The sequence below is a fragment of the Mustela lutreola genome, chromosome 14 (genome assembly GCF_030435805.1).
Source record: "Mustela lutreola isolate mMusLut2 chromosome 14, mMusLut2.pri, whole genome shotgun sequence".
Classification (NCBI taxonomy): Eukaryota; Metazoa; Chordata; class Mammalia; order Carnivora; family Mustelidae; genus Mustela; species Mustela lutreola.
Genome location: NC_081303.1, coordinates 66481585 through 66624530, shown reverse-complemented (window position 1 = coordinate 66624530; position 142946 = coordinate 66481585). Strand labels below are relative to the sequence as shown.

The following is a 142946-nucleotide window of genomic DNA, read 5'->3' as shown; positions in this document are numbered from 1 at the left end:
AACCTGGAGATCATAACAGAAACTATCCAGGAGGACTGTTGGGGGAAGTAAATAAGATAATCCCTGCCCGGCATACAGCAAGAGCTCAGTAAGTGCTCTAAGAATTCTTAAGCTCTTCACATTCCCTTTCCTAAATATTTCCTGAAATCATCAACATCTTTCCATTCGCTGCCCCCCAGCCTGGGTCACCATCATTGCTCAGCTGAACGAGGGCTTCCTGATGTGATTTCTGCTGCCAGAGAGAGATTTCAAAAGTACACATGTGAGTGACATCATGTCCCTGGTTAAGCAGGACCCCTTTATTCTTAGGATCTGGGGCAGATTCCTTCCATGGGTGGAAGGTTATGCAGGTTTTGCTCTGCCTGCCTCTTCAGCCACATCTCCCCTGCCTGTTGCTGAAATGCTTTCAGTCCCTCTGATGGACCCCACTATCTCTTACGAAGAGGCCTCACGCAGGTTTTTCCCTCTTCAAAGAAAAAATTCCCTGTGGAGCCCCTTCTCTGCATTCACCGTGGATCTTATTGTTGAGAAAGAAAGGAAGAGGCAGGTAGAGGTGAGTCAGATCAGGGTGTTTTATCTCTTCCTCTCAAAGTACTCCTAGGCCTTCAATAGACCCAAGGATGTAGGCGATGTTGGCCTCCCAGGTGGCAGCTGATTGAAGAGCTATGGATGGAAACTTTCCAGTGTCCCCAGGTGTGTCCCGTGACACCTCCAGTTGCCCCCTGTTGCCTGGCCCTCGGTCTCTCTCATCCTTTAATCCAGAGATCCATCACTCCGCTGGGAAACTGTTGGCAGATCCGGCCTGGGCCGGCCTCCCTTGGCCTCCTCCCTCGGTGACACGGGCTAATCTTCCCTCCCCTTCTCCCTCCGTGGATTAGACTTTGTTGAAAGTACATGCCACTGGGCAGAGACCGAGCTCCCCTCTGAACCCTTGGTGCCTGTGGAGGGCTGGGTGCTTCACTAGGACGTGTTGGATTACCGTATGAGTGGCGGCTACGGTTTTCAGGTATCTGTATGCTCAAGAGTATCTGCACGTTTTCAGGTATCTGCATGCTCAAGAGTATCCGCACGGCCTCCAAAGCTTCCTCTTTGCTCACAGTTCACTCTTATTTTCAGAAGCGGGTGCAGAAGTCAGATCCTTAGCTTGAATACGTTTGGCGCTTCTTTGGGAAAAAACAAAAACAAAAAACAGAATTCCTGTTTTCATCCAACAAATATTTATTGAGCGTTTCATATGTACGAGATGCCGGAGGTGCAGAGGTGAATATGACATGGTCCCAGGCTTCCAGTTATCATGGAGTTTCCAGTTTGGAGTTAAATAAGGTGTTGAAAAAACATTGTTGGGTGGATGAATAAATAAGGAATATGACTATTTAATTTAAAAAAGCAAAGTTTTTAGGGGCACCTGGGTGGCTCAGTTGATTGAGCATCTGCCTTCCACTCAGGTCATGATCCCAGGGTCCTGGGATCAAGGCCCCATCACATGGGGCTCCCTGCTTAGCGGGGAGTCTCCTTCTCCCTCTTCTTCTGCCCCCCCACCCGCTCGTTCTCTCTCTCCCTCTCAAATAAATAAATAAAATCTAAAAAAAAAAAACAAGAAAAGCCATTAAACTTTATAATTGCTTGGAACACCGGCATGTGTGGCTACCATGCAGTGAGAAACCTATCTGTAAATTCATTTTTATTTATTCATTCAAACTATAGTTATTGAGCATCTATTATATATTTTTAAAAGATCTTATTAATGGAGAGAGAGCGAGCAAAAGAGTGAGATAGAGAGAGAAGAGGAGCAGAGGGACTGAGCACCGAGCCCCGTGTGTGGCTCCATCTTGGACTCTGAGATCATGACCTGAGTCAAGACCAAGAATCAGACACTCCAGCAACTGGGGGTATAGCTCAGTGGTAGAGCATTTAACTGCAGACACTCAAGCTACTGAACCACCCCGGCGCCCCTCTATTATATTTTCAGCGTGCGAATATATGCTCATTTCTGGATGGGAGCCATTAACCCCACCCAAAATATTAAGGGCCTTTCAAGACCAAATGCGATGTCAACACAGAAGAGCTATTTGCAATGCAGATGAGCCGCCAGCCCCTGTAATAAACTGGCTGATGACACAACCACCCCCCCCCCCCCCCCCCGAGAGCTTCTGGTGAGAAGATCAGGTTTAGCAGTTTTAATGAATTACAAAGGCAGTGAAAACTGCTTCTAATTTGTGTATCATCCATGTCTGAGTCAAGGCATCCATCTGTACCCGGGCAGGACTGCCAGACCGCTGGCCTTGTTTGTAAACCAACACACCTGCTGCGGGTCAGGGATTGTTATCCTTCGTGGGGACACATTCCCTTTGGAGAATCTGCTGAAAGCAATGAACTCTCTCCCCAAGAAGAGGTAGGCCCAGTGTGCTTAGCATTCAGGTCGAGGGAACGCATCCCTGGGGGCCCAGAGTCAGGGTCGAGGTCTCTGGAGTGGAGTCACATGTCTGGTTCCAAAAGTGGTTCCCCGAGGCTTGTTTTCATTCCTTTGGAGCTGGAACTTGGGTGGTGTGAGGGACTTCAGAAATGGAAGGAATGCTCGGGGCGTGTTGGGGCATCTGTTAGCTGCGGTTCCTGGAGCAGCTTAGGAGCACCTCAGGACAGGGCCGCAGCGCGGGTCGCAGGCATTGCGAAGGAAAACTTTCTCCCTGTGTTCACTACACTGCAAGCGGGCCTTCTCTGCGGGAGTGCCCAGACCCAGAGCTCAACCCAGAGAGGCCTTTTCATGGGCTTTCCAGTGGATCCCAGTTGTTCGGTTCGGGCTGGCAATGCGGGGCTCCTGGGTAGGGGGTGGGCTGGGGGAGACCAACAGCCACGGCCTCGCTGTGTGTTCTCTCTGCGGTCTCTCTCCTGTGACCGTCTTGCTCCTTGCTCCAGGGAGAGGCAGGAGGACAGCATCCTCCCATCATTGTCGACAGAGATCTTTGTGTCTCTGTGAGTTGGGATGCTTCTCTCCCAAGAAGCTGGGCACAGTTTCCTTGAGCGGCTGAGTTAGAAGCTCACAGGGAGGAGGGTTCTCTGTTCACCTGACTCCGTGTCACCCCAGCTTCCTTCTCAGTGGCATCTGGGGGCTTGGGGACACATTTCTCTGAGGTCCCGGTGGACAAGGAATGCCTTAGGACGGTGCGGTTCCGTGGCAGCCCAGCCGGTCAGTTGCAGTCCGGGGCAACCCCCCCCTCCACCGGAGCCAGGACTGGCCCACGCCTCTTCCCGGACAGGTCCTGCAGGCGTGCCAGAGGTGCACAGATGTGGCAGCGTTCATTAGAAAGCCTGATCCCTGATTGCTCTGTGCCTCTTTGGGCCTGAGCCCTCCCCATGTCCTTCTGTTTCTGAAATCCGTGGGAGTTTTCAGGCCTGACACGAAATGCCTGGCAGCGTCGGTGACACCTCTGTCCTGGCGGGAGGACCTCAGCCAGGGCTGGCGAAGAGCTGTGAATGCTGGAGTCGCTGGGGTCATGGTCTGGGAGCGCGCCCACCCGAACCACGCCGCCCGAGGCTTCTAGCCCACGGTTCACTCTTTTTTTTCCCCTCTTTTTTTTGACAAAATCCAGCTTTTCCACGACCAGTGTTGCATGAAACTGGCTGTTTGAAATATATTAGCAGCTGCTGTTATATCCAGCTGGCAGGGCGCCAGGGAAGGAAATTAAACTTTGCATCTCCCCAGCTCTCCCTCCCCACTTCCGACTAACCCATCGATTCTGTTCAGAGTGTGCCCGGGAGTGCCAGCTCTCGCCGTGTGCCAAGACCATGGCGCTTGGATTTCTCAGTGAGTTCAGACATTCATTTAGCCCCTGCCAAGCCCCTGACGGGCTCCAAGGATTCTAATGTTATTCCAGGGAAGGGTCCTCGTCTGCCCAGTGTCTGACCCTGAGGTGGGTATAGCCTATGCGGAGATGGGGGGGCTGGTCGCCAACATCCTAATTTGGCTTTTTGATGATGGAGAGGAAACAATTTACAAAGGTCAGAAAAGCCATACATGTCAACAGTTTAAGAAAGCAGCATGTGAATAACAAATACGGTTCTCTTTATCTTATGACAATAAACTGTAATCTCTCATTGGGAGAGAGTACAACAAATGGACAGAGTGTCTTCTTGTGAAGACACTTACCGCCACTGTGCCCCAGGAGCTCTGCCCCTCTCCCCCAAGCGATTCTACTCAGACTGCCTCTTGGCTCATGTCTAGGGCCAGGTTGGGGCCACAGAAATGTGGAATGTGGAAGGCCTCTCCTGGCCGCTGGGGAACTCACAACCCACTCGGAGAGATAGCGGACCGGTCCTCATTCCCGTAACACAGGCTGTGAGGACAGCTGCGGACCAGAAAAGGCCTCCACGGTGCAGGGCGCAGTTCGTACCTTCGTTCAGCGAACACTGAGCTCTTACCATGCTCCAGAACGCTTCTTACGCTTGAGAGTCGAAGCCTAAAAAGTATTTCTGTCTTGGAGGAAATCACAATGAGTAGACACGGAAAAATACAACTTTTGTAGAGAGAGGACAGGTTGGCTCTGGCCAGTCTTGGCTCTGGCAAGACACTTTCCCACACCGAGCCTCTGCTTCCTCCTCAACAAAATGGAGGAGGCTGAGGACCGCCTCAAAGCGATGGGGAGGCCTATGGAAATGAGACAGGCATGTGAAGAGGGTTTTCAGGAAACAGTAAAGCATTAAATGGGAGCCGCTCTGAGTCACTGGGCGGGTTGGAATGGGTACACTTGGGGTCCCTTGGTCCTCTGTCCACAAGACCTGACTGCTCCCCCTGCTGGAGCGCCTCGGGATTCGGCCCTCTCAGCACTCCCGCACCCTCTCGGCCTTTGCCGGGGAGGAGTCCTCGGATCTGTAGCGCTCATCCACCTCTCCTCCCTGCCAGGCTTCTGGAACCCTGGGGGGGGGGGGGTGGGGAGGGTTGCTACCAAGACGTGGTGTGATATTTGCCGAAAGCTTTGCCCCTTATTTATTTGTTTATGATTTTTTAAGTTTTATTCTGGAATATCTCAAACACATACAAAAGTAAAGAAAATAGTGTAATGAACCCTAAGTACTCAGTCCTCAAGACCAATAATTATCAATACGTATCCTGTCTCATTTCGTTCATAACGCCACCTACACCTCTGGTCCTCTGGATTATTATAAAGGAAAACACTTAACACACACACGCACACGCACACACATATACATGCGCGTGCGCACGCGCACACACACACACACACACAGATCACAATACCACTATCACACCTAAAAATTTAAAGATTGTTTCATAATATCATCAAACATTTAGTTGGAGTTCACTTTTCCCCGATGGTCCCACAAATGTTTTCGTGGGGTAGATGTCTTCAGATCAGGATCTGAACAAGATGCACACCACATGCTGCCGTTTTGATGCAGGTGTGTGCTCCCCTAGAAGGGAGGACGAAATGATTTATGCAGGAAAGGGAGAGAGTGATTTCAGGACTAACACGCTCCAATAGCACGCAAGGTCCAGGGCACACGTGGAGGAGTTGACTTGGAGAGGCGCAGAGATCCAAGGATGTGTGGTCTCAGAGTCGGCAGCAGGAAGGTGAGGGGATGCTTATCTGGTCGCTTCTATTTTCTCAATCAAATACGAAATAGGCAAATTGCTTTGGGCTGGGGAGAATCTGAGCACCGCTCTGGACAATCTTCTTCATTTGATAGGTAAGGAAAGCAAGACCCAGAGAAGAGATTTGCCTAAGTTTCCCTGGACAGTTCATAACCAGCTTAAGCTCAGAACCTAGATCTCCGGGTTCTGAGCCCTGTGTTCTTCTTACTCCCTGTCAATCAGCAGGAGGAGATGTCTCTGGTTTCCCTATAGAGGCGGTTGGCTAGACTCTGGTGAGCTACCAGGGAGCTGTGTCCCTGGGGATCGTTACTGGAATTTCCACAGTGGCTTTTTGGTGTGTCTGGATATTGGGGGGCATGATTGATTGATTTGTTTAATTTAGAGATTTTATTTATTCATGAGAGAGAGAGGGAGAGAGAGCAAGCACAAGCGGGGGAGGAAGAGATAAAGGACAAAAGAAGAAGAGCCTGATGTGGGGGCTTCATCCCAGGGTCCCAGGATCATGACTGAGCTGAAGGCAAATGCTTAACCGACTGAGCCCCCCAGGCGCCCCTGGGTTGCATGATTTAAATCCAAGTGTTTGGTCAAGGAGGAGACTCAAAATTACAGAATTTCATACTTAAGGAGGCACCTCTAGGTGCTCCCAAGATCCATGCTCATTGCTAAGATATCCCTCAGAGCCCCTTATAATCCTCCAGTAAGTCATTGTTCAACCTCTTTCTTTTTCTTTTTTCTTTCTTTCTTTCCTTTTTTTTTGGGGGGGGGGAGAGAAAGTGAATGTGAGAGGGAGGAGGGACAGAGGCAGAGAGAGAGAGAGAGAGAGACTTAAGCAGGCTCCATGCTTGGCGTGGATCCCGACATGGGGCTCAATCTCACAACCTTGAGATCATGACCTGCGCCGAAAGCGAGAGTCAGATGCTTAACTGCCGGAGCCAGCCAGGCCCCCCTCAGCCACTGTATGCTCACGTGCAGTGACTGGGCGCTCCCCACCTCTCAAGCAGGGTCCCCTACTGTGGGACATCCCTAATGGCAAGAGAACATCAGGCTAATGCGGGGTTGAAACCTGCCTCTGTATAATTTCTACCCACTGAGTCTAATTCTGCCTCCGGAGCTGTACAGTGAGACTCATCTCCCTTCTTCTTGACAGCCTTTCAGTGACTGGGAGCTCCCTCCCAGGGCCCCCTGCTGAGAAGTGACACTGCTTCTGAACGTCAGGAAGCAGAGCTGTCCCCAGAACGGCAGCCTCACCCCAAAGCTTGGAGGACCAGATTCTCTGGATAGCTCAATTTCTGTTGCTTATTCTAGTGGATGCCTGGAAGTCAACTCTGCTGCTGCTCCCATGTTCTGCTTCTTAAAAATGCATTTTCTTTTCACTTCAGTGTCCTGGGACCCCAGCCACAGCTCTCTAGTACACCCCACTTGTCTTGCCTGTACCGCCGCGCGGACCTGGGGCACGCTGTGGGCAGGACCCGCTTGCTCTGCCTTCCCCTGTTGGAGTCCCACAGGGAGGTCCAGGGCCCTGAGCCTCGGTCAGGAGGCTCCTGCGCGGACTCACTGGCCGATTACCAGTAGGAAGTCTCTGGCAGGGGAGGTGGGCGCGCTCCTGGGTGTGGCGATGTCAGGGATCCCTACACTTACCCCTCACTATGCCAATTCTTCCCACATAGCAAGGTTCACCCCCCGACCTTCCTCCTCTGTGAGGTCTTCCCACTGTGCTAACCTCGTCTTTCTTGGGAATCTTCATCGTAACAGCAGTGGCGTACAGGTCGGTGCCATCTTTGCCCATGGGAAGGAATATGTGATGGTGGGTGTTGTTTGCAGTTGCAGCAGTGGGGACCACAGGAAGCAGACCTTCTTTTAGTCCGTCTGTTGTTTGTAAATGTTCAGTGCAGAGCTCCCCTCCTCATCGCCTGCGCGGGGACGGACACCTCAGCACTGCCCGCTTTGGTAAGCCACTGCTTGACGGTGACTCAGGTGACTCACAGCTTGCAGGATGGTTTCTCTGATTGTTGCCTGAACCTTAGTTTTCTCCCCCAACCCAGGCATAAGCCGCTGATGGCTTAGTGAGTCTCACTAATCTTTAGCCTTTGGCCCTTCTGAACCTGGGTGCATACTTGTGACTTAAGAAGTAACTGCCTAGGGGCACCTGGGTGGTGGCTCAGTGGGTTGGGCCTCGGTTTTCCGGTTTTCCGCTCAAGTCCAGATCTCAAGGTCCTGGGATCAAGCCCCACCTCCAGCTCTCTGCTCAGCAGGGAGCCTGCTCCCTACCACTCCCCCCCCCCCCCGCCTCTCTGCCTACTTGTGATCTCTGTCAAATAAATAAATAAAATCTTAAAAAAAAAAAGAAGTAGCCCAATTTCATGAGTGAATAACAGGAGAGGTTCCCCATTCCCAGCACCCACAGCGGTGCACTACGGTTCTCATCTCCCTTGGAACCATCCCTTCTGAGCAGCCTCAAGGAGGAGAGAGACTGGAGTGAGTAGGCGTTCGTGTGTGTTTGTGTGTGTGTGTGTGTGTGTGTGTGTGTGTGTGTGTGTGTGTGAAGGAAGAGGGAAGCACAAGGGTTGAGAACCCTTCACGCCCGCCACCCTGGCTGTGGGAGAAGGCGGAACCGGGATGTGCTCTGGCCCCGCTGGTCTGCGCCCACCCAGAATCCTCTGCTCTAAGCGGGCAGGAGTCCTGCTTCTGCTGGCCTTCTCTCATCCTTCCCCCTCCTCACTGCCACCTTCCTTTTGTAATGACTCTGATGAGTTTCAAAGCTTAGAGCATCCCTTTCCTGACCTCAGCCGTCCGTATGATTGCATTTTGATTTGGCTTTGGCTGAGCACTTGACCTATTATAATTATTTTCCCAAAGTGCCTGCAGTCCCCAGTGCACAGAGCTAATGATCTGCAGAACACGCGCCGAGTGATCTCTCAGCTTCTGAGGGGTCTGGGGCTCTGCAGCCCTCGCCTGTTGGTTGAATACTGGGTGCTTTGGCTGGACAGCTTTGAACTTCCCATTCAGGGTTTTGGCATGTGGGAGGTTCAGTAAGGGCCCCATTCCTTCCGGGGGCTGGCTGGCAGTGAGTCACACCCAGTAATCAAGAGGACGCTTTGCCTGTATATTCATTCCGACCACATGGTGGCCAGCCCACCTTCTGGGAATGAGGCCACCATGGGAAATCATTTCATTCAATTACTTAGTTCATTCCGTCATCTATTCAACATCTTTTGAGACCCTACGACATGGTAGACATTATGCCGGGTGCTCTGTATCTGGTGAATGAATAAGATATGGCCTTTGCTTTCAAGAAACTTGGTCTAGTCAAGGAGATGACAAGCACATAGGAGAGTCTTATATGTGCCGAGGGAGGCGCAGATCGAATGCCACAGGAGTTCACATGACAGAGGGGAAAAGCACTTTCAATGAGGGGACAGGGAGGTCGTCTGGGAAAGGATATGTTTAAGCTGGACTTAGAAGATGGGTTTAATTTGGCTCTTGGGAGGCAGAGACTAGAAGCAGCCCATTGTGTGGGTGAGTCTGTAGGACTTTCTCCTGAAGGCCCATCAGGGGACCCCAGCTTCCTCGAGGCCAGCAGCAAAGTCTCTACAGAAACCTTGCTGGCCTCCCATCCTCACTCCCTCCGAACCAGAGCAGAGATCCTCTGCAAATGACGTTCAAGGTCATGTTCATGAAATGTCATAGGCTTATGGCTCCACAGTCTTCTTTCTGGCCCATCTCACGGAAGCTGAGGAACTTCCCCACTTCCAACTTCTGCAACCTCCGTGCTCCCCACTGGGCCCTCTCCAGGGTCTGGATGAATCACTCTAAGTATCAGAGATGCTGCCCCCACAGACTGGAGGCCTGAGAAACACACCTATTCCCAGACCCGCCACTCCTGGATAACTTCCTCCCCTTTGTTCCTTGGCTTAGGCTGATCTTCCCTCCTTCTCCCTCCTCCCAGGGCTGACTCCTTATATCCTTCTAGACTCAGCTCCAGTGCTGCCTCTCCCTTGGGACCCTCTTGGCATTCCCATCAATGCCACCGTTGCTCAGAAGGTCTGTATTTGAATCTGGTACAGTTGGTTCTCTGCGGTCAGGAACTCTGTGTTTCCATCACCAGTGCCTACATAGTAAGTGCTTAATTGGTGTTTGTTGGATCAAGAAATGCAGACTCTGTAAAGCAGATGCCTCTGCAATGAATGGGGATTGAAGAAAAGGACTTTGCCCATTTTTCCTAAAGCTGTCATGATATTGAAATTATGTCTCTGCTGTGGCCGTATTCTGGCAAGCCACGAAGACCAGGAACTGGACTCAGAAGTGGGAAAATCTTATGGGATGCGACGGGAGGTGGTGTCCTATGTGGCCTGTGGACCTGGCTGACGGGAGACCTTCCGGGTGAGACTCTTACCCAGATGCACGGCCTTGATAGTCTTCAGATCAGTGGTTCTCCAAGTGGAGTCCCCAGACTCCATTAGTACCACCCGGCAACTGCTTGGAAATGCAGATTCTCAGCCCTACCCCAGAGCTACTGGGTCAGAAACACTGGGGCGGGGGCTCAGCCATCCATGTTTTAACAAGTCGTCTGGGTGGCTGAGATGTGCTGAAGTCTGAAAACCTCTGGCCTAGCCCAGTGCTCCTTAAACTGCACTCCGTATAAGAATCACTTGGGGAGGGGGGCACCTGGGTGGCTCAGTGGCTTAGGCCTCTGCCTTCGGCTCAGGTCATGATCTCGGGGTCCTGGGATCGAGTCCCACATCGGGCTCTCTGCTCGGCAGGGAGCTGGCTTCCTCCTCTCTGTCTCTCTCTCTGCCTGCCTCTCTGCCTACTTGTGATCTCTCTCTGTCAAGTAAATAAAATCTTTAAAAAAAAAAAAAAAAAAGTATCACTTGGGGAACTTACCTAGGATGAAGATCCCTGGACCCCATCGCAGAAGCTGTGATGCAGGAAGTCAGAGAAGCCCGGGAGTGTGCACCCTGGGAGACTGGGGACCCCGCTCCGGATCATGTGTTCGGTTCATCCCTGGGGCAGGAGCTGATTGCTGAGGTCCCCGCTGGAGCGGCTGGCCTCCGGCGCTGGCTGGCCAGGAGCTGTTGGTGCAATGAGAGGCAGCAGGTGGGCCTGGGGGGCGGGTGCTCTGGCAGCCTTCCAGCTGGCTGGGAGAGACCCTCCGCGGGAAGCCATGATGACCCGGAAACGCAAGGGGCCCCCCGCCTGAAGTGGGACAGTCTTTCCCCCAAAATAGCCTAGAGGGGTACTGGGGGAGAGCCTGGCATTTCTGCCCCTTTAAACATGTTTGTCATTTGCATTTAAAAATAGAAAGAAGCTCATGAATAATTTGTGAGTCGTGAGCAAGCCCCTTCAAAATACGGTCATGAATAAAATATCCCGCTTTGCCTCCTCTAATGGCACCGGCCTTTGATGTTTTATTGATGGCTCCCCGGCCCTGAGTGCTGCCAGGCTCTGGGATTAGCTCCTGTGCTTGGGCCCACGACCCTCCCAGGCTGGGGGGTCTGCCCTTGCTTGCTGGCTGGCTTGCTTACACGTAAATATACCACCTTGTTTTAGGCGGTTGGAAAGGGCCGCCTCAGATCCCTTTGGAACAAGAAGCATGATTACAGGACTGTGGCAACCCCTGCCCTGGCCGCAGAGAGGCTAAGACCTAAATCACCAGAAGCCATTGTTGGTAGCAAGGTGAGAGTTTAGAGCAGGTGCAAGTGTGTCTCATTTTATTGCTTCCTAGGAAGCCAGGCGTGAAAAGCAGACATTAAGGAGCTATAAATAATTATCCCCTGGAGCCTGCATGAAGAGGTACCCTGGAGGCATGTGCCCCGGTGTGCCAGGGGCTCTGCCTTCCCAGGGGAGGGGTGTATGTGTGTGTGAAACAAAGGTGGAAGCCCCAGAGAAGGAGCTGGAGGTGGGGCTTGGCTTAGCATCCTACCTAGGGAGTCTAGGCACCTGCCAGGGACCCTATCTTCCGGCAAGTCCAAAGGACTGCCTGAATACGTCGCTGTCTACACAGGCACAGGAAAAACTGGGGGAGAGTGGAAGTGGGCAGCTTCATGGCTTTTAAAGTAAAAAGAAACAAACCAACCTTATAAGGAGAAGAAATTGCATGGATGAAGAGGATGCTGGTCGTGAAGTTCCAGGCACTGGGTGTCCTGACTTAGGGGAGCCCCCAGCTTCCCTCCTCGAGGTTGAGCTGGATGGGCTGGGAATTCACCCTGGGACAACAGGGAGCTGAGGCGCTTTCGGTCTGTCCTGGGATAGAGTGATTGTTGGAGGTGGGACGGTTTTGGGGTGGGAATGGGGAGACCCTGCCAATGTCTTTGACTTAGGGCTTGGGCCATGTCCCCAGTTTGCTGAGAGAGATCACCGGAACAGTGGAGGGAGTTGTAATGGGTGGGGACAGAGCCCTTCAGAATCTCAGCCCTGTCAGAGTGGACAGCTGCAATCATCCAACTACGGATCCGGGTCTGGTGGTGATGAGAAGAGCCAAGGGACACTGGGGACATGGAAGAAGCAGCTGAAGGCATTCAGGCCGGAGAGTGGGAGCACCTTGAGGGCTAGAGATCACAGTGGTCAACACAAAGATGGCATGAGCTCTCCGTGGAGAGCTCCAGGTCCGGCCGCGCTCTTCTTCCCCTTCTGCATTCTGTGACTGACCGCGGAGTCCCGGGTTAGAGTCTCCAGGCTAGTCTCCCATGGAGGGTAGGACACTGGTTCCCACAAGATGCAGAAAGAGGGGCGTCTGGGTGGCTCGGTCAGGTAAGCATCTGACACTTGATTTCAGCTCAGGTCATGGTCTCAGGGTCATGGGATCGAGCCCCACACTGGGCTCCACACTGGGCATGGAGCCTGCTTGAGATTCTCTCTCTCCCTTTCCCTCTGCCTCTCCCCCAATGCACACGTGTGTGTATGCACATGTTCTCTCTTTCTCAAAGAAAATAGAAAATAAAAAAGATGCAGGAAGAGGTCGTGGCATGGAGGCAGACTGAAATGATGAGAGAGCACAAGCCTTGGTGGGAAGGAGAGACCAGGACAGACAGGTCCATGAGCCTGCGCCCCGCCCCCGCCCATGACTCAAGGCAGCAAGGTGGTCTGGATAAAGTGGGTTCTATCCTGGTGCGGGGAGGTGGGAAACATTAGTACTAGACATCTGACTACTATCTGCTGGCCAGCTGTCACAAAAATATGAAGGATCCCTGAGTATTATGATGTAAATCGCAGCCCTAGGGCTCTGTAGCATAGAGTGTGCAGCGGCCTGGGGGGCCGTGGGCAGGGGGCTCATGGCTTCTGCCACAGGCTGCCCTTCTAGGGGAAAGTGTGTTTGAATAGGATCACAGCCTCCTGCAAAAGGACATCATGGTTTTCCGTGCTGGGAGTAGGGACTAAGTATTTTTTTAGGGGGTCTCTTAGTCTGTTTGGGTTGCTCTGACAGATTGCCGCAGACTGGGTGGCTTACCAATGATGGGACTCATTTCTCACAGGCAGCCGAAAAGTCCCATTTTTGCTTTTGTTTCACTGAAAAGTCCCAGATCAGGGCGCTGGCAGACTCGGCAGCTGATGAGGGCTGATTCCTACTTTATAGACAGCCATCTTGCTGTGTCCTCCCATGGTGGAAGAGACCAAGGAGCTCTGCGTGGCTCTTTCATAAGACAACATGACCACCCTCATGACCTAATGACCTCCCAAAGGCCTCACCTCTTTTTTTTTTTTTTTAAAGATTTTTTTATTTATTAATTTTAGAGAGAGAGAGCACAAGTGGGAGGGCCAGAGGGAGAGAGAGAGAATCTCAAGCAGACTCCCTGCCGAGCACAGAGCCCCACTTGGGATTCGATCTCATGACCCTGAGATCACCACCTGAGCCTAAACCAAAAGTCAGACACTGAACCAACTGGGCCACCCAGGTGCCCTGGCTCTCCCTCTTAATACCATCCAACTGGGAGTTACGGTTTCTGCATAGGAATTTTGGGGAGATACATTCAATCTATAGAGGAGGAATTGGGGGGTTGTGGTGGGTGTATATGCTAACAGTGGGGTTCCCTGAGGCCCCTAAAGAAGACCATGAGTGTCACCAGGTGTCCCCCCAACACAAGGACACAGCTGAAGGGATAGAGGGCTTTACTGGTGGTCGAGTTCCTTCATGCTGCTTATTGGACCAAGGGCCAATGCCAGTCTCTACATCTCCGTGTAGAGCCAATATTCAGGTGTGAGAGTGTTGATTTCAAAGGGGGTATAGAACTGTGTGTGTGTGTGTGAGAGAGAGAGAGAGAGAGAAAGGAATTGTGGCTGTTGTGTGAATTAAGAGACACTTGAGCACCAAAGTGTTCATAGGAGGTGAGAACAGCTCATTGCTGTCTTGCCCACGCAGTCTGGGACCTGAGCTAGCTATTGCTGAGACTCAGGAGAGGCCAACACCCCAGAAAAGGCAAGTGGGGAAAGAAAACATGTTTCCAGGCCAGAGGACGGAGGAGATGGTCCATTTCCTCATCATGCCTCTCAGCCAGGGTTCAACAGAGCACCCTTCCTCCGGAGCCTTCTCCGCTGTCCTTCAGGACGTGGACAATAGGCAGGAAGGCGGCCCAGCCCAGCCCAGCCCAGCCCCGTGGTCAGGTGGCTGGGAGTCTGGGGTGCTGTCCCTGGGCCAGCAAGCCCCAGCTTCCTCGCCGGTAAAGCAGTCATTCCATTACTTGGCGTGGTTGTCGTGAAGGCGAAATGAGGGCTGTTTCAGCACTTCGCACGTGGTGAGTCGGTGAGTGTAATTTTCAGTGCTTCTTGAAAACCAAATACATAGCGACGGGATGAATATCACTGTAAAATGTGGGTAAGTCTCTATATACTAAATATGATGAATTAAAAACTTTTTGAAAGGCTATTACACATGCATAGAAACAAAATAGGGCAGAAGGATATGTTGCTCAAAAGAGGTTCCCCTCTTTCCCTCTTCTTAGTTCCCAGGTTCCTTCTCCCAAGGGATGATCAGGGCTCACCCTCTTGCCGAGAGGGCTATGTTTCAGAGCCCTGGCTCCCCCCTTGTGGGCCAACCATCGCAGCCTCCAAGATCAAGGCAGCTTCGCTTGCCCGGGAGCCAGTTTTGCAGAACACAGGATTTGAAATGTCTAACACAGAAATAAGCGTTCCCCACATTTGTTAGACAAAGGATTTGTTTTCTCACACCCTGGTGCCCCAGACAAATACCTCCGCCTTGCTGGCCCCTTGAATGGCTGCTGGCGTGTTTCTCTGTGATGGCCAAGAGGCAGGAGCCAGTGCACGAGGCATGGACGAATGCCCCGTGGAGGCGGGGGGCTGGCAGGAGGCTGTGTCTGCACCCCTGGCCACTACCCCTTCTCACTCCATTGGCCCCTGGGAAGCAACCTGTTGTGATGGGGATGTTTATGAGTAAACCCTGGGCTTTTGAAGCAGCAACTACCATGGCTGAAGTCTCATTCTGGCAAAAGATAGGCGAGCAAAGCCGCGAAAATGACCTCTCACTCTCTGGGTCCCCTAAAGATGCCATCGGTGTCGATTGCTGCCTGGGTTTATCCGCAGGCACTGAGGCCGAGTTACGAGACCCCTCCAGCCTCCCCACCCCTCCCCTCCCCCCTCCCCCACAAGGAAAGGCCAAGCCCTGGGATTCCTGCTGGGTCCTCACGAAGACTGGGTGCTGGGCTTTGTCCCGAGGATTCGAGCTCCAGGGAGACTCTGCCCCGCCCCAAGGAGCTCATGTCCCAGGTCCATGGGGGAATGGGCTCTGCAGGCCTGTGCACCAGGCCCAGCTCCCAGATGCAGTGGGAAACTCACTCTGAGGAGGAAGATCGGCTTTGCTTGGTTGGAGCCTCCCTCCACAAGGCTGCAGTAAGTGCGCCGGAGCACTCGGTTCTAAGGGAAGCAGTGTTCCTAGAATCTCCTATCCGTTCGGCCCATGACCCTCTATTCTGAGGTCCCAGAGCTATGGTATTGCTTCCTGACCTCAAGAAACTCATAATAAGTGAACTGCCGAGCTGCCGACGTGAGTGTAGAGGTGTGTGCCAGCCGCTGGAACGACTACGCCCTGTAGCAGGACTGGGGCAAGGGAGGGTCAGCATTTGCCTAGGGGCAGCTTGTGCAGAGTCACCGAGAAATTAGCAGGACCTGTTCACAGTTCTGTCCATGGTCATGCACAACCCTACGTGTCTTATACCTGCTTCTCCTTACTATTTCCTTCTTTCTTTTTCCCATTATGAACTCACCTCCATCAAAGACCCAGGAACTTCTGAAGAATTTTCATGGGAAAATGGCTGCCCAGCCAGGGTATCCTCACCTCTGATGAAGACCAGTGGGCAGGGCCAGTTCAAACTCAGTAAGGCACTCAGATGAGCTCCTGGCAAGTTGGGTCTGAAAGACAAGGCTCATTCTACTCTAACCCACTGGGCTTCTGTAGTTCCTCATGTCCACTTCCGGCTGGCTCTGGCCTCAGGGCCTTTGCACTGCCAGGTTCCTCTTCCTGATAAGCTCCTTCTCCAGGTATTGGCTCGAAACCTGCTTCTTTCAAGTCTGTATTTAAATGCTACTTTCAGGGTGCCTGGGTGGCTCGGTGGGTTAAGCCTCTGCCTTCGGCCCAGGTCATGATCCCAGGGTCCTGGGATTGAGCCCCACATTGGGCTCTCTGCTCAGCAAGGAGCCTGCTTCCCCCTCTCTCTTTGCCTGCTTCTCTGCCTACTTGTGATCTCTGTCTGTCAAATAAATAAATAAATAAATAAAATCTTAAAAAAAAAAAATGCTACCTTCTCCGTGAACCTTCCCTGACCATCCTATTTTAAGCCCATCAGTCTTTATTTCCATTTCCTGCTTATTCTTCCCCAAAGCACTTTTCTCTAACATAGCCTCTATTTTGCTTACCGATTTTTCTTTATTATCTATCACTCTGCAACCTCCAACTAGAACATCAGCTCCCGAAGGCAGAGTTTTGCCTGCCTTGTTCACCACTGGGTCTCCTACCCCTAAAACAGTGCCTGGCACAAAGCAGGTGTGCCCAACGTGTACGTTGAATAAATAATGAAGGATTGGGTATTTCTGGGGGCTGAAAATTGGGGCCGAAGGGAGGTTCCTCTTACACCTCCACTGAGGGACTCTGCATAGTGGTTGGGGGCTGCAGAAGAAATCGCTGGGCAGCTCCTCTGCTCCGTTGACTCTGGGGCCCCTGTCCTCGTTCATGGAGGATTCATATCGCGCTACCAGGCTCCGGTCACAGGCTTCCTCTGGGGCTCCTCTGGGGGCTTGGTACTAACGGGCAGTGTTCTATTCCTCTTCCCATCCCCCACATAGTAGGTGCTCCTGGGAGGTGTGTCCAACTGAGTGGGCCCCCCATGCTCTGTTCTGTGAGGGGCCTGCTCATCACAGGCAGCATTTCCCTAGCATGACTTGGCAACAGGGTGTTAAACGGAATATAAGAATGTCCTTGTTCTCGGGCCCTGCGTTCTGTCTCTGCGCACACACCAGCAGGGAGATCTCTCCAAGGGAAGGAGGCGGTGCGGGGTCGGGGTCCCCAGTCAGCTTGGTTGCTTTCTCCCGCTGCTTTGGCGGCGGCCTCCCTGCCCTGGGGTCCCAGGCTGTGTGGTTGCTGAGCGACTCACCACCCCAGACCCACCGCCCCCAAGTTCTGTTTCCTACTAAGGGGCACTGCTCCTCCATGGGACTTGGGGGGTCTTTATAACCATCTGTTGACCACATGGAGAGTCAGAAGAAATAGCCCAGGTCAACTCAGAAGTGCCCAGGGACAGATTCTCCTGCCTGCTGCGTTTGCTGCTGCCTTGCGGACCCCTCTGTTTGGTGGTCGGGGGGGGTTGCTGTTAGGAAGGGAAGAACAGCCCCCACTGAAGACCATTTTTCACTCTCTCAGAATCTTAACAAAAGATCCCTACAGCTTCGGCTGGAACCCATTTCTCTCTGTCTTTGCTCGGTGATAGGAAAATAATTGGTTCCCATCATCCTCAATGTAGATAATCTCGCCGGACTGAGCAGTTGCTGCGTTCAGACCACGCTGTCGGGTGCAGACACAGACAAGCTCCAGGATTTGCGGTTAGAGTCTATTAAACTGTTTTGTGTCTTTGCCAGGCTGTGCACTTGATTTTTCGTTTAGAAACTACGAGCATCAAGATTCTAGCATCTCCCACCCGCTTCTCGCTTCTTTTGGAGTTTCTTTTGTCTTCCATCTCGGTTCATTCTCTGTCCTTCCTCATGAGAATGAGACTTGTGGCTTCCTTCATGTTGACCCTGGGCTTATCGAGCATCTTTGTGCTTTGGGTGGTTTTGTCCCATTTCCTCGGAATCTTGACAGTGAGGAACTGCAGAAGCAGGGAAGGGATACTTCTGCTGGGAGGTATGGCTGGAGGATGGCTGAAAAGGCCACCTGCTGTCTTCCCTCATTGTTCTAAAGTCTCTGACCCTGACCGTGGGGAGAGAAGAGCAGGCCACATCTGGCAGCTCTATGAACCATTTCAGAAAAGAGAGTATGCCTCTTGTCTTAGTTAGTTTGGACCGCTAGGAGAACACCATAAACTGGCTTGCTTCACCAACAGGCATTTCCTTCTCACAGTTCTAGATGCTGGAAGTCCAAGATCAGGGAGGTCAGATGGTATGATTCTAGTGAGGGAGTTCTTCCTGGGGGAGGAAGAGAGAGAGAGAGCACGCAAGAGAGCATGTACAAGAGAGTGAGCTGGGGTCTTTCCATCCCTTTATAAGGGCACCACGCCCGCCATGGAAGCTCCTTCCCCATGACTTCATCCATGACCTGATCTCGTCTCCAAGACTAAAATACCCCCCCAACCTACTTACCTCCCAGTCTCCAAATACCATCTCTTTGGGTGATATGCATTCAACATATGCATTCTGGGGGACACGCTCAGTACGTAACGCCTTCCTGCCAATGGTTTTTATCTTCTGTGCTTTCCCAGAAGGTGAATTCAGTCTTCCTTCCTAGCTCAGAGTGATAGGCTCAGGACCAGCTGCCTTTCAGGCCAGTGTGACCTTTGCTTTCATCTCTGTGGTGGACATTCTCCAGTGGCTGAGATAACAGAGGGAAGCCAGAGGCCTGCGATGGGGCAGTACATCCAACTGGCTGTTCATCGCCACACACACACCCCTGGGATCTGTCACACGAATGTCCTTTCCTCCACACAGGGTACTCAGAAGCTCCCGGCAGGGACCGTGTCCCGGCGCTGCTTCAGCACATTCTGTGTAGTCACTTGCATGCTTTCATGGAACACCTACAGGTGGGCTTGCTCTGAATCCAACTGGAATCAGATAATTAGTTTACAGACAGAAAATATATACTGTTTTAATTTTTCCAACTTGAGTAAGGATTGCTTTGGGAGCTGTGCACAGCATGCTGTAAAAATAACTCCTTTTAATTATAATTATTTACTTAATGAATCACACCGATAGTAGGTACATGGAGTGTTGAGGCAGCCCACGGAGTTGCCCAAAAGCGTCATTTGTCCCAGGCCTTCTGATTTATGATGTAATTTCACATCCAGTCTTATCTTCTGTTTGCAGGGAACATTCCGAGGTTCCATACACCTAGTAAGAGGTAGTGCTGGGTCTCAGTTTTGAATCTTCCAGCTTCATGTCTTGTGCTGTTTCTGCGTGCGTCAGGAACATCACACAAGGCATGAGGACAGTGTCCTTGGAATCTTCACCCTGACGCTTAGAACCCATGTGACCCTCAGGAGTCACTTCAGCTTTCTCAGCAGCAGTCAGTGAAGGCCCCATGAGTTGCTGAGATAGGAGACAGTCAACCTGAGACTGCGCTGGAATGTGTGAAGTGTAGATCTCAAGCCTTCCCTGGCCTGGGACACCTCCTGACGCATAGGAGAGTGGGAGAGGTCATAATTACTATTGTTATTAGTAAATGTGATTGGCAGCTGCTTCATGGCACGTGGCCCAGACAGAAAAGCACCCGGAGGCTGCTCTTCCTGAGCTCTTGATCCCCCTTCTCTGTTCTTTTCCCCTCCCATTGAACCTTGCACCCCATAACATGTAATTTCCTTATTCATTATGTCTATTGCGTCTCTCTCCCTCGTCTAGGATGGCAGTTCCGGGAGGGATGGGTTTTTGGTGGTGTGATCCTGAGGATTTCTCAGCATCTAGAATAGTGTCTGGTTTGTGCTGGACACTTAATGAGTATTGGCTGAAATAATAAATCTCTTGCTCTTCAGATCGTGCTGGTGGTCTCCTTACTTACACAAGTAGGGGCTTCAGGGAGGGGGCATGGCCGGAAGTTGATCGGCCGGCCGAGGAGACCCGGGCCTTTCTGTAAGACAGGGAAGGAGAGCCAATTCCCCTTCCCCAGGTTTGAAGTTGGGACACCCGTGGGGATCTCCAAGGGACCCATACCTGGGCTCAGAGCAGAAAGAGTGCTTGGCAGGGGTGGGGCAGGACGTTAGGTTGTTGAACTGGGTGCAACATAGAGGCTGAGAAATTTGCAAGGAAGGTGGTTTCAGCTCAACATGAGATGGATTTTAGAAGCGCCTCTGGTCCCAGCACTCTTGGCATCGCTTTTCTTTGAGAACAGTGAGCAAAGTACGGTGTCCAAAGCCGTACCGGGGTGAGAACTTGTGTCCTGAGCACCTTCCGTCAGCTTAGTGGGGTGGCAAGGGAAGACAGGAATGGGTCAACATGGCCGTGTTCTTCCTGTTTGGACTTTCGGCTCTCTTTGGGATGAGTTTGGGACAGAGGGTTCCTGAGAAATTAGGAGTGGGTGGGCTGAGGAGCCTCAAGAAGGGGTCATTGAACCCTCTGCTAACAGGGTCAAAGATAATTTAGGGAATTAATTTGAAAAACAAAAGAAATGTGACCCTATTTGTGCCATAAGTTGATTAGGCAGGTTGTACCATTTCTTCACATAGTTGACAATAAATATTGTTGGAATATTGTCTTTGTTCTTCCACATTTCTTCTCTAAGTGTGTGTCTGTTTCTCTGTGTGTGTGTGTATTAAACCAAATACATCATTGTTTCTTTTTCTAAACCATTATATTTTAATATAGAATTTTACAGTTTCTTTTAGTGAAAAAGAAATGCCACTTATTTTCAAGTTTGCCTCAACTGTCACTATGTTCCCAACCCTCATTCGTATATTTGAGCTTTATACGTGTACACACACACACACACACACACACACACACACAGTGTGTTCAGCCATTGCCAGGCATTGTTTATTTCTTAAATGAATTAGGAAAAATGTGCCAATTGCCCTTTCTCACAGGATGTACTTCAGACTATGCTATTATTTATTTATTTATTTATTTGGGGGGATTATGCTTCTTAATGGAGAAGATGCGGGAATCCCTTTTCTGAAATGTGCCTTTAAGGTTGCTTCCCATGGAATCGCTCATGTCCTGTGTGGCTCACTTGGGGGGAGTGTCCTAGTTATAAATACCTATGTTTAAAAATGTACCCCCCCCCATTGCCCCAGGAGATGCATGATAGACAAAATTTTTTTTTCACTAGTGGAAACCACTATTTACCATTCTTTGAGTATCCAGGTCTCCTTGCTTTTCCTCTTTTGAATATGTGTGTGTGTGTGTGTGTGAGAGAGAGAGAGAGAGAGAATGAAAGAGAGAACAAAAATGAATTTTGACTCCTAGCCCTCTCAAAACTGCTGGTCCCTCAGGAGGATCCCATCTCTCTCTCTTTTTTAAAGTAATTATTTATTTGACACAGAGAGACATACAGCGAGAGAGGGAACACAAGCAGGGGAGCGGGAGAAGGAGAAGCAGGCTTCCCGCTGAGCAGAGAGCCTGATGTGGGGCTCCATCCCAGGACCCTGGGATCATGACCAGAACCAAAGGCAGATGCTTAACGACTGCGCCACCCAGGCACCCCCAGAAGGGTCCCATCTTTTGTGGCAAACAGCCGTGATAGCTGTAGGTCCAGTAGAAAGAACGGCTGTCAGCCCGGTGACACCAAGCACTTGCCAGCCAGGTGCTGGCTTCTGGCAGAAGAGCAGGGCAAAGAGGAGGCGGGAGAAGTGGGCTGGGGAGGTGGAGTGGCCGGCCCCGGGCCGGAGATCTATGCTCCTCTGTTCCTTCCTGCCGGCAGAGTGTTCTCAGCCCACATGCACGCCATGATCTCCATTCCAACTACACTTCCTACTGTCGCTGAGCTAGGTCTGACTATTAAAAAAACGCGACTCGAGGGAGAGAAGGCAATACCCCAGAAGCCTTAACTGCCTTTGGGAGCTCAGACTCTTCACGTTACCTTGTTTTAGTAGAATCCTAGGAGGCAAGTGTTGAACTAAGGGAAAATCATTTAGCAAAGGCAAAGCAGAAACTGGCCAAAGGGTGCCCTAGAGAGGAGTAGTGGTGGGGAGGGGATGAAAGGCAAGGTTTCCCTCTGGATTTCTAGAATGTTCTCTTTTCCCCAGTTTCGCAGCACTCAGTTGGCCTTAGCCCACCAGTCGTCCTAGTGGGCAGGACCCTGGCATCTGTCCTCCCTACGTCCCAGAGCTACTTGTTCTGAGGCCTCCCTGAGGCTTTAAAAAAAAACCCAGCCGCTGCATCTTTAATGACCAAATTAAAGAGAGAAGATACTTTGTTGTTGAATACATACTGTATTTAACTTTTTTTAATCCCAGAGAAGTGAAATGCAACATCTGTTTGAGTTTATGTAACATCCAAAGACTGACGATTCAGAATTTCCTAATTAAAGTCATTTTTAAGGCACTCTGCAGAGCCAACTTTCGTCTCTTCCTCCGGTGGCTTTTTCTCCAAACTGCAGCAGAATACCTGGTTTCTCTTTCTTCCAAGCGATACACACATGCTCATGCTTTTCACCTGCTCTTTGTCCAGACAACACCGAAAAACAGCATAGTTCCAAACGGGAAACAGTGAGGGAAGGAAATATATTTGTTAGAGGGGTAAGGGGAGGGGGACACAGAGAGGAAACTTTCGAGTAAATTAACGGATGGGGTTGGTCGTAGAAAAGAGAAGGAGCAGAAGGGAGAGGGAACAAAGGTGGGGGTGGGCCAGGGGGCTGGCGCCCGGTGAAATACAGGCTACATTTCCCAGTGAGGTTTCAATTAATCTAGCTGTTCCTTCTTCTAAGTTTTTCATTTGCAAAGTTCGGGCCAACACAAGGGAGGTGTGTCAACATTCTGGAAATTGTACGTAGGTCCGTGTCCTTTCTTGTGCTCATGTACTTATGAAGGGTTGATCTTAGAGATAGGTAGGGTTGGGGGGTGCTCTAAAAAGCTCCCCTGATAAAAAATAATCTCCCTTACTGGCCCACTGCTGTGCCTGAGATGCTCACCGTGAGAGCCTCTCCTTCAGATTAAGGCATTATCTGTAGCCCCAATTAAAACACACATGTCACCTGGAAGGGATAACACTCAACTCTTCAGCACCCACCGACTGAACCGTCTGTCACCTGTCAGAGAGGAGGACCCTGAGAGATGGGACGTAGGGCAGGGACATTCTGTCTAATGGGGAACGGGGGAACGAAGGCTTGGTGGGATGCAGGAGGGGACAGGCTGGGCAGCGGAGGGTGTGTGTGGCCTAGTACTCGCCCCAGGAAATTACCCGATGAGGGAGATGGAGTACTAAAAAACACCTCTTCCCACATCCCAGGTTTCCCTAGGCTGTGTGTGTGTGTGTGTGTGTGTGTGTGTGTGTAAAACAGTTTGTTTATACCTAATACAGAATTCTGGTGTATATATCTAATACAGAATTCACCTGGGCCCACTGTGAGCATGGCACATCTCTATAGATCGCGATGGTTTTGTGCAGCACATGAACATCACACACATGCACACATTCACACACGCATTCACTCACACTCAGCAATGGAGAGCTTGTAGGTGCAAAGGGGGAGATGTCGCTTCTCAGCCCTTTGGGATTTGGATGTCGCGCAGTTGTTGGGGGAAGGATTGGCTCGGGCGGGGGGGTGAGACTCCTTCCTCATTCACTTCAGGCGGCTCTGCAGAAACGGCCGGCGTCAACAGCACTCAGCACAGGCCTTCCCATCAGGATTGGGATTCGGAGTCACCACAGTGCCCTTTAAACCTCTGGAGTTGGGGAGTCCAGGGCAGGTGGAGAGAGAATCTGGCGGGGAGTAGGTTTCTGTTCCTAGGAAAGCTGGACACGGTTTGAGAGCCCCCGGGCTGGGTGCAGGCACCAGCCTTGGGGGTGCAAAATGCTGAGACCTGCCAACTCTCTGGGGATCTACCCAGGCTGGTTGACCGGATGGGTAGAGTGAGGAGGAGGGGCTGGAGAAGTGGGAAGAGAGTTCTCATTCCCCAGTGGCCGCTCCCATTCTTGGTGAGGCAGAAAGCTTCGGAAGTAGAGGATAAAGGATGTGAATGGAGGGGGGGGGGATGGAGGGAAAAAAACACTAGAAGTGCTTCCCAAACCTAGCTTCACATTGGGATCATACGGGTACTTTTAAAAACGCCCACGTCCAGGCTGTAGCCCCAGATTCTGCTGTAATGAGTTTGGGGAGAGGACCAGGTATGAATGGTTTTTAAACTCCTCAGGCATCTCTCGTGTGCATGTGGCCTTTGGAAGGCAGCCCCAGAGCAGAAGGAGAAGTCTAGGTCCGAGATGCCGCCCCCCCCCCCCCCCACAATGCATAGAGGCTGGGGAGAGGGGACGGGCTGCTGGGAGCTTCTACTTGGACAGTTGACCCTCTGTTTGCTGATTTGTGTGGCTTTATCATGACTAGAATTGGTGGTTTCTAATCCTACTTCTGGCTGAAAATCAGGTTGGGGTGGAAGTGTTTGGGTACAGAGAGAGAATCCCCCCTCCTTTTATCTGTGGCTTCAGAGAGGAGTCACTCACTGTGCTCTACGGGGCTAAGAAGACAGATTCTGGGGATGAATGCCTCAAAGATGGAAGTGGGTTTTCTGCTGTATAATAAATACAGATTTCCTAAACGAATCAACCAGAAAGCAAGCCAATCAATAATCCAATAAATAAAACAATGCACACCGTTTTTGCCCTCTTAGGGTGGCTCTCCCCTTTCCCCATCAATCCTGCTGACATGCACTTTGCCCTTGGTCCCCTGAAGACACCCAGCCTGGGCATGCCAGGGGAACAGGACTGCTTTGGCCCTGGCTCCATGGATCAGAGAAATCTCGAGAAGAGTATCCACATTGACCCCCTGACGTGGAGGAGGGAGGAAAAGGTGAGACACGCCTTCCCGCTGTTTCCCACCCAAAAGCGTAGGGAAGGAAGGCACGAGTCTGGAAACCAGGGCTGGGCCATCTTAGGTGTCTGAAGTCCAGGTTGACCAGCTCTTTCTCCCTGGGCAGCTTCACTTAGAGGGTCAGGGACGGACTTGAGATCTGGATGGATCCAATCTTTTCACACACAAAGATACGGCAGGCACAGCTCCCACTTCAGTGCAGCCCACCAAGGGCCGAGCAGCCAGCCCAGCCAGTCCATGGGGAGTGCTGCATGACCCGTCGTGGGGTAGGAGAGGCTACAGGTCATGGGGTGGCAGGACGGCGAGGAGACAGAATGGCACTCGTTTTCATGGGAAATCAGCTGTCCAGGTCTTCCGCTTCTAGAACCACCAGCCATGGCTCCTTCCTCCTCTTTAGTCTCTGCCATATGGTTCTGCTTGCTGGACGTGCCTTGTCCTACCAGGGGACCTGTATGTGGACATGGAAACATGTAAATAAGATGGGCATTAAGACAGTGACCAAAGAGTGTCATTCCTTAAAAGCAGGTGTTTATAATCTGGGCTTTATAAATAGAGGTCAAGGGGACGAAGACCCTGCGATTTTATGCAAAGTTATTGGAACTTCTTTACATATGCATTTCTCAGTAAAGATGGTCTATAGCTTCTATGTGGGTCTTAAAAAATGATTAAAAACTAAAAGAATATTAAGGGATTCCAGATGACACCTAGGTATAACCCACCAGCAAGCCACAAAGGGATAAAGAAATGGGTGGGGATTCCAGAACCCTCATCCCCAACCCAGCCCCATGGCCTTGATTCTCAGCATCAAGGCACAAGGAGATTTGCAAGACTTGCTGACTTACCAAAACCCTGTGGCTTACCCCATATTCCTGTGCCTGGATGCACGCTCCAAATGCACTAAAATTTGTTGAGTGTAGGCCTACACTACTCAGTTGAAGTTGTCAGTCCGTTTTCCTTTTGAAGACAATTGGCTACCACTATCTTTGTGTGGGGGAGGGTATTTGTATGTAACCCTCTATATAATCACTGTGGTCCTGAAGAAGGGGGCGAGCTGCATCTTTCAAATAAAAAGAATATTTTTGAATGCATGGAAGGAGGAGTTGCCCCGAGGCAAATCCAAGCACCAGGCCTCCTCCTCTTTCTTCCCTGATCATTTCTTCTGCTTTGTGTCTTTGGATTTTTGATACACTGCCTTTGCTCACAGGGATGCGAAGCTGTAACGTCAGAGCAAGTTTTTCTGAGAACAAATGAACACGGCTGCATTTTCAGAATGTATGCATGGTTTCAATTTTAGGAAGAAAACAAAACCCCAGTTCTTACAGAGGTTGTCAAATCAACTTGTAGTTGTTTGAAGTTTGCAAACAACCTCATTATATGTACAATAGCCGATAAGCCATTAATAGCCGATAAGCCTTTCTAGAAACCGTTCCTAGACTCTAGACTAGCTGCTGTGCTCTACCGTCTACAATGCCTGTTCCTCGTCCTGCAGTAAGTGAGGGGCACTGATGGGGCTAGGCTCTGCCGGCCCTTGATATCTTGCATGGCGCACAATGACAGACGTGGGGGATGATGGCCGAAGATGGGACATGAGGCAGGCACACATGGGCAGAAGCCTTGAGACAACCTCAGAGCTGTGGCTGCTCATAGACCATACTGGAGAGAAGCCTGTGTGCAAAAGTCACATCCTGGTGACGACTGCTTTATAGGACCATTCCATTCATTATTACAATGTTCATGTTATGTTACATGTGTTAACATGTTTGACTTGCTCTACAATAAGGGTGACTTTGGGTTCGTGTAATTTTCGTACAGGAAATATTCTAACTGCATGGTTTCCCCCAAGGAAACTGCCAGTATGTTCTCACAGCTTTAAAAACTTTGAGAGGGGTGGTGACTGCGGCCCTGAGAACAGGCCTTCTTCCCGCTTCACAGGTGGAAACATGAAGATGCCTCGCATGAGACTGCACATTACCGTCCATTCAAAAGGAGCGGTCTCCCGGTGCCTGGCATCTTCCTGAGCATTAGAAAGAGGGAGCTGGCTTGGGAAGTGCCTACTTCTTTCCCAGAGACAAGATCGTTCTGTGCTGTGAAAAGTCTGGACTCCAGCTGAGTTTCGAGCTGTGTGTTCTCTCACAACAAAGGCCCTCTCTCCCTTCTGATGAATGTGCCCAAAGAAGGCCTTTTCCTTTGTTTGATTTTGTGAGTGACTCTTGGGAGCAGGTGTTTTTTGTGCTGTTTTCGGAAGACCCATGGAATTCTTCAGGTCAGACAGCAGACGAGTCTTCCTCCCGGAGGCGTGTGTGTGTGTGCATGCGTGTGCACCTACGTGTGCGTGTGGGAGGGCGGGGTGGCGTAGAGCCTCGGTCCCCGTTCATCTGATATGCCTACGCAGGGCCCTTCTTTCTTTCCTAATTAATTAGAAGTAATCGCTTTCTATAGTTTCTGGTACGTGAGGGAGTGAAGTGGGAAATAATTTAATTGGCTGTCTTGCTTTCAAAGCTCAGTTTAATGAAATAGTTCTCAGCCTGAAGTGCATGTATTATCTTTCCTGTTATTTTTCCAATTAACATTTCATTGGATCATGTCTGTGTGGAATATCCTAATTGGTTTGGAGGGTGGGGTGAGGGACAGGAGCAGACGGAGAGAGAACCAGCTGTTTCTCCCGTCGCCAGAGCCCGGGAGGTATGCATGCGGCTGTCGGCTGTTCCTGGTGCCTTTCCTTGGAAGAGATCACACAGTGTGACAACAGAATGCAGCTTGTCACCTCACCTGTCCTCAGCAAGTCCTCGGGCCGGACAGGCGTCTTCCAGGCAGACCGAGGGAGCGCTCGCTAAACGGAGGTGACTTGTGATGCGTGGCGCCAGAGCAGACGAGTGGTGCCCAGAGCTTCCTGTGAGCCCCGTGTCTCCCCCTGGGTAGGGCCTCTGTTTAGTCTGGCACATAGTAGCGGCTCCGAATAAACACTTGCTGGAAGAATGAGTATCCCGGGGGATCTCACGGCAGCCACCCCCCAGCCTCCCTTCCTGTGAAGAAGGCAGCGCGTAGACGACGCCAGCGCAGGGCTGGGAGTGGGCTGAGGGAAGCCAGGCATCCCGGGCAGACACCGGGGGATCCTCCCTCTCAGCAAGGCAGAGTCGGTGTTTGCACAAACCCGCATCTAGGGCCTTCTGAAGATTTTGCACCCTGAGTGCCTTGGTTGACTCAGCCTCTTCCTGGGCCTGGCCTGAGGCCAACTACTCTGTCTTCCTTCCTGCCTCCTCCCTGTTCCCAGAGCCCTGGGGGCTCCTGGACCAGCCTGAGACCCGCCGCCCATGCAGCCGTCTTGCTGTTCGAATGCTTCGCATGCACCGCCCGAGCCGCCCATGGTCCCCAGGGATGCCCGAGAGCAGCTGGGCCACTGCTCTGGGTCTAGGCCTTCTCCCCTCAGGGCTGTCGTGCTAGCGTCCATTTTCCCTTCTCTCAGGCATTTCTGACCCACACTCAGTCGCGTGAAGGACTGCGCCACATGTTCTGGGTTAGCTGAGGACCACTCGGAGCCTGGAGGCAGAGGACATGCTCCTGCGTGTGGCCCTGTGGCCTGCTGCCCAGAGGCCTGGCTTCATACTTCTCCTGGTGAGAAAAGCGGGTCAGTTCTCTTCAGGACCACTCTCCAGTTGGGCAAGAGTACCTCTCTCCTCAGAGGGCCTGTGGTGCTGGCTCCCAGTGGGGCCAGGGGACCTTGGGAAGCTGTCCTGAGGCAAGCTGTGTGGCCGGCCCAGGTGGGGCCATGTGGAATGGTGCCACCGCGGGCACGGTGGGCAGAGAGAGGGGCCATAACCAAATATGGCTGCCATGCAGTGGGGCAGCCTGAGGGGTGGAACATTTGAAGAAGTATATCCTCTTTCATGTGTACCCTCAGAACCCGATCTATAGTGCGACCTCCAAACCGTGGAGTCCTAGCCAAGATCTGGGGCATCGGAAACTGTGTAGAGACAGGGCGGTGGGAAAGCCTCACTCCCAACAGTATATATATAATTATTTTCTACCTCTGTATCAGTGGAAACCCACAAAAAGGTAGGGGTATGTGTGTGTGTAAAATTATTATTATCATAATTTTCCACCTCTATATCTCTTGCCTGAGCTCACAACAGGAAAAGTGCCTCTGTCCCTGGCTGGCTCTTCTAGGTGGCTTAACCCAGGCAAAGTGTGCTGGGATTTCAAGTCTGGCCCAGATCTGATGTTCAGCCCCCTTTCCTTTCCAAAAGGCTTGTTGGAGTTGCAGCTATGACTTCTGCTCACTGTTGCTTTCTATAGGGCTACATAGTAGTCTCCTTTCTTTTCCTGACTGGCAGGGTCCAGCCTCTCCAGCAAGGTGTTTGGGGGTGGGGTGAGGGGTGGTAAAAGCCCACCATCCTCCACTGAAGGCCGGCAGGCTTGGCAGGCAGAGTCGGTCTCCCTGAAATGGTTTTGGGCTTCCCAGGAGGTGGAACTTGAGATCGTGCATTTAGCTCTGGGCCCTGTGATTCTACCAATGTGACAGTGCCTCAGAACGACTGTGATGTTGGCTGGGTTGTATTAGTGGCTCAGTTAACAGCAGAGGAAATGGAAGGCCGGGTGAATTAAATGATCTGCTGAAGGTCTAGTTCACCAGCTGGATCTCGAGTCATGCTGAGGGCCTGGGCTCTGGCCTCCAACTTCAGAGCCCCCAAATGGGCCTCCCTTCTAGTGAGGAGTAGGAGAGAAATCACCTGAAGGCATGGAGCCTGGGACAGTTGAACCCAAACTCTTCAGGAGCACTCTGTCTTGTCAAACCGCATCCAGGGACCAATCACAAAGGATGAAAGCCTGCATTCCTGCGGACGCCCTCTCCTAGTCAGTCAGCCCCACCCGGGGAAGAGCAGTGGCCGGATGGACAGACAGCAATACTCTCACAGAACAAGGAGTGAATGTTCCGTGAGAATGGAGTGCAGGCATGCAGGCAGACGACGGAAGCTCAAATCCTCCGCGCACGACTAACATTAGGGTGACCTTGGAGGGGTCACTTGACCTTTCTCCTCCAATCCTTCAGCAGTAAAATGGGGACATAGGGGGCAGCTCTTCCAGGATCGTTGAGAACAAAATGACATAATCTCTGTAACTGTGCAGTATCAAGTATGACATACTAACCAAAGGGGAGTTGTTGTTCATACAAAGGATAGAAAGATTAGGCCAGTACTAAGATTTCCTGTCTTCCACAGAGCTCTACATAAAGGACAGTAAAAACCTCTTATTAACTGTGAAGCATGGTATGGCCGGAGGGAATGGTTAGCAGGGCTGAGGTTAGCGGTGGGATCCATGGGCAGGGGTGAAGTGTGGTGGGAGAGCACGGTCATGGTCCTCAGCAACCCAGACGCATTCCCATAAAAGTGTTTGAGGATGGCCAGATAACCTTGGCTGTCCTCTGGCCTCTGAGCTGGCAAGTCCCCTGCAGGCCTTCTAGAGGCAGATGTCCTACTGGGAAACTGGAACCAGATGTACTCAAGATCTCAAAAGAAATTAATGGCAACAAGACTCTGGGGTAAAAATATCCGTGTGCACTGAGCTTGCTCACTCAGCTCCCTTCTATCTGAGGATCATTTAGGCTTAATTACAGAGTTCAGGCGTTCATTGGGTTTTTGATTAATTTTCTTTTCAGTTTGAGGAGTGTGAGAGTGTAGTGGGTCCGTGTGTGTGTGTGCGCGCGCGCGTGTGTGTGTGTTTACATCTTTCTTTGCAGCTCAGTTGGGAGCTGGCTCTGGTAATGCCTAATTGTGCCCTCCGTTCTAACAAGAATGTTTGAGGTGCCACCCGGAGCTCAGAGAGCCATTGTGTGTGCACTGCCTCTGCCCCGGGGGCTGCTTCTGCCACATCGAGGGATGGTGGCTGGCAGGGTCTCGCTCAGCTGGGACCCCAGCTGTGGGATGCACGCTTTCCTTCTCTTTTCATGCTTATGGGCTATTGAAGGGGCTCTGAGACCAGGAGAGCAGATTTCCTCTTCTACTAATGACCAGGACTGTGCTGAGAGCTGCCAAGTGACAGCAGGTCCCCAGCCTGCAGTCCTTAAGAGGCATTTTTGGGGACAGTCTCCCTGGGGATTGCAAGGTTCTCTGCCTAAGAAAATAGGGTTTGTCCTCTTAATTTTAATATGTCCACTCAGTAGCTGGTAGGGACTACATGGCTGTGGAGAGGAAAGTGACTTGCTTTCTCCCTTGCTTCCTTCTCTTTGGTGCCCTCCAGGCAGGGAATGCCTGGGGGGAGGGGGCGTGCAGTACAGTGTCTTAACGTGGGATTTGGAGCCAAATGGCCCAGTGTGAATCCTAGCTCCTGACATTTCCCATTTGTGCGCCCATGGTAAGTCACTTAGCCCCTCTGGATCTCAATTTATTGTCTCTAAAATGGGGACAGTAATATCAACAACAAAATTACTCCCTGCAAGACTGTCTGGGGACGAGAAGAGGCATATAGAATAAGCCTTTAGTAAAATACTCTATAAATCACAGTTCTCTTACTTTACTGCACAGAATTGCTGCTTAGAATGTGATTTTGCCCTATGAGCTATCATCCCTAGCAGCAGGAGACAAGGGGTTGTAAAAAGCCCATGGTATGGGAGGTGGCGAGAGGACTAGCCTCCAACCTTTCCGTGCACTGTGGACCAAAGCACTGAGCCGGGAATTCAAAATCCATGCTGCAAAAGGTCCAGATTAAGAGTTCAATCTCAAAACAGCTGTCATGGATAAGAGGGAGTCTGGAATATTCTTTTTTTTTTTTTTTTGACATAATGGTAATGAAGATTTCACCCTATTTTTTAAAGGGGGAATTCAGTTGTCTCTAGTGCCGGGAGGGTGAATTGCCCAGGGGCAGACACTGGAGGGGACTCTGGGTCTCATGTAAGTTTGCGCATGCTGTGGTATGAAATTTGGGAGACCCAGGCTCTTCTCTCTTGGCTCTGTTGCTAATTAGGTCTGTGACCCTGAATAGATGAGCTATTTCAACTGGACCTCAATTTCCTTGAGATTGTGGAAGAAAAGATCTCAAAGGCGACTACATTTAAGATCTATTACCTGACAAAATGCTGTTTCCTACATGGAATTAAAAGCTCTTGTACCGGGCACCTGGGTGGCTCAGTGGGTTAAAGCCTCTGCCTTTGGCTCAGGTCATGATCCCAGGGTCCTGGGATCGAGCCCCACATCGGGCTCTCTGCTCAGCGGGGAGCCTGCTTCCTCCTCTCTCTCTGCCTGTCTCTCAGCCTACTTGTGATATCTGTCTGTCAAATAAATAAATAAATAATCTTAAAAAAAAAAAAAACAAACAAAAGCTCTTGTACCACCAGTCAATTATGTGTGTGTTCAGAATCCAAGTATAGCCCTGAGACCACCCAACTAAAACCTGATCAAGGTACTGAATGGCCTGCTGGCCATTCAGTGCCTTGATGATGGCCTGATGGCCCCTGGCCATCATCTGATGGCCCCTGGCATCAGACCTCAAGGGACTCTCAGGGGAAGAAATGCCAGATGGGATGATGGGGTGACCCCAATAGAGATTTCAAGGTGACTTCTCTCTTGCTGGAAAGCTTTCGTTTGGCAGTACCTTGACTAAGCTGAAAGGTAATGATGGAAGGATCTCAGAAAAGAAAAAGGATTGTCTCCATGCAAAGCGACTTCAACTTGAACACTATCGGCTGCAGGGCAATAGAGCATTCTGCCGGCGCATTCCCAGACGGAGAGACCCACTGCATAGCTCACAATAGTATTACAACAATAATCATAATGTGTATTTGCCCAAGGGCTTTTAACTTTGATAAGCACTCTCCTCTCTATTTTTCTCATTTTGTTATTATATAATTTTCCAGAAAACTGGCCAGGTCGTTTCTTTTCAAACTCTGCAAAGTGCAAATTTTCAGCAGGAACAAATCTAGCCGTGTATGCTGCCCCTTGCATTCTACAGATCTGCCTTTGAAAAAGTTACACTAAATGTAAATGTGATTGTGGAAGTCATGTCTTGTTTTAATGGAGGGGCAAGGGGAATTTAAAAAGAGAAATCTTGTACAGGATTTTGTACAATGGTCATTTCTCATTAACCAGTTGTTTGTTGCAATTCTGGATTTTTAAATATCAGGTTTTCTTAGCATAGGGCCGCATGGGTTGGATTCCAGGATTGGTGTCCAGGCATTCTATAAAGGTGGCGTCTAATTCAATCAGAGAGACAGTTTGTTGTTTCAGACATCAGCGTGTAAAATAGGCAGTTTATTTCAGCCATGGAGCTCTTTGGAGCGCCCATAAAAAACAAGGAAGCATGGGAAGGACAGTGGAATCCAAATGTAACAACTGAATTATTTTTAAATGGAATGTCTCTAGGTCTTCTGTGAGTCACTGATGTGTCATTAATGTGCTGTTACAAACAGCTCAGCTTGCCATCAATAACTCATCTATAAGAGAGTGGTTGGTGGTTGGGGTGTGAGGTTAACACTACAGGATTTCGAGTGGATCTGTTAACCCTTTCTTGCAAATAAGCACCATTCCCTGGGACTAGAACCTGAAAGAAATTAGATTTGGTTGTATTTTTAATAAAAGTAATGAAAAAGTCCTCCTGTTTTTTCCTCTTCATTCTGAAACTCTGGTAGAAGATATCATTGGAGCCAACCATAGGATTGTAATAATTACTCTGAACTTCAACTCTTTCGCCTCTGAAATTAGGCTGCCAGTATCTATCCATAAAATCTACAATGACATTGTGACAGTTTTACAATTATTTTGCTTGGGGGATTTTAAATGAAGAAACCTTGTGTGTGTATGAGTATGCGTGTGTGTGTGTGTGTGTGTGTGTGTGTGTGTGTGTGTGTGTACCACAATTTGCATGACTGAGAATAAAAAGAAAGGCTCTTTTCTGGGTGACGTACACTAGAACAGCTGAAAGAATCCTAATGGCAAAGACTGGAAACTCTTTGGGGCCCCTGGGTGGCTTAGTGTGTTAAAGCCTCTGCCTTTGGCTCAGGTCATGATCCCAGGGTCCTGGGATTGAGCCCCACATCGGGCTCTCTGGTCAGCATGGAGCCTGCTTCCTTCTCTCTCTGCCTGCCTCTCTGCCTACTTGTGATCTCTGTCAAATAAATAAATAAAATCTAAGAAAAAAAAAGATAAAAAAAAAGACTAGAAACTCTTAAAATGTTTGCTGGTGGCCTGACTAAAGGAAATATGGTCTCTCATCCTTGTTAGTTGGATCTCAGCCATTGTACAACGTGAGAAGCTCAGATTTTCATTAAAGAGCTTTGAAGTTAAGCATTATGAGGCACTTCCTCACAAAAGCTCATGCAGTTGAAGTTGAGCTTCTGTGAACTCGAGCTAAAATAAACATATATAAAGTGTATGTCCTAGGCTACAAGGTCATGTGTAGGGACTGCTGGCACCTGTGTTGGTCAGGCTATCAGCATCCTGGCGTGTATGCTTGCATGTGGGCATGTACATAGGCATATGCATTCTGTATGTTCACATCATCCAGAAGCTAAAAAGACCCTGAAAGAATGAAAATAGTCTTCTTATTTGTTAAAATGTTCTCAAAATCCTACGTGGATTCCATGGTTTATAAGCAATTATCTTTTTGTAAATTTAGAGTTGGTAATGGGAACAGGATAAGCAGCTGTAAACAAAATCACAATTAACGTTTCACCAAAGAACATGGTGAAGTCCCCAATTATCATAGCTTGTGCAGAATACAGGAACTGTCTATCCAAATACTGTGATTAAGGATATTCGGAACTAAAATCTTAAAAAAAAAAAAAGATATTCAGAAAAATCAAATTTTGGAAAGAGGTAGGTAGATGGAACCATCGAGGCACCATCTGTCTATTCATATCAGAACTCTGGACAGTTCCCAGGAGGTGCCCCCCACCCCTTCAGAATGGAGCGAATATCAATGTATCTCTAATTCTCTAGGTGCATCTTTCATTCCACTGAGTATGTTGAAGATCTGATTGTCTACTAATGAATTCATAGGTATTACTTTGTAGTAGCAACTCGTTCCTCCTTCTCCCCATTCTCTTCACCGCCCGACTTCCATCCCACCCCCTTCCCCAAGCACCCTCTAGTCAGACAGCGGGACTGTCTGTCTTACAAACACCTGGTGTGGATGTTTTCACTCCCACTTCTAATTGGTTGGAAAGCAGCATTTGCCACAGGCACTGTTTAATTTTGTTTCCATCCCCTCCATCTCACAGGAAAGAAATGGTCAATAGTTCAGGTAAAAGAATCATCCTGGTCAGCTCCGAAATATGGCTACTTGCATGGTAATCACAGCAAGTCTGTCAAATCAGTGATTTCTTTATTCCTAAAAGGAAGGGACTTTTCCTAAGGATTATGGTTCTGCCGCCCCAGAAGCAGGCCTGCTCTTCGTTAAGTGGCTGCAAAGGCTGGCAAACCAAGAGGTCTGCTTTGGCTCAGAAACTCAGTTTGGCTCCTGCCACCCCTGGCAACCTCACTGCGTGTCATAGCGCCATGTGTTCCACACACAGTCAGGCCAGTCTGCGTCTACTTAGGAGGGATCACAACCAGAGGTGGTCCTCGCTTGGGCCTCCACATGAGGACCTGGGCATCGTTGGCATTGGGTTTCACTAGTGCATTAGGGGGGATGGGTTCCATCCGGCTCAGGATCCGGGGCTGTTCCTGCTGAGTCCTGCCCACCAGCCGAGCCCGTTGCCCCAAGAGCTGAAGAGGGTCCACCTCAATGTCCACCCTCATCCTCCACTTGATGGTCTGTAGAATGATCTTCTCCTTCGTGGTGGTATTCATGGCCACCAGCCAGGTAGTGAAACTTTGGTCCCTCTTGATCCTTGTGAGCAGTGGTACATTGCTGTCACTCACTGGCACTGCCCACGTCACACTTGGGTAGAAGTTGTCATTCATGCTGACGGAGAACCTGGAGATCTTGTTCGTGGGACCAACCAGGGTCACAGTTTCCGTGGTGTTCCCGTACCAAGGGTAGCTCACCCCATCTGAGTCACTGATGGCTTTTACTCTCCCTTCCCTCAAGTCAGGTAGTTCCCAGCTTGACCTGGCAAAGCAGAAGAGATGCACAAGAAAAGAAGAGGCTGAATGAATTTTTTAAAAACTGAGGAGATGTTCACCACTTACTAACATGGTCAACTTGGGCAAAATGGGAAGTTCAGAGGGGAATTCTGGTCAGAAAAATTCTATGCTGTGATGCTTTGGTATTAAATAGGGACAAATCAGAACAACACAAAGATTAAAAAGCTATACTAAACAAGTTAAATAAAGTCATAGCTGGTCCAACTGGACATAGAAAGCTCAGAGAGGCATTTGTGAGCCCCATGGAGGCATCAACTCGTTGGGATGGTGGAATTGTAATCAGATGGTGGAACTGTCATCAGCTGATTAGAGGTATTCCATTGCAAGAACCACTTTCTTGGGAAGTATGCGTGTGTGTAAGGTTTGTTTGTTGGGAAGAGGTGGTGAAGTCTGATGTCCTTGGAAGGAAGTATCAGGTGGAAATGAGGGCAAAAGGAGCAGAGTTAAGGGTTACACCGATTTCCCAAGAAATCATAGTAGTAGAATTTCTACTCAACAAAGAAGGTTGCTAAAATTCCAGTCGTTGGCCAATCTAGCACTTGGCAAACAGATGTAGAAACTGATACCAAAAGGAAATCATGGTCACCTTGAAAACCACCTCAATGCAAATGTTGTGCCTTAGGCTGGCATACATAGTCTCTGACTATGTTATCCCACTGACTTCAGGTCCAGCCTGGAAGTCCAATTTTTTAACTTAGCAAACTTGTTATTCTGGATACTTCGCTACTCTTCGTGGCTGCTCCTGATCATACCCATGTCTCTCCCCTCTGCTCATCATCACTACCACTGCCATCATTGCCGCCATCATCATCAACATCATCACCATCATCATCATCATCATCGTCATCACAGCCGATACTCATTGAACACTTGCTCTATTCCAACCACTGTGCTAAGTACTTTAACTATGTTATTTCTCAGTTAACATTCAAAATATCCCAAAAGATACATGAATTTCTATTTCTATCTTGTACACAAGAGGATGGAGGTTTAAATATGTTAAAGTCCACACCAAGGGTTCTATAGATTGTAAAAGGTGGGGCTGGGAATTATCTGTCTCCAGAGTCCATGCTTTTGACCACTCCATTTTACCACCTCCTGGTTCTGGAGAGAGCCAGAGTGGAGAGGACCCAGTCTGTCTCGTGTGATTACAGGTCCCAGAACAGCCCCAGGGAGCTGGACTGAACCCAAATAGAAGCAGAAGTTTAGTCAGCAGAGGCTGCCTATGCATTCTCCATATACCCACTGCTGGCACTGGGAGTGATTCTCAGTGACATTGCAGAAGAATTTAATAATTAAAAAAAAAATGAGATGCTCCACTCATCAGCTAAGACGTGGCTGCCTTGTTTGATAGAAAGGTCTTCCTCTTATGAAGTGACAGAAGATCCTACAGGGCTTTATACGAATGGCTTAAGAGAGAGTTCCCTTGTCAAGTTGAGGCTAAAATGCCTCAGCATCCTTTACCGTCACACAGAGACTGAGCGACACTAATTGCTGCCACTGGCTGGTCCCCACAGCACCCCTGTACTAGTCAGCCCCAATCTGAAGAGAAGGGAAGGCAGGGCTGCCTGGGGAGGTGGTGGGCCCACCGTTGCAAGAACTTTTTCTCTTGTCTCCATGCCCCTGGTAACTGCTGGGAATAGCTGCAGTATGTCATGACTGGCAGAAATGAAGAAGAGGAAATGACCTCAAGTAGAAAGTCAGAGGGAGCCCATTTTGCTGTACACGCTCACTGTAGCTGCGCCGATGAGTAGCTCCCCAATAATACTACAGCTGTGTCTCACTGTACAGAGGGACGTCAGTGTTGTTTGAGTGGGATGAGACCATATACGCATCAGAGGTCAGGTGAGACCCAATCTGCCTGTAGGGTTTATGAAATCAGCTTCTTGCCCCCAGCTGAAGTGTGGGGATGATAATTAAGTCACCAGGCATTTACTTTCTGTGTTGCCTCAACTCTGTTCTCCATTTAGGTGGCAGTAACCAGGCCTGCTTTGGGTTCCTTTGGTTCCTTTGTGGGACGGGGGGGGGGGGGGGCAAGCATTCTTGGCAGTACCAAATTGTACTTGTTCTTCCGTCTTGGACACTGTGCCAACTGTGGCATATTGGTTGGGGAATTTTCATTCTGGTGTGTTCTTGGTTTTTGATTCTGGTATAACACTGTCCTTCTCAGGACTGGCTATCTTGCTAGTCGATTAAGAAACTTTGTCTATTGAGTCTTTACAGTTCCTATTTTTGGCCTTACCTTCCTGCCTAGAGTATGTGAGCAGACTTAAGCCCAGGGTTCTAGACGTCAGTCATGTGGGAAATTTACAAAGCTTAGTTTGGTTCCAGATTTTCTGCAAACAGAGATAATACAGTAAAGTTGCACTCTTGTGCCTTTCTTGGGGGAGAAGGAAGATACCCTTTTCTTAGACGATTCTGTGGAATAGAGAAATAAAACAAGTTTCTTATTCATCACATCAAAACAAAGGTACCTGGCTGAGAGTAGCCAGTGGGCAAGGTGACCTTGGGAGGCTGTGTTTTCAATCCATTCACATTGCTGTGACTTCTGACACTGCTCTATCGGAAATCCTTTGGGTCTGAGGCATGTTCTCTCCTACAGCCCCAGGGACTGAAGGGCTCCATCATTAAGGGAAGGTTTGATTTTGGAAGTAGCCAAAATTCATTATGATGTAAGTCTAGTGAATAGGTTTCTTTTTTGCAAAAATATCATATTTTTATTTCTTTTATGAAAAATAGGTACTAATATACATTCTAAGGTAGTGGTGGTGCTTTTTTTTTTTCCTCCAAAAGAGTTATGCCTATACAGTACATGACTGGTTTATGTAGCTGATAAGCTGGCTTTGGTAATAGTATTCTTTTCTTTTCTAGATTTATTTATCTGACAGAGAAAGAGACAGAGAGAGAGAGCGAGAGAGCATAAGCAGGGGGAAGGCAGGCAGAGGGAGAGGGAGAAGCAGGCTCCCCACAGAGCAGGTGAAGCCTGATGTGGAACTCAATCCCAAGACCCTGGGATTATGATCTGTGATGAAGGCAGATGCTTAAACACTGAGCCACCCAGGTGCCCTGGTAATGGTTTTCAAAGAAGTCCCTGATAAACTCCAAGGGTGATAGGACCCTGGAGTCACTCTCTGACCATTTAAGAGGACTGCTTTGAAGTGCTGGAGGCATTTCAAATTCCACGTTGCCCAAAGTGAACATGCCACCTCCAGCATGCACTTGGCCCTTGCCCCCGTCTCTGCCAGGGGTGATCCACTGCTCACCCCGTCTTCTAGACTGGAAGTAAGGGTCCTCTTTGGCTCTTCCTATGCCCTCCCCTAGACTGTCTCAGCTGTTGCACCACTGTGCCCCTGAATTTTGCTCCACGAGTGATGTTTGAATTTATTTCCTTTTCTCCATCCAACTATCACTGCCCTCATTTAAATCCAAGCCCTTAGCATCTTCCACCTGGGCTACAGGTAATGGTCCATAACTAGCCCCTCTGCATCTAATCCTGATCTCTTCCAAACTGATCTTTTAGCTGCACTGGTGTTCAAACACACAGACATGAGTCTGTCCTTTCTATACCTTGAGCCCTTCCAAGACAATACTGGCATCACCCACATGATAAGAATCAAGTTTCTTAATATATGGCCCTCCGTGGTCTGGCCTCCCCACCTCCACACACCATGCTGTTTCACCTCTTCCTTTTTCCTCCTGCCATGCCTGCTGCCTCCAGCACTCTCTCCCCCGCTAAGGTCTCACTGGATCTAATCACTCATCCTTTGAGAACTATCACCTTCATCACCTCCTCCAGGAAGCCTTTTCTTCCATGCTCTCATGGATGTACGTAGTTCTTTACAGGTCTCAGGTTATATTATAATTATTTGTTTATGTGTCTGTTTTCCTTGAAACCTGGGGTTGTGATTTATTTCAATTTTGATTTCCTTGAGACCTGGGATTGTGATTTATTTTTGAATCATTAGTATCAAGCACATTTTTGGCTTATAGTAGATCTTAATACATTTTTGTTGAAGGAATATATATCTTATTTGAATCACTTTCATGCCTATCTACCTGGAGCTTGGTAGAGCTTGTATACAACAAAATGCTTTATCACAGTTTTACCCTTTATATATTCCTTTACCTTTAAAAAAAAGACTAAGATCTACCATTCATGTATTCTATTATTAGAATTAGCACCATGCTTAGCACTAAAAGTTATTTATCCTTGAGGGGGAGGCAGACAAGGCACACACACAAATAAAAATGAATGAACTTGGGGCACCTGGGTGGCTCAGTGGGTTAAGGCCTCTGCCTTTGGCTCAGGTCATGATCCCAGGGTCCTGGAATCGAGCCCCGTATCAGGCTCTCTGCTCAGCGGGGAGCCTGCTTCTCCTCTCTCTCTGCCTGCCTCTCTGCCTACTTGTGATCTCTGTCTGTCAAATAAATAGATAAAATCTTAAAAAAAATGAATGAACTGGTGAATATAAATGTATTTAGTGACAGTCACTAAATTATATACATATATATACTAAATTGTGTATCATATATATGCCATATATATATATATACACACACCATATAATATGGCATATAATTATACCATATGTATACCATATAAGTGGTAAAATTATATACCATTATATGTATAATGATATACCATTATATGTATAATGGTATATAATGGCCATTATATACCTACATACAAAAGTGAATGACACAGACTCAGAGTGATACAGGATGTTGGAGACATGGACATCCATGCAGGCTATAGGGGGAGAGCTTTGCAGAGGAAATGGGTATGAAATATGGGATCAAAGAAAGGCACACCCCAGTGGGAGGTTCCACCCTGGGCAAACATGTGGCCTTAAGCATGAACATGGAGTGTCCAGGAAACAGAAGGACCATCTAGGAAGAGTAGAGACAACGCTGAGTGGACAGTGCAGAGTCAGTCTATGAAGTAGCCTTTAGTAATGGGCTTAGGCACTGGGCTTCATTCCAGAGGTGGTAGGATTTTTGAGCAGGGGATAATGTGCCAGGAAGTAGGGTAATGTAAGAAGGAGAATTAGAGGGCCAACAGGAGAGAGCCTGGATGTTTAGGAGCTTTTGCAACATTGTAGGTGATCTTTAATGAGCCTTCCATCTAGGCTGGAAGGAATGGAGGGGAGGTAACTGATTGCTTGTCACAGACAAAAAGAAGGGATAAAGTAAAACACTCAGAGGAGCCACACACAGTTGACACGTGTGTGTGTGTGTGTGTGTGTGTGTGTGTGTGTGTGTGTGTGTGTGTGAAGTCATTCTCAGAAGTAACAAGGTGTGGTCTCACTGCCTCTGATATCCCACACCCATCCCTGGACCCACCCACAGTCATATTTCAGGGCACAAAGTCCTGACTCCTCCATGAGGGAGTGAGGATGGAGTCACGTTTGTCTTTGCATCTTTGCCTGGAACACAGTGGTCGGCACATCGAGCACATGCATGACTCCTGTTTCCCTGTGTGTCTCATGAGCTCTTCCTCACCATCCCTTGCTGATTCTGCTTCATCTCTCAACCTTTTACCCTTGGAAAGTGCCAGGTCTCAGTTTTTGGTTCTCTTCTCCTTTCTATCTACTCACGTTCCCTTGGTGAATCCAGCCCCACAGCTAAGTACCATCTACATCCTGACAACTTCCAAAGGTCTATCTCCAATCTGGATTGCTTCCCTGAGCTCTAGATCCAAAGACCCAACTGTCCACTTGCCAACAACTTAGGAGTCACTCTCGACCACACTCTCACATTCCATGTACTATCAGCAAATCCTGTTGATGTCAACAAAATCTATCCAGGATTTAACTCCTGTCCATCTATCAAATCCATTGCCCTACCCTGATCCACGCTAGAGCTGTTCCTCCTGGACTGCTGCCCTAGCCTCCTGACCAGTCTCCTCCTTGCTAAAACCTCTGCTCTGCTGCCCTGGTCTATTTTCAACATGGTAGTCACAGTGATCTTGTGAAACAAATGTGAAATTATATTATTCCTCTACCCAAAATGATTCCATGGCTCCTAAGCCACTCAGGAAAAGCCCAAGTTCTTGAAAGAACCTATGTGGCCCCACAGGATCTGGCTCCCCATTTCCTTTTGGCCATTATCAACTTTCCTTTCCTTCTTGCCCATTCAGCTGAGCATGCCAGGAAGACTCCCACCTTAGGGCCTTTGCACAGACTCTTCATTTTATCTTAAGCATTCTTCCCTCAGGATCTTCAAGGCTTGCTCTCTTGGTTCCATTATTGCTGGCTCAAGCATCGTGTTCTCCGTGCAAATTTTCTTGCCAACTGTATTTAAGACCACAGCTTCCTGCCCCAGCACTTCCCATCTCCTGACTCTCCTTTACTTTTCTCCACTGTCGAATACACTGTATTACTTACTTTGTTTATGGTCTCTCTCCCCTCACCCGGGTCCTCAACGGTAACCCTCAAGAAGGTAGGGATTCCCTGTTTTATTCACTGCCAAATCTCCAGTACCTAGAACAGTGCCTGGCACATAGAAGGAGTTCAGAACTACCTGCTTTTGTGGAATTGCACAGCTGGAGAGAGAGCTTAGGAGAAAGTCAGGGCTAGAGGTGTAAATTTGTCAACTGTCTGCATGGAGAGGATTGGCTGATTGGTGATGGTGAGATGACTGGGGATAAAAGAGATACCTTAGGAGGTTTGTTCAGATGGCCAGGAGACAAGAGGAGCCTCAGAAGCAGAAGAGTCCGCAAACGGGAACAACTCACTTCCAAAGTCAAGAGAATTTCAGGAAGCCATTATTGCCAAAAGCCACATGAACCGAAGAGAGTGGGGTTAAGAAAAAGACCTTGAGAATTATTAATTATCAAGACAGCAGTCAGGATATGTGGTAGAGGCCGTCCTTCAAGGGGTTACAGAGAGAATGAGAAAGCGCAAGAAAACACTTGGAGTTCAGGTAATTCCTTCAAGAAGTTGGGCAGCAAAGGAAACGGGAGAGCGAGGTGGGGAGAAGGTTGAGCAGAGGGGCCGAGAGCAGGATATTTGGAGCCCAGGTGCCTCGGCTTGTGAACCAAGTGCTACCACCTACTGGCTGTGTCAGTTAGGCAAGTCACTTGCCCTCTCTGTGCCAGCTTCCCCACCTACAAAATAGGACACCGTAATAGGATTTACTTGATGTACTTGGTGTGAGCATTAAATGAGGTAATGAATGCAAAGTATGTAGCACTGCATGTGGTACAAGTGAGATCTGACTTGAGGTATTAGTCAGTATTGAGAAGAGCGATGGGGGGAGGGCTGGGAAGGAAGGAAACTAACAGCCACTGATCCTTCCATGGGCAAGCAGCTGACAGCAGCCGTGTGAGGCAGGGATGTTGGTATGCTGATCATACAAGGAAAAGAAGCTCAGAACGAACTGTGCAAAGTCCTTCCAATGGGAAGGGCAGCCCCAGGATCTGAAGTCAGGTCTCTCTGACCCCAAACCCTGCTCTCTCTCCTTTACCACACTTGTGGGAAAGTGCCTTAATCTTAACCTTAACTGTAAATGAGTTCTTCATCTCATTTTTTCTCTTTGAAGTTTCCGCCGTGCTGAATGGTTTGGTGGTTTGGGTGTCAGTCCCAAGGTAACAGCAGGGTGGTCTCAGACAAGCTGCTCCTGTCAGCCTCAGGCTCCTCTTGTGTAAAATGGAAGGAGACTAACTCCTCACAGGCTCCTTACGTCTCAGAGCTATTACAAGGATCAGCTGGAGTGATGGAACGTGAGCACTTCATAAACTGTAACATTCTGGGTAGACCTTAGTATCTGTTTCCCCTCCTCCTACAACCCTCTCCTCATGGTGATAAACACAGAGTTTTCATTTTAGACAACCAGTCGTTGACCCAAAGCTCACAGCTAATGGACTCACCAATGGAGCTAATAATGAAAACATCGATTATTGCAACCTTCATGCTTTCTGCATCCCATTTTTAGAAGAAAAAGGCAAATATCATTTAAACAAGCTCATGTGAAACATTTCATTCAAATAAGGGGTCCCTGGGTTGAAGTCCAGGTTCCAGCCAGTTCTCCCAGTGCCCACGAGGGACAGTGCAACCTCTCTGAAGAAGCCTTTGCTCCCCATGAAGCCTTGTGGTCACCACGGGGATGGAGGCCAGCAGCAGCATTCTCAAGGGCAGGGAGAAGCAGCACTGCTGACACTGATGTCCCCTGATGGATGTGTAGTTTCAAGCCTGTTTCAAGCTCCAAGGGAGGCTTTGGGATCCAAGATGACATGGCCCCTCAGCCCAGGTGAGAGGAGTCCCTGCCTGGCCTTACGCTGTAAGGGACCCACTCTGGTATCTTGTAGCTTTGCCAGTCCACACTGAGCAAGAGGCCTGTGGGGCTAAGAATACATGCCCACCTGAAGCCTGTTGCCCTCCTTCTAGACCACAGTCTGGGTATCTGGGATCTCAGTATTCCCAGCCCTTAGGGCTCCAAATGTGCCTCCATGGTCAATGCAGGCCTTTTTCCCATTCTGTCTTCCTAAGGGCAGCCTACTCTACCTGTAGGTGCCAAAGCTTGGCTGTTTGTTGGGGGGTGCACATGGAGTTTGGACACGTGTGTTGGACATCCACATGCATATGTGTGATGGTCCATATCTCTCAATATGGTCATGAGCCAGGGTGGGAAGACGAGTGGGGCCAGTTGGGGTCGGCTCTTCCTGCGCTGCTACACTCTAGCACAGAATTCTGAGGAGTCCAAGGATTCTAAATCTGAACCTTGTTTCCTAGGTTGTTATAAAATTGTGTCTATCGGGGTAGGAGGACAGAACTGATGCGATTTAGCACTTAAGTGTGACTTACACCTGTAGCTTTCCATTAGTTGACTCAGAATTAAATTTAGTATTTAGAAAATTTAGAAAATAATTAAAATTAATATGTGGGCCTTCATTTGTGTTCTTTCCTTGGGCCCTACAAATGTTGGGGACAGGTGGAGATCTCAAGCCCCATAGCTTCAGAACCCTGGACAGCTCCAAATCAGTACTTCCTTTTGCTTTGTGTGCTTTTTTACTCACTCACATCTGTTCAGTCTTAACATTTACAGAGTACTCTCAGAAATAGCTTTGCACACACTTCTTAGATCAATCTCATGAAGTGGGTATCATTCTACTTTCCATTACACAATAGGGAACTTGCTCAAGGTCATACGGCTAGTGATGGGCAGAGCTGAGTTGCGAATCTAGGATCTGATTCAAAATCACATGCTTTCCTCACACTGACTCCCTGGTACTAAATTAGTGGTCCAAAGGCTCTGAAAAAATAATGATAATAGTCATGGGTGATATTAGCCAATAGATACTTGCTATCACCACATCAGTTGTTAAAATATTGAAACTTTTTTTTTAAACAACTGCTAAACAGACACTTTCCACTCTCCCCAGATACTCCCAGGGCCCCAGATCTCTCCAAAGTCTACCAACCAAAGAGTTAATTCAGGCAGGACAGGGGACCTCGGAAACCCTGCTCCAGCTCCAAGGCCGATATTAGGCCTGATCATACCACAGGCACTGCTCTGAGAGTCTGTGGTCCGTCCACCCTCTGACCTGCTCCTACAGGAATTTGGCTGCTGTGTTAACTTCACTGCACTCTGATGGTGGGAAGGGGCTCCTGGCTTCTCTCTTCATCTTCAGGGCTCAAACCTATGGCATTACCACTCAGGCATGTGGAAAATTAAAGAGAACGTCGTGTTTTCTGAGGATTCAGGCTTTTCTCCATCTACTGCAGGGACAAGCAGTCAGTGCCACATCCCAGAGAGTCCGTGGCTTAGGATCACTTCTGACTTGGCAAAGACAGGACCAACATGAGTTGCTGGAAGTAACAGCCCATGGCTGGTGGGTGAAGGGAGAAGAGAGGAGGAAGAGAAGCCCCTTTCAAGGAGCATGTGGGGGCAGGGCTCAGGGCTGGGGAGAGGGCTGCAGTGGGAGGTGGGGGAAGCAGGAGTTCAAGGCCGCTGCCCTGTGTCACCTGGTGAGTCCAGACGCCCACCACCTCTAGGCAGCCTCTCAGCCTGTTTAGACACCAGTCCCCAGCCCGGCCCTGGCAGGGCTCCCGGTTCTCAGATGGTTTGCACCATGATTACAGAGTAAGTTTTTAAAATTAGGTTTTTCCTCATTCTGCACTGTTTATGTCAGACTCCAAGAAGCCTCCCACCTCCTCCTCCGCCCCTTCCTTTCTGACCACATCCTTTTTTCTTGGCACACAGGGAGGTATTTTTTCCCACAGCAGAAAAAACAATTTCCAGTGTTTTTAAAGAGCCCTCCATGTTGGGAGAGGCTCCATGTTTCACTGAAAGGCTTCCCTTGCAGCCACACTCATGTTCTGTCTAGACTGGGTTTCACTAGCATGAGAGACACCTTCTTATTACACGTTTATCCTTCACTACTTTCTCCAGCGGACCCCCTCGCCCAGTAGATTTCTCAGAGGCCTCTGCTGGCTTGTTTATATTTGACATGCCTGAGGTTTCGGGTCAGTAGCCAGTTTTCTGGGTCATGTCTAAGGACATGGACACCTCTGCCTCCAATTCTGAGCTTCTTGGAGCAAAGCACCCTTCCCTACAGACAGCTGCAGGCCAGGGCAGCTGAAAGAGTGAGTGTCCTCACTCATGCTTGTGGGGCAGGTATGCGGGCCCAGGCCGTGTCCCAAGGGAGCACAGTGTCTGCTATCCTGGCACAGGCGCTGTGCTGGGCATGGCGAGGGTCCATGCCCAACCTCCAGGGGCTCAGTCTGCACTCAGAGACTCCTCCCCTGCTCCTGTCCTTGGAATGAGGGTTCCGCCTTCCCCACCCAAAGGTGGCTCCAAGGACACAGCCCTGAGTTGTGCTGTGGCGCTAAGGCCATCTGGCTGGTTCACAGGTGCCAATGTCCAGAGCTGCACAAAGGTCAGTGTGAGCCCCCCGCCCTTGCACTGCCTCCCCAGGTCAACGCCAGCCAGCCCTCAGCCTGCTCAGCTCTGGTCCCAAATGCTTCACACTCAAGATCTGCAATCCTGTTAGGTCCACCCATCGCTTCCTATTACAGAATAAAGACATTTTTTTTTTTAAAGTCATCTCTACACCCTGTGTGGGTGTAGAGTGGGTTTGAACTCACGCCCCGAGGTCAAGAATTGCATGCTTTTCCAACTGAGCCAGCCAGGTGCCCCCAAATTACTTATTTTTAAAAACAAGAACAAAATAAAAATAAAAGGAAAGACCCATAATCTTATGATCATAGGTAACTACTTTTAACATCCTTGTGTATCCATGCAATATGGATGGACAGAATTTCTCAGTTTTAACAAAGCATCTATCTGTAGTAGTAAAATCCCAAAATGAGAGGAAGAAAACACAGGTCCACCTTCCCTCTCCTCTCGTCCATCATTTGCTGGGCGTTTAGGGATGAAAACAGACAGTACAGCTGACTGCCATGGCCGCAGTGGGCAGCCTCCCCCACCGCCCCACCCGGCCCCTCCAGGCTCTTCCAGCGCCTTCCAGTGCCTTGGAGCGGTGCTCAAGGGTGGTGCTGGCACATGGAGGCACACATGCCGATGGCCAATGGGGTTGTCAGGGCCTCAAGGGGAAGAAATCTGATTTCAGAGGAAAGAAACGCTGTGGACGTTCTCTTGGGATGAGCTGCTCCTCCCAGGACATAGGACCCCACCCACCTAGTTTTCCCAGGACTCCAAGGACACTGGGAACTCTGGCTGCTGCCCTGGATCTCAGCTGGGCCTGAGATCTCCCCTCTAGGACCCTCATTTGGTCTCCTCTCTAGGACACTGGCAGCCTCCTGATTGAGTCTCCGGCACCACCTGATGCTGGGGAGCCAGTGCGGCTCCCCATGAGTGGTTCTAAGCCCCTGCTTGTCATGCTTTCCAGCCTGTGCATTTGGGGCAGAAAGAGACATGGCTTCCATCACTCCACCTGGTCCCAGCCCCAAGCCAGCCTTCCTGGGAGCTCCTACACCCCAGAATCCAGCTCCCGTGATGATGACAGGCCTCTGACCCTTGCAGCACCCAAACATTTTCTTTGCATTTTTTCCTTCGTTCCATCACTGACTGGGAGGAGGCTTACTTCTTTTTGTGTTAGTCAAGTGAGATTCCTAGTGTGGAATCTTCTGGGTCCTCCAGGTGGGTCCCTGCAGGAGGATACCTTGGGGCCCTCCCACTTCCCCAGTCCGGGGAGCTGCCAGCTTGGCCCCACACGCCCTGTGGTCTCATTGACTCTTAGCACAGAACATCTGCAGCTTTTACTGTTGTTTACAAAGACACAACTGGTTTTCTGGGGGCTGAATCTGATGATGACACATGCAGACAGAGACGGGGAATCCTGAGGATGGCTGGTGGGGGGCCCCAGGCAGCCCCCAGAGCAGGCCGCCTCTCTGCCATCCCACGCTGACATCTGGACCCGCTGCAGACGGAGGCTGGGGCCAGAACTCCGAAGTCTTAGTATTTGTTGGCCTAGATCGTAGTTGTGGTTTCTTCCCATCTGGTTTGGGAATCATTTTGGGGGACAGCTCCTCAAGGTCAAGGACATACTGGTAATGACGTGATTGCTAAATCTTCTCCAAGATGAACAGGAAGTCACTAGATATTTACAACTGAACGAGTGAATGAATGAACGAACCAGAGCAGGGCTCCCAGGCCCAGGTGTCTGAGAGGCATCCAGAGGTGCCTGAGCCTCTCTGATCCCAGCCTGGAGAGGAGAAGTTGCCTCTTCCCCCTCCTGCCCACCGTATCAGCCAGTCCAACAGAACAGCCCACAGGGCTCAGACTGCTTCGGGGAACCAGAACTGGGGAGGTACATAGAAAGGCCAACAGACCAGGGGAGAGGCTGAAAGACCTGCTCTGGGCCACCAAGCCAAGGATGGGACTCAGGAGTGACCTGAGGGTCTGCGTACCAGGGATGGGGAGTGTCCAGGCAGGGTCTGGGGCATGGGCTCCTTGGCCTCAGTGGTTAGGGGGGCTTACAGGATAGAAACTAGAAAATGAAATCAAAGATCTATTTATTGGAGCAAGAACAAGACCAGAGGAACCAGACTGAGCACAGTGTCTATGGTGACAAAGTAGAAATCAAGGCAGACAGAGGGGACTCCAAAAAGTCCAGTGTTCGTAATACCGCTGTTGCCCACAAGAAAGGCTGAGGTTAACTGGGGGCCTCCTGGATGCTGAACATTCTACTGGATACTTGATACAGAAGCCCCAAAGTATGCACACGTTACTCCCTTCCATACCCCCCCCCCCCAAATAGGGCGCTGAGGCTCAGGTTAAATCATTTGGTAAAGTCACAAAGCAAGTAGGCAGCTGACCTGATATGAGCCTGACTCCCCAGCAGCTGTGCCCACTTGTGGCTCAGAACCAGAGGCTGTTTGGCAGCCAGTGCTGACCTGAGCACCCTACCCTGCTCCCCTCACCCCCACCCTCCCAAAGTCCTGGTTCTCTGTACGGGTGACACTCCAGCGCAGGCGTGTCCCCAGGGGAGGCATGGTGGCCGAGGGACTTGGCTCTGCCGGGTGCCACCGGCTGGCTGCTGGGAGCACGCATCTCTCCCCAGCACCGGCACCGGGCAGGGCAGACAGAGGGACACAGAAGGGACGAGACTGAGGACGGAAGCGGTGTGGGCTAGCGGCACCGACTCTTCAAATCGGAGTTTATCGTTTTCATTAACTTTCCACTGTACGTTCTTCACACACCGCATTTCGCCGCACGCTGAGCCGGGCGGCAGATGGGGGGGGTCACCAGCACCAGTGGCGCTGGGGGCAGACGATATGTGGCTGCGGACGGCTCCTTGTGTGTCCTGGCGATAGGGCCATGAAAATGGATTTCTAGACAGGTCCTTCTTAGCACACAGAAGGGCTGCCTGTTGCAGGGAAGTGGAGGTGGACACATGTGTGAGCAGAGAGGAATTTGCAGAGGTATCACCGACCTAGAGGGGCAGAGAGATTCCAAAAACGCATTCCCCCGGCGCTTGGTCCAGGCAGGATGGCCCGGAGCTCTCGGCGAGGGAGGTGCTGCACACAACTGCTCTCACTTAATCGGGAACAATGCTCCCAGAGGGCTTCTGTTATCACCACCCCATTTTGCAAAGAAGGAAACTGAGCCACAGGGAGAGGGAGTCACGCCGGGATAAGGCAGCTGGTAAACCGTGGAGCCAGGATTCACACCCTGGTCACCTCGAAGGCCCATATTAAAGCACTCTGCTCTCCAGAGACGGAAGGAAGCTACCATTTCTCAAGCTCCTGCTCTGTCTACCGTGCCCGGTACTCTCTACGGGTCAGCTCATTCAATCCTCATAACGTCCTCGTGAAGGAGGCGTCGGTAAGCCCTGGCTCACCAAGGCTGCAACCCAGACAGAGAAGAAGCTTCTGTGGATTCTCCCAGTTGGGAAGTGGCAAAGCCGGGGTTTAAACCCAGGAGAGACCCCACACTCTTTCCCCTGCCCTGGGTGCCTCCCACTTGACCATGTTGTGTTTTCGATTTTAAAAAGTTACGTTATTAACAAAAACAAAAAAAAAAAAATAAAAAGTTACGTTATTTATCTGTCCCCCACCACCCCCGCATCTGCTTTCCTTGTTAATCGACTAACTCCTTTGATGCCTTATTTGTGAAGTTCTGCATCCATGGCCATGTGTGTGTGTGTGGGGGGGGTGGCACACCACTGGCTGTGGTCTGGCTCCTGGCGGGTGTCAGCTGTAGACCATGACCTCAGTGCAAGGAAGAAGGTGAGGGGTGCGCTCAGGCCAGAGAACGTTCCGGGGCGCGGGGGATGCAGGAGGGCACCTGCTCCTCCGTACTTCGGTCTTTTGGATGCTCTTGTAAAATGGACCGTTTTCCTAATTTCCTTTCGAGAGCCTTCGATACTCTTGTGTACAAAGAAACGCAGCTGACAGGGAAAGTGTGTCTGCCGTTGTGTCTGCGCTCTGGGGAAGGCGGCTCTGCAGTCCGCCTCCCCCAGCGCGGGGTCCAGGCTGCAGACGCTTTGAGCCAATGGTGCTCAAGCTGTGGGGCATCTCGTCCAACCCCCGGAGGACTGGCTTTTGCCCCTGGATGGATCATCTCTGCTCTGAAGATGCCGGCACCCGCCTGAGAACGGCTGGCTGGGGTGCTGGCTCACGACGGAACCCTCCGGCACCTCACTCTCTTCAGATGTTAAGCTGAAATCCGGAGCATCATGCTTTTTCTGTCTTTGGGAGCCTGTCCCAGCTGTGTGACCGGAAGGAGCCATGGAACCCTCTGCACTCCGTGCTCCTCTCTGGCTGCTCTCTCTTCCCGGGGGAGCTTCCCTCTCCTCCGCAGGCCCCTTGGCAGTGAGCAGATGCGTCGGTCTCGACGTCAGAAGATCTGGGCCTGCATCTCGGCCTGTCCCTCAGCCGCACAAGCCCCTGCGCTGCACCCCGGCTCCCCTCGGCCTGAGCTGCTGAGCTGTAAAATGCAGACAATAACGCCCCCTCAGAGCCAGGAGCCACCGTGCACTTTACATGGGAAGTCTGCGGAACGCTAGGTTTTGTGCCCATTAGAATTTCCTGGGTTCACTGAGTGACATCCAGCTGTGGCCAAGCCATTTCCACCCCGTGGTCCTCTGGGAAGAGCTTCTTGGCCATCCCAGCTCCCCTGACTTCTGGAAGGCTGTGTCACCTTTGCCCACAGCACCCAGCCACCCAGATGGAGGGGCAGCCTCCCCAGCTCCTCCCCAGCTTGCGACTTTTCCTACTGCAGGTAGAATAGATCCCAAACCCCTCACTTTCTCCACTCACCCTGCCAATCCGGCCTCTGGGACCCTACCCCTGGGCCTCATCTCAGACCACGCTGCCCGGTGCGCTCAGTGTTCTGCTCCCACCCTCTCCCCTTGTAGTCCTGAAACATGCCAGTCTCTGCCCTGCACCAGGACCTTGTCACATGCCATCCGGAAAGCACTGTGCCCTGCTATTGATGTGGGTAACTCGGAATAACCCTTAGCTCCCAGTGCCAGTGGTGCTTTCTCTGGAACCTTCCCCGAACTGCCCACGCCCTCCCTCCTGCCACGCTGAACTAAACTAGGTTTCTCTTCCAGAACCTGTGCCTTTTCTGATTCACAGAACATATCACCGTTCACTGTATCACCGTTGGCAATTACATAGGCACGAGTGTGTTTGTGCTTTAACGTCCGTGTCTTCATGCGGGCTAGAACACGTGGACTCTGGTTACCCCCACAGACCAAGTACCAAGTACCAAGCACCACAGGTGGGCCCGTGGTGGGATTGCAGAAGCACGTGAGGTGGGGTAGTGAGCGTCTGCAGGAGGTGAGAGGGCGGAGAGTCTTGGGGAGGTGGTCCGGCTGCTGGCCTGTGCAGGGTGGAGGAGGAGCCTGGTGGGGCGGGCAGGGGGAAGGCGGAGGGCTCAAGACATGAAGGAACCCCTGAGAGTGGCTGGTGGAATGTAAGATTTTAGAAGAGCGGTGGGAAGGGTGGTCTGTTTTAGGGCTCCCGGAAGGGGTAGGGGCTGCCTCCTGGGTATCCAAGTGCCCAGGGAGCTAGGAAATGGACCCAGCAGGAGGACAGGGCTCTGTGGAGGGGCCCGTGTTGCGCACGTCCCTGTGGTGGGGGTGGCCCTGCCCTGCAGGCGTCTGAGGGGTACTTGGAATTTCACCGGGATCCCTTGAATTCTGTGGGAGGGAGCTCCCTGGGAGGCACGGGGCTCTTGCCCATAACTTTGGTGGGGATTGAACAGCAGCTTTTCCTCCTGGGCTGGAGCCCTGTGGTCAGCAGCACTGCGTGGACTTAGCAAGGCTTGGCCCACATGGTCCTGAGTCACACTGGGGCTCTGGGTCCCCGGGGCAGCAAGTATAAAGCCAAACAGTAAAGGCTGCGGTGGGAAGCCAAACAGGAAGCTGCTAGCAGCCTTGCAGAAGGAGCTCTTTTTAAATACAAAGGTTCCTACCAAGGTCAGTTATCCAAGGCTCCTCCTGTCCCTTCCAGACCCTCCCGTTCCCAGTGCCTTCCTTCTGACCCTGTGCATTCCTGTGGGTTGGAAGAGGTCCGTGTGCAAACCTGAGGCACCGAAAATCCTATCCTGCATGTGCTACTGCTTGGGGCTCCTGAGCACACAGCCCTGGAGAGGACACTCCGTTTTCCAGGCCAGGACCCCACAAAACATTCACGGATACAGGAACTAGCCCAGCCCCCCACATCAGTGCCCAGTCGCAGAAATGGACCCCATACAACAGGAAGAATGGGCTGAAAAGTAAGTCTCCGGGAAGGAAGTGCCATGAGCCAAAGGAGGCGGCCGTGGCGATGAAGACAACAGGAGAAGAACCTCCCGACACCATAGGTCAAGTCCATCTTTCTACGGCTCCACCTAGCCTCACCGAAGGGAACGTCACCCTTATCAAAATCAATAATAAAGAAAAACTGCATCAAAGATACGGCTCATTTTAAATTTAACTCCATGATGTCTCAAGCCCTTGCCCTGTGCCTGGCACTGTCCTCGGTGTAGGGGACACCAAGACTCGAGACAGGGCTATTGACATCCCAGGCAATGTTGACGGTATTTGGGGAGGACGGGCTTCGTGGCAGATCACTTCACTGCAGTGTGGGATATCCGGGGACAAAGCCAAGTCATCCTAGGGGAGGCAGGAGAAGCTGGAGGCCAGCTGGGGAGAGGAACAGGTGGTGACGACAGTGCTGATCGAGGCCCTGCCCTGCACGGGCATCCTCCCCCGGGCTTTGCACACATTCACTGGTTAATCTCACAACTGCCCAGGGAGGCTGCAAGTAGCACTGTCCGCTTTAAAGGGGACCGCGGTGCAGGGGTGAATGACCTAGCCTGGGGTAATGTGGGGTCTGAACATGTCCCATGCGGAATCCCGGATGAAGACTGAGTGGCGGAGGAGGGAGCCGCGTGGCCCCGGGCAGGGAAGCCACAGGATAGCTTCTGAATGACTTGAACGTAGGGTTGGGCCAAGAGTGAGGGAAGACCGGGGCGCCTGGGTGGCTTAGTCGGTTAAGCGTTGGACTCTGCTTTTAGCTCAGATCATGATCTCAGGGTCCTGGGATGGAGGCCCGAGCTAGGCTCTGCCTTCAGCGGGGAGTCTGCCTGGGATTCTCTCTTTCCCTCTTCCTCGGCCCCTTCACCAACTTGCGCTCTCGCTCTCTATAAAAGAAAATAAATCAACCATAAAAGAAAAGAGTGAGGGCAGACACGGGGGGAGGGGAGCGGGTGGCCTCGTCCATGCCCCCATGACGGTGCGGTCAGGTCGATGCAAGGGGGTGGGCTCTCAGACACGGTTCCTCGTGGATCCCCCACGTCTCGCTGCCACAGAGATGCTCTGCAAACGTTCGCTGACCGAGCCAGTGGGAAAATCAGCAGCGCCCAAGACCGGCTTAGCACGTCACAGTCCACAAGGTACTCCTCAACGACCCCACTTAACTCTCACAGTAACCCCCTCGGGTTGATGGTATGTCCTCCATGTGAGAGCCAAGGAAGCCAAAGCCCAGAAAGGTCAGGTGGTTTTTCTTAAGGTCTAACAGTGAGGAGGTCACGGAGACCGGTCTTGGACCCCCACCTGCCGTCTGTGTGTGTCGTCTGCCATGCTCCCCCTGCTCTCACGGAGGCAGGATAGCCGGAGAGCCCAGACACTGGGGTCCACATGGCTGAGCTGCCATTTTTTTTTCTGAAATGCAAAGAGGATGGGAGCCTCTGTACCAAGATTCTATTTTTCTGATGAATTTTCCAGAACTGGCTCTCGGGGAGACTCTCTGTCCAAACTGCCTGTAATACACTTAGTAAACATGAGCCAGAAATAATTGGGTAATAAGCTGCCATCAGTGCTAATTATCTGTGCCAGTGGAGGCGAGCACTGGTGTGGAGAATACAGAGCTTTGGGAAATTGTCCCTCTGATGGTGGGCACGGCCTCGCTCCTCCTCCAGGAGGGGACCCCAGGCTGGCTGGGACCCTTGGGGTCGCCTGTGCTCTCCACCACCCCTCCTCCTTGACCTTGCACCCAGGGAGTCCTGCTCTGGCCCTCCCGGAGACCGTCCGTCATGGATTCAGGTGTGGTTCTCTGCCCATTTGCTTCCTGCTGGTCTTCGAGCTTCAAGCTTCCTTAAGCCTCTCATCCAGGACACAGGCCTCAGTGTTCCTTTACTCCGTGCTCCTCGGCTGCAAGCCAGCCTTGCTCCTCTAGACATCCAGTCCTGGCCCTTGGAGCCCCTGGGGAGCGGGCTCCCCAAAGGGAGTTTTGTGTCTGCAGACTAGCTTTGATGATAGGCTCAACCGTCCCGAACATGCTCCCGTAAATGTGGTGCGTCTGTCTGATGACTTGCGTGCTAAAGTGAGAGTGAAGAGGCCCCAAGAAATGTCATTCTAATCCGTCATTTTGACTAATGAAGGAACAAGTAACTTTAATCTTCCAACGATGCCCAGGTCACGGAGGAGTACACTGGATCTCAGACCTGCCGCTAAGCATCCAGGCTAGGATTAAAGCCAGGCCTCTCCGAGCCTCAAACCTATCCTTCTTCAAGTCCACTTGCAAACTTCAGCCTGAGTTAAGGGTATGATGAGGAACAAATACACGGGGGCAGATACTCACTAAAGGAGTCTTGCAGAGAAGCATTTTGGAACCAAAAACTCTTGCTGTGACATATACATGAGGACCAATGCATTTTTCCTATTTTACAAGTTTCTTTAAAAATAGATACTCCAAAGGGATGCCTGGGTGGCTCAGTGGGTTAAGCCACTGCTTTTGGTTCAGGTGATGATCCCAGAGTCCTAGGATTGAGTCCCGCATTGGTCTCCTTGCTCAGCAGGGAACCTGCTTCTCTCTCTGCCTCTCTGCCTGTTTGTGTGTTCTCTCTCTCCATCTCTCTGACAAAAAAATAAATAAAATCTTTTTTTTTTAAATTTTTTATAAACAAGGGGTTGGGGAACAGGGGTACAGGTCTGCGAATCACCAGGTTTACACACTTCACAGCACTCACCAAAGCACATACCCTCCCCAATGTCCACAATCCCACCACCTTCTCCCAAACCCCCTCCCCCCAGCAACCCTCAGTTTGTTTTGTGAGATTAAGAGTCACTTATGGTTTGTCTCCCTCCCATTCCCATCTTGTTTCATTTAAAATCTTAAAAAAAAAAAAATAGATACTCCGTTTTTTTTTTTAAAGTGGGACATGTCAGTTTATAAAGAAAGATCCAGAAGAGGTATTGGGTGGGACAGGGTTGGTAGGAACACACAGCCAGGTGGCGGCTCAAGTCTAGTTGTACATGGTTGTCGTGCACGGCCGCGCAAACATGCGGGTGGTCACAAATTCTAATTTTCATGCATTGATTCCAAGCACCCGCCCTTCCCTTTCCTTTTACCTAGGAAAAAAGTGGTGCAATTGTTCCCTTTTGTTCGGGACCAAAATATCACGAGATGCCAGGCCCTATGAGACCCCCCCACTTTCAAGCAAAGGGCTTGCTTCCTTTTATATAAAATGTCTTTCTGTCCCTCGTCACTTGCAAAGGCTCTAAGACCTCCAGCCTATGCTGAATGAGCGGAGGACAAGGAGGAGAGGAGAGTGCGTCAGAGCAATTCTTTGTGAAAGAAAGCAGCAGAAACTTTGCAGGGGCCGGGAGTCGGCAGGCAAGAGGATCACAAGGAAAGAGTTCTTTATTATTTTGTTAAAGAAAGCAACGAAATTAGCTGACTAGATGAGGTGCTGGAGGTGAGGTGGGCATTGATTGTTGGGGAAGAATGGGTGCATCCTGATTGGCTGGGATGCTACCAGGACAGGGCTGCTGGGAAGGGAAACCACCTGGTCCTGAGGACAATGGCAGCTCCGGGGGGGGGGGGGCAGGGAATAGAGGAGGGGGCGCAGGGGACCTGGGAAGAGAGGTCCTCGGGGTGTGTGTGTGTGTGTGTGTGTCTTGAGGCCACACTTCACGGAAGTGGAGGTTGGGGAACAGGAGCAGGTTGGGATCAGGGCTGACCTCACATAGAAGGCTCTGAATGCAGCCCCAGAGAGGTTGCTTTTGAGAGTGGGGGACGGTGCCAAGATGCTGCCCGTGGTCATTGCCAAGAGAAGAACGGTGGCCGCTGAAGGCCAGAAACAGGAGTGCTGGGAATTAGGGTTATGTGGGCCCCAATGGGAGCCAGGAGCTGGGGGACAGAAGCAGAAGTCCCCCATCCTGCTCTTGGCGGGGGGAGCCTCTCCACCTGGAGGATCGTGTGGCTGTGGGCTTCTGCTCCCTGACAGAGTGTGGCGCTGGGCATCTTCTGGGCAAGGTGGACCCAGCGGAACCCTCGGAGGTGCTGCACCGGGCTAGAGCCTGGCCCCACGCTGGCCCGTTCGCTTGGGACAGATGTCCCTCTGCTCCAGCCCGTACCTTCCTTAGAAGGCTAACAGTGCAGGCGTGTCCTGTAGACGTGGGGACAGAATGTGCCCGGAACGTGTTGGCTCCGTACGGAAGCTGCTGTGAATCAAAGTGGCTCCGTGTTCTGGAGGGAACCCTGAGGGTCGCAGAGGCCAGGCGAGGCCGGCAGAGGCCGGCGGGTGCAGGGAGAGACAAAGCTTCTGTTGCAGTGACTGCAGCAGTACTAGCTGCTGTGACGTGCCCTAGGGTATAGGGCATTGGATACTCTTAATCCCATAGTCACCTTTCTGCACAGTGGATATTATTAGAACCGTTTAATATATAAGAATGTGAGTGCTAAAACTACCTGTCTGACGTGACGGCTCAGAGGAGGTCACACTGGTAGGCCACTCGGACCCCCCAGACCCTCCTCTCCATCCTCATTAGGCACGGCACTCTCCATCCTCACGCACCTGCCGTTGGGGGCCTGCAGGAGCTAGCTGGCAGGCCCGCACTGCTGAAGACGGCCACGCTGCCCCCTTCCCAAAGTGCTTGCCCGGGCCCTATGGGCAGGGAGGCTTCCCGGGGCGGGGACAGCTTCCTTTCCTTTGATCACAAACAACTCCATGATAGGTACTGCGACTATCCCAGTCCCACAAGAGGTGGCACACCAGGGCAGCTGGGGTGACCAAGCCGGAAGGACATGGGTAGAGGCATGCCCAGACATCACAGGGGCTGGTGCTGGCCTGCGATGTGGGCACATCTGGGGGTGTGGGCACTCTTCTTAGCTTCCTAGGGCTACGGCCTGGGCTGCCAGAGCCAGCAGGGGAGGGGTGGGAGGGGCTGCACCAGGAAGAGGGACTGCACAGCCTTCCAGCAGAGCTCTACAGCTTGGACTCCCAGGCACCCAGTCTCGGCTGCCCTGCCCCTGGCCCCATACTCCTGAACACCCAGGGACAAACCCCCCGGCTCCGCCCACCTCAGTCATGCCTCTCCTCACCTGCTGAGAAGGGGGCATGGGGAAATGAGCAGGGAAGTGCCCAAGTGAGGGACCCAGTCAGTGACGCACAGACCCTCCCAGGTAGGAGACGGTTTCTGGGGACGGAGCAGGGGAGCACGTTAGGAACCGTTTTGGGGGGTGACACTCCCCCAGCAGGGAGGAGTAAGATACGAACTCCTGAGGACCAGTGACAGAGTGACCACAGAGATGGTCAGACCCTCAGTGCAGGAGGCTGCAGACCGGAACGAGAGTCCCCCGCTGGGAATGGCAACACCCAAAAATACGGAGCCGCGCTTCTCGCCGGAATGCTCAGCGGCCCACGTTCAGCCGAGACTGGCTTCTGGATTGTGGGTTAGAGTAAATAAAGAAGATCATCTAAGTAACATAACCATAGGTTTTTAGCTTGAGATGACATCTGGTACCAACATATTGTCTGTCTCTTAAGAAGCTCAAATTGCCAGTCGTCCTGGGAGCCTCTGCTGCTCTCAGCAAGGTTTCCTCCCGAGTTGCTCCGCCTGGTAGGAAGGAGCACATGTGCGGACTTCCAGCCGCCCTTTGGGCCTCTGAGTCTCCGAGGTGACCCCAGAGCCACTGCTGGGGACAGGTGGCCACCATTGGAACACGGGCAGTGTCTCTGGAAGGGGCGGCGGGCTCACCTGCTCCCACCTGTGGGCCAGAGGCCCCAATGGCCTGCGCGCGGGTCACGGCGCACCTGTCCCCTCTCCAGAGAAAAGAGCTCCAAGCACTACCTTTCCCCATGCTTAGTCAGTGGCAGCAGTGTTTCTGGAAGGAAGGAGACACGCCCCACCACAGACCTAAGTCCTGGCTCTAAGGTGTCCGCACCACGTGACCCAGGGCGCTCACTTCCCTGCTTTAGGCCCGTTCCCTCATCTCAGATGTGGACTCAGGAGAATATTTCCGACCAGCCTGACGTCGCCCGAGAGGCCCGCTTTCATGTTCTCCCGCTCCTGTCCTCGCCCCGGGGCCCCCCCAGGACCACCGTGCGCGGTCTGCCTGCACCCCACTGCACGCCGACCTGTGCCACGGGAGGTCAGCCCAGTTGCCGGAGAAACCGGGCCAGCGTCCTGGGATCCAGAGGAGACGAAGAGCGGTCTTCAAGAGGAAGCGAGCGGGGCTCGGTCACTGGCCCTGGTCCCGGGGGTTGTGAAATCCTGACTGCGCCTCCTCCTTCAGCACAGCGGGGCCTCTCTGAAGAGTCGGGGGTGGGGGGGTCGGGACTGTAACTGCTCTCTTCCTGCTGCTGCTCCGGACTCTGCACATTTTCTCTCTTCCTGTGGCCGAGGCCGGGGCGAGTGGTGAGCACTCGCAGGTCGGGCCAGCATTAATGTCCCCACCCTTGTGGGTGGCCAGTCACTCACGCCGTCAGCGGATGTCACAAGCACATGGGCCGCTGGCTGGCTGGGCCTCGGTCACCGCAGACTCCATGGTACTTGGAACCGAGTCCCACAGGAAAAGTAAGTTTGGGGACCCAACTATGGGAGACATGGCTTCGGGCACCTCTCGGAGCAGGGCTCGGGAACACGGAGACGACCCGCCGGGGGGACACGATCCTGGGACAGGCGCAAGGTCGGAGGGCCTCTGTGCGCAGCACTGGGCGTTGGTTGTAAGGTGAGTGTCGCTGACACCACGCAGTCATGCTTTGGGAGGTCCGGTGCCCCTGAAACGTGAGGAATGACAGAGAAACCCGCAAGGACCCTCCTGAGCAATGGAGAGGTCTCTCCGGCAGTGGAGAGAAACAAAGTGACCGGCATGAGCTCTTTGACGACCACACCTGGAGGGCAGAAGGTTAAAGGTGGGAAGACCTGTTATAGGTTGTTGTTGACAGGGTTCTCCTGACCATCCACAAGACGCTGGCCTGGACCTGAGCCTTCTCTTTCATACGTCCCTTGGATCAAGCAACTGCGAGGTCCAGGTGGCTGGGATCTCTCCAAGGAGGGCCCTGCTTGGGGCACCTGCTGTTCTCTGCACCAAGAAGGTCGCACATTTATAAAGTTGTCAGAAGTAGGACTCTCTCCACGACGGATGGGCAGGGATAGGAAGGAGAGGTTTATAATAGGCTCACATTTGCTCTCTGCACCCCAATACATGGGCATCTGCTTTTAGACATTGGCTGTCATCAAGACACTGATGAGAATGGTCTCACCCATGCAGCGAGAAGGCCAGAAGTCTCAGATGTGTCCAGGGCTCCCTGCGACAGAGGCCCGAATGGCTGGTGGCCAGCAAGGGCGGCTGACTGGGAGGTTCGTGAGTCGTGTGCAGGGTGCCTGCGGTACCCATCGTCTGTTCTGGAAAAGTACAAAGTCTCTTGCTTTCCTTACGGGTAACGGGGACTCTCACTTCTTTTTGGCCACCTACGTTGGGGGAAAATTCATATTCACAAGGTCTAGGACGATGCCTGTACTGGTCTGCACTGGTCTGGGAAACCTCCTGCACAGAGCTTTGGGGTGTGCCCTGTGAATGCACGTCATTCAAGTTTGGAGCCCACCTAATCTGTACTCGGTGGATGTTCAATATTATCTAATTTCCTCTTATATTTAAAATAGAACCGAGAGAGTAGGGCTCCTGGCCCGCCAGAGGCTGGTTCATTACCTGTGGCTTACCGTTCTTTATTGCTCTCTGGCTAAATTTCCACTCAGGTTCTAGAGATCTTGCCTAAGAGAATATAAATTGAGTTTGGGAAGTTGCACAATCCAGGTTCTCATGGACTTGATTAACATCGAGAGCCAGGGCTCAGCGGCCTGGCCTTCCCCGGCTGTAAGTCTGCCATTCCGTCTCTGGAGGTGGCCGGGCCGTCCTGGCTCTGTTCCTTCTGTCTCACTTCTTGGGTGACTCTCTCCACTGCCTCTGCAATCCCCTTTGAGCTGAGTCATTCCCATCTTCAGAATGCATTTACAAGGGACTGATTTTCTTAGTCACGGATCACGTTTCTATTATAATGGCATTGACAACCCTGGGCCCCAGACAGACACAAAACAGAGGCAGGACGAGGGAAAAAATACAGGCAAGAGCCCAGAGCCGCGTTCTGGCTTGGCTTCTCCTCCTCACCTCACTTCACCCGGTTTTTTAAAAAGCATGAATCTGGTTTTCCTGGCCCAGGGTCTGAATTAGCCGAGGAGAGAAACTATGGAGCTGGAAGGGGCCCTTTTCCCTGAGAGCTCTCCCGCTGCTGCGGGACCCATCTCGGGGCCCTCATGGCATCACCTCCTCTGAGGGAGCTGAGAAAGGACTGTGAGGGGGACCGTACGCCCTGGAGCTCACGGATGCAGAGCAGGGTGCCGGCTAACCCCCTAGTCTGCACTGCCTGCCGCAGATGCCCCCCTCCTCGAGAGTGGCTACAAGAGACCAGCTTCCCTGTCCCCGAAGAGGCGGGCGTCCCCCAGCTCCTGCCCTCAAACCCAGTAGGATAGGGACGCGGCACGGAGGCCCTGGCCTGCCCTCGGTTCCGCGAGTGCTTTCCACACGACAGGCGCCAAGCTCGCTTCCCTTCGCAGCGACCCTATCAAGAAGTACTGGGGTTACTCCCACTTCACAGATGAGGCCAAGAGCGGCTCTGTTGTTGGCCCACAGTCCTATCACTAGGAGGCGCCAGAGCTCAGATACGAACCCAAGTCACTGCACTCCACGTCTGTATTCTTGGGAAATCCATTTATTTATTTAATCACTCATTTATTTACTTTAAGATTTATTTATTTGAAAAAGAGAAAGAGTGCATGCAAGCGTGGGGAGGGGCAGAAGAAGGGGGAGAGAATCTCAAGCAGACTCCCCACTGAGCAGGGTGCCCGATGCGGGGCTCGATCCCAGGACCCTGAGATCCTGACCTGAGCTGAAATCAAGAGTCAGACACTCAACCGACGGAGTCACCCAGGCGCCCCTTGGAAATCCATTTAAAGTGCATTGTTAACCTGGCTAAGTTACAGAGATGAGAGATTTAAAAAAATGTTTCCTAGTTAAAAAAGTAACACTACAGAAACGACCTGTAGCGAACCAGGCTCAGCTGTGCCCAGTCTGCAGCCCCAGACCTGAGTGCCTTGTCCCCGCCACGGTCGGGAGGAAGGTGCAGGCGTGGGAGCCACGGGGAGCAGGCTGGCTGTCACCGTAGCCCTCCCCCTGCTTTGCTCTTGGCTGCGGGATGCCCCCACCGTGGGCCCTGAGTTCACAGTCCTCCCCCAGCGGGGTCCTGCCCCCACAGCCTTCCCGGGAGACCATGTGGGGCAGCCAAGGGAGACCTGGTCTGCAAGGGAACAGACCTCCATATTGTCACTGTACGTCCAATGACGACACAGTGTGAGACAGGCGTAGAAACCACATCGCAGAGTTATGAAGATGAAATTAAATGTGTGATGACAAAAGCTGTGTTCAAGCTTTATACACACTGGCAATTAAGTATGTAACTAAATTTATTTTCATCAGGGTGTGAAGGACCATTAGGATTTACTCTTCTGCATTAAAAAAGAAAAAAATTTACATATTTATCTGAGAAAGAGACAGTGAGAGCTTGAGTGGGGGCCAGGGGAGAGGGAGAGGGAGTCTCAGACGCCCCAATGAGTGTGGGCCGGGCTCCATCCCGAGACCCTGAGATCATGACCTGAGCCAAAGAGTCAGACACCTAACCGACTGAGCCAACCAGGCGTCCCTACCCTCCTGCATTTTCTTTCTTTCTTTTTTTTTTTTTTTTTTTTTAGATTTTATTTATTTATTTGACAGACAGGGATCACAAGGAGGCAGAGAGGCAGGCAGAGAGTGAGGAGGAAGCAGGCTCCCTTCTGAGCAGAGCCCGATGCGGGGCTCGATCCCAGGACCCTGGGATCATGACCTGAGCTGAAGGCAGAGGCTTTAACCCACTGAGCCACGCAGGTGCCCCACCTCCTGCATTTTATAAAAGAGGAATTTGATCAAAACAAATGGCACTCAAATGAGTGGCTTGTTGATGTGGCATCAGAAACTCCTTCCAGCAGGTGGGGGACTGGACTCAGCCCCCACCCCAGCCCCCAGAGGCTCTGGCCCTGTCTTGCCTTTCTAGCTGGTCTCCCTGGCACGCTCGCTTGGGCGCTTTCCCCTCAATAGCCTGACATGGGAAGGGGCTGTTTCCTGGCACAGGGGGCTGCTGCATGGGGGATATGGAGATGGGCCGGTGTACAGGTGGGCACAGGTCTGAAACCTCACGCCAGGCCTCTGTCAGCTCTGCCATGCGAACTGGGGAAGCTGGAGGAACGCGCCATCTCCAGCAGAAGCAGCGTCTGGATCCAAACTGGGGTGAAACCACGAAGGCCAAATGGTGGCCAAAAGGGGGTCATGAGCGGAGCTGGCCACACGGTGCCCACGATGGGATCCACCAACCCATGCGTACCTGCTGGCACACGAATTCTTTCTAGAACAAGCTATGGGACGATGACGAAATCAGACAGACCCCTTTCATCCTTTCCACGTTAGCCACAGGCCTCCTCTGTGCACATTCTACGCTGGGCATCTTTGGGGGGACCACGTATGCTGACAAAAGGGCATTTCTGTTGCACAGCAGAATTTGAGAGGCGCTCCCAGCAGCACGATTGAACCGGATTCGTGAAACGGACCTGTACCAAACATGGTCTCGTGCCCACCAGTGCTCGGGAACGTGAAGTTCGGGGAGGAAAGGTGTTGACGGCCCAGCAAGGGTGACGAGCCTCTGGTCCGTCGGTCGGTCGGTCAGTCAGTCACACAGTGGTTGGGACTTTTTGGAACTGATTTTGGTATAGATCTGCCACCTTTCAGAAAAGTCTGGCCCTTGAGGCCAGAGGGTCTAGGGCCTGAGAGAGGTGTGGGCCCCCCAGGAAAGTGGCTCCTTCGACAGGAGGAGATGCAGAAGGTAGAAAAGGGGACTTTCACCTCCTTCCAATGGTTCTGCTCCCTTCTGCTCTGCAGCTAGTAGTCTGGGGCCTGACCACAAGGGCCCCAGGGAAACTGAGGCAGCCTGGCAGCTGTCAGTCCCCCTTGCAGCGAGCTGTCGTGTTATAGTCTCATATAGGCACCGACACCTCCCACCTCATGGAAGGCAAAAGCAGAAGAGGAACAGGAGGCTGCTGGGTCCTGCTGTGTCCATTGCTCTGCCCACCATCTCCGGGGGCTGCCCACCGTCCAGCCTCTGCCTCCCGCTCACGTTCCTGCTGGCAGTGCTCTGGCTCACCGAGACCCCAGTTTTCTCTCTCATGCAATACGGCCGTCATTCCCTTCGACATTTGTTAAAAATACATGCGTCTATGTGTATATTTCATGGGCACCAGCAGTGACCCGGGCTCTGTGCTGGGCCCTGGGGAAGAATGACGAGTGTGACACAGAGCCTGGCATGCAGGGGAGGACCAGGACAGGAGGGCAGGCATCCCCACCCCGCAGGGTGTGAGTGCCTCACGCGCGTGAGCGCATGGGAGACGCACCTGGCCCAGCTGGAGGAGGAGGGGGTCATGGTGCACGGGGGTCGAGGGAGGCTCAGGACCTCCGTGACAAGTTCAAGCCAAGCGACGTCCTAATGACCCCCTTTTGAAGATGGAAATGCAGCCAAACCACTCCTCTTCCCCAAATCTTTCGGCGGCTCCTATCACTGACAGAAGGAAGCACGGGCTCCTCGGGAGGCCCACAAAGTTCTCCCACTCTGCCTACATATACACCTGTCTCCTCCATGATGGAAGCACCCAGAAGGCGGGCCTGTGTCCAGCTCAGTTCTTCAAATCCATGGCCTGTAAGAGGTGCCTGAGGAATTTATTATAACAGAAAGAATCATTTCTGAGATCTGAGTCACTGTCCCCAGAGAGAGGGCCCATTCTGCTTTCCCTTGGGTCTCACGGCAGGAAGGGCCCGAGCTCCCTGTAATCTTGGTCAGTGAGGGGAGAAGAGGAGGGTATCACGGAATGGGAGGCAGCTCCGGCCCCTCTGTTCCCTGAGGAGAACCTCTTGACAGACAGGAGTCAGAGTGCAGCGTCCCCGGAAAGTTCTCTATGAAGTGCCCCTCCCCCCAGTCCCACACACGCCCTCCCTCCGAGCCCCCAGCTCCAGCCGGTGCTCTGCACACACCAAGCCTCGGCCAGTCTCTGTGTGCAGCGGGAGCCCTCTGCACTTCCCACCAGGATGGGGTTTCTAACAGAGACAAATTCTCCTGCACTAATTTTCAAGGAGAAAAGAAATGCACTTCAAGCAAGAAAATTGGGTATCTGGGAAGCTGTCCAGCCAGGAGATTTCCAGCAGGACTTGGAAAAAACCTAGTCCATCCTGCATTACAACAGGGTGCGGGTGGGGAGGTGGCCTTTGCTCTTCCGTTCCCCAGCTCTGTGCGCTGTGCTGGTCGCCTCCGAGGACACAGAAGAGGGGACACGGAGCCTGCCCAGGAGAACAGAAAAATGGCGATTCGTTCTTCTTTCCTGAGTAGAGGGCAGCTTCTTTGTGTTCCGTTCCCCAAGCTCCACGTCGGCCACCATCTTGACAGAAAAGACTGTGTGTCTGACCCACGTCTATACCAAGGGCTCCTGACTCCCAGGGAGGGAGTCCGGTTTTGCACCAATGGTTCCCCTCAGCCTTCTTCGTTTGGTAGCGCAGAGATGGTAATTTTTAAATTCTGGGAGGAAGGATGAGGAGTGAGAGGTTTAGGAAGGACACATGGTACTACGTCCTTTCAAGATGTAGCCGAAAGCAGCTTTTGGTGCCTTGACGTGACGCACGTGGCTTGTTCATTTATCCCTGCAAAGGTCTACTGAGTGGCTGAGACTGTTCTAAGCTCTGGGCTCACAGAAGGAGGCAAACAAGGCTCCCGCCCTCAGGCAGCTTGCCCGGCTGGGGAAACAGCCAGCAAACACCCAGGGCAGAGGGAATGAGGGGTGGGAGCTGCCTTGTAAGACAGGTGCAGGGAAGGCCTCTTTGAGAACGCTGTCACTTTGTTATCCTAAGCAAATACCCGCATGAAGGGAGGCAAAGAACCACGTGGGTATGTGGAGGCCGAGACGCCAGCACGGGCAAAGGCCCTGGGGTGGGAAAGCACTTCATGTACTCCAGGTGGGCTTAGGGGAGGTGGGTGGAAGTGAGGCCCAAGAGGGTGTAGACACCATGGGGCGGGGCGGGGGGGACAGATCCCACGGGCCCTGAAGGCCACGCTCAATGAACTCTGGGTGTTTATTATGCATCTTCTACGTGCCAGGCAAGTCCTCGGACCCGGGGATGATAAGGTGAACAGGTTGTGGCCCTTGATTTCACACAGTTTAGGATCCAGTGAGTGATGAGAGAGAAAGCTGTCCAGCCAGGAGATTTCCAGCAGGACTTGGAAAAAACCTAGTCCATTCTGCATTACAACAGGGTGCGGGTGGGGAGAGAGAGGAGCCCAGGACCCTGCAGTCAGTGCTGGGGAGAGGGGGGCAGTGGGGACACGGACGCCTTCCAGAGGAGAGGACGCCAGAGCTATAGCGGGAGCAGCTGTGTCCCCGCCCCACCTCAGTCAGGTCCCCTGACCTCTCCAAGCCTCCACTTCCTCAGGCAGAAAGCGGAAACAATACCCCTCCTCTACAGAGAAAACATGGTCCCAACTGCGGACATGCTTGGAAAGCCGTCAATGAAGGCAGAATGAAGTGCATGCCACATGCCCTGTTCCCCAGTTAAAGAGCTCCTCGTGTCCAGGTCCCTTGAGGAAGAGGGGTGTCCTTTCACTAAGCCCACAGCTGGATGTCCGTCATCCCCGGTGTGTGTTTCTGCCGAGTTGTCCTCCGGGAAGCTCCCTCCTCTCCGGCTCACCCACACCTGACTTCGGAGTCCAATACTGCTTTTGTTCTATTATCCTGAGCACCCCTTGAGCCTTAAGACTATCTCGAGGAAGGGGGGGTGAGAACAGTGGACCCCAAGGTCCCATGACCCTTCGTTTCTAAGGGACTCGCCCTGTCATCGCTCCTGGCCGAGGCTCTACTGTGTCCCTTGGATTGTATCTTGACTTCTGCCTTTCCATGTCTCCTTCTGCTTCCCTCTCCAGTTTAGGGGAAGACGCATGTCCCTGGGTAGGATTACTGCCTAATTTTGCATTTTCTGAAGCTTGCAGCTTGCTCCTGGGGCCCCTAGTACAAGCACAATGACAGACTCTGAACCTCAAGTTGGCCCTCGTTCCTTTAGATGGTCGGCCCCTGTGGTCTCAGCACCCCCGGCACCACATGTCCTGATCGGTCAAGTGGGGGCTTGTCCCGTGTACTAGGTGGCCATTTACTCCCACCTGAGAAGCGTAGTTCCGAGGGCCTGTTTCCTCCCAGTCTTAATGGCACTGATTTTTCTGTGGATACCTGCTTTCGTGAGCCCAGATTTCTGTTGAGAAGGTGGTTAGTGGTTTTATGGCTGAACTGTAGGGAAATAGGTAGGTCGAAGGCTCTGGGGGTCTGACTGGTCTGGAAAAGAATTTTAAATACCTCAAGGGTTCTCCTATGTTCTAAAGCTTCTTCCTCGATGAATGGGGCCCTAAGGGCTGGATGGGGGCAGGGTTTCTGGATGTCTGGGAAGGGCACAGGGGTTGAGAGAGTCGGGACTGCAGCCGGCTTAGAAAGCTAGGCAGACAGCCCACGGGAGCACCCACTCCCAAAGGCTGGGGAGCACTCACTCCCCAAAGCTGGGGAGCACCCACTCCCAAAAGCTGGGGAGCATTCACTCCCAAAAGCTGGGGAGCACCCACTCCCAAAGGCTGGGGAGCACTCACTCCCAAAAGCTGGGGAGCACTCACTCCTAAAGGCTGGGGAGCACTTACTCCCAAAGGTTGGCCGGGCTGAGCAGACTGGACCGAGACAGCTAGGGAGGGCTGTGGGGCCCAGGGATGCCAGGCCAGGAATGCACTGGAGGGAAGGAGGCAGAGCTGACTGGGTTCTCCGAGGTAAGTGTGCTGGGCTCTGCAGCTCATCTTGGGGAGGAGGGGAGAAAGAGGAGGGAGAAGGAGGGAGCGCACACCAGTGGGACCAGTGGGTGAAGCCTCGAGGATGTGGAGTCTGCCTTCACCACTGGAGGGGCCTGGGTAGAGGGGGCTGCTGTCTGTGGTGACAGGCCCTTGGCAGGCTGCGGATCACCAGGGCTTCAGGAAGGGGGAGAGGTGCTTCCAGCATGCGGGGCGGGGGCACTCCATAATCCCGAACATCCCTTGGAACTCTAGGAGTCTGACATTCTATGAAATTTTTATCAAGTATATCCCAAGATAGTCATCTAATATATAATTTCAGTTAATCACACAGCAAGTAAAAGAAGCAACGATTTCATCTCCTAATGGGTTTTATGCCTTCATTAGATAAAACACATAACTTTATTAAGTTAGGAAAAAGCTTATTGGATCTGTGTACTGCCTTGACTGTGGCGGTGGTTTGTTTTCATGAGGGCCTGCAGATGCCCAGACTCGTCGAATGAAAGATTGAACGTGTGCAGTTATTCACATTATCAGTTATATCTCAATAAAGCTGTTAGTTTAAGAAAAAAAAATATTGTGAATTTAAAAAAAGAAAAAGAAGAACCTTATTAGTTCTCTCATCCAGGAGACCTAGGGCCTGTGGCCTGTTTTTACAAATAAAGTTTTATTGGAACAGCCACACCTATTTACTTACACATCCTCTTTGGCTGTTGTCGTGCCGCAGCGGTCGACTTGACTAGTTATGACGGCAACCATATGGCCCGTGGAGCCCAACGTATTTATGATCTGGCTCGTTAGAGAAGAAGTGTGCTACCCTTCTCTCTAGTCCCATCCCCCCGTTGAGAGGTAGGAAGACGGAGGCTGACAGAGTCTGGGGACCTCCTTCAGGCTGAACGCACTGGTGGCTGAGAGGGGACAAGAACCACGACATCAAGCCATGTGCTCGCTTCACAGACACAAGGCCGAGGGCGGAGGTGAACGGATGGGCCCAGGGCCACTCCCACCAGCCGGCTGCGGGACGGGGCTGACACCCTGAGTTCTGATCTCACGGGGCTGTTCCAAGAAGGCAGAGGCCTTGGCGGGCAGAGAGAGCTTCTAAGACAAGAACTCCTCTGGCTCCTGGATCCCCTCTCAGCATTAGCATTCACCTTCCGTTAGCCAACAAAAGGACACATTTACAACGGTCTCGAGTTCAACTTGAAAACCCTTTCCTCAGGTTTCCAGGGAAATTACTCCAAGAGGCCCTGATGGGTTCAAATGATTTTTAACACACCCAGTTGCCTTCAGTTCCTTCCGTGGCATTGGCTACGAATAGCAAAACACACGAGTACCTGATATTTACCTTCTTTTGAAATAAGAGATTCCAAACGAGAGAATGCACGGGGGAAAACCACCCTATCTGCTCACAGTCATATTTAAAAGAACAGACAGCCAGCCGGAGGCTCACGTTGGGCCTCTGTGTTCTGCGCGGGAGATTTCTCAGACCTACGAGATCAATCGACGGCCCGAAGGATCTACGTTAGTGTAGGAGAGTATCCGTTGGAAGCAGACCCTCCCCGTCTCCCTTCTCCCCACTGCGGCCCCTCAGAGGGCTGCTTTCCTCCTCCCTACCATGTACAAGCCTTTACGGTTTCTGCATTGCCGCTTCTATCACACATCTCTCCTGGACAGAGAGCGATGAATATTCACGGGAGAGATTAAAGAGCATCAGCATTCCCAACGCAAGTGGTTAAGAGACTAAAGTGCATGCTGGGTCCCTGAGAGACTCCCCCCCCGCCTCCCCCCCCCCCCCCCCCAGGCCTGGCCAAGGCCATACATTTCACACGGGCATGGTTCCCTGGACCCAAGAGCTCCTGGCTAGCGCAGACACAAGCTTGAATTTCAAGGGTGACTTTTCCCAGCCAAGGGAGGAAAGCCCGGGACCAGAGGCAGCTTTGCGTGGGGCTAACCCTGTTACTCCTGGCTCCGAGCTCAGCCTGCCCTTCTCAGTGGCCTCAGCTCCTCCCCGCTTACCGAAGACCACAGCTGACATGTACCATGTCAGACAGCAGGGGTGGGGCTGGCAATCAGAGACGGAGAAGGTCCTCGTCTCTACATGTTTTGAGAACTGTGCTGGGGCTTTGCCTGTGCCGCCTATTTAAATCCTCACCCAAATGAAAAGGTCACCATTCTTATCTGCGTTGTACACACGCAGCATCCCCAGCTCCGGGAAGCTAAGCAACTGGTCCAGACACGCACGGGAAGGAAGTGAGAGAGCTGGGCTCTGAACTCACGTGTGTCCCGGTGCCCTCCATCACACCGAGCCACCTCCCCAGTCTGGGGGCTGCCTTTCACGGCGGCTGCTGGCCCACGGTGCCTCAACTGAGCCCAGCGGCTGCAGGAACCCGCAGGTGCCCTGGGTGGGCTGCATATCGAGTGGAAGCAAGGAGAGGCTGGACTGGCGAAGGTCACTGGGAGAGGAGAGGCAGATGAGGGGAACGAGGGAACAACTAACGGGATTTGTGTGGAAATCCAATTGTGTATGTTGCTGTGAATTATTGCGATTGATCTTGGCTGGCCAAAGTGCCTGACATACTGACAACTGTGCTCGCTGAGGCCCCAGGGGCTCCGGATGAATAGGGGACGTCCCCGAGGGCCACAGCAAGGGCGGCTGAAGACAGCGAAAGCGTAACACTCCAGCAGCCCCTGGAGTGAGGCAGGCAGGTGAAAACAGGGGCTGATGGCTGTTTCCAAGAGGAGGGGTGGGCGGTGAGTGGAGGGCCTCCCCCAGGAGCAAGTAGGTAACCTGGATGCCCGCTCCAGGCAGAGGGGTCAGCCTGGCTCCGGACCCCCCGGTCGCATCGGCAAACATCTCTGATCTTGTTCCTTACAACTAAGTCCCCAGTACCTCTACCTTCCATCCATTTGGGCACAGTTAGCGGAGGGAGCGATCGTGGACAGAAATCAATACAGCGAGACAGACACATCCCAGAGCTTCAGCTCAGAGTAACTGCTCTCAGTCTCACGCCTCACCACAATCATCACCACGAGGCCCACCGCAAAAACGTTCAGGATCTGGGCAAGAATTTAAAAAAGCCCACACGCCACAGGAGTAAATATTTGAAAGTTATAAATCAAGCCTACCAACTGCTAGGTAAGAAAGATGCTGTTCTGCTACCGCAGCTACCGGACACCTTCCCATCTGGAAGATTAGACTCCAACTCAGAATTTTCAGACTTCACAGAGCTCTGTGTTGGCCCATGGTGGCGAAGGGTGACACACCCATGGACATGTACCTCAAGGTCAGGGAGGGGCCAGACCCACGTGGTGGGACAGTGAAGTCCACGGTCCAGGCTCTGCCTTGATGCACCGGCAGCCTCTGAGGATTCCCAAGGCTGTGGAGGCCCCCCCAGGAGGCTGACCTGGGGCGAAAAGCTCCCCATGGGCCCTGGGAGCCTTTCGAGGCTGTTTCAGCAGGGAATTCAGGGGTCCTGGGTCCCTGAAGTATGGCCTAGAAGGAGGAGTTCGGACATAGATGTCTCTTTGGCCATTCAGAACTCCTGCTTCATGGCACGCGGGGCCCTCTTAAAGCATGGGGCCCAGGGTGGTAATGATCTCCACTGACCCTCCCTGAGTGCCATCTCCTAACAGGTGTCCCAAGCATTTTGCACGGGCTAATTTATTTAATCCTCTGCTCCGGTGCTTCTTGTCATCATTCCACAACTGAGGAACCTGCGACCCAGGGCCGGAAGCCACGGGCCCGAGGTGACAAGTGATGGATGGAGCCAGGCTGTATGGCTGCCCTCGCGTGGCCGAGTTCACCTGTGGCACACGTAAGGCTCACACGGCAGCCCCCTAGAGAGACCCAGAGCCCTCAAGGCAACTCCCAGTCGGGCACGATAGAGAGCCTGCTATATGCTCCCAGCCACAATATTTGGGATGACTCTACCGCAACCTCTTCTCTCTGACCGCTTTGCTGAATCACAGATTCATCCCCAGACCTGGGGGGTAGGTTTGCTGAGGCGTCATTGCGAAACACGGGAAGTGAGTTAGGGGCTGGGTTTGTGTGTGCGCCTCAGCCAGGAAGAAGGAAAGAAATCCTCCCTGAGGGAGAGGAGAAGCCCAGTCCGAGGGCACGTGTGGGCTGATGCCGTAGCTGATAACTGGCAGAAGGCCACTGGGCCGGGGACCCAGATCTACCTGAAGCGCCAGAGACGGGAGGCTCGTGCATGAGCGAGGTTGACGCGCGGTGACGGCAGCTGCCCTTGTACTGGGGGAGGTCCAGAGAGGAAGCTACTGTACTGCATCTTAGAAGCCCAACTCACCTCTACCCGAGTCGGTTAATGAAGGGGAAGGAAAAACCCAGGAGTGTGGTATTTACAGATGTTTGTAAAGCGTGTTGTCCCGCATGATGTCGGCAGGCTCCTGTCTGAGGCGGTAACGGACAGCAGAACAGACACAGCTGGGACCCACTGACGGATGGTCAAAATATCAATCCAGAAGAGAGAATCATCACGGATCTGGGCTCAAATCCTCCTTCTCTCCCGCAGTGGCTATGTGCTGTCGTGTGTGTCGTCTGCCTGAACCCTGGCATTCTCCCCTCTGTAAAACGGTGACAAAGGACTTTCCGGGATTACTGTGAGAACACAGTGAACTAACACGGACGGGTAAGGCCTCTGGGACATAGAAGGTACTTGGGCAAAATGCCATTTCCCCCTTGAGGCCATCCTGGGTGCCTCTGTCCCCTGCTACGTGCAGGATTCTGGGGCACAGACAGAAGTAGCAGAGGCCCGGGTCTGCTTTCCACAGGAGCCGCTCTAAAGGAAGGTTGGAGACCAGACAGACACTCTGAAAAGAAATCCCTCCATGGCCATGACCGCAGAGCCGCGGGGATGGTGCCCAGCACCACGGGGACAGCGAGCACAGCCCAAAGGGTCTGCTGCACAGGGAGGGGGAGGGGCGGGACACAGGGCCTCTCACTGTCTCTGCTGGCTGCCCACTTCCTACTTTCAGGCCTTGACATTCGAGGCCGGGCCTCTCACATAACCCAGGCTGGTCCAGGGACCCCAGGAGACCTCTGTCTCTCCGTGCAGAGACACAATGGACAGGCTGCTCTCGGTCACCTCAGTGTTTCTGGCATCAGTCTGCCTTCTCTGTTCCTACTTCAAGACATCTCTATGTCCAATGTGGGACTCGAACTCATGACCCCAAGGTCAAGAGCCACGTGCTCTTCTGACTGAGCCAGCCAGGCCCCGGGCTTCTCTCCTGGACTCTGGCGGCTCCTAACGGGTGTCCCCTCTCTACTCTTTCTAAGCTGTCTTCCACAGCGTGTCTGTGTGTCTCAAATGCATAGCCAACCCCACTTTAACACCTCCAATGGCTCCCTCGCTGAAATCCCAGCTCTTTAGCAGGGCCTATTAGGCCCGTTTCATTTGCAAATGTCACAGACCAGCTTGAGAAAGCTTGTTTTTTTTTTTTTTTTTAAGGGCTTACTGGCAGCACCCTGGGAAGTTCACAATGCAGAAGCAGGAACTACAGTAACCTGGGCAGTTCCTGGGATCTTGGGCCAGGACTGAGGACCCCTCCACAGGGTGGGTCCTTCAGGCTCCCGGAACCACATGTCTCCGCCACACAAAGCACGGGGGGGGGGGGGGGGGGTGAGGGGGGGGGGTGGTGAGCTGGCTTCTCCCAGCTCAGTGGGGATCCCAGGGCTCATGTGATTGGCTGGCGTGGGTCACATGCCCATTCCTCGCTCACTCTGTGGCCCGTGGAATGGGGGGAGGTGACTGGTCCTTGAGCTCCACCGCAGGGCATACTAAAGTGGGGAGACAAGTGGGATTGGGGTTAAAGTCAGAAGGGTAAACACAAAAGCCCCCCATGATCTGATTTCATAGTCCACTTAGCACCTCACTACTCGGTGTCCTGCCTGGAACCTTCCCTCCCAGGAGCCCCAGTCCCCTTGCACTTCCCAGCACATGCCATTTTGTCTTGCTCATATCTTCAATACCTGTTTCCTGGGACGTCTATACCTTAGTTGCTTGGGTCAGGCCTGCCCATCCTGCTAGATTCAGTTCTTGTTCCCTCTTCCAGGAACGCTTCCTAGAGCTTTGGATCAGATCGGATGTCCCTTTCTGGCACCCAGCCCGCCTGGGCATCTTTACAGTACTTCCCAGGAACGACGTCCCCCCCCCAGTCGTAATGACGGCAATGAAGACAAACACATACAACGTTTACCGTGTGCCAGGCACTGTTCTAGGCAGCAGCCCCACCTGAAGTCATTTGCCTCTCACCCCGACCCTAGGTGTATTACCAGGGGTATTACTAGTGTAGGTGTATTACTAGTCCCCATTTTACGAAGCAAAGAAGCCGAGGTACAGAAGCCAGACCCCAGAGCTAGCAATCAGCAGAGCCGCGTTCAAACCCTGCACTCACAGCTCTGAGTCTGTGGTCCTAACCCCTGTGTCTAGAGCCGGCTCGAAGGGCCGCAGTCTGCCCTGCTGGGCTGTGAGCCGTCAACGGCGGGGACAGTGACAGTCACCCTCACACTCCAGGCGATGACAGAGCCCGCACTCACCAAATACTGTCTGACAGAATCGAATCGAACTTTCTCCAGGGGCGGCAGGAGGAGAGGGCAGGAGAAAAGGCTCCTTGAGCTGGACTTTGCAGACCTGTGGGTCCGAGGCCGAGCTGCCGGGGCCCTGGCAGATCACATGAGCCGGCCAGAGCTCTGCTGCCCACCAGCCCTTTCTGCGAAATGCCTCTGGCTGACTCAGCCACACTTTTTCCTCTGCAACTTGTCTCCGTATCCTTGAAGTGCACTTGGCTTTCTCTGTGGGTAACGACGTCTTGCCTCGTGGCACAAGAGGAGGCTTCTACACTGAGCTGAGACGCAGTTTTTGTCAGCATAACGTGATACAGCCAGCGTTGGGGTGTGCAGCGCTGGGACACATTTCACCTAGAGTTGTGGCATTCCTCGGTCTAGCTTTGCTTTCCCTCGGCTGCTGGCCCAGCAACGGGCAGGCCTCTGACCCAGCGGCTTTCCTAAAGAAGCTATCACACGTCCCCTGACTTGATTTCTCTCGCTGTGTATTGAAGCTGACTTCAACAACCGGCCTCAGTGGGCCACGGAGCTCAACAGAAGGGACTACTTGTTTCTAGAAGGAAGGCAAGTTAAACATGGCCCAAGTTTCCTTCCAGTAGAGACCTGAACCCAAATTACACCCCAGCAGCAAATTAATCAATGTTAAACTCAGATACGATGAGACAGCCTTTTACTGAGTCCTTCCTATGGGTCAGCCTTTGAGCTACACTATTAACAACTCCTATCTAATTTAATCCTCATAAATCTGTGCCAATCCTTTTGACGGTGTGACGAGCACCTGTTTACGGCAGACTCTTTCTGGAGTGGGTCCCTGGGACACGGCAGTGGACAGAGTCAAAGACCGAGATCTTTGACTTGTCTACAGACAGCAAGCAGCAGACGTAACACACAAGCACACCACGAGGTTAACTACAGAGCAGGCTAGGGACAAGACGGACCGAACAGTAGAGCAGTGGAGAGTGGCTGCGAGCGCTGGGGGCCTGGTCTAGGTGGGCCCCGTCGAGAAGATGCTATTTGAGCAAAAATGTGTCAGAAATGAGGGAGTCGGCCCTCGGGATATCCAGGAGAAGATCATTCTAGGCAGAGGGAATGGCCAGTGGGACCGACTTCAAGGTGGGACCGTGCCAGGGGTGCTCGGGAAACGGTGAGGAGGCACGAGAGGCTGGGGAGGTGTGAGGCCAGAGAAGACGAGCGGGAGAGGCAGTGAGGGGCTAATATCTCACAGGCCCTTGCAGGTCACGATACAAATCACTTTACAGAAGAGGAAACTGAGGCAGAGCAAGGTGATACCCACGGTGACGTGACCTGCAGGTGGGAAGTATCAGAGCCGGGACTGAGCCCAAGGGGTCTACAGCAGAGCCCAGGTGTACATCCTGAGGTTGGATGCCCCTCCCCCTACACACGGCAAACCAAAGCTGTCACCTTTTTTTTTTTTTTTTTTTTTTTTTTTAAGATTTATTTATTTGAGAAAGAGAGTGCGTGAGTGTGCACTTGAGTGGGGGGTGGTGCGGAGGGAGAGAATCCTCATCTGTCTCCTTCCTGAGCACGGAGCCTGACGACCCTGAGATCATGACTGAGCTGAAATCAAGAGTCGGACACTTAACCGACTGAGCCCCCCCAGGAGCTCCACACCAAAGCTTCCTGATATCCGCCCATGTCAACCAAGTTAGATCTGATGGGACCCAAGACTCAGAAATTCCCGACAAGTACTGACAGTTCCTCTTTCCTGTCCTGCCTCCTTCCCCAGCTTCTTGGAGCCACAGTCACTGACAAGACTCTCTGAGCTCAGTCCTGCCCCATGATGGGCACCGGATGCGGATCAGTACGTTGCCCCTGACCACCACCAATCTGGGGGAGACTGGGGATTTTCCCGGGACTGTAGAGCATCACTCCCTCATCTGTCCCCACACACGGCAAGTCCACTTTCCATGCAGGGGGCCAGGATCTGGTACCCCGGGCATCCCCAACCTTGAGGCTCTACAGTTCCTCTTTCAATGGCTGGGGCCCCACTGGAGGGGCTCAGAGCTCCACTTAAAGCATTAGACACACGTTAGGGGCTCGATAAACAGTTAGCCCTGTTGTGACTAACAGTACAATGGCATTTGCTGCCACCAAGAATGTATTGGACAAGTCATGCCCCGCTGTGCAGCCCAATCTTCCCTGTAATATGGGCTTAATATTCCTACTGGAAACTTCCTACTTCTATAGAAACACGTAGTTTCCAGTCATGGCCACTGCCGGGGCTACTATGCGTGACCCAGCCGGATCGTTTGTGAAAAGCTCTACACCCGGAAGCCGCTATTTTCAGGCATCAGCTGGAGAAGAGAGCGGACAAGGTTTCAAGCTGGATCTCACTGTCCACACCCACAAGCCAGAGCCTGGGGGGCCTGGTCCCTGGGCCTCTCCTCCCGCTGTTCCACCGGGAGCAAACCAGGCACGGGGCTGTCAGCCAGAGTGGCCGAGGCAGGACCGCCTCCTTTGTCCTGCGGTGGCCCCACAGAGGCACGCAGCATCCCTCTGGCTGGTTAGCAGATAAATACTGATGACTTAATATGTACGTAGGACGGACGATGGATGGGTGTCCCGGGAGCCATTGCTTTCATTGTCCCTTCTTGGATGCATTTAAGGATCTCAACGTGATAATTGCAGAGAGCTGGAACGAAAGAATAAAAAGCCTGGGGGGAGGTAAAGCAAGGTCCAAGGAGGAAAAAGAAAGCCACTGGGTCGCCTGCTGAGAGGACACGAGGCCAATGTGACTGGTGGCCCTGGGAGGGCAGAAGCCTTTGGAGGGGATACCGGCTCCCGCTCCCAGCGTCCCGGCTCTGTTTTCCTGCTGGTGGTGTGAGCCATGGCAGGAAGCCCAGCGGTACCAGAGCAGGCTCAGAGCTCCCGCCGCGCATACACGCCAGTGTACATAGACTCAAAGCGTCCTGGTGTATTGTTAGAATATTCAGAAAAAATAGCATATGGCCTATGCGCCGTGTGCGGTTCTGCTCCTGCTGTTAACTTAGTTCATTCCAAACTCGGATTCTCTCTGCTTATAAAAAAGTGCTTTGCCCAGGGACCAAGGCCCCAGACTGAGCTGCTTCTCTCTTTGCTCACTGAATGTTATTTTTTGAGGGTCACATACATCATGCCTAAAAAAATTGTAAATAGATCTGAGAAGCCCGTCCACTCTGGAAAAACAAAAGCATTGAGCAAACACGCGGGTGTCTTTTCCCACAGGAAGTGTGGGAGGCCTGTCCAGGCATGGGCGCGGCCGCCTCTGGGAAACCCGCACGTTTAATGCTTTTCCTGGGTCCCCCTCCAGGGCCCAGGGTTTCTGATTCCCAGACTCTCCTCGGCTCCTCCTGTTCCATTAATGGCCGCGTCTTTTTCAGGAATCCAGATTCCACATTTTTGTCCCTCCGCCTCCTCCCCGCCCCCCTCACCCCTCACCAGTCCTGCTGCCTCTTGGCCCCTCTTCATTCGCCCTGTGCTCCCCGGTCCCGCGGCCACCACTCTCCTTCAGGCCCCCACACACCTTGTGTCCCTCACTCCAGTCCACTCCAGACACTGCCACCAAACAACACAGCTCTGACCATGCACTCTCCTGCTCACACACCTCCCATGGCTCCCCATTGCCAACCTTGAGAACGACTGGCCCAGCCTTTCAGAGACTGGCCATCGGGTCTTATGTCCGGCTACCTTGTCCTCTCAAGCTGTGGGTACCCCTGCCCGCCATCACACTGCTCCCTCTGCTCAGACCGGTGCAGGCCCTGCTGTCTAGCTCCCATGGCTGAAACCCTCCTCAACCTTTGGAGCCCCTCCCCAACATCCGCTCTTCCAGGAAGTTTCCTCCTGGCCAATGGCCATCTGACCACCTCCTGGCGGTCTCAGGCATGCACGCTCTGCATTCCAGTCCTTTCGGTGATGGAAAATTCCTCCCACTAGAGGTTATCACCCATGAAAACAGGTACTGCTACTCATCTTTCTGGCTCTCCCTTACACACAGTAGATATTAAACCTTAGAAGAAAGACACTTGAATGGCGCGAAAGGAAAGCACAGACATATCACGGTTCCTGCTGTATCTCAGAGGGCTCTGGCTTAGAATATGCTGTTCCTTCTTTCTGCTTCGGCATAATTCTGGTCAGATTGGAAAAGACCAAAATGCTGAAGGATGCTGATGGTGGCACCCACGGCGTGTTCTGCAGGGGCTCACATGGTAATCCTGTGTTTCCTTGTCATCCTGGGGATTGATGCCGTGGCTCCCAGCTGGGGGGCAATTTTGCCCCCCAGGGAACACTTGGCAATGTTTGGAGACACTTTCAGTTGTGATGGGGAGGTGCTGCTAGCTCTTAGTGGGTAGAGGCCTGGGGTGCTGCTAACCGTCTTACAATTCACAGGACAGCCCCCACCACAAAGAATTGTTCAAGCCAAAGTGTCAATAATTCTCCTGCAGAGAAGCCCCGAATTACTGTAAAATCGGCACAATTAACCCTGTGACTGAGCCAGAGAAAACCAAGGCACCGACAAGTCGGGTGACTCTCCCCAGACAGCACAGCTACGTCTGTGGCAGGAACAGGCCAACCCCCAGGTTCCCTGGTTCCCAGCTGCGTCCCTTCTCCTAGCGTGCCTGTCCACCTGCATACACGCCCAGCATGGCAGAAATTCAAAACAGCAGACCGGCCGAGATCGCTGTTAACAAGCCTGGTGGACGTTCACGTGACCACAAGGGCGTGGGCCAAGGTAAAATAATTTGGTCTTCCGGCCACTCTCCTGAGCTGGGATGCTTTCCTAGAGTTCCTCCAAATTAAACAAGCCAGCGGGAAGCAAAACCAGGGAACCCTCATCCCCTTTGGCGGGTCCAGCAATGCCCCGGGGCCATGCAGGGAAAGGAAAACACGTCCCCCTCCCGTCCATGGATAACTAAGCCCTCGGGGACATGGTGGCTTTGCTGAGGCCCCAGAGTACAAGGCTGGTTTTTTCAGCTCCAAGTGCCCTGAAGCAGCCTGGGAAGCAGCCCAAGGTGAGCCGTGCTGGGAAACCCGACAGGGCACCTCGGTTACTGGATTCCTGGACTCCAGAGAGCAGGAGGGCAGCTGGCTGGCACAGAGTGGGGAGGGGCCCGAGAGACGCAGAGGCCACTTTGGAGTATCTGGGCCCATGTCCTGGAACCTGCCATCTGCGGGAGAGAAAAAGCCTGAAGAAGACGGACGGGCAGAGGGCATTCGGGGGGGGGGGCGCGAGCACTTCCGCTAGTGTGTATGGGGCGGCCATGCGAAAAGATGCTCTCGGGGGCTCTGGGATGGAACTGAGATTCATGGAGAAGGCGACAGTTGGCAGATTTGGGCACATTGTGAGGAAGAAAAGGGACAACTGTATAAAATAACATAAAGTTCCAAGTCACCGGGACCCAGGGTAAGTGGCGTGGTCTGGGTGTGTTGAGGGAGCTCCGAACGGGATGCCCCCCAAATCCTGAATGTTTGCTGAAGGAGAACACAGTGGGGCGGCTAGGTGTTAACTGTAGGTTCTGAGCCCGGGGCCTCGGCAGCACAGCTGCCCCGGGGCGGGAGACGTGACCTGAAAAAGCCCAGCCCTGCATAGCAGGAGATGCTCAGCGGGACGCAGAAGACCTCCGTCTCAACAGTGACAGGGACACACAGGCATCGCTTTTGCTCGGATCAGAGCCGTTGCCTGCAGTTTAGAAGGTTTCTGCTTGATCCAAGGCTGAAAGTCAGGAAGGCCCAAAAAAATCCTCTAAGTATGGGTTTCTCCAATTTTTAAAAATTTGTTAGCAGATGTCTCTACAGCGAGAGCAACAGGCCATGAAGACGGGGCACGGAGTAGCGGTCGCCAGGAAACAAAACTCACAAAACGAATACGGTACGTTGGGTGGTACCGTTCCTACCGTGTTACATGGCGGGGTGGGCGCAGTTCACACACCGAACTGGGGAGGGCCTGGCTTTTCTGTTCCCACTTTGCTACTTAGAGGGGAGATTCCAGACCTCCCCTCTCCCCCCGACATAGGGTGAGGACAGGGACACCGGCATTGACCGACATTCAAAATCTCGCACTGCCACTGAAGTGTGACCTTGGCCACGTCATTGAAATTGAACATTGCGGCTCCCTTATTGGTCAAATGGGGATAACTACTACTACTAGTACTACTACTACTACTACTAGTACTACCAGTACTACTACTAGTACTACCACCACCACTACTTACCGTCACAGGGTAATCGTTGCGGATGAAATGAGGTATCTGTAATGCGCACGGAACAGGGAATGTGCACGGTGAGCGGCTGGTGAACGCCAGCCCTCATGACAAGGGCTTTCCCACATGTCATCTCTTTCCCCTCGTACCACCATAAGGAGCAGCTGCGGGAGGCTCCCCCACCCCTCCGGTGCCTGGTTCTCCACCCAACCATTGTGCCCCCTTGCCAAACCATTCTCCCTAATTAGGCAGAGACTCTCCTGTTAGGATGAAGGCATCAAGGTCTTGCTTCCAGTCGCTTTCCATAAAAGAACCACTATAATATATGGATATATATTGATATGTATATCAATATATCAATATATAGATATACATATCAATAACAGGTAATATAATATATATCAATATATAGATATACATATCAATATATATTATATTACCTATTATACACACACACACATGTGCATCAACGACATGACTCTGTAACGTCAGCATCCAATATATGGATATATATTGATATATATTGATATGTATATCAATATATAGATATACATATCAATATATATTATTTTACATATTATACATATTATATATATACACATATGTGTGTATACACACACACACACACACGTATTGTATCAACGACATGACCCCGTAACGTCAGCTTTGTTGCTAACTGCCCAGAAGTGTCATGAGATAAGCAGTGGCCTGAGTCACAACGCCAGCTCATTAGTGCGATCAAACAGTGCGTCGTGGTATCTGCCGGCTTCCCAACACGACCCACGATGAAAGCTGTAAGAGCAGTTCGTGGGTTGTCCACAGTACTCCTTGAGCCTTCTGGGATATGGAAACGATCTCTGGGGCCAGGTCAGATCACCAGCGTTGCCAGGAATTTGTTGGAGATCTTGCACTTGCAACAAGGAGGGAAGGTACAGATGGTTCATTTGCTAAACTGGTGGGATCTTGGCAGGAGGCATTGCTGACTCTGGGGATGGCCAAGTGGCTCTCTTCTCTTTGGGAGTAGATAGCTGCTAGAGGCTGCACCTGTGCTCTTCTCTTGGCTTCATGCACGGGGAGCAAGGGCAGAGTTCTGCTGATCCAGAAGCTGCACACAGTGCCTGAAACCCCTAATAAGGCCCCCTTTGGTTTTCCACAAGGGCAGGTTATGAGAACTCTAGGGAGAGAATACCTGTTATTTTGGAATTCTAGGTTTAGAGATTTCTGAACTTTCCCAAAGATGCACCTTAGAGGAACTTTGTTAATGAAACAAAAGAACCTGCAATTTGTGTGTTCTGACAGCAGGTGGCAGCCATGTGACCCAGACGCCTTCCTCCTCCTGCTGGATGGTTCCCCAAACTCCGCAGGTGTGCGACTATTTCCGCGGATTTAGTAGAACGTCGATTTAGTAGAATATAACTTGAAAGCAATATGAATCTGCCAAACTGAGAAATCTTAAACAAACAAACAAACAAAAAGAACCCTGGGTGTAACAAGGAACACCGAATCTGATTTTTACTGGTTAGAGATGGTTCCCGATGCAAACCTCACGCCTATCTAACTGGAGTGGGTTTTGTACAGCTGCAGGCAGCTCTCTCTCTGCCGGCACTGGCGAGGAGAAACTTGCCACCGTAATCACGCTGGTTTGGAACCGCTGCCTCCCTCCTGTGAACACTACGATGTACTGAGTACTCACTTTTACCAGGAACCAGACAAGACTTCCCGCTGCTCACTGCCACCGCATCACAGTCCCACGGCTCCGCATCATCATCCCTGTCTTACCAATGAGGGACAGACTCAGCTGGTGACAGAGCCACATCCAAACCCAGACTTGCCAGACCCTTACACATGGGCTCTATCCTGCATGTCCCTCACTGCCTTTGCCAGATTAGAAGAAAAGGAATATACCGGGGTTTCCCCTGATGCTGACAGTTCTTTCCTGACATGTCCCTACAATGTTCATTTCCTGTCTGATGGGAGAAGTCTTCTACTTTATCCTTCCTGAAAAAATAAGGCAAAGCAAAAGAACACATAAATCAATTAAGAAATGGGCAGAAGACTTGAACAGACATTTCTCCAAACAAGATACACAAATGGCCAATGGACACATGAAAAAGTGCTCAGCGTCACTCGGCATCAGGGAAATACAAATCAAAACCACAACGAGATCCACCCCATACCAGTCAGAATGGCTAAAATCAACAAGTCAGGAAACGACAGATGCTGGCGAGGATGCGGAGGAAGGGGAACCCTCCTACACTGTTGGTGGGAATGCAAGTTCGTGCACCCACTCTGGAAAACAGCATGGAGGTTCCTCAGAAAGTTGAAAATAGAGCTACCCTACGACCCAGCAATCGCACTACTGGGTATTTACCCCAAAGATACCAATGTAGTGATCCGAAGGGGCACATGCACCCCAGTGTTTATAGCAGCAACGTCCACAACAGCCAAACTATGGAAAGAGCCCAGATGTCCATCGACAGATGACTGGATAGAGGAAATGTGTTTATATACAATGGAGTATTACTCAGACACCAAATAATTGAAATCATGCCGTTTGCAATGACCTGGATGGAACCAGACAGTATTATGCTGAGCAAAATAAGTCCATCAGAGAAAGACAATTTATATGATCTCATTGACCTACGGAATTTAAGAAATGAAACAGAGGTTCATAGGGGAAGAGAGGAAAAAAATAAAACAAGACGAAAACAGAAAGGGAGAAAAACCATAAGAGACTTAATGACAGAAAACAAACAGGGTTGTTAGAGGGGAGGGAGATGGAGGGAGGGGTATGTGCATGATGGACACTGGGGAGGGCACGTGAGGGAACCAGCACCGGGTGTTATAGAAGACTGGTGAATCCCTGAAACCAATACTACATTAATTATTATGTATTAATAATAATATTGTAAGTATGTATTAACTAATATAATATTAATAATACTAATCAATATATTGTAATCATGTATTAATTGAAACATTATGTATTATTAATACATAAGAATATACTGTATTATTTTACATTATATTAATGTACCTCCATCTCTGAAACCAATAATACATTATATGCTAATTAATTGAATTTAAGTAAAAAGTGGAAAAAAAAAAACCAAGACAAAGCAGTCCCCGGCCCCCTCCCATTCTTCCACTCCAGGCGCTCTCCACATGAGTGTGCAGATTGTATTTATTTATAGGTTCCCAGAATTTTCCCACTCATGGACCTCAGCGGAGCTTTCATCCAACTCCCTCTCTTTGTGATACGAAAAAACAAGGCAAGAGACGTTCAGGGACAGCCCAGGGTGGGGCACTGAGTTGGTAGAGGCTGGAGCTGAGCTCAGGGGTTTTCCCTCTTAGGGTAGGGCTGTAGGACCCCCCCCCCCCCCGCCCGACGTTCTCGAAATCGTATCAGAGAGTTCTAGAGAAGCAGCCACTTGAAAGAGACCAGAACATCAAAAAATAACCATAATAATAGAGATTAAAGTGATGAAATGGGCTTAGCAAGAGTGGAGACTGAGAATTTAAAACACCTTAGTAGGTCAGACCAGCATTCACCCCACCTTCCAAGGCACCCCTGACCGGGGTATCCCAGAAGGTCATGGGAGAATATGGGAGATGCATCTAGAATGTTAACTTTAAGTATTTTGGAAATGTCCCCTAACTTCCATTTAATAACCCCATTTATATCTGTCATCCACGACTCTCTGAGAGTTCATTCCTGGAATCTATTTATAATTTCAGCCCATACTGTTTCTCGGAGTAACGATTTTTGCACATTTACTACCTACAGTGCAAAGTACTACTTCCTTTTATTTGGCCTAAAACTATCAAGCTCTCCGGCTTGGCTCAGCAGGGCAGGACGAGAAGTCATTAACATCTTTCACCTGAAGAATTATTTTTAAAGAAGCTAATTAAGTCTACAATGAAAACAGGTATATTACTATGCAAAAACATTAATTAGGCCAATTTTGAGGTTCCTACAAGCGCCCTGAAGGAGTTCAGTCCATGTGCAGGGGCTTATCTTTCCAGAAGATTTCCAGGTAGAACCTACTTGTTGTAGGATTTTTCTTTCGACACCCGTGTGGACACGATTGAGGGCTGCCCCAGAAGAAACACACACAAAAAGTCCCTTGTGGGGCAGGAATGTATCATCTCTAAATGACAGCGTAACAGCAATGAAATCTCCAAAATACATTCTTTTGTTCTCAAAGTCCAAAACTCTGAGGACAATTCCTTTCTGAACGAAGGGTATCTTGGGAATGAGCCTAGCAGCTCAGGCTGGGAGATGGGCTAGCAGGAAACACCATCCTGATGGAGATTCGGGTTACATTACCTGAATCCTTCTGGATCCTCATTTATAATGAAAGCCTGCACCAGCCCTTGTCTGTTTCACTCTCAATAAGGGATAAGCTTTCATTGCTTTTCTATCCGGTCCAATCGTACGAGACATGCTGGGTGAGGCCATTCTCCTTGAAGAGTCAAAGAAAGGGCAGATGGATGGCACGGAGTCTCCTGTGGCAGGCGAGGAGAGAGATGGAGAGGCACCCAAGCCAGGGAGAATTCCAAAGGGAACAATTTCCATCATGGCCCCAGGCTTCTGGGATCAGCTCTAGCAAGGCCCTGACGCCGTGCTTAACGCCGTGCCAGCTGTCACTTAGGGGCTGGGAGGGGTCAGTGCTTAAATGAGTTTCTCTTTCCCCTGAAGGGTCCCATTCTGTGTGCCTTCTGCAAAGGTAAGGCAAAGGTTAGTCATCCGGGGTATTTTAGACTCAATACATACGAAACTCATTTTCTAAAAGTTGGTTTTGATACTTTAGGGAGAGATGTCATCTCCCCCACACCATGGAAATCTGCAGGGGTTCCTGCATTCACAAGACGGAGCAGGAAAAACGCAGCAACAGGGCAAGCATCAGCACTCAATCTTCCCGAACAGCCCCTCCGAGGGAGACCTGCCATTCACCAGTATTTTTAGGTAGGAAAAGTACCGTGTCTTCGACAAACTCTGCCACTGATGGGCTTTTGTCTACGGGACCCACTGGGAACTAGCAAAGAACAGGGAGGGTGTAACAGAACGAGACTGTGAGGATCCTAAGGCTCGGAAGGAGGCAGAGATCTGAGGAAACTTCAATCTTCTACCACTGTCGGAGTTCACAGCGTGGCCTTTTCCAAGAAGCCCCACGTGCTTTCCAGAGGGCACGTTAATCTGCCAGAGCCCAGGAGTGGGAAGCCGAGGCCCAGGTGGGGCCGGGCATGGGGCTAGGAGGCAGACGTCTCCCCCTGTGCTGATCCTGGTGCGGGGGACAGGACAGCTGCAACCCAGCGCCTCGTCCTTCTGCTCTGGCTGCCGCCGCCCTTGTTGCCAACTCTCCCTGCCAGTGTTACTACCAACCGTGACCCTTCCTTCTCTCTCTTCCCAGCAGCCTAGCTTTACTGATAAGCAATAATCCCACATAAAAGTCTCAAAGAGCAGATAAGCGAGGAAAGGGGCCACTGGCAGATCTGCTGAAGAGAAGAAAAGAATGAGGTCAGGAAGCATCTATCCCGGGCTCCAGGCTACCCTGCCTATAATTGGGGCAGTACGTCTGCCCCAGATCCAGAGGCCTGGCTCCCCCCTCGGCTTCCACATGGGAAGAGAACCTGGATGTCTGGTGGTGGAGGGCTCGCAATGCTTACCTACCCAAATACAGACATGGCTGGCGCCTGCGTGTTAATGAAGTGCCTGGCGCAGAGCAGATGCTCCGAGAGTCAGCTCCTTGAACGCACTAGTCCTGCATTCCACGGTTTAGAAAAGTGTTTGCTTACTCTCTCCCCTTCACTCCTCCCAACCAGCACACGGGAGGGGCCCTTACACTCCAGAGCAACACAGGCAACGAAGGGCAAGAGAAGGGCCCCGGAACCGGAACTTCTCATTCTGTTACTCTAGTATGTCCAGGAAAGGGAGGTTCTAGGCTGACCTGGCTAAAAGAGAACAGATTTCTATGCCCAGGATGATGAGAAGAGAACCTAGCGGAGATCTAGCGGAGGGATGGCAAACAATTTCATTTTATGCGCCAGCTCCGATTTTCAGCAGCTGCTGCCGGCTCCAGGAGCCGGGGGGTCCCTGGGGCTGCTCGGTGGGAGAGTGTGCTATGATCGATTAGCTATGTCTGCCCCAGGCACAGAAAGGGCTAATGGGACCACGATGTCACCATGATGTCACCTATTGGCTACATTTTCTTCTTCAAGAACTTATTAATTTTGCATAATAGTACTTGTTTATTTTGTAGCTAATAAAGTTTATTAGAAAATTAATTCATTCTATGTGACACAGCCGGACCATAGCAGAACTGAAATTTGGATCCAGGACTCTGAACTCCCAAGTCCAGGACTTTTTTCACTATGTCATGCTCTCCTGGCCCTACTACCAGTCATGGCTCCACGAACACAGATGAATGAGTTCTACCCGGATTCCGTTTTTTCACTTTGCAGGTTAAAAGGGCTCATTCCTGTTTTCTCTATCTCAAGGAATTACTGGCAATCAAATGAAATGTCAGAATCCTAGAACTCGGAGCTCGCAGGCCGGTGTTCCTGCTGCTGCACCGTGATGCTATCAACAGACGTGAAGACACAGAGAGCGCAGCGCAGTGGAACGGAAACGAAGCATCTGAAGCCCAAGATTCTGCTTCACTTGCATCCGCTCCGCACCTGCCGGCTTTCTCGCTCAGCCCCACGTGCAGGAGCTCAGGAAGAATGAGAATGGAAGACAACCCAGGCTGGCAACGGAGGCAGCCCCAGCCCTTCCCGGCGGGGGGGGGGGGGCAGCTTGTTCCAGGGCTGTTGCAGGAGAGAGCACATGGCTGGGGGCAGAAGCCGTGTGCTCTCATATCCCTCCCACCCTTGCATCCTGCTCTCCAGGGTGGTTGTCCCAGACCTAGTCATCACACGTGAGCTGTGTCGCTGCAACCTGGGACACTGCTGCTCAGAGAAGAGGATGATGGCCGTAGGGGCTGTGGAGAGGGAGGCTGTGGGGGGGTCGGTCTGTGTTTTGAGTTGGGAGCTCCCCTTTGTCTCCTGCTTCTGCTCGCTCCCTGTCGAAGCCTCCATCCTTCCTTTTATTGCTCGCAATCCCGTCTCTCCCTCCTCCCGACACCCTCGTGGTCCAACCACATCGCCCACCCTCTGGGGTCCTCTTTCTTCGGCCTCAATAGCACAGCAACCTCAAGGAAAGGCAACCACCGCCCCTCCCCTGACAGGTTCAGCAGTGGGTTTTGGTACCACACGTAAAACCAGTCACTGTATCCACCACATGGCTCATAGAGTGGGAGTTGCTGGAGGGTGGAGGGCACATTTGGTCTGGAATAGAGAGAGGCCACTCATCTTAACTAGCTTGAGACTTACAGGATTGTAGGGCTGGAAGGAACTCACAAGGTCATCTTGTCTAACCAGCAGCCACAGAAGTCCCGAAAGTATCCCTGAACGCAGAGGCCTTCCTGGCTTCCGGGCAGCCCGCTGTGCGGTTCCAAGAAGCTCCTACCTACCCACCACGTTTATTTGTCGATTGTCTCCACTTGCTAGAATATGAACTCCGTGAGGGTGGGGATTTTTGGTCTGTTTTATTCATTACTGCATCCCCTTGCCTAGAATAGTTCTTGCTATCTGGCCGTGCTCAACAAATACTTGTTGAATGAATTAATAATTGGCTTTATTTCTAGCCTCTGAGGTCTTTCAAAAGAGTTTACAACTTTGCCTTCTGTAGGATGGTGCCTCAAATAATCCAAGACACCTGTGCCCTCTTCTGCCTGTGACTGAACTTTTACAGTCCCTTGAACACTACCTAAAGAATATCCAGACCCTTTGCCACCTCGGGATGTCCTCTGAAGGTGCTCCAGAATCACAAAGCAAGCAGGATAACCAAAATTTTCCCAGCTCGTCCAGGCTCTTTTGTTACTCTCTGGTCTCTGGACACAAAAGCCCAGAGTACCTCACTGCCTTGTAAGGGGGGAGAAGAGGGTGAGCCGATCTGACAGAGCTTAGGCTAAAGGACAGGACTGGCAGACGCTAAAACAACACCCACGAGAATTCGTGGGGAGCCCTTAACCGGAGTCAGGCCCTGGGCTGAGCCCTGGGCTCTGGCCACTTCATTCGTCTCTCCCCAAACCCTCCAAGCCTCCCACGGGTGCGGTGGGTAGGAGGAGGGGCTGCGGGAGCTAAGACACAATCTGCTAACTTACCTTGGATGAGAGTAAGGAACGAGAAGGACGAGGCAAAACAGCTGGCAAAAGGCAGCAGAGACATCCTGAACCCAAATTAGTGGGGCCGGCAACCAGGCTTCCCGAGGTAAAGGGACAGGCAAGTGCCAACTTCTCCTTACTCAAGAAACGAATACCAAAACTCAGAACTGCCTGACAGTCCCTCAGAGGTGTGGTGTGCACACTGTGCGTGTGTGTGCGTGTGTGCGTGCATGGAGAGAGCGACCCAGAGCCCCAAGGCGGGGCGTGAAGGTGTTTTCACGGACCCAGGCAGGCTCAGGCATTTCGATGCGGGAATGTGCTGAGTAAGGGAAGGGTCTAGGAACGGTTCTGCTCCTCTTTATGAATGATCGTGATGTGGGTGTCACAGGAATGAAATCAACAGATGGCAATAAATTTGTAGCAAACGAAAGAGATGGATTTAAATTTGGGATCCCAAGAACCCTTCAACTGCTTCTAGGCAAGAGAGGCCTATGAACATTAAATATCTCCTAAAGGATTAGCTCAGCTCCCAGAGCGGGGAGGCAGGCCTGGGGAGGAGGAAGCTGGCTGTCCTCAGCACCAAGCAGAAGTGGCAAGAAGAGGGGAGCAGAGAGAGGACTCCCATTCCTCGGAGCTCGTGCAGGCTCTTTATTTATTTATTTATCTATTTATTTATTTATTTAAAATTTTGATTTTATTTATTTATCTAACAGAGAGAGAGAGAGATCACAAGTAGACAGAGAGGCAGGCAGAGAGAGAGAGGGAAGCAGGCTCCCTGCTGAGCAGAGAGCCTGATGCGGGGCTCGATCCCAGGACCGTGGAATCATGACCTGAGCCGAAGGCAGAGGCTTAACCCACTGAGCCACCCAGGCGCCCCATTGTGTAGGCTCTTGACAGACAGGAGTGGGCAAAGGTTTATCTCTCAAACCTCAGCTATTTTCTTCAGTAACAAGGTGTAAACTAACTTTCCTCCAGGCGGAATCTTCAGCTTCAAGGGGAGAGACCCCTTGAAGGTATCTATCAAAGATAGCCCACAGGCGAAGGCGGGGTCTGCCATTTCCTTATGGAAGAAACTTCCTCTCTGTTCTCCCCCACGGGGCCTCAACCAGGGGCTTCTCTGTGACTCATTCATCTGCCCCCCGCCAAAAAAAGCAACCCTCTCTTCCAACCCCCTACCTATGAAAAGGAGTAGTTCTGAGTTTCTTTGAAAAGGCCAGATATGGGGAGAGCAGTGGGGGGACTCAAAACCACCTGCGACACCGGACTGTCATTTCCAAGGCCCCTGGCAGACTTCAGCTCCTCAATTCTCAAGTGATGCCAGAGAAGACAGGTGGAAGGCGGCCCTCCGGGGGGAAATCTGTTAATCGAGGTAAAGGAGGTGACACCTGGAGGGCCCTGGGACAAAGGGACAGGTGACCCCTGTCTGACGGCCCCAGACTCAGGAGGCCAAGGACCACAGCAATTGCCATTCCTGCCTCAGACTCTCAAATTTTGGATCAAGACTGTTTCCAGCATGTTCTTTTTTCCAAATCGGGGTCGCCTCCTACTAAACCGAGGTGAGACTTGACATTTTGGATGTGTTTCCATCTGTCTCACTAACCTGTCTGAATGGCAAACAACTGTCCCTGAGCGCGTATGGCATCCTGCCTTCCAGGGCGTTGTGCAGGTCGGGTCCAGAGGCCATCACGCCATCAGCACTTCGCTCAGGTTTTCAAAGGGAAAGGAGTGTTTTCAATGGGCAAAGGCCGGTGGTGGTGGGGTGTGTGTAGAGGGGCCCATGTCGTACCGGACACCCACCTGTTGCTGGGTTTCCCGGGGGAGAGGGATAGATGAGTCTGATGTTTTCTCAAATTCCCTTTCAGCTGCTTTGTGACTTCCAGAGAGGCCACAAAGCATGATCTTAGCAGAAGTCAGCGAAATGCCCGCCATGGATCTGCATATTGTCAAAGACAAGCACAAGTCAGACACATTCCTGGCACTAAAACGAGCCCATCTCTGCAAGTTTTCCAAATGAAAGGTGACTGGCTCTCCTTGGTTGGCTGCTCACCAAGCTGACGTGCAAAGGCAGAACCCGAGGGCTGGAAGGGGGGGCAGAATGGGCGAAGGTTGTATCATGGGTTAGAAGAAGCTTGTTAGTCGCATCCCTTGCCTTCAGGCCTTGGACATATCACATAACTCTGCTGAGTCTTGGTTTCTTCATTTGCAAAAAAGAGATGATACCTCCCCGCCTTCCTCACAGCTACGGTGAGGAGCAGAGGAAATGTTACGAGCCAAAGCTCTTTGTAAATTTCTGTTACCGAGATGAAGGATGGTTATTATTAACATGGTCTGGAAGGCCCAGAATCTTCCCTGAGGACAATTCATGGGAGTGCTCTGGGCCTTGAGCTCAACGGACGGATATTTCACAGCTACTGCAACGGCCACTTTGTTAAAGAGGCCTCAAGGGCCAATGTCTACCTTCTCCACTGTGGGTTTTATGACATCTGGGGCCACAGAGCATTATGTTTGTTTAGGACCCTGTCTGAATCACTTTTTTATGTCTGAATTAAACTTACTGATTGTTGGCTCAGGGTGGCACATTAAACTGATATTTTAGTTCAGAACCCAGAAAGCCAGGAGGACGGAAAACTGGACAAATGGTGGAGAATGAGTCTCGGGGCATCTCCGTCCACCTGGGCACAGGTAAACAGGCTCGTGAGTGTGAGCATGTGTTTCATTCTGGCTCACAGGGCCTGCAGTTACCCTCAGCTTCCCCTTGGAAGCTGTAGGTCCTTTGCCTTCCTCTGTATTCAGTGCTCAGGCTCAGCTGATGACTTTGGATAAGGACCCTCGACTCTGTCTTTGTGGGTCTCGTCCCCAGCCAAGCACGTGCACAAAACCATCAAGGTTCCTAAAAATTCTGAGCTCATAATTAAATCCAGGGGCTTTGGGCTCTGGGTCTGGGGTTCAGGAGAGAGCAGATCCAGGAGGCGATGAGCAGAGGGAAATCAGTCCTGGGAGAGGCGGTCAGGAAAGAACCGAGTGCAGCCTAGTCAGTACAGCAATGGACACAGGTAAGGGAAATTTGCTGACAGCCGGGATGGGGAAGACGGTCTTAGTATGAAGTGAGGATGGCCGGAAAAGTCCTAGGGGCTTCTTTTACTGGAATGCTGGGGTTCTGGAGACTCAAAGCAGGCACAGGCCAGGATAACAAGGTCCACATGGAAAGTCCTCCCGTGGCTGCTGCTCGTTCGTGAAGACCTTCTCTGGGAACAGAGTCCCAAGGATGAGCAAGTTAGAACCTGGTAAGGACCCTTTAGGAACTGGTATAATTCTGCCTAGAGAAAAGGCAACTTATGGCAGTCTTTCAGTGGTCTCTACCGGTCTATCGGGTTCTGCCTCCTCCAGGCAGGCCTCCCTGATTACAAAGCCCACAGTGGACCCCACATAGTGCCAAGGGCTCTGGCACCACAAGTTTGGGCGAATCAGATGATCTTTAAAGAACTTCGGTTTCTTTGTGTGTGTAACGGAGGCAATGTGAAATTCAGCGAGTATTAACGAGACACATTTGGGTGAAACTTCTGGCATACCCTGTTCGTCCGGTGTCTATCGGGCAGCAACGAACGGATGCCAGCATGCCAGTCAGATGGGGGAGGTGCAGCTCAGCTCTCCAACGGGCACCACCTGCACCTGAGGGAGGAGGTGACTCATTCTGCCCCTTGGAGCCGCCGGGAGACCCAGCTGAGAGGGGAGGCACCATCCCTGCGTTCCCGGTGCAGCGCCCACCCGGGCGAGGTCATTCCTGCAGACTGTTGTGTGTTTCTCAGAGGAGGGTCAAGGCCCGTATAAAAAATTAAACTCGGGGCGCTTGGGTGCTTCAGTGGGTTAAGCCTTTGTCTTTGGCTCAGGTCGTGATCTCAGGGTCCTGGGATCGAGTCCTACATCAGGCTCTCTGCTCAGCAAGGAGCCTGCTTCCTCCTCTCTCTCTGCCTGCCTCTGCCTACTTGTGATCTCTGTCAAATAAATAAATAAAATATTTAAAAAAATTAAACTCACTGAATTGTTATAAAAAAACCAACATGTTTTACAAGAAACTGCATCCTTGGAGGATCTCAGCTGATCTGCTGCTCAGCCGTTTGTACAACCTGGGATGATTGCCTTGACCTCTTCTCGCACCTGTGCTGTTGCTGGGCCCGCGCGAGAAGGCAGTCGGGTTGGGGAGTTCCGGGTTGGGGATTCCTTTCCAGCTTCTCAAGTTCTATCGCCTTTTCTTTTTCTACCATCAGCTACTGAGAGGGAGCCACCAATTTTGAATCAGGTGGCAAGTGTGGCCCCTTCCTAACCGCGTGAACCTGCCAGATCGCTCAGGTTTCCTGAGCCTGGGTGTTCTCCCTTGTTATAGGGACAATGACAGCACGAGCTCGAAGAGTAAGTCTGAGCCTCAGCGGAAGTACCTAGAGAAAAGCACTTCGGTAGATGCTAAAGTTCCAGCCTAGCCTTGCGTCACCAGATTCTAGTTTTATGTGACCCCCGACTGCCTTGGGATCCCCCAACCCCAGAGCAGCTCGGTGCAGGAGTCCACACCTCTGTCCCCACGTCCGGGCAAGTCAGCCCAAGGAGTGCCTGGGCTGCACCAGACACGGGTGCCTTCTCGGGGTCCCCTGGTTACGCCTTCCAAACAGCAGAGAGCATTGCCTCCCTACCCCCTCCCTCCTCCTGCTGGTCCTTCTCGGAGCCATCTGGAAGAGAAGGAGGCACACAAGCTCACCACCTGCCAAGGGCCGAATGCCAGAGCACAATGAGCCTCGGGGTCAGGCCCAGGGAAGAAGAGCAAAGAAAGCAGCAGCAAACCCTTCTGAGTCTCTGATCCCCTGGAGGGACCCTGGGGATGGCTGTGCTCAGACAGGGCCTTGAGAGCTTCCTCTCCAGAAGAACATTCTGGCTCATCAAGGTAGACTTAGGACCCTGAAGTGTGTACAGATGGGGACCAATGCCACAGCCACTGGGCAGAGTCACCTCAGCACCACAGAGAAACTGAGTCACTGAGGCAGCAGTATGCCTCCGGCGGCTGAGGCCGGTGCCCAGTACGGGTCTTGCCAGACTCCCTCAGTCCAAGATCCTCACCGTGCCGTGGTTCCTTTCTCCGCTCCCAATGCTGGGGGAGCTGAGAAACCTCAGCTCTTCTTACTGAAGGGCCTCACCTCGACTACCAGCTTGCTCTGAAAGATATTCCTTCCCACCAGAAAAAGGAGCCTCTAAAAGTGTATTTTTTTTTTTTTTTTTTGCCTTACTTTTGCCTATAGTTGAGGAATGGAAGAGCCTAGTGGGGAAGTCATAATGTAGTTAAGTAAGTATCTCGAAAACCCCGCCATCGCAAATCTCTCATGGAATCTGTGGCTGAACTTACAAAACTGATTCCCCGGAGCTCCAACACGAAGAGGAAGCAAAAGCAAAGAAACAAACAGGCTCAGCCTTGAAGTGTATGAAGCAAACTTGGGCAGCCCGCAGGGTGAACACTCCTGGAGAGGAGTTTCAACGGACCTTCTCGGTAGCGAACCGAGGGAGCAGATAAAACTCGGTGGGAACACAGAACATCTGCACAACACAACGAACAAGTCTGATATCAGGGGCATAAACAGTGCATATTCAGAAGCCGGTTGGAGGGACCCAGAGCCGAGGTTCTGAGCTTGTCTGGGAGCTGATTTTCGCCAAGGAGCTCAGGGTCAGGGCGCTCCATCTCAGTTCCGTCCTGGGTCATGCATACGTCAAAATGTTGACAATCAGGGATGGCAGGACAGAAGAAACCGAACCACTGAGATTGGAAATGGTTGCAGGGAGAGCCGTAACAGCTCAGGAGTTCGATGCGTCCCTGTAAACAGGTCCGCGCTCTTGAACTCTGGCTCTACTTAGTGCTTGACCTGTCTCAGTGAAGACAGCCTCACCATCTACCCACTTCCGTCTCTCCGGCCACTCTGCTTCCATTTAATCAGAGATGTTTCTAATAGAATATTTTTTCAATGTATTTGTTCTTTTGGAATAGCATGAAAGCATTCCAAGATGCTTTTCCTTTTTTTGTGTGTGGCAAGTCATAAACACTAAGGTGACATTCTATATCCTAATTCTGATGCCCAGACGTTTCAGGAAGCACCAGATGCTGAGAGTAAATCTTAGAATAACCCCTATCGGCAACCAAGGGAGGATGGATTTCCCTCGTGAAGCCCTGAAGCCCTAAGCACATCTGTCCGCTGATCCAGAAGCATCCCTGGTCTTCTCGGCTCAGGGGTGGTGGTTTCTCCAGGGTGGGGGTCCCTGGCCTGGGACTCCTCCATTCTGAGTCTGAAGCCACCACCACACACGACAGAAACGGTGGTGCGATGTGAGCGGAGGGAAAACCATCTGAGGCCCCAAGTGCTCACATCCATCCCCGAGGGTGCTGTGCCCAAGCGTCCGGGCTTCAGGTCCTGGGCCCGTGTGACCCTTTGACCATTTGGCTAAGGAGAATTGGCTGCTAAATGGAACAGTCTGCACAGATCCCAAGGTCAAAAGCTGACAGCTAAGTCTTCTGCAAAAACCTTATCCGGTGGACCCATGCCGCATCTCCCCTTCCATTCTAGGCTGAGGGCCTGGAGGCTCCTGCAGGAGAAAGGGGCCCTTAGCTCCAAGTCTGCACAGTGACCCCTTCTCAGCAACCTTCAGGTCTGACCCTTGGTTTCTCCATGCAACAGTTCCCTCTCTGAGTCTTCTGCAACCCCATGGGGGTCCCCTGGTGTTGTGATGCTCTGGGGGACCAGGGCTCTGACAAGATGTCCTCTCTCAGGGTCATTTGAAAGAGACGGCAGCCGGTGCAGGAGGAACGCACCTTTGCTGTGGAGGGAGGTGCCTCTCGGGGTGCCCAGCCCCAACCTTCCCATCCATCTCACGCACCCCTTAGTCGGGGAGGGTCGGCTCAGCTACCTGACCGGAGACAGTTACCCTAGGGCCTTTCAGCAGAGAAGAGTGTGGGGGGCTGGTCTTTGGCCTTGGGGTGGGTTGAGATCAGTGGAAGCCTGGCTTGGGTCTCCCAAGTTCACCCCCAGGAAGGCAGGGCGGGACAAAAGGTCAGGAGCTGGGCCTCACTGGGCAGGAGCAGTTGGGCTCTGGCTTCCCTCGGCCCCGTCCGCACCCATCCGTTGTACTCTTTCCTACATCTTAGGGTCTACTCCCGACACCCAGGCCTTTCTGATGGCCACTAAGAGGACAAGGGCAGTGAGCCATGTTCTCCAACTTCCTTCATACCCCCTCCCTCTGCAGCAGATTTCTGTGAGGGGCCTGGCCCTGGAGCCTGGAGCATCGGTCCGTCGCCTCCCTACTCAACCCTCTCTGCGATGTCCCTGGCCTGCTGGTCTGGCCTGAGTTTCAGCTGCCTTGCCAGACTTCCAGAACTCTAGTTCTGCCCCTGTAGGGCACAAACAATTTTCTTCAAAAAGATTGTTCCGTGGCTTTTGAAACCCTAACACCCATCCTCAAGAGAGGAAGAGTGCCGGCTTAGAGGGCACCTGGAGGGGGACGGGGTGGCTCTCGGCCTCCCAGGGCAGAGGACAGCACGGCTCCTCTGAGCTGTCCTACCTCAGAGAGAGAAAGGGAGTCTGACAGAGAGGGCCCAGGAGGACAGGGGTCCGGGGCAGGCACCTGGCTAAGGCCCGGCTGACAGGGTGACTGGCCCGAGAGGAGAAGAGGGCCAGAAACCAGGCAGGGAGATGCTGACGTGGACACAGAGACGGTGCACGAGGTGGACAGGGACCGGGACTTGAAAAGGCCATGCAGGCCAACAGGACCACCGTGAGGGGCCCAACGAGGCCAGGAGATCTGAGGTTGCCTCGTCCTCCAGGGAGGGCCGGAGGTGGGTCCCCGTGCAAGTTTTGAGAGGGAAGTCCAGGCTGGACAGGAGCGTGCCAGGGGGAAGCAGACCGCTTGACAGTGGCTCAGACCTTCCCGAGGCATCATGAGGGCCAGGCTGCGGTGGCACGAAGACAGAACTTTGGAGCCACCAGGTGGGCCGAGGGGGTAGGCTGCTTGGAGGCACCCGCGGCCCCCTCTGCCGGCCTTCCTCTAGATGCCCCCTTAGATCCCACCAAGGGCAAGGTGTGCTGACCTTGACCGGCTGGCTTCCGTTCCCCTCCACCCTTCCCTTCTTGAGAGTAAGCGGCTGCATGCTTAGATCATGCCCCCGTGCTAAAAGGCCTCAAGTGATCAAAAATAAGAGGAAAAAAAAGGGGGGAGAGAAACCCAGCTAAGAGCCACAACAGGAACAGAGTCTCCCGGCTGCTAGGATTTTCCTCTCAAATCTGCCCCAGCTGTTCTGACCCCCAGGAGCCTCCCAGCTGAGCCCTGATGTCAGGGGAGAGCCCCCCCCCCCCATCTGTCACCTTTGACACCACTTGGATCTTGTTTCTTCTGGACCTGCCAGGGGCCACGAAGCTACCTTGCCTGCGTGTGGGCAGTGGGCCGGGGGGCCCATGTACGGCATCGGCCCCTGGGCGCGAGGGGGTGGGAGGTGGGGGAAAGGGATTCTGGGTCGCTGGGCGCCCAGGCAGAATCCCGCATGCTCCACACACCCCTCCCCGCTCAGGCTGCCAGACCCTCCTCCTTCCTGCCATCTGTGATGGGCATCTCTGGGGAGACCCTCTCCTTTCCTGCTTGCTAACGACCGTCTATGGAGTGTGGGAGTCGGCTGGTCTGTCCACTCCGGCAACTGTGCACACATCCCTTGGGCTGATGAGGGTTCCTCCCTGGGCTGCCGAGGGCCAGGCCCTTCCTGAACTCTGGGCTGCTCCCTCCCTTGGCGATCTCTGCCCAGAAACTTGGACCCTCAGCAAACAGGGAGCAGGGTGATGAGGGCAGGGATGAAATCATAGGGGGTGGGGACCCAGTTCCTCCTTCACGGACTAGGGGTGCCCAGGGTCAGAAGGACTCGGGTCACTGGCTGTGTCACGACCTGTCTCTGGGCTTCAGGGTCCCCATTTGTGAAGATGAGCCGGGGGCGAGAGGAGTCCCCACGTTGCCCTGACACTCCCGACCCGTGGCTGATTCTGCTGGCCTGCTACCTGCAGTCTTCGGGGTGTTTCCCTTGAATCTAGACTCTGCTCTGACTGGTAGGAGGTTGCGGTCACCTGCCAGGTGGCTGGCAGGGTAAAGAATGTGAACTCAGGTGCTGAGCGGGTCCCTTGGGTCCAACCCCCAGACCCCAGCCTCATTAATGTCACGTCCTGACCAGCTGAGCAGGCCAGCTGGGAGGCGAGGAGGCTGGCTATTTCCGATATGATGAAACCCTTTGTTCCCCAGGTTTGCTCAGGAAGGACCAAGGCAAGCACTCAGGCAGTCTCCGGAATGCCCCCGATCCGTTCATTAGTTCGTTCTTCATAGAGGCAGCCTCTTGTCACAGAGTCTCTGGAAACCTGGTTTCTAATGCCGGCTGTCACTGATTAGCTGCGTAACGCCAGGCAAGTTAGTCAACCTCTCTGGGCCTCGGTTTCTTCATCTCTGATACAGGGAAAGTAACAGCCTCACTCACAGATGCGCACGTGGTGCCCTGAGCGAGAGACACGTCTTCAACAAGCGGCTGACTGTCGTTGAGTAAGCTGCTTATGGCCTCGCGGGGAGACGGACAATAGGCAAACGCCGGCTCCTTCCTTAAAGTCCACGTGTGGCCCAGCACCAGACAGCCTCCCTGGCTCTAAAGGCCACGAAGAAATTTTGGGAGTGTGGGCTTAGTTTTCTGACACAAATTACTTAAAAAAATGTGAAGGTTATTTATGAACGTTTGAAACAGAGTCTCAATTATCTGAGTTGCTTTAAAAAAATCTGGTCTTGAGGGGTTCCTGGGTGGCTCAGTCAATTGGGCGCCTGCCTTCGGCTTGGGTCGTGGACAGAGGGTCCTGGGATCGAGTCCCACGTTGGACTGTCTGCTCGGTGGGGGGGTTCTGCTTCTCCCTCTCTGCTCTCCCTCTCTCTCTCTCAAATAAATAAATAAAATCTGTAAAAAAAAAAAAAAAAAAGAAAGAAAGAAAGAAAAATCTGGTCTTGAATGGAGTCCCCCCAGCCTCTGGTGTGAAGGCTGCCATTGGGAATGGAGGCCTGGCTGGTGGCCCTTAGGAGGAGGAAGTAAGGCAGCATCCTGTCCCAGACCAGCCTGAGTCCCCTCCAGCCTCATGGTCCCCACATACCCCAGCGCCCGACCCCGGTCCCCTACCCATGGCTAGAGCAAAGCAACATCTCATTGGCCTATTTCTGGCCATTCCCAACTTGCCAAGGTGTGTCTAGGCCCCCACTCATGCCCGGAAGCCCCGACCTCCTCAGCCCACCTGCCCTTCAAGACGCTGACCTCGGATGCTGGTTTATTACTTCCCATTCGCCGGGCCTCTGACAGCTTCTGAGTGCCCCCACCTGACACAGGCCCAAAGCCAGCTTGGAAAGGTCAGGCCCCAGGAGAGCACCAGCCAGAGGCTTTCTGAGGCAGGCCTGTCCCAGAAACCCCAGTAAGGTGCCATCAGACACCACGGTCTTAAATTTATTTCACTTTAATCTGACACTTGATCTTAGCCAAAAGGCCGAGAAGCGATCACTTTAATCTGACAGCCCGCACGTTTCTCTTTCCTTCTGTTGAATACATTGAAGTGTTCTCTCTGCCCTCTTGTCTTCAGAGGCCACAAATGCAGACTGGCCCAGAGGTGCCCAATGTGCACGGCTCTAAGGGTGACTTCTTTTGTTCCCAGCTCCTGTCCAGGGTTGGCTGACTGTGCACTTGGCACCGGGAGGCACTAGGGCTGGAGCTGAGAGGCCTGGGCCCCGGGCCTGCCCCACCCAATGTCTGCCAGGGTGACCTTGAGTGCACTCTGTCATCTCTGGGCTTCCTCTTCCACGTGTGAAATGGGAATTATGGTTGCCCTAAATATGTTTCGTGTTTATCATCAGGTTAATTATGGGAGGTCGTCTTACAAAGAGACAAAGTCATTTTATATGGAGAGAATAAAGTGTATTAATGACAGCAGACACACTAATGATAATTTGGATGCGAATCATTTCAGGTGTTGGTCCTACCTGCTCACCTGGGCTAGGACATCTGCAGTGACAGCTCCTTCTGGAGCTGCAACAGCATGGCTCACACACTCTAGAATCGTCCCCAAGTCCTAGGTTCCTCTCTGAGCGGGTGATTTCTGGGTGGGATGAAGGGAAGCCAGCAAAGCCAGCAGCCTCCCCCAATCCCTGGCTCTGAGCGGGGCCCGGGAGTAGCCGCTGAGCTGTCTGGGACCCCCCATCTTCAGAGTCAGGACGCTTTCCTGCCCGGAAGCCAAAGGGCCACAGCCACAACCTCCCTGGTCCTTGAGGCTGATTGAGAGTCATCCTCTAGTGACAAGGGTCACGCTCCATAATGATAACAGTAAAGCAAGCACAGCCCATTTCAGTTTGGAGAGCTCTTTCATGGTTTTACCCCCAGTGACGGCGACAGGGCAGATCTTATCGCCCAGTGACATGTGTGCAGAGCAGACACTGAATTGTTAAGGCATCTGCCACAGATCACGTGACGGGCACTCGAACCCAGGCCTTCTGACCCGAACCCTGGCACTGGGGAGTCGCCATCCTCAGCGGGTACAGGGAGCTGTTGGTTCCCCCCGGCTAGCATCCTGGAACCTAACGAGGGAGAAGGGTCCCCAGGGCTAACATGGCAGCCTGAGGGGGCCTTGGGAGGGGAACAGTAGTACCACAATTCCCAGGAGCCAAGGGGATGCCGGCCCGGTGAGCCAAGGGTCCTTTTGCCACCAGAAGGGGTTCTTCTTTCTCTTCCTGATCATCTGTCCAAACAGCGATGATCTGGAGAGTCTAGGGGACAAGCAGACTCTGAAGCCCAGGAATTGAGTGGTCTGGGAGACAGTCGTCAGCTGGTGACTGCCATGCTGCCCATCGGGGCTGACACGGGACCATCAAGGAAGGTCCTGAGAAGGCAGCCCAGAGCCACAATCTGCGGCCCAGACTAGCCGGCTTAGGGTCCCTGAGAGCTAGGGGCTGCCTTCTGTGCCCCCTGCACCCCCAGAAAGCACTGGCTCTCACTCCTAATATCTACTGCCCCCCTCAGCGGGAGCTCTGAGATGTCCGCACCCCTGACCTCAAAACAATTCTCTCCTTTTCCAAAGGTGAGAAAACCCACAATTCAGAGAAATGTACTACAGCAGGACGCTTTTGGAAGAAACTAGGGAACTGTAGCAGGACAACAATATTTTGCAGAGCGAGCTCTGAGCGCCTCCTTCATAGCAGTGAAGGCAGTGGGTTAGAAAGAGAGGGGGGCCAGTGGTGGCTGGGGCCTGGGCTCCTGGCGGGGCCGCTTGGATCAGCTACTGAACCTCGCTGCCACAGGAGGGACCCCTGGCTGCTGAGATTTCCCGGGTGGGGGCCGTGCGCGGAAAGCGCTCGGCACAGAGACCTTCCGTGGCTTCTCCCTCTCCCTTCGCGGCCTTTCAGTAGCGCATCTCCCATTCTCGGGAGGCTTTCCTGGGTGCAAACGAGTCTCCCGCCACCTGGACAAACGCGCCCTTCTTTCTAAAACCCACTGCAACAACTCCAGGGTATCTCGCTGATTTGGGAGACCCAGTGAGAATAGCAGGCAGCTCCCCCAATACCTTGTGGGGGTTTCTCTGCGGCTGGTGTGTGCGTCCCAACCCCTCCCAGGGACCCCGGCACCACGCGGGCCCTGCCTGTCTGGGGGTGGCCACCAGAATGCGCTGCTGCTGCTCACTTCCTGTTCTGGCTCTTCTCAGGACAGCCATTCATAAACGGTGGCCACTTCCCATGGCCTGGGTAGTGTGAATACGTCAGAAACGGTGGCGCCTCTGGAATCCACGACCCAAGTGGCCGCATGAAAAGGGAACTACAGAATCACCCAACCGGGGCCTCTGGGAAACCAGATCCTCTCCTCGAGGAGCGATGAAGCAGGAGTGAGGCCCCAGGCCTTAGCAGCCGTAACCGCCAGGCTTCCTAGCGCTGACGGGGACGGGGTGCTGGCTGGTCCCCACCTCGCCGGGCCAAGCATGGCAGCAAACAGATAGGCAGGGTACAGGGTCAGAAGTCAGTTGCCGTGCCGCCACTTGCTAGGCTTGTGCCCTTGAGTCCTCTAACCTCCCTGGGCCTCAGTCTTCCCCTCAGAAAGATGGGCACACTGACAGCATCGAGCTCCAGGAGGGGCAGCCGAGATCAGAGCACTGTACAAATCGGGGGGTAAGGGGTATTTGGCATCTTGTGCCCCACACCAGCATCTGCAGTTCCCTATCCTATCGCCCACCTTTCTCTTCGCCTGGAACATGGAGCATCTGCAGACATGGCCCCAAAGACAGCCCTTGCCTTTGCTGCCCGGCAGAAGGTCACCGACGCCCTGCTGTCCCTGCCCACCCAGTGCCTGGCTGCGTTGTAGCATCTGGGTGACACCAGCCATATTTCATTTTCACCTCCCCTCCTAACCCAAGTCCGACGTCTCCTCCGGTCCCTCCCACCCCCTCCAGCCCCGGAGTCCTGCTTTATCTCCAGTGAGCTTAATGCTTCCTCATCAGATCTGCTAATCCTCCCTGCTCCTCTTCTGCGAGATGGAGAAGATTAGAGGCAAAGGGTGAGGCCAGCTCCCCTTCAAGGGCACTCAGGATTCTCAGAAGGGAACGGGATCCTGTTTCCCATCTGATGCTCTAGACTGGGAGCCCCTGACATTTCTGGGGAAGAGCAGCTCTAGCCCCTTCCAGGTCATGAGCTCTGCCCTCTGCGGATGCAACAGGAATGGGACAGGGTGGGTATTGGTGCAAGTGGCCTGGGGGGCTCATCAGATGCCCGAAGGAGCCATCTCTATGACTGGCGCGGGCCACACTCAAAGCCACACCGCACGCGCAGGCCGCGTGCAGCCACGGACAAGAAGGGAAGTGTTAGCTTTGAGGGAAATGACCCAAAGGGGTGAGGTACTAAAGCACCCACAGTCCTGCGATTCCGGCCACGAGGCAGTGACGCGGGCGAACGGTGCTATGACACCGTCTCCAGGTTACGTCTCTGCGGGCAGACACCGAATGCCACTTGATCACAGGTGACGTGAAAGTGAGGCTTCGGTGTTTGGTGCCCCCCACTCCTGGTGCACAGATCTGCATGGAGGCAGAGGACGTGACAGAGGGAAGCCCATGCTGAGCAGCAGCGGACCTGCTGGGGACGACGCAGAACGCAATGACACGAAAGCAGAGTGGCGTGAAACTGTGTGTACGCTAAGCCACGGCTGGGGTGTCTAGAGTTCAAGAGCTTGATCGGGTTAGCCTTGGGTGTGACCGGGAAAGCTGATTCTGAGGGGGGCCCAGGGGCCTCAGTTAAGCATCTGACTCTTGGTTTCAGCTCAGGTTGTGATCTCAGGGTCATGAGATCGAGCCCTGCGTTGGGCTCTGTGCTCAGCGCTGAGTTTGCTCTGGGTTCTCCCTCTGGCCCGCCCCTCCCTGCTGTGTTCTCGCTCTCTCTAATTAAAAAAAATAATAAGGCTTAAAAAAAAAAAGCTGATTTTGAAGAGAGAGACAATTTGTTGAAGATGACACAGAGTACTTGAGGTGGGAAAAAATGGCTCATTTATTTTTCAAATGTTTATGGAGTATCTGCTAGGAGCTCAACACCATTCAGAGAGCATAAAACGGATGTGATACCTGCTCTCACGGGGCTTACATTCTCGCAGAAGGGTCAGGTGTTAAGTAAACGTACAGTTACGTTCTTACAAACTGTAACAAGTAAAAGAAGAGTGTCTCATTCAAGAGAACAGAAGAATCTTCATTTAAACTGTGAAATCTGGGTGGCCTCTGACGAGGTCAGGTTTCAGACCTGAATGAGAAGTAGGAATGTGCTCGAAAAAGGTGGGCAAGAAGAGCATTTCAGACAGAGATCAACACAAGGAGAAGTTCTGAACTGGGATGAAGTAGTGATTTATTTTGGAAACGGAAGCAGGCTGACATAGCTTAAGAACAGAAATTCAGGGACTGCGAAGAGGCCTTCACAGAGCCTCCCGATTACAATGGAAAGTCAGTAAACGAGTTAAAGCAGGAAAGTGATGACATTTACATTTTGAAAATCTCACTTGGAGGGAGGGCAAGAATGAAGGTGGGAAATCGTCTGCGGAAGCAGGTGACCTGCCCTGTGAGGATATTTGAGCGGTGGCCGGATTACAGAGCTATGCCACAGACGGGACCAGCGGGCTTTGATGACGGACTGGATGTGTGGGAAAATATTCTAGGATGACACACAGAGGTTTTAGCCTGAGCAGCTCAGGGGCTGGAGGTGTTCTTAACCCACTGAGCCACCCAGGCGCCCTGGAGGTGTTCTTTATACCAAGCTGGGGGTAGATCAGTGGAGAGGCAGATCTGGGGGGGAGCGATGGCGGCAATCAAGAGTTCTGGTTTGGATACATGAAGCCTGAGATGCCTTGGAGACAGACAAGTGGAAAAGGTCCATCGACACACACACCTGTACTGCAGGTGACCGCGTATCACACAGGCCATCTACCGCCATTGGGATGGATACAATTCCCCTGGGAAAGGATCAGATGGGGAATATCCTCATGAGTTGTACTCTGAGGTAAGACAGAGAAAATGCTAGAAGAACAGCATAAAGCTAACAGATGGGAGTGATTCAAGATGGAGGGATCTGTCAACTATGCAGAATATTGCTGAAAAAGTGAGTCTCTCAAAACCACCTGCTGGCTTGGTAACACGGAAATCACAAACTGCACCCAAACGATTCTGGAATGGATAGAAACCAGCTTGGTTTGGACTGGTTTGGCAGCAAAGATGGGCAGGTCGAGTCCAAGTCTCATCAACATTGGCTCTGACGGAGGAGTAAAGATGGGCAGGAGTAAGTTACGAGCTCTGCAGGTTTCACCCAGGCCAAGGGTCTCCCAGCCCCAGGCTGACCACAATTCCTTTACCGCTCTAGAAGATGACGCACACGGGCTCAGAGTGGGGAGCGCCTTTAGCCATTGTCTGTTCTCCCCTTGACCTCAGATTCACCTCCTTCATCCTTGACACATGAACCCCATTCTCTGTCCACACCTCACTCTGGAAACCTCTTAGGTGGCATACTTTAGCTTTCTAAATTGTTTCATCACAAAGGTTTTACGTCTCTGTTGAAAGTCCCTGCATGCTGTGGAGGTAGGAAGAAAGTATGAAGAGCCTCTCTGCACTGCACCTCAGCCTTCTCTCTTCCAGGTCATTCCCAGCAGACCCTGGCCTGCCTTTCCCAGCAGACCCTGGCCTGCCTCCGGACCTCACCTCCCACTGCTCTCCTACTCGAAAGCCCCACCCTGGCCTCCTTATGCTCTCCTAAGACACCTGAGACTTTCCTGTCCCCATGTATTTGCTGTTCCTCCCTTCTAGAACGAGCCCCTCCTTCTCCAGCTGAATCTTAACCATTGCGCACACCCAGCTCCAGTCCTTCTGCCTCTAGAAGACCTTGCCTGGCCTCCTGCCCCTCTTCCCAGCATTTCTGCTACAGCACTTGGGAGCAAAGCCTTGTTCTGCACATGCCCCTCCCTCCCTCCTGCATGAGGAACGATGAAGCTGCCTCCTCCATCCTTTGCTTTCTGAGAGGTGCCTGATGGATATTTGTTTATTGATGGGACGATTGACAAAAAACCAGAGCCCTTCCTTCCCAAAAGATGAAGCCTTGGATCAGGGCTGCACTTGCGGGGTTCACCAGGGCCAAAGGAGAGCTGGATAAGAGGACGTGAGTATTCACCAGCCTGGCTTCTATGCAATCATGTGAGGAAGTTCCAAATCACTTGAGTTCAAGTTCAAATTAAGCTCCAGCATCATGATCATCAACTATTTCAAATGCTCCTTCAGAAACCTACTCCTTCTTGGAAATGCAGAAACTTTAAACCACAAAAGCTCATGTTTTCTTTTAAGTCTGTCCCCAGAAGTTTCTTGCCATTTAAAATTTTGGATTTCCTCTGGCAGTGCCTTTTAAAATGTTGAAAAGGCAGCTTTCTAACCTATACCCTCTGATCATATCATGCTTCATGTAACAAGAGCATTGCACGAGGTGAAAATTCAGCCTCTGGTGTTTTTTTCTCCCACTCAAGATACCGGCTAAAGTGTGTAATAACAGACTGTGCAGACTTTCATGCAGTATGAGATCCTATGAAAGAGTCTGCACTGGCTAAGTTTTCAGGGCATAAATATTTTGAGGGTTCAGTCAAATTTGGCCTGTAAAGTATGCTTAAGCAGAGCAATTATTGCAAGTGTGAAAATAGGTGGGCTCTGGATCCGGATCTCCAATAATATGCTTCACAATTTCTTGGGTTTTGTTTTGCTTCCATCGATATGAACACCAAGATTCTTAAAATACCGGCAGTGGCAGTTTAAAAGCAAAGCTCTTTTCCTAGCCCCAGAGGCAAGAATTCAGCAAGGGAAGGTCAGGGAATAAGTGCCCCTCAGACCTAACACCGGTTCATCCCCGATAAAGCTGGTTCCCCTGGGGATACACGCTCCCCCAGATTCAAGAAGTTCAACTACTGTGTTTATAACTCAGCTCTGCTTTTCCTGAGGTAAAATATATTTTCTTTTACGGAAAGAAATTATTCATTTGTTTGCTTTTGCTTTACTGATTCACAACAGATACAAAGCAGCAGAGAGGCCTTGCTGTGCAGTTTGGGGAAAAGTGAGGCTGTTTTGAATCAGTCCTTCCTGGCCTTCTCTGCAGGGGCCCCAGACTGCAATTACTGACTGCTCCCCCCCCCCCCGGCCCCCGCAAGGTGCACACTGCCATCAGGGCCAGGACAAAAGGGAAGGCCTTTCCCTGGCTTGGCTGGAAATAATGGGTTTCTAAAAGAACAGCTTTAAGAGACCCCTGTGTTTTGATATAATCATCCTTTGGAGGGTGTGTCTGTTTTTAAATGGCATGAATCACCTAAAATAATATGTCCCCCATTGCTTACATCCGGCTGTCTTCCAGAAAGATAAGAACAGAGTGAACAGAGGCATATAGGAAGAAACCAGGCTCTCGCCCATCTTCACAGGGAATGCGCTTCCTCCAGCACTGAGTTTTTATGCTTAAAGAAAAAAGTTCAAACTCTTTGTGGGGAAGGCAGGGGGAACAAAACAACCCGCCAAAATTTCTTTCAGCACCTATGACTAGTGTTAACTTCCAGGCTCTCAGACTGCAGTACAAAGCCTACGAAATGCCATTACAAAAGATAGTTTGGTGTTTCAAAATAGAAACTCTCTTGCCCCATATATTCAACGCATGAACCTTGGGAGCTCCAGAGTCTTCGGCTAATACATGAAATGAGGCTGGGTTTCCAGAAAAGGGTTTCTCTAGAGGCTGCAGGCTAATTAGCGTGCTCTAGACCAACACCGTTAACACAGGTACAATGCAGGCCCCAAAGCTTTTAGCCACTGTGGTCGCCAACTGCTCAGAGCCGGCTTCTGCAAGGAGACCCGCAGGGAGTTCAGCAAGTGAGTAACTAACAAGTCCTGGATGCGACAGCCCGCAGCCTGCGGTTCTGGGGCAGGCTGCGGGCTCCCGGCGGCGGCCGCGGAGTCGCCGCCGTGCGGGGTCTGCCCGCAGCCGCCCACTTCGGCGCGCACCGAGCGGCGCTGCTGAACGAAGTTGGAGAGCTCCCAGCTCGCCGACTGGATTCGCCGGTGGGCGCTGGGAAATCCTTCCCGGCGCCGCAATTAGCAAAGTTCTGGAGCAAGTAAGGACCCTGGACAGCCAGCAGACGTGTACTTTCCGGAGCCCAAGGAAAACCCTGCGCCGCGCCAGCCCCAGGCTGCTCGCACAAGGTGCCTTCCCGCTCCCCACCGCCGCACAACTCGTCCAGAGGGCGCCGAGCCAGACAGGCGGCTCTGCCGGGTTTGCGGCTCCGAAGGGAGACGCCTGCAGGCTTCCCGGCCTGGGCCACAAGGGCTCGACTTCAACAGCCGAGGGAACAAGGGCACAACCAGCGAGTCCGGTTCGGACGCCCGGGACCTTCTCCTCCAAGCCCTCTCGGGCTTTTCCGAAGGACGCGCGGCACAGCCCGTGCGCCCCCGGCACTCCACGCCACTCCTCTCTCCACAGGTCCCCCCAAACTCTTCCCGGGAAGCCCCATCAAGCCGAGACGGCGGCCCGAAACTCCCAGGGCACTCGCCAGCCACCCCCACGCCCGTCTCTCGAACCCTCCTTGTCGCGTTCTCGCCACCCCGCACCGTCCTCCTGGCGTTCACGGGGAGTCAGAAGCAAACCACGAGAAAATGCCTTCGCGAGGAGCCTCCCTACACCCGCCCTGTCACTGAAACAAAAGCGCAGGGAGGAGGGAGGTGGGAGAGGAGGCGGGAGGAAGGTTTAGAAAGAGGATGGGGAGAGCGTTAAGAAGGAGCTGAGGAGGAGGGTCGGGGTGGGGAGCAGAGACGGGGCCAGGGACCCCGCTCCGGCTCCGCGCCGCCGGTCGCTTACATGCCCAGGTCGCTGTAGGTGTTGAAGAACTCCATCTGGTTGCACGCCTGGATCCAGCCCACCACCCAGGTCTCGTGGCGGGGGATGGGGGGCATGACCACGCGGGCCGAGGCTTTGAAGTAGGGGGTCTTGTAGCGCAGGACGATGGGCGAGGTCTCCTCGATGCGCGTGGGGCACTGGTCGATGGTGGCGCACACATCGTACACCACGATGTTCTCGCGCCGGATCCGCGCCTTGCAGGTGATGCTTTGGATACAGCCCATCCTGCCGCCCGGCGCCGGCGCGGCGCGGCGTGGGGCAGCGCGGGGGCCCGCGCGGGCAGCCGGGGGCGCCCGTCACGCCGGCATGGCGACGCGCCGCCCGCTCCGGGTCCGGCTCAGCTCGCGCCCGGGAGCGGGTAGCCGCCGCCGGGCATCCTCCGGGGAAGCCCCCTCCTCCGGCCGCCGCGCGGGGTCCCCCCCGCCCCGACGCCCGCCCGCCGGCCCCCGCCCACGCCCGCCCCCTCTCTCCGGCAGGGCGCGCGGAGCGTGCGCTCCTAGGAGGCGGCGGGCGCCCCCGCCGAGGGCAGAGGGGGGAGCGGCGCTGCGCGGAGCGGTGCCCACCCGGGGCCGGAGCCCCCCGCCCCTCGCCGGAGAGGAGGAGGAGGAGGCGGCGGCGGCGGCGGCATGGAGCCGGGGGAAGGGCGGCGGCGGCGGCAGCGCCCGGTCTGTCTGCCTCCGCGGCGGCAGCAGCAGCAGCAGCAGCCGCCGCCGCCGCCGCCGCTGCATGAACCTCTGCACCGCGGCTGCCCCCCGCGTGCAGCGCACCCAGCGGCGGGCGAGCGGGCGGCCCGAGCGGCAGGCGGAGGCGGCGGCGGCGAGGGCGGCGGCGGAGACCCGCGCGGGCGCCGGCCCCGCCCCGCACTCCCCGGCCCGGCCGCTGGGGGCTGGGGGGCGCCGGGGGGCTGCGGCCGGGGGTGGAGGGCCCCTCGGGCCGGGCTGCCCGGGACGTGATCCGCGGAGGAGCCTGGCTGTACGCCATGAGTTTTGTCCCTCTCCGGCTGCCGTCCGGGTGGCGGGCGGGGGGTGGTGATGTGCACGGGGGGGGGGGTGTTTAAAGGGCCGCGGGCGCCGGGGTGGGGCCCTGCACGTGGGGCCGGCGCGGGGCGGGGCTGCGGTGGGTGGTGCCGGGGTGGGCGTGCGGGTTAGGGGGGGGGGTCCCCGGCGGGGCCCGGGTGGGGCCGCGGTGGGCGCGGCGCTCCCGAGTCCGGTGGGAGCCCGTCTGGGGCCGCGGGGGATGGGGGAGCGGCCGTCTTCGGCGGGTGGGTTATTGTCATGTGGTTTGTCAGGTTGGAGTTGGGCTTGAGCTCCCCAGTACCCTACCTTGAGGAAGCCTCCGGGAGCGGCTCCGACTGCGGTGGGTTTACGCCTTTCCCCGACTGGATTTGCTCTGGAAGCTTTTCTCTCCGCCACCAGACGTGGGGAGGGCACCCAGGGATCCGCCTCCCCCACCCCCGAGCCCTAACACCGCGTCACCCAAATGCCAAGAGTTTGGGTTCTAGCATGAGCTCAGCTTTTACTCATCTCCTGCCTTCATCGAAATCTTTTCTTTCTCCGAAAATGCTCTTTCAACAAACCCCCCCACACTGGGGCATTAGAACAGCGGTGGACTCACCCTAAACGCGGCGTTTTGATCGTCCCTGTGTCCTGGAGCCGGGTCGTGCCCCGTAGGGCCATCTAGCTGGATTAGAACGCTGAGCAGCCTTCTTGAGGTTACCCAGGGTAGCCTGTGACCTGCTAAGAACAAGGGGAACTTAACATTTTTGGAACCAGGCTGGATTTAAATAGCAACGGCTTAATGATACGAGTCCAGGACACGGGTCTGTAGTAAGGCTGGAATCTCAGGGGCCCACCCTTGTCCTAGCTTCTCCAGAGCACAGCACGTAGGGGCTGACCCGCTTGTCGTCTGTGAATGAATGAGGGACTAAAGAAAGAGCAACCTCACTGTCATGGCCCTACAGTAACTGCCGATGTAGGTGTTGCACGTTGTGTGCAGTATGACCCAAGCCATGCCTGGGATATTGTGGTCCCAGGTACCAGATGGGAAATGATATTTAGCAAAGGCTCTTTCTGGGCATCTTTTTACATTTAAAAGCCCAATAGCATTTCTTTAAGTATTTCTTCTCTGATCGTTGAACATGTTGCAGGGTCTGGTGCCCAAGTGTGAAACAGTGACTCCCAGGCGGCAGGGGGTTGACTACGGTTAGTCTTTAGCTAGGACAGATGCGATGAGTAATTTAAAAGTCGGTTGAGATAAAAGCATTCTTCATCCTTGTTTTAACTTTTCTGGCACCTTGATTCACTTTGTAGTTAACAAAAAAGCCGTTTTTGCCTTTTGATAACACGCTTCGGTCATTTTACCGCCTTGCTCCAGATCTCAATCATTCAGTCCTTTCATTCAGGAGATGCTCACGGACTTCCTGGCAGGGGCCGAGCATTGTGCTACACGCTAGGATTCAGAGATGAACGGGGGCTCACGGATCACTGGAGATAGACCTGTTAACAAGATGTTAGCGTGTGCTGTGACATATACACAATAGTGGTGTGTGTCCAGTACTGTGGGGGGCCAGATGGGCCAGCCCCTACGAGATAGAACCGTGGCTCTCTTGGAGTAGTGACATTTGAATTGGATCCTGAAGGTACTGTGAGAGGCTCTCGGAGAACACGAGAGTTTTCAGGCAGTGTAGGACAAGAGCTGGGCAAATGCAGAGTGCATGGAGGTCTGCAAGAATACAGCATGCTCAGGGAGATAAAGAGCTCACAGCCAAGGCGCTCCTCAGTGTTGGATGCAGACCGAGGGCATCTGAGTCACTGGCCAGGAACCAGTTATCGATAGGACGCTATCTTGATCTTCACTGGAAGCCAATGAGTGCAAGGTTTGCAGTTTGAGAAAAATTACCTAGTATCCTTTTGGAGGATAGACCAAGGATGGTTTCAATGCAGGGGCTCAGGGTATTGTGATGATAGATGATTTGGCCCAGAGCTAGGGCAGTGCCATGGAGCTGGAGAGGCCTGGCTGCATTTGAGAGTCATTTAAGAGGTAAAATCGATTTACTTGGTAACTGATTAGATGTTGGGGAAAGAGTCTGGCCAACTCTGAATTTCCTGGCTTCAGCAATAAATACATTTGATTTAGTAATAGTCAAAACAAAGAGACAGAATTGGAAGCAGATTGAGATTGTGGGTTGTCATGCTAAGTTTGAAGTACGGGGAGGGTATTTGGGGGGCGGGGCCAGAGTTTGAGTCCCAGCGGTTATGAGGTTCCAGGAAGTAGACAGAGAGAAAAGCACTCAAGGGGCGGAATGTAGTTAATTGTTGTCAGGCTGCAGTGTCAGGGATAAATATCATCCTTGAGTTTCTGGTAGCACATATTAAGCCTTGGTAAACCAGGCAGAGCAATGGCAGCCTTCTCCAAGTGATAGATAAAGCATATAAAGGAGAATATACCTACTTTCCAAAATTAAAATGAGGCCTTGTTATATCTAGTAGAGTACCAATGAAATATAACTCATTATTCACAGACCTGGACCCTTGACATTCTCAGAGGGTTCATCCATGACCTTCATGAGCCTCCAAAATCATGAATGTCACCATGACATATCATTTCCACTATAAAAAGCAGTAAAGTGTGAAAAATGTAAGGGATCCTTTTAAACTCTTAATGGTTCTATAAAGAGGGGACCAAGGTGATTTCTAAAGTGACTTAAATAAATTTTTCCACTAAAATAAACTCCTTACTTCATGACATCTGTACCTTATTAACTCCATGTTTCCCTGGCTCTGCAAATCAAATTAAAAAAAAAAAAATCTTAGCTACAGTAGGAGCGTGACTTCATAGATGTCAAAGAGAAGAGCTGAGCCGTGGGGGGACATGAATGCTAGCCATCGGGTGTGGTCCATTCACCAGCTAAGTAGCTGGTGAGTCCGCTCTAGCATCCTGGCAAGCCATTCAGATTTGTGTCTCAGCAATTACCTCATGGCGGAGACCTTTCAGATCATGCAATGGAGACGGTGTTCATCCATGAATATTCAGTCTGCAAATGCCAGTGGACTGCTAAATCCATGTAGCACGCATGAAAGTCCTCAGACGTGGCACGATCTCTCTGTGCTGTTCTTCTATAAGCTCCTCTTTCTCTCTTGGAGTAGTAAGTGTCCCTGCCCCGTGAGCCTCACCTACTCACCTCTCTTAGCGCCTTTCGTGCTGTGTCACCGTAGAATGCTCACGCGGGTCTCCTTCAGTGAGCTGTTCACACCTCCAGGGAATGTGGCATCGTGTCTTGTTGCCCTGAGCTGGGCTCCCCGCCTAGGAGCTGCTCAGTAAATGTTAAAATGATTAAAGTTATTTTTTAATATGATAAAATATTATTTCCCATAGCCTAACTAGAAGCTTTGTCTCCTTACCTACAGCAAGACTATATTTTTATTCTAGTTCTTTCTGCACGGTACTTCTTTGTCCTCCCACTCTTCCCTCACGACATGCCTTCTTGATGGTAAGTGATGCCCTTTGTCTCTGAGCACCATATGCCATCTCAAGGGTCATCCACTCTAGGCACCAAGAAAGGGAAAGACTTCAATGACGAGACATTGATGACAATCATTCCTTGTGAATAACCTCATTCGAGTTTATTCTCAGGGCACAGCACAAATGTTCCTTTGTATGTCGTGCTTTTGATGGTCTTGGGCATGACAGAGACCCTCAGTTCCCCAAGTAGAGCCCCAGAGCACACTCTCCGGGATTCTGGCCTTTGCACCTCCTTTACAGTCCACTCCCTCAGCCTCCGATGACCCCATGCTCAGTCTTTCCAGAAGCAGGGTGATCTCTGACTTTATTTTTCCTACTGGTTGACTCATTACTCAATTTGTCAAGTGTGCTTTTTAGAAACTCTCGGTTACAAGGGCCTATTTTCTAGTTAACCTTGGCAAGGGTATTCAGAAACTGGAGAACAGATTACCATGAGTTTTTTGCCTCTGGAGCTGTTAAAAACGGAGATGGATTTCTACCTAGCTTGGATGTCCTGAAGACAAGCAAGAGAGCAAATGAATCCTCAAGGTCCAAGAGTTCAGGGTTAAAGAAACAACTTGACTTTTTGGTGTGAACTCCCCTCCCACCACGTCAAGTCAGAGTAATCAGGCTAAGCTCAATAGGAAGTGGACCGTGGCCATGGACTCTTCGCAGAAGGCATTTGGCCCAAGATGTGGCAGCTGCTTCACATAGCCTGTATGTATCAAGCCTTTCCCACCAGCCTCATATTACCTTAGGCTGCAGAGACTGTGAAAAAGGATGCCCTAGTTGCTCAGCTGTCCTGTTGAAGGTCACTCATGCCTGTCTCTGCCATATTCAAGTCCTTTTCTAGGTCCTTCTCCATAGGGTTTAATTTTCTTCTTTTAAACCCATGATTCTGCAAATCACGATTCTCCTCCTGGCTTCTCTGACTCCTTTTGCTTCCCCGTCTCCCGCAGAGTGTGCCCAAGGATCTCTCCTCCCTACCTGAACTCCTTCAGGGCATGTCCCCATGCTACTGGTTTTAATTATTATTTTCCATGGATGTCTTCCAAGTCGGTCCCTCCAGCCCAAACATTTCCTCAGTTCAAGGCTAGCACGTTCACCTGCCTTCTAGATGTTTCCATTCAGAAGTCCTGCCGTCTTCTTCCTGTCAGTGAACTGGCACCTCTCTCACTGCAAGGCAGTGTCTCCTCCTGACTACCCCACTTCTGGCCGGAGGCTCTTCCCTCCCCATCTTTGCCACTGTCTGCCAACAATCCAGTGAAAACAAGTTTTGGTCACGATCCTTCTTTTTGTAGAAACTTGCAGTGTCTTCTTGTCGCAGATTCGCCACAGAGCTCATGGGTTGTTGCAGTGCTCCAGGACAGGGCCCCAAGCAGGCTTTTGAGCCTTCTTAGCCTCTGCTTCCGGCATACCCTGGGCCTCACCCTGAGCAGACGACCCGCCATCCCCTCCACAGGGCTCCAGCCTTTCCACTTCTCTGTCCTTCTGTAAGCTCAGTCCCCGGCTGCATGTTCAAAGCCCACCCTGCTCCCTGACGATGATAATGATGGTGACCGTGTGTGTCTCACTGAGTCTTTACGTGAGTCCGTGAGGTGGTACAGTTATCCTCCGTTATGGATAACGGTGCAAAGCAAGGAAGGGACTGCCCCAGGTCAAACTGGTAAGTGGCTGGGCCAAGATTCAGTTCCCTGTCTGCCCCCACACTGTGACCCTCTGACTCCTAGAAACTGTGAGCATTTCAGCCAGAAATGATCTTTTTTACCCCTGAACTCCTGCACAGAACACACACTGGACGCTGAGTAACTCACACATGAATGAGCAGAAGAGGAAGATTTTAGAATAGCTTTGAGAAAGACCAAAGGAGAAGGAAGATTCAAAGACAAATCTAAGATGTTTAGACTAATTGCTGAGAATGATAAGGCCTCTTTCCAAGTAAATCACATGAGCAGAGGTGAAGGGGAGAGGCTGGTGGGTTAGGGACTATAGTGACCTTGATATCAGGGCATCCAAGAGTTTGACTGGGGAAATCACTGATGGACCCATCTTGCTTGAGCTGTCATTTTAGAAACGACAGCTTAGTGCTATTCCTTCCTCCTCTCATTTCTCCCTCCTGCCCTTTCTCTGCATTACCTTCTCTCCACTTTCTTCCAGAAATATCACCAAGCCTTTTCTTCGTGCCTGGTATTATGATGCTGCTTAGAGACAGTGAGGCGTATGAAATACTCTCTCCTGTTCTTACTTTGTTCCTAGCACTCATACTTTAAAAAATATCATTTATTTACATGTCTCTCTCAGGACTACATGATCATCATCTTGAGTTTGTGTCTCATATTTAATTCAACTTTGTGTCCTCAGTTGTAAGCACAGTCTTGTGTGTTGTGAATACTCAGGTGATGTTGAGTCAAGCATAGCCTGGTGAGGAGCAGGAGAAAGGGCATTTTGGGCTGAGACCTGTGCTCCTCAAATTATACATATAGAACCCCTGATGAGCTTGATATAATGCAGATTCTGATTCTGTAGGTCTGGGTGGGCCTGAGACTCTGCTTCTGTGGTGAGTCTCTAAGTCCTTGTGAGCTCTGTCCTCAGAATGGGATCTGATGACCCTCAGCATTGGATCCAAGTTCACGATGCCTGGTGGAGAGGTTGGTGTGTAGGAGGCGGCTGGACATAGCATGTGGGGAAGGAGGCGTGGGGATCGAGGAAGCCAAAACAAGGAGCTGGGACCAGGGCCTGCAGCTCCCTGGGTCTCCATGAGGCAGAGGGAGACAGAGTGAAACATTAACGCTGTTGAATTCGGACATACCTGGGTTCTGATCTCAGTTTAGACAAGAACGAGCTGTGCAATTTCGGTGGTCCTTAGCTTCCTTTTCTCTATCAAATAGGAATAGGGAGAACACGACGTCTACTTTGTGGGGCTGCCGCGACCATTCATTAAATGTCCATCTCCTCCTGCAATGCCTAGGGCATGGTAGGCGTTCAGTAAATGCTGGTGAGCATTTGCCCCATTCTAGAGGATGCCAGCATCAACCTGGGCACAGGGTAAATCTCGATCCCTGCCTGCGGGGGCTTCCAGAGTGGAAGGGTCATCGGTGTGGATGGGCTCCTGGCCATAGCCTCTCCAGTTTCTGTTTTGGTGTCATTACTGGAGGGGATAGGCTGTGTATTGGCTTCATAGCATCCCCAAGTGGGAGGACCCCTTTCTATATTTCAAAAAGATCTTATTTATTCGTTTATTTGAGAAAGAGAAAGTATGAGTGGGGGAGGAGCAGAGGGAAAGGGACAAGCAGACTCTGCTCTGGGTGCAGAGCAGATGTGGGGATCGATCTCATGACTCTGAGGTCAAGACCTGAGCTGAAGTCAAAGGTTGGACGCTCAAACCAGTGAGCCACCCAGGTGCCCCCAAATTTCTATTTTGATGTATCTGGTATTAATGAATGTTCCCATATCGTGGTGGTGACATATATACGCGGGAGATACAAAGTACCAGGATCTTATGCCCCTCCCGGCGATGAAGACGACTTTGTCATCTGGCCCTTTCCTACTGCATAGCATCATCTCTGGCTCTCCCCCTCACTCGCAGAAGCCACACTGAGGCCCGCACAATTTTGGCTTTTCATCTTCTCATTCCACAGGCACGCCAGCTCCGTGAGGGCGGGGAGCTTTGCCTTTTTGTTCACTAATGCATCCCAAATGCTTTTGCGTGTGCCCGGTAGGCACCTAATAAATATTTATCGAATGCATAAGTGCTCAGCACTTACCTTTTCTCTCTCATGGGTGCCATTCACGTAGGCAACTCATCCCTTGGGGCTCCACCTACATGTTCAACCCCCTTGGCGGTGCTTTTGACCACCCGGACCCAGCGCGGGTTCACTAGCGCGCATTTACACAGCCCCTCTACCTCTTCCTCACAGCCCTTATCACCATAGGAATTACTTAACCACTTCTGTGATTATTTAATTATGATCTCTCTTCCTTTGCATGATAAGCTGCACAAGTGTGGGAACTATGTTTAATTTTTTTATGGCTGTTTCCCTAGGCGTCAGAGCAATGTCCCATACATATATGTTTGTACACAGATCTCTGCGGAGTGAGTGGGGGGGTCTCATCTTGCTAAGCTGCCCACTCTCCCCGTCCTTCTAGAGTTGCTGCCCTCTCTCCCCTGAGCAGTCCCTCAGTCCCGCGGTGGGAGAGAGAATGGATCCAACCCTCGCTCACTGACTTCCATCTTGCTGCCCACCTTGTCACTGCTCCTGGAGTTGCCCTGGCTTTTTTTCCCCTGCCAGGACGCATGTGTCACTCCAGAAGCAGCTCTGGCGCCGAGGTCTGGCTTTCCTGACATCATGCTGTACCTGGGGGACCAGACGCGTTTCTCTCAGTACCTGCTTTGGGATTTTCCTGTCAAGCTCCATGTCGCACCCTTCCTGGATTGCCGCATCCGATCTGTGGTGCGGGCATGTATCTGAGATAAAGCGGGAGGACCTGAGGCGCTGGTGTGAGGGTCCCCAGGGACTGACTGTGGCAGGAACTCTAGTGTGTGTGGTCTTTACTCGGAAAATTCAGCCTGAGCCTCAGTCCAGGCTAAATAAACACACACACACACACGAGGGTACAAATCTCTCAGAGCATTTACCCCTGGAATGAGTACTTACATTTACTACTGCTGGAACATATTGATTTATGAATGGAAGCGAGTCCAGATCACATTATAATAAAGGGAATGAGCAATATAGGAGGAAAACAATACAGAGAGGAAGGAGAAAACCTGAGAATCTCTTTAAATTGGGCATTGTGTTTACTGGAATAGAAACTAACTCTATCTGTATCACTCAGTTAGTACCACTCGCAGTGGAAGAAGTAACATTAGTGTTTACACTTCCTGAGGCAGCTGGCAACACCCACAATACTGTAGCAACACGAGACAAGCATCCAGCAGGCCACACATCACAATTTCACTTCACAGCCCACCGCCCCTGCTCCATGAAGCTGGGTGAAGAGGACCATACTGTTAACTTAAAATGTTCAAAGTACAATTGACTGTATCTTAAAATAAGCTCACAGCCTTGCACAGGGAGTTTTATTGGAAAGTTATGTCTCAGGCTTTGTGTCCTGAAGTTAATGGAAGATTAGAAGTGATACCAACTCCCTGACCGTGGGCAGGTCACATAAAACCTTTGAGACTCAGCTTCCTTGCTTATATTAGGAATTCAAAAAGATGATCTTCGTGGATATCTTCAGATTTCCTATTTGTTCTGGGAAACACCTTGATAAAATGTTTGGGGCAGAAGGTGAGAATTCCATGACAAGGAATTTGAGACCTGGTAGAAAGATGTTGGTGGGTTCTTGGTTCTCCCACAGAAATGAACGTGAATTTGAGGGATAAAGAGAAGACAGGGAAGGAAAGAGTGGATGGCCTGCTAAGATGGGTAGGGAGACATCAGGGAAATCTGATGTCCAGTTTTAAAAGGTCTGTATTAATTTTTTTTTTCATGTAAAAGACTCACTCTTCTTGTCCCCAAACCTTTAACAGAGTCTTTCTTATTTATGAAGACTCTCTCTCTCTCTTTGTGTGTGTGTGTGTGTGTGTGTGGTGTCTATGTAAATTAAAAAGTAATGCTGAGTTCCATAAGACAACTGGATGAGAGCAGGAGCTGAAAAGTGGCATGAAGTCAGAGTCAGAGGATGCTTTGAGGACATCAGCCTCTTGGAACTGCAGAAATCTTGCAAAAGCAAATGAGCTTTCTGAGGGTATGGGTTAAGCATTTGAGCTAATCCAGTCTTTCTTTCTCAAGAAGGAGGACCTGAGAAAGCCAGGTCACATGCAAAAACACAACACAAGGGCAGAAGTCTTTGTGAGTATTTTCTCCTGGAATAAGCAACTGTTTTTATTACTGATGGAAACTGCCCTGCCCTGCTCACCTTAAATGGTTGTTAAGGGTTGAGGAATGCCATCAGAGAAATGTTTTTTCATTTTTCATCAGGTGAAAAGCTTTACCAATGTCAGGTATTGTTACCACTACTACTGTCATAGGGACCTAAATCTGTCTCTGCTTGTGTCCCTGAACTTTGTACCTCAGTGTTCAATCTAGAAAGCATTACACAAGGATTATTGTCTGTTCTTCTTGGTTGTCAAAGATCAAGAGCCACCCCCTTAGGAAGAACATCTTTCTAAGCATGCTATGGTAGTAGCTAAAATGAATGCAAAACAGGGGCACCTGGGTGGCTCAGTTGGTTAAGCATCTGCCTTCGGCTCAGATCATGGTCTTAAGGCCCTGGGATTGAGTCCTGCATTGGGTTCCCAACTCAGTGGGGAGTCTACTTCTCTTCTTCTCTTCCTTCTCCCCCAGCTCATGCTTGTGTTTGCACTCCCTCTCTCCCATAAATAAATAAATAAATAAAATCTTAAAAAAATAAAATGAATGCAAACGAAATAATTCTGGAGAGGTAAAAGGAGACTAAGCATGTTCTTCCCATACAGGAAGAGATTAAAATACTACATTATACAGATGAAAAAAATGATCAAGGGGAAAGAATTCAGCTCCTTTTCTGCATAAAGAGTGATGGGATCTGAAAAGGGGGAATGGAAAAGAAATTCCCAAGGTGAGGAAGGAGTAGAGACAAAAGTAAGAGACTTTATCTACGTTACCCAAGTTTCGCAGGGATGGGGACACAGCTGGGCAGAATAGGTGAAGGTGAAGATAGATGAGCAGACATGGTAAAAACCAAAAGACCAACTAGAGAGATTAGTGTAAGAAGATACCTGTCAAACAAGAATAAAGGGACCAATCTCAGGTGTGTCAGACTGGCCAGTGACCCCCAACACCCCAAGGTGAAGATGCCATGACTGTGGGAATGGCTGACTGTGTCTGGGTGATTCCATGATTTCTAAGATGTAAAATGGGAAGGCTCACTGGGCTATTGGCTGTATCTACTTGTCTTCCATTCAAACATGTTCTCTTTTTCATTTTTATTAGTGTTCTAAGGGCTTCGCTAGAGATAAGACCTTCTGCTAGCCAGAAGATGTAGCGGTCAAAGGGCAGCCAGGGTTTCTACCAGGCTGGGGAGACCTCCAGTACCTTAGCCTACAGTGAAAATCATTGAGAGGGCATGTGGTTCAGAACTGCAAACGGGATGCCTGCATCTAATTTTCACTTCCTTCAGGTCGAGGTGGGAAATTGTGGCATATGCTGAAAGGAACAGGCAGCAGAGGGTACCGTGAGCCACCTGGGAGCGGATATCACTGCTCTGCCATTATCTCATTCCACAATTTTGGGTGAACACTTTATCCATCCTCAGCTCCAGTTTCCTCCTTAAAAAATGGTATTAATTACATCCTCCTTATTATCCTCAAAAGGTATATCATATGTATAAATGGTTCAGCGTGGTGGGGCTTCAAACGCATGTCAATTAGATGATGTAATTTTGAGTGGAAAGATGATGTGTTTCTTTTTGGAACCCTTCCAGTCTCTGAGGCTCATTTCTTCCTTGTGGATTAGTTCCCTCTGTGCCACAGAACACTAGACTCTATCTCAAGTGACTGTCAACTATTCTCTAGTGCAGTATCTATTGATCAGTAATTTATGAAGAGTCTCCCACGTTACAGGCACTGTACTAGGCATTGAGGATTCCGAGATGAATTCGACACCATTCTTGCTCTGATGGAACTCACAGTCTGGGAAGAAAGAATTGTAACAGAAGGTGAAGTCCTATAAGATGGGTCCCATTGGAGTGCTGTGGAGAGAGACAGAAGATGGGGAGGAAGAGCCTGAGACTAAAAGCAGAAGGCTTCTCAGAGCACCAGAAGAGATCTGTTCTAGAATATGAAGAGTGAATAAGTGTCCCGAGTGAGAAAGCTAGAGAGGACACTGTTTGCGGGGGAAGAGCATGAGCAAAGGCATGAGCATACAGAGATATGTTATATATTTAGGAAATGCTGAGAAGGCTGAGGCAGATAAATTCTGAGTGAAGAGTGGAATGGGAAAGGTGGAAGATGGGATAGGGTGGGTTGCTGGAGGCCAGGGCTATTAAAGGGATTTGGAGCAGGTTGGAAAAGCAATGGAATATTGAATCATAATAGCTTTCCTGGGTTACACCCTATCTGGGCATGAGGAATTATCTTTGTTATATATTGGTAGAGTAGATTTGCTTAAATTTGCTGATGACATCTAATGTTGTTCTTCTGTGGTTTATTGTAATGCCATTGTCTGGTTTTGGTATCAAGATAATGCAGGCTTCATAGGAAGAGTTGGAAGTGTTCCCTGTTTGTATTATTTTTCTATTGCTGCTGAACTAATAAACACAGATTTAGTGGCTTGAAACAACAAAATTTATTATCTCACAGTCCTGGAGGTCAGAAGTCCACGGTGAATCTTACTGGGCTAAAATCAAGGTGTTGGCAGGGCTGACTTCCTTCTTGGGGCTCTAGGAGAGTCAATTTCCTTGCCTTTTCTGGCTTCCAGAGACTGTTGCATTCCTTGGCTCACAGCCCTGTCTTCCTTCTTCAAAGCTAACAGTGTAGCATCATCTGATCTCTAATTTCAATTCTCCTGCCTCTGTCTTTCACTTGCAAGTGCTCCTGTGCTTACCCTGGGCCCACCAGGATAATGCAGGGTAATCTCTCCATCTCAAAATCCATAGTTTGGTCACATCTATAAAGCCCCTTTTGGCATGTGAGGCAACTCATCCATTGGTTTCAGGGATTAGGACATGGACATCTGTAGAAACCACTATTCTGCCTACCATACTCTTCTTCAATTTGAGGGGAGAGTTTGTGTAGATTTGGTATCATTTCTTCCTTAAATGTTTGGTAGAACTTGCCAGAGAAGTTTTCTGGGCCTGCAATTTCTTCATCCAAAAATTTTTAGTAAAAAAAAAAAAAAAAAGTCTTTCATAGCTTTAAGACAATTCAGGTTACTACTTCTTTTTGGTAGAGCATTGTAGATTATGCCTTTTAAGAAATTTGTACCATGTCATTGAAATCACTGAACTTACTGTCATAAAGTTGTTTATCATACCCCTTGTTATCCTTTTAATTCTATAGGATCTATTGTGATGTCCACTTTCTCATTCTGATGTGGGCCATTTGGGTTCTCTCTTTTTTATTCATGATCAGTGTGTGTAGTGGTTTATAGATTTCATCGACATTCTCAAAGAATTGGCTTTTGGTTTCCTTTTTCTATTGCTATTCTTTCTAAGATTTTATTGATTTCAACTGTTAGCATTATTTCCTTCTTCTTACACGAGGACCACCGATTACACATATGTATGACTCCTCACAAGAGATCATACATATTTTCTTGTTCGTATGCCTGACCGTTTTTCATTGGATGCTAAGCACTTTACATTCTCTGTTTTTGGGTGCTGAATGTTTGGTACTCCTTTACATGCTTTTGTGCTTTGTCCTGGGATGCAGTTAAGAAAAAAACAGTGGGGCCCTTTTGAGGCTTGCTGTTGACCTTAGTTGAGTGATACCAGACAATCTCATCCCACAGTAGTCTTTCAGATGTCTTTCTAATACCCTACATACTTCAGGTTTCTCCACTCTAACTGTTGAAAATGATACCCAGCTCTGTGTGGGCTTTGGAAGTTGTTTCTCCTGCTCTTTTCTGGTGGGTCTTTCTCTTGTCTCAGCTAGTTTCCTCGCACGCAATCACTAATCGGTATTCGGCCAAAGATTCCAAGGGAACCCTCTGAAGACGTCTGCAGTTTTCTCTCTCTGCACAGGTCTGTGTTCACTGACATCTGGCTCTGTGAACTGGAGCTGCCTTGGGTTCCTGAATCTTCCAACGGCATCTCCCAACTCTGGGAGACTTTGCCTGGGTCTCCTCCTCCCTGTTCTGTGTCCTGGAAACTCTTCCCTGACATCATTTTGGGACACCGCTGGGCTTCCCTTGTTCTTCCTTTCTCAGGGAACTTTGTCCTTTACTGCCTGTTGTCCAGTGTCTGAAACCCATTGTTCCATACCTTTTGTCCAGCTTTTCAGCTGTTTAAGGAGGGAGAGTAACTTCAAGATGAGTGGACCTCATCTTGTTTGGGTGGAAGTAGACATAAAATAACTTAAAATGAGATTGCTTAAAGGCTTGGTTTTTAAGAAACCTCAGATTCAAAAGAATGGAGCCATGATCAGGAAAACCTAGAGCACGGACACCGGGAGTGGGGTAAGGAGCAAGAGACTAATCTCAATATGCCTAAAATCTGTGTCTTCGGTTCTACACTGAGGCAGATCAGAAGTCCACACTGTACTCTTCTGAAAGCTTAACTAAAGCAAGACATAGAAGCCCCCATTATCACTGGGACCTGGGGCATTGACTCACCCTGAATTCTAGTGAACCCACTTACCTCAATCTGCTGTAAGTTGCTGAAGTCTGCGGGTGGTGTTGGGCCTGGGCTCCTGGTCGCAGTAGATTTGCTTGGCTTCCTCGAAGACTCTTTCTGCCTGTGTTTCCAGGGAAACTGGTCAGAACCCCATGGGGAGTCCTAACCCTCAACACTAAAACTCAAGACTGAGAAGTGAAGCCATCTGCCCAAGGCCTCACTTCTCCCCTCTGGGATCATGATTAAGTCTGTGGCAGAGTTGTGATGAATGGCTTTCTTTCCCTGCAGTGACTCCGATCTCCTGGGGGCAGCGGCTCTGCTGGGAGGAGGAGTAAGAGTTGGGCAACACCCTGGGCTGCAGAAGAATCAGTGGCATGGACGCTGAGCATCCCTGAGCATTCCCTCTCAGAAAGACAGATGGGAACAGAGTTACCAGTGGGTTAAGCCTCTCCCCCAGGCCTAGAGTCCTCATTTCAAAGACAAGATGGCCTATGAGGTCCTTTCCTTACATGGCCTTGGAATTCAGTACTTCTTCCTTCTGGGTTTCTTTTTATTGAGACAGCATCCTTGGAAAGTAGTGCCAAGTAGGGGCTGCTGGGGTGGCCTGCCAAAGGTGTCTCTGACCTCCCTGAATGATGAAGGAAGGCCGCTCTCCCAGTGCAAACTCATTATTCCTATAAGGATGACGGGTGATCACTGTGATGACCCATGCCGGGTGCCATCCCTGTACACTTGCTCAGAAGGTGACTGCAGGGTGCGAGCCCACCTGTGCCCCGTCCAGGTGCTGAGTCAGCTGCGGTGACCCACACAGGTCAGGACACGGAAGGTACGTGGTGGGGCCTCCCTGAATGAGCAAGCCCTGAGGCTCTATGGTCGTCGTGGGCTTGGAGACATGCATTTAGGAGCTGCTCCTGGGGTACGGCATCAGCGAAGTGGCACACAAAGCCAAAAATGACACCGCACCTGCCACGGGGAGTTTCCCAGTCTGGGGAAAAGAACTATCCTACAAAGTAAAAAGTTGCAATATCTACAAAAGCAGTGATTCACGAAGCCCAGGAGGAAGAGACCACTTAATTCCAGCGTCTTCTTCACATGCTGCCTCCTGGAGCTAATATTTGTTTCCTAATCACGTGCTCTAAAACCCCTCTTATGTTTGGGGTATTTTGTGCAACACAAGCCTCCCCTCCTCAAGGAGAAAGGCTTCCAGCCTTCCTTATAGCTGGGGTTTACTCACAGACCCAAGTTCCGATGGTCAGATATGCTGCCTGGAGACTTCGATTAGGAAAACAATGGACTGAGGAAGCAGGTGCTGGAAACTGCATTCTGCTGAGGGAAACTAGGGAGCACTGGGCTGCTGGAGGCAGGAGAATTTGGGGCTTCCAGGGTCAGGAGTGTGAACTGTGTGCTGTCAGCCCCCCACTACCCCCCACCCAATGGGGTCTCCTCAGAAGCCATCCGGAGTGTGGTCCCAGGCCCACCCCAGTCTTGTGGCTCCCAGGCCTAACCCTCCCGCACTCCTGGACATTTTCTGAGTTACCCAGTATCCTTTAATAAATTCGTTTCCTGCTTATGGTGGCCCAAGGGGGTTCCGTGATGTGTGCCTGGAAACCTGACTGAAAAACCTCGGGCCAGCGTTTCCTGCTCATGCGAACGCAAACGGGACTCACTTGTTCTGTGACTCAGGTGTGACTTCCTCACGGTGGCTGGGTCAGAATGAGTGAGCAGACCCTAACCCGCCCTGCAAGCAGTGAGCACAAATGTCATTTCTGGAAGCTTCCTTGTGACATCTGCACTCTAAACATACTGTTAAAAACAAAATGCAGCTGAGTACATTTGATGGAAAGAAAAGAAAGAAAGAAAGAGAAAGAGGAAGAGAGGGAAGAAGAATGGAAAGAAAGAAAAAGAAACAAGCTCAGAATGGTGTTGTTTGCCCCGATAGTAGCAAACTAAGACTTAATTACAGTTTTAATTGTGACCTTTTAAAAGTTAATCAGAAATTTCCCAATCAGCACTCGTGAGGTAACCTGCATGAAAAAAAAAAAAAATAGAAAACCCCCACTGTTGTGTGTCAACTATACTTCAATAAAAAAAATACATATTTTAAAAATCATATTTTTATCCATAGCAAAAAAAAAAAAAAAAGAAAGAAAGAAAGAAAAAGAAAAAAAGGAAACCGTTTCCTTCCCTGAAAAGAAGATGTCATGATCTGAAACAAACCTTTCTCTCTCTCTCTCTCATTTTGTTTTGTCTTTTTTTCCCCTAATAACTTCCCTGCCTCACCTTCCTGCCTATTAACACCTTCCATTTCATACAACTCCTTGGAGTATCTCTCTGCCTTTTGGGTGGGATGCTGCCCTGTTGATGAATTGCTTAATAAGGCTAATTAGACCTTCAAAAGCACTTCTTTCCGTCTGTCCCGCTGCTCCCCTGGATTGGACCTTTGTCTACTGTATTTGTCTCCCCATTCAGTTCCCTGCCTCCAGCCCCTTCACTTTGCAGACCACCTTCCATGCCACCAAATTTAATCAAGTCCCCCCTTCTAGGATAAAACCCTTCGGTGGCTCCTTATGACTAGTGGACTAACGTCCAAGCTCCCTTGCGATCTTGCCCCCTGGGAAACTGGTTTAAACTCACTTCCTGCTCCTCCCTCATCAGCTCCTGTGTCTAGCCACCCACCAGTCTCCAAACACCAGGTGCTCAGAGCTGCCTCTGACACGCGCTCCTCTCTCTTCTTGAAATGTCCTTTGTCACATTATGCGTTGGGCATACTCCTACTGAGCCTTCGGATTTAGTGAGGATGCCGCCAACTTTGGGAAATGGTTTTTGCCATTTCCAGCAACGTGTAGCGCTTCTTTTCTGTGCTCTCTAGCCTTCTGACAGAGCACTCACCACATTGCTGTGGTTCTGACTTACCCACGTGGCTTCCTGCTAGATGGTGAGGAGTGAGCGGCAGGGCTGGAGTTCCTCTGCTCAACTCTGCATCTTCAGGGCCAAGGACAGTGCCTGGCACTTAGTAGATACTCCCTTGATGCTTGTGAATTAACTAACTAATAATGAAAGTGATTGCAGGAAAGAACCTTGAAAGTTATCTAAAACATTGGCAAACTATATTTCCCAAATAGAGGTTGTCATTAAAGTAGGAGGATTGTAACCACTCTAGCGACCACCAGCCCCTCTCCGATGGGTCATATGCATCTCCTGAGGGGAATCTTTCTGCCCTGGCAGCCTGAAGACAGACCCAGGAAAGGAAATGAAGCACCTGTTAATTTACCAGCACCTAGGAATTTGGAATAGTAATTAACACAAAGCTCACTAATAGTTAGGGAGTAATTAATAGGTAAATGTTGGCATTTAGCAAAATGATGTTTTTTCCTTTTTCTACCCAAGCAATGATTTTAAGTTGAGGATGCTGAAAACGGCTTGAAATGGGAGGAAATCACTGCAGACAGGCCCTGTATTTAAAAGGCAGTGCCACCGGTGGATGCCCGTCACTGCTATCACCACAATGGCAAATGCAAGCATATACTGAGCCCCCGCCAGCCAAGGCAGAGGTGCAGAACCGAAGGCAGTCTTGCTTTCTCAAAAACCTCTCTTATGAGAACAAATTACACTTGCAAAGCAAATGAATCAAGAGGGAAGCAAAGTTATCATTCACAACCCAGAAGGACCCTTTGCAATACAAAAGGTTCTCCCATATGGCTCCTTTCAATAGGGAACTCCTGGAAATACTTAAAATATCATCAAGTTTATGAAGAATCAATTAAGAACTAATTTTTTCAGCAACCATTCTGTGGCACAATGGGGGTGTTAGCTACCTTTAGAATTGCTTGCCATCGGCCTTTTGCCAGCAACTAGTAGGCAGCAACATTGTGTAAAAGAAAATGCATGGACAGGGTCAGGACCCCCGGGCTTGAGCCTGGCTTTTGACCATGCTGGCTCAGCCTCAGTGTTCTCATCTGGAAGTGGAGCCAACAGTCTTGGGGGCAAGGAAGTGGGACAGAAAATGAGTGGAAATGGCCCATGACATAGGTAGTTACTCACACCTGTGTTGTTTTGCTAGGGCTACTGTAACAAAAATTAGCACAGACTGAGTGGCTTAGGCAACAGAAATGTATCATCTTGGTTCTGGAGGTCAGAAGTCTGAGATCAAGGCATTGGTGGAGTTTGCTCTTCAGAAGGCTGTTCCATGCCCCTCTTCTAACTACTGATGGTGGCCTGGCAATCGTTGGGGTCCTTAGCTCCTGCTGCATCACCACGATCTCTGCTTCATCATCTCAAGTCTGTTCTTTCTGTGTGCATGACCCCATCTTCAGTAATGGCATTTGCAATGACCCTATTTGCAAATTGGTCACATTCTGAGGTCCTGGGAGTTCAAACTTGAACACGTGAATTTTGAGGGGCCACAATTCAACCCGTAATAACTCAATAATGAATTATTGTTCTGTCCCTAAGTCCCTGAAATGACAGGCAAGCTGTGTTTTTTTCTTGTTAGATATTTTGCTTTTCTTGGTTAGGATGTTGCCAAGTAAAAGACATTTTTAGAGAAACAACAGCAAGGCACAAGGAGAAGATTTGGAACATAGAAATCAAGACAAAAGGAAACGCTAGCAGAGAGCAGATTGGGGCAGCCGCCCCAGGAGCACTTCTTTCTCCTGCCAGGTTCTTGTATTCCTTGCCTCCCAGGAAAGGGAGCGCACTCGTCATGGATTTGGTCACATTCTCCTTTGCCACGCTGACGAGTACGAGTACGAGGGAGGTCTGGCACTCTATTCTTACCATGACTCACTTTTTACAGGAAGAAGATATCTCACACCCAGTGGAACCATCCTTCTGTCAGATGGAGACGACTCTCTGCTTCCAGAATTCTGCCAAATCAACCACAGGAACAATGACTTGGTCATTTCCTCCCAAGCTTGGTTTCCAGTAAACTCCAAAAAAAAAGCCAACTGATGTTGTTGCCTGCCCCCTCCCCCTCACCCAGATTGTATTACTATTGGTGGAAGTTTGGAGGTCAGGGCTGGAGAGTCGGTGACACAGTTGTTTTGTGCTCTGGTCCCCAAACAGTGATCCTTGGCTCTTGGGGTAGATCAATGGTGACGATGACCACATTAGCTCCCACTTCCTGTATCCAAGCATTAGCTAATGCTCTCCCACGCCACTGTTGGCATAGCCACGTGTCCTGATTTGACTGGAAATACCTGTGTGCTGAGGTTTCTCCTCTTGCTGCTCTTGTGACCTTGGCTGCTGCCACCACCTCGTCGAGCTCAGGTTAGCCTGCTGGAGGAAGAGACACTGCATGGAGGAGAGGTAAGCCATTTTGCCCAAGCCACGACGGACTTGCCAGCTGCAGCGCCACTCTGCAGCTGAAGACAGACGCATGCGTGCCCAGCCGATATTAACAGAGTCTGGCCCAGATTGGAAGAACCATTCAGCTGTGAGAGGCCCCACACTGCACACTCTCCAAACTGTGAGCTGCCGTTACGTATTTCTTTGTTTTTTTCTTTTCATTGTTTCTGTAAACCACTTGGTGTTGAAGTGCTTTGTTATGTAGCAAAAGCTCCACGATATTTTCCTAAGAGTTCTCCTGGAGTCTAGTACTGAATCGTGTGTGATGGGATTTTAGGGATGGTTTTCTCTGCAGCCAGGTGAAATTTGGGGAATCTGGGCTAGGAGGTAGGATCTGTTTTCAATCATGCTCTGCGCCCTTTGGGACTACAGGCTTGTTGTCAAACTGGCCTTGATTCATACTATGGCACGGTGTCTCTGTGGTGTAACAGCTGTAAAAACATGAACATCTCAGTAGCTTCACATCATAAATGTGCATTTCTCCCCCATGTCATAACCCATTTATATATTTATATACCGGGTGTCTCATACATATGTGAGAATCTGCAGAGCTGCCTGGGGCTGGCTAGTCTAAGAGGGCTGGCGGGGATGGCTTATCTCTGCTCTGTGTGGCGTCTCATCCCCTCATAGGCTAGCTTGTGTTTCATCACACTGGCATGTGTCCACGTTAAGATTTGGGGGCCCAGGTTTCCTCCACCTAGTGCTTCATCTGAGCCCTCCATGGGACCCTTGGCATCCAGCCAGGAGACAAGAAAAGAGAAAGGGCATGGAGCATCTGGAGGTTAGGACTTGTTGTAGGGACCAGGGCCAGAAGGGGCATAGACCACTTTCTCCCTTATTCTATTGGCTAGCACTAGTCACATGACCCCACCTAAATACAAAGGGAGGAGAACCTGATCTAGCAGTGTGCCAGAGAAAGAAAGAAGACAGATGTTGGTGAGTTCCAGAAGTCTGTCTCATGTAGCTACCCCTTAACGAGGTGCTTGGGCCAGTTATTTGACTTCTCTGAAAGTCAGAAACTATTTGTTTCACATGGGTTGTGCAATTTATGCAGAAGGTGCTTGCTCCAGTCTGGGTCTCTGCATTCTGGTCTATGGTCATTCAGACTGGAGGAACTGAGGTCGTTTAGTGCTACATCCTTATGCTGTTGTTTTCCAGAATCAGGCTCTGTTTGGCATACCAATGGCAGGGCAGTGGGAACGGTCCACTCCTGGTGCAGGTAATAAGTTGTTCTTTTTTCCCCCAAATTTTATTTACCCATCTTTAGCGAGCGCGAGAGAGACAGACAGTAGGGGGTGGGCAGAGGGAGAAATTGAATCTTGAGCAGACTTCACACTGAGCTCAGAACCCCATGTGGGGCTCTATTCTAGGACCCCAGGATCACAACCTGAGCCAAAACCAAGAGTATGATGCTCAGCCAACTGAACCACCAGCTTCCCATAATTTAGTGCATTTTCTGTGGAGTCTTTTCTAAATTACAAAATTAACTGGAAGTTAGCCTATTTTGTATTATCATCATGTGCCACCAATAATAATAAAATACTTCTTCCTAAGTAAAAATTGTTATCTAAGTGCGGAACAATGGTGGCATTACTATTTTTTAAGAAATTCTTTATGTAGGGGCACCTGAGTGGCTCAGTGGGTTAAAGCCTCTGCCTTCAGCTCAGGTCATGATTCCAGGGTCCTGGGATGGAGCCCCACATCAGGCTCCTTGCTCAGTGGGGAGCCTGCTTCCTCCTCTCTCTCTCTCTCTCTCTCTCTCTGCCTGCCTCTCTGCCTACTTGTGATCTCTGATGTCAAATAAATAAATAAAAAATTTTAAAATAAAATAAAAAGAAATTCTTTATGTAAATTCTATTTAGTTAGCATATACTGTATTACTAGTTTCAGGAATAGAATTTAGTGATTCATCAGTTGCACAGAACACCCAGTGCTCATCACATCACACGCCCTCCTTAATGCCTATCACCAGTTACCCCATCTCCCCACCCACTTCCTCTCCAGCAACCCTCAGTTTGTTTCCTAGAGTTCAGCATCTCTTATGCTTTTCCTCCCTCTCTGGTTTCATCTTATTTCATTTTTCCTTCCCTTCCCCTATGTTCATCTGTTTTGTTTCTTTAATTCCACATAGGAGTGAAATCGTATGATATTTGTTTTTCTCTGACTGACTTATTTCATTTAGCATTATACCTTCCAGTTCAATCCATCCCATTTACAGTGGCACCCAAAACCCATAGGATACTAAGGAATAAACCCAACCAAAGAGGTAAAAGATCTGTACTCTGAAAAGTATAGGACACTTATGAAAGAAATTGAGGGAGACACAAAGAAATGTAAAAACAGGGGTGCCAGGATGGCTTCATCATTAAGCGTTTGCCTTCAGCTCAGGTCATGATCCCAGGGTCCTGGGATCAAGCCCCACATGGGGCTCCCTGCTCAGCTGGAAGCCTGCTTCTCTCTCTCCCACTCCTTCTGCTTGTATTCCCTCTCCGTCAAATAAATATATAAAATCTTTAAAATAAAATGGAAAGACAGTCATGCTTATGGATTGGAAGAACAAATACTGTTAATATTGAGATTTAATGATATACATAGCTATGATTGAGTCCTAATGCATAAGCCCCTCATACACTTTGGATTTAAGAATATATTATAGAGGTATCTAGATTTCAGATTCACTTAAGCATATTTTCAAATAATCACTCCAGCAACTGTGTTTCACTGTTTAAAAGTTTTAAACATGAATAAAAAAACTTCAAGTGGTCACATCGAGTGACAAAACAGAAGGAACTCCATTCTGTTTTGTTGTCTTCATAGGCATTATTAATTTTTACTTTATGGCTTTAAGGCAGGAATATCTAGTACCATGGAGATTGGAGACACAAGCTGCTCTCCAGGAGAGCTTGAACTATTCTGAACCACCGTGAGTTTACTGGGAGTTCACCAAGTTCACTTCCATGTAGAATATAGCATCTATATAAAGGGTAAGTGTCTTAGTCAGCTTGGGCTGCTATAGTAAGATACCATAGACTGGAAAGCTTAAACAACAGACATTCATTTTTCAAAGTTCTGGAGGCTGAGAATCCAAGGTGAAGGTGATGACTATTTGGTTATTGGTAAGGGCTCTTTTCCTGGCTTGTAGACAGCTGTCTTCTTGGTATATCATTACATGGCAGAGAAAGGAAGCTCTCATGTCTCTTCCTTTTATTATAAGAGCACTTCTCCCATCATGGGGGCTCCATAGTGGTGAAATTACTACAACCGAATCATCTCCCAAAGGCCCTCCATCCTAATACCATCACATTGGGGTTAGGGCCCCAACGAATGACTCTGGGGTAGGACACAAACATTTGGTCCATAACAGTAAGTAATGACACGGTGCTGCTTTGAAGATAATTTGTGGGGAAGCTAGAAAATTATCTGCTTTGGATTCAAATTTGCTAGCTTAATCATGGGCCCCTCTGCAGAGGACTGGTCTTTGGTGACCTCTCCTTGTCAGCACTCTACTCTCCACTGGGGTTTCTGCAACCACCTTGATGTATTAGGATCTTCTCAGAAAGGAGGGTGACTGGAAAGGACTCCAGAATTCCAGGTCTCAGACCCAGACATTAACTGTGGCTTGGGCCAAGCCATGTCCTGGCTGGCGGGGCAAAGCCATGCTCATTGCAAGTGGGGCAAGCATAGGACCTCCTGAATCCCTATCTTCCTCTTTCTTACCCATAATCTGCTGCTCCAGCCTCTTTTGTTTGTTTTACCATCAACTGCTTCTACAATAGCTGTGTTCAGTTGTCCTCCTGTCCAAACGAGTATGTCGAAATCTGGATGGATCTTTTCTTCCCATACATGAATGACTCTTATTTCAAGTATCCCACATTCTTCCTTCCTTTTTCTTTTCTTTTCCTTTCCTTTCTTTCCTCTCCTTTTCTTCTTCTTCTTCATGACATTATTGTTCTCCCAGTCTCAGTAATCTTTGGCATGATCTCTTTCGTTGTCCATGGTTCACTGAGTTCTATAATCAAGTTTTCTCCTTTCCCGTCTACCCTGGCTTGGATGCAGGTCAGCTTGCATATGTGCCTATGCCTCATTATCCTGCTCGCACACCCTGAAACCTGTCTGCATGCTGCTGCCAGATGAGCCTTCCCAAATACTACTTCATCATGTCACGGCTCCCCCTAGCATCTGTGATGGTTTCCTGCTGCTAGTGCATCAAAACCACCTCCTCTCCGGCCTGAGGACACTCTAGCTAGTGACAAACAGACTTAAAAATTTTTAACTAAACATTTCGACTTTCAACTGAAGAGGTTTCCCTAAATCTAAATCTAAGCTTGGTTTCTGAGGAGCGAACACATGAGTGGGACAAAGGAGACAGCATTTTCCTCTGCGCACAAGAAGGATGTGTTGATCAGTGTCAGGGCTCAACACATATTTTTTAGAGAAAAGAAACTTATGGGTAGTATATGAAAATTTAACTTCCTGAGATAGTACACTTTGCCGTATTCATCCATCGATGCTGTTTTAGTTACCTAGGGCTGCACGAACGAACTACTCTCAAACTTGGGGGCTTAAAACAACCGTTTTATTATCTTCAAATTTCTATAGGTTGACTGGGCTCAGAGACACAGTTCCTTTGCTAGTCTATCTTGGGGTCTCTCTTGCAGTTGTACTTACTTGGAGGCTTGGCTGGGATGCTGGCCTAGCTGGACCTCTTCTCTCTTTAAGTCGTCTTACCCCTCCCTCTCCATGTAGCTTCTCCATGTCATCCCACCATGCGGTCTTTCCAGAAGGAGAGCCAGACTTCTTATGTGAAAGCTCAAGGTTTCCAAAAATGAAATCGTGGAAGCTTCCAGGCCAATGGAACTAAAGTCCTAGCTGGCACAGTGTCAGCTCTGCCTTATTCTGTTAATTAAAACAAGTCTTGGGGAAGTCCAGTTTCAGGGAAGGAAGGGTCCATACAATGGTGTGATGCAGGGAGATGTGGTTCATTGGGAGCCATTTGGGAGACTAGCTACCATCTTCTGACTTTTAATAATTCATTTTCTTTCTTTCTTTCTTTCTTTCTTTCTTTCTTTCTTTCTTTCTTTCTTTCCTTCTTTCTTTCTTTCTTCTTTCAAGATTTTATTTATTTATTTGTCAGAGAGAGAGAGAGAGAGTGAGCAAATGCAAGCAGAGTGGCAGGCAGAGGCAGATAGAGAAGCAGGCTCCCTGCTAAGGAAGGAGCCCAATGTGGGACTTGATCCCAGGACCCCTGGATCATGACCTGAGCTGAAGGCTGTGGCTTAACCGACTGAACCACCCAAGTGTCCCTCTTTCTTTCTTTCTGATTATATATATTTGAGAGAGAAAGAGAGAGAGCATGAGCTGGGTAGGGGAAGATAAGGAAGGACAAGCTGACTTCCCTTTGATCAGAGAACCTGACCCAGGGACACCAGGATCATGACCCGAGTCGAAGACAGATGCTTAACCAACTGGGCCACCCAGGCATCCCTGATTCATGTCCCTTTTATGTGAAAAATACACTTACCCCTACAAATCTCAGCCCAATATGGCATCAGTTTGAAACCCAGGATGTTGTCCATAAATCAGGCGCTGGTGTGGATGGGGCTCCCTGAGGCAGTCTCTTACGTGCACTTCCTCTAGTGCAGAGAACAGCAAGGGGCAGGTTATCTGCCCCTCCCCCACCCACCATATAATAATGAAAGAGATAGAAAAACTACAATTGACTTTCCTGTGTGAAAAGAGAGAGAAAGGGAGACACAAGCAGTCACTGATTTATAACAATTCTGAAAAATCCAGCCTGGCGGATGTCCCGATTTCTCTGACTCCAGGCAGGGAATATTCCTTGGTAAGGAACAATTTTGCTTTTTAGGAATGGTTCTTCTCGGCTCCTGGTTTCATCCTCTGGGCTCTGGTTCTGAGTTGTTCTTCCTTTTCCATAAGAATGGCCCATGTTTGTAGCTATGTGGCTCTAAGCCTGCTTCCTGCCTCAGTGGAAGTAACTGCCCTGAGTGAGGGCCAGCTGCGTGACTGGGTTACAAAAACTTCTCCAGCAGGGCCACCTCCTTTTCCTATCCTTCTGAGTTCCCTCACTTACTGACCCTGGGCTGTCTCTGCGATGCGCTTTAACCCACGGGCTATGGCCGAAGGGAAACCATGCTTCTAGCTCCAGACCCAAGTCTTCGGAAGCCTTGGCAGCTTCTGATTTTGTACTTTGGGGATCCTTGAGCCACCGTCCTGTAGGAAGTCTGGCTGCCCTGCTGCAAAGACTACAGGGAGAGCCCGCATGCAGAGGGTGAAGCTTGAGACCACACCAAGAAGGCGAGGAGCCTCCAGATAACTCCATTGCCATCTGACGGCAAACACACAAGAGAACCCAAGTGAGACCGCGAGAAGAATTTCTCACCAAGCCTAGTCAACCTAGAGAACTGTGAGACAGAAGGCTGTTGTTTTAAGCTATTCAGTTAGGGAGGCATGATATGCAGCAGCAGGTAAACAAAACCCATGTGTTTATTCACTGCAAGCTATTTAACTCTCCCTCTGTGCCTGATGCTGTGTTAGGAAACATGGATGCTAAATTAAATAAAACATTGATTCTGAACTCTTATTTGCTAATGAAAAATCTTAAGTAGAAATATTTTAATTTCACATTTTAAAGGTGGAAGATTGTGTTTCAAAAATATATCCATGCAGGGTATCCTTGTTTTAATTAAAGACTTTATTTATTTGAGAGAGAGAGAGAGAGAGCATGCACACGTGTGCACGCAGGGCAGGGGCAGGGGAGGGGCAGGGGCGAGGGAGACGGTGAGAGAGAATCCCAAGCAGACAGAGCATGGAGCCTAACTTGGGGCATGGGGCTCCATGGCACAACCCAGGCAAAACCAAGAGTCAGAAGCGCAGCCCACTGAGCCACCCAGGTGCCCCAGGAGTGAATCCTTTTGTAAAAATGAATAATTACTCTGAGACTTTTCAAATTTTTCATGTCAGAATTCTTACATAATAAAGCACATCTGACCTTTTAATAATATAATTCAGTCAATATCTTCTGAGCACTTACTATGTGCTTCCTTGTATATTTTTGAAAACTGTGCTGAAATTCACGGCCGTTTTCTACCTGGTATCTATTGGCTTGCCTGGGGCTTGTTTTCCTGAGTTACTTGGGGGATCCTGGGGATCCTGTTTTTGTCTGTTAGCATGTATTCCTGTTCCTAATGTGCATCCCCTCGGTGTTTTCTTATTGCTTCAGCAAGAATTACGTTCAGTTGTTCAGTTTCTAAATGACCTAATTAGCAGCACTTTTCCATTCTTTCTTTAGAATTCTCAGTCTCCAGTTGAACTCCCTCCCCATTACTCTTTCCCTCTCTGAGTTTTACTCAACATCCTGCTAATGAGTTCACGTTCCACTCCTGTCCCTCCATGGATTGCTGCCCAGGCATTTGGAGACCTCCTTGCCTTAATTATCAGGAAAGAAAAAAAAATCTCTTCTTGGTCTTTCCTTGCTAGACTCTGTTTGCTCTGTCTTCCCAGCTTCTTACCTCGTCTGTGTCTGCTTTTCAGGCAAAGAGAGACGGTAAAGCAGAGAGGAGCCCTAGAGATCACATAATTACACGAATGGCCCAACTTTGGCCAGAGAGCCAAGTGACTTGTTCAAAGAACCCCAACCAGTTAGTGGTAGAGCCAGGCCAGGACTTTGTGTCTCCCAACTAAGAAGTCCTGGCTTCACTAATGTAACGAAGGCCCTATCAAACCACATCACATGAATGCAAGCAGACTAACAGATGATTGATCAACAAGGCCTCTTTATAATATAATTAATTAATGGGTTTTACTTACATCTCTAGTCTTAGTTCTGGATTAATACTGGGGAGAGGAATAAGAGGGGAAAAAAAGCAGCACAGTGGATTCAGAAGCTGGAAGATGTATAGCAGTAGTTCATAATATTTTTTAGGGTTTAGGATTTCTTTAATAGATTTTATTTATTTATTTGACAGACAGAGATCACAAGCAGGCAGAGAAGTGGGCAGAGAGAGAGGAGGAAGCAGGCTCCCTGCTGAGCAGAGAGCCCGATGTAGGGCTTGATCCCAGGGCCCTGGGATCATGACCTAAGCCGAAGGCAGAGGCCACCCAGGCGCCCCTAGGGTTTAGGATTTTTTTAAAAGATTATTTATTTTGTGAGGGACAGAGAGAGCACGAGCAAGGATGGGGAGGGGGAGGGAAGGAGAGGCAGAGGGAGAGGGAGAAGCAGACTCTACACTGAGCAGGGAGCCTGACTTAGGGATCGATCCCAGGACCCTGAAATCATGAGCTGAGCTGAAGGCAGATGCTTAACTGACTAAACCTCACAAGCACCCTTAGGGTTTAGGATTTTGATGAACTCTCTTGAGCCCCTCATTAATTTATTCAGTTAATATTTGTTGAGTATCTCCGCGTATACGCCTCTGTGCACGCATATGCAGAGTTCACCAGATCTTCTCTTAAGGGGACACTGCAAAATAGCATACGGTGTCCTCATAAATGTCTGTATAGTGCATAGTATTACAAAGTCTATGCCCATAGCAATGGATCATAGATTTGTTGCTTTTTTGGAAAAATGGACACATTAATTCCTTGTAGATACTTTGTCTTTTTAATCACTCTCATGTTCCCGATGCCAAAACCATCTGATCCTTGTACTTCAGACGCCTTCAAGGGCCACGCGGTTAAGGTCAATGAGCGGAGTAGGCTCAGTGGTGCAAAGGGAGGGTGCTGGGGACTCTGATGGCATCGAAGCCATGAATCCCGCTTATAGAGTGTGGCTGCTACTCAGTGTCCAGCGACTTTTGTCATGCGGGAATTCAAAGGCTGATGTTACTGGAACTTCTGCCTTTTTTTTTTTTTTTAAAGATTTTATTTATTTATTCAACAGAGAGAGACACGGAGAGAGAGGGAACACAAGCAGGGGGAGCGGGAGAGGGAGAAACAGGCTCCCTGCTTAGCAGGGATCATCATGTGGGGCTTGATCCCAGGACCCTGGGATTATGCCCTGAGCCCAGGGCAGCCTGCCCAAGGCCTGAGCCACCAGGCGCCTGAACTTCTGCCTTTTTAGGACAGGCTGGAAATCTTTATTTTAAGTGAACTCTTCAGATTTTTAAAATGCTATTGGGGGCACCTGGGTGGCTCAGTCGGTTAAATGTCCAACTCTTGATCTCAGCTCAGGTCTTGATCTTATAGCTGTGAGTTCAGGCCCGATGTTGGGCTCCACACTGAGTATGTAACCTCCTTGAATAAAAATAAAAATAAAAGTAAATAAAAATAAAAATAAAATGCTGGTGGTTAATTTTAAAAACTTAAAACCACTATGTGGGCCAAATAAAACCTGTTAACCAAATACAAATTCTGGGCAAACAGGTGGTCCCACCACCTGGGACCTGGGTGGCTCAGTCAGTGAAGTGTCTACCTTCCGCTCAGGTCATGATCCCAGGGTCCTGGAATTGAGTAACTCATCAGGCTCCCTACTTAGCAGTAAGCCTGCTTCTTCCTCTGCCTCTCCCCCTCCCCTGCTCATACAATCTCTCAAATAAATAAAGTCCTTTAAAAAAGGTAAGGGTTGGGGCACGTGGCTGTCTCAGTTGGTTAAATGTGTCTTCAGCTCAGGTCAAGATCCCAGTGTCCTGGGATCAAGACCCACATCAGACTCCCTGGTCAACAGGGAGTCTGCTTGTCCCTCTCCCTACCCTACTTGTGCTCTCTTTCACAAATAAATAAAATCTTAAAAAAAAAAAAAAGGTAAGTGTTCAGGGGCAACATTTAAAAAATTTTTTTAATTAACATATAATGTATTATTTGTTTCAGGGTATCATCAGTCTTACACAATTGACAGCACTCACCATAGCATATACCCTCCCCAATGTCCATCATCCAGCCACCTATCCCCTGCCCCCCACCCGCCAGCGACCCTCAGTTTGTTTCCTGAGATTAAGAGTCTCTTAGGATTCTTCTCCATCCCTGGTCCCATGTTTTATTTTTTTCCCTCCCTACCCTCCACGACCTCTCAAATTCCTCATATCAGAGAGATCATATGATAACTGTTTTTCTCTGATTGACTTATTTTTTTAAATTTATTTATTTGACAGATCACAAGTAGGCAGAAAGGCAGGCAGTGAGAAAGGAGGAAGCAGGCTCCCCGCTGAGCAGAGAGTCTGATGCGGGGCTCGATCCCAGGACGCTGGGATCATGACCCGAGCGAAGGCAGAGGCTTTAACCCACTGAGCCACCCAGGCGCCCCATCTGATTGACTTATTTTGCTTAACATAAAACTCTCTAGTTCCATCCATGTTGTTGCAAATGGCAAGAGTTCATTTCTTTTGATGGTTGCACAGTATTCCAGTATATAGATAGATAAATAGATAGATATATCTATATCTATATCACATCTTCTTTATTCATTCATCTGTTGATGGACATCTAGGTTCCTTCCATAATTTGGCTATTGTGGACACTGCTGCTATAAACATTTGGGTATGCAAGGGGCAACCGTGGTTACTCATTGACCTCTACGGAGTAGTTGAACAAGCCATTCAGTGATTTGCCTGGTCAGTCTCCATTTGATGTCACTGAGAAAATCAAAGTATGTAATTAGAGGAAGTAAGTGGGGAAACCTCCCTCATTCCCTTCTGGTTTTGAAGAATATGGAATTGCCTCACTTTTATTAGTTCAAAATGTGTTGGTTATTCTAGAAATGAAAATGTAGTGTTGGCAGGGTCACCCAATGAGTCTGTTAGATGCCCGTTTCTACATGAGTCATGCTAATACAAGCCTACACATGGCATCTCAGATCCTCCTTTTCCAAACCCAACAATACGTGTCTGGTATTAGCTCAAACCGTTGGGTTCAAGGTCCTCAACAGTCTCCTCAGTCTCAAATCTAATTCCTGCTCTCACTGCTTGTCTTATTTCATTTGCTCATTTGTCAAATATTTATAGAGTGCCTTCTGGGTGTCAGGTACGTTTTCAACACCACAGGGATGACAGACATGGTCTGTTCTTTCACGGAGCTTACTTTCTGTGAAGGTGAGGGAGACAACAGTCAGGTAGACAAATGAATACGTAGCACAGTTGCAAATAGTGGTCACTGTTATGAGGAAATGGAATAAGAGTGATTGAAGAAAGGCTTTACTGCAGAGTCATTTGAGGTGAGACCTGAGTGGGGAGGAGCAGAGAGCAATACAAATATACAGGAGCAAAGGGTTCCAGCCAGGAGAAACATCTGGCACAAAAGCCCTGAAACAGGAACGGGTTCGAAGTTTCAAGAACCAGAAGGAAAATCTGTGACTGGACATCTAACTTGAATTCTTCCCTGCACTGGCCTTGTTCATGAGCTGGTTCTGAAGGCACTTGCCGATATCTATTCATCAGCTGCCTCTGCTGGTTCTCTCCAAGGTCCTGAAGAATGAGTGTGCCCTTTTTGGAGAGTTTTATCCCTTCCTCTCATCTATTACCCCAGTGTTGTAATGACCTGAGTACACATATAAACCTGTGAATTCAGGTAATTTTCCATGCATAGAAATGGCAAAAAGACTTACAGCATTTATAGCTTTCTTCTCTCTGGGACACAGAAATATTTTGCAGTAGTTCAGAAAGATAATGTCTTGAAATAAAGTAATGGCCAAGTAGAATTACTGGTACCTGGTAGCCTGTTAAGATGGGGGTGGGCAGTGAGGGGCATACTGAGTAAGGGTGATTACAAAGTGTCAGACTAGAGTCCCTGGGATTCAGGAAATAGGCTGAGATTTCAGGAAATAGAAAGAGAAGAGGCTTCTGTCAGGGCACAGAGCAGTATGACTAGGTTCGCCAGGTAATGGAGAGAAAGGCAGAGTTGGAAGGGGGTTAAAAAGGAGTTCCTGAATCTGAAACTGGGATTCCAGCAAAAGAATGCCTCTTTCTGCCACCTCAGATTGGAGGTCCAAATAAATCTTGCCAAGTAAACATAATTACAATGGGAATATGGTTCTATGCTGCTGTTGAACATAGATATAAGAATCTTCTAGTTGGTCTAGAAACTTACCCACCAATGATAGAATTGCTTTCATAAAGGTCAGAATGTTACCAGTCAAGCAAGTTAAAAATTGAGACAATTCCCTAGGAATTTCAGGCCAGGAATTTCAGTTTCTTGGTGCCATTTTGATTTTCCTTCTGCCCAACTAAGTAGATTTCACAAGCGTAATCATTGGTTTTTGAGAATCAAAGCACGGTGGCAGGCATGACCCTCATTATATGCTGGCTAATATTCATCAATCATTAAACAAAATTTATTGGGCACTGACTGTGCACCAAACACTGTTCTGGCTGCTGGGGGTGGAAAGATGAATAAGACATGGCCCTTCCTTCAAATTATCAACAAATCACACCTGTGCTGACTCTGACTTTTCTTCTTCACACTAGTGGTTCCTTTCCATAACTGATTAATACTACCTTTCTAAATAATCTGCTATGTGTCAAGAGCATGTGGGACGAACTTGTGTTTCCTCTTTTATTCCTAAAGCTAATTGCAAATCACCATCTCACCAAAGAGCTGCCTGATGCCAAGTGACTGCAGGTCACCTGGAAGGGGGGAGAAGTCTCGAAGGGGTCAAGACATGCTACATTTATTTTTTAAAGAGTTTCTATTACTAGGAATCATTTCCTTGATTATTACTTATGAATCCTCTCATCTAGTTCTTTGATAAAGCGGCTCAAGGGCCTGTGTTCTGGCATTTTGATGGAATGGGTTTATTTTCTCTACCTTGGACACCAGGCGTTACTTGCTAAAAACAGCAGAGGACCGAATCTCTTCCCTTAAGGGTCCTGGCAACTCTGCAGCAATTTGGGGCACTGAGCCAGCCCAGGCTCCATTGTTTCCTGATAGAAGTGTGTGTGTGTGTGTGTGTGTGTGTGTGTGCGCGCGTGTGCATGTTTGGTTGGGGTGAGGTGAAGGGGGAGAGTGAGAGGGAGAGAATATGCTTCAGTGTCTCCCTACTTTCAAAGGCAGATGGTGTTCTCTGCCTTAGCTGTCTCACAACTGGTTGCTCTGAAAGTAAAATAAAGTAAAATAGGGCAATAAATATGACTATGCCTAGAAAAAATGGAGTTGTGACACTTAAAAATATTATTTGGTAATTTTTGATAAAAATCAGTATTACTCTGCATTCCCATGAAAGATAGTATAGCCTAGTGGTTAAGGACATGGGCTCTTTGATTTGGACTTCACTAGCTGTGTGACCTTGGGTAAGCTACTCAATCTCTTTGAGCCTCAGTGTCTTTCTCTGTAAAATAAGGATAGTAACTTCATCTGCTCTGTGTAGTTGCTATGAGGATTGAATAACTTGTTATATGTAAAGTGCTTACCCTGGTGTCTGACAAATGGAATGCATTTACTTAGCCAAGTATTGGCTTTCTTTATCCCTGCCATGCCCAAGAGGACCTAACCGCTCTTTCCAAATGTATTCGTATAGAAGAAATAATCACCTATATCCTCCCATGACCCACTGAAAACCCAACATTTGCAAAAGGGAGAGACACCATGGACTCAAGGGAACAAGCTGATAAAGGACCCAAATTTCAATCCTGATGCTTTGGCCACTAGGCTATGTGATCTTGGACAGACTTTTTTTTTTTTTTATGGTGGTACTAGCATTTCTGCAATATGCAGCTGAAGAAGCTGAGGCCCTACCGTATTCTCCCAAGATAGTAGAAATGCTCAAGATCTCCCACCTTTGAAACTAACCAACCAATCAATATCAAACATTTTAATAAAACATTTTCTGTTGGTGGCATAGTCAAGCTTCTCTAAAGACTGTCTACATTATTTTCCCCCATGTTTTCACCAGAATTTACTTCCTGTTTTTTTAAAGAATTTTTTAAAAAAGATTTTATTTATTTATTTGACACAGATCACAAGTAGGCAGAGTCAGGCAGAGAGAGAGGGGGAAGCAGGCTCTCTGCTCAGCAGGGATTCACTTCTCAACAAGGCATGGCAATCTATCCTTGGTCCATATCATTGTATTACACCTGCTCTTTGTTGGCAAAAACCAGTGGCCATCTTTCAATCTTCATCTTCCTTAACTTTTGAGCACAAGGAGAAGAAGGCAAATGACCTTCACATGTGGTCCAGACATAGCAATTCCTGTTGCTGAAATCAAAATTGCCATTTAAAGGGACTTTGTTCTGTTGAAAACATCCCATATTCAGATACAAAATGTGAATTATTCAAGTAATCAAGGAAACTAGGTCTACTAAAATATCTTACTGTGACATCAGACACCAAAAGTGAAATCTGATGAC

The 142946-nt window shown here is 50.7% G+C and overlaps 1 protein-coding gene and 1 pseudogene across 1 annotated transcript; both read right to left on the bottom strand.

Annotated features, from left to right (window-relative positions):
• Window positions 1–35064: 35064 nt before the first annotated feature.
• Window positions 35065–108716, bottom strand: FAM78B (family with sequence similarity 78 member B). The gene is made up of 2 exons (XM_059146980.1): window positions 108454–108716; window positions 35065–35810 (listed from the first exon to the last, which is right to left on the bottom strand). Exons 1-2 carry the CDS (start codon window positions 108714–108716, stop codon window positions 35288–35290), a joined length of 786 nt encoding a protein of 261 aa, XP_059002963.1. The 3' UTR covers window positions 35065–35287.
• Window positions 99457–99584, bottom strand: LOC131815428 (U2 spliceosomal RNA; annotated as a pseudogene).
• Window positions 108717–142946: the final 34230 nt, after the last annotated feature.

Excerpts from the sequence above, each read along its gene's own strand:
- FAM78B (XM_059146980.1), bottom strand. The coding sequence starts at position 108,716 with ATGGGCTGTATCCAAAGCATCACCTGCAAGGCGCGGATCCGGCGCGAG. Across the intron at positions 35,811-108,453 it reads ACCTACAGCGACCTGGGCAT|GTCAAGCTGGGAACTACCTG; the intron begins GTAAGCGACCGG and ends CTGCTTTGCCAG.